Below are 123,015 nucleotides of genomic sequence, written 5' to 3'. Positions count from 1 at the left end.
ACTGCAGACTTGATCTTCTGGGCTCAGGCAATCCTCCCACCTCAGCCTCCTGAGTAGCTGGGACTGCAGGCATGCAACAGCACAGCCAGCTAATTTTTAATTTTTTTTTTAGAGATGGTGGAGTCTCTCTTTGTTGCCCAGGCTGGTCTCGAACTCCTGGGCTCAAGGGATCCACTCTTCTCAGCCCCCAAAGTGCTAGGATTACAGGCGTGAGCCACTGCTCCTGGCCTGGCTTAGGTTGTTGACAGTTGGAAAGACATCTTTCTGCACAGGTATCTGGCTAAAGAGTCTCAAGGGTCTGCCAGTCCCAACTTGAAGACCCCCTAGACTGGGGAATCTTCTATCATGGCTGTAATGCACTGTTATTAATGTTCCCTGTTACACTGAGAGAAAAGTCAGTGGCTCCACAACATAATAATGCTTAAAACATGCCATTTCTTCAGTGTTTCTCTATGAACACTACACATGCATTATTTTATTTAATCCTTGCTATAATTCTATGGAGTTAGAATGAATCTCCCATTCCTAGACAAGGAAGCAAACTCAGGTTAAGTGACTGACTCAAGGCCACACATCTATGTGGTAGGGCTGGAAGATTCTGACATTCAGAGGGTAACTTTGGAGAACCCCAGGGCTCAGACTCAGATTTTCATCCTGGCCTTCCTACCTGCTGTGAGCAGAGTTGATCAGTAGGGATGAGTTGATTATCATCTCCTTTCTTTAACTCTCAGCCACTCAGGGTTGATCAACTGTCCTCAGATAATGGGACAAACCCCTGCCCTCCCACCCCCACGAGCACCCACATAGGTCCAAACAGGCTTGAACTTCCTCAGTGTGAAATGGAGCCACAGCCCAATACATTTCCCTTTTCTGGGTCAGGTTCCTCATCTAGCGTGGAGGGCAACTGTAATTTTTGCCTTTTCTGGTAATAGTAGCTCAGTTTTCCTCTGGAGGACCATCTCTCCCCTGTCAGTCCATTATGTTTTCAGTGAAACAAATTCCACTCCTAGTGCCATCATGAGTGTATTAATATTAGTTCACTTAATGGAACAGCCCAGCAGAAGTGGTTGCTCAATGGCATTACTGGATCCAGGTTAGGATTATCTGAGAATACATTTATCTGCATTTTACAGAAGGCAACTGAGGTTCATAGAGATAGTGATTTGGCCAACGTCACAGGCCCAGTAAAAGGGATTGAAAATCCAGGTCCGCCCGACCCTAAAGCAGGGAACTCTGCCTAGTGTCTCGCTGTGGAGTGTTAGGGATCCTGGGGTACCCTTCAGGGTCTTGGCTCTGAAGGAAAAGCATTCTCCTCCGAGGGGATGGGCTATATTACCAAGGGGGTGGAGCCAGATGCCTGAGGGGGTGTGGCCAGAGCCTGGGGCGTGTCACAGCCGAAGGGGCAGGGCGGCAGCAGCCGGCGTCTAGGTAACTTCAGCGCCTGCGCAGAGGCTCCCCAGCGTCGCCCTAGGCTGGGCCTCTAGTGGGTCTTCGGCTCAGTTTTCGCTGCAGCGCCCGCGTAGGTCGCTTCGGCCGAGTTCTACGCCCGGCTCGACTATGAGCCGGTGCGCCCAGGCGGCGGCAGTGGCGGACACAGTGCCAGGTGCCGGCGTCGGGAACGTGGGGCTGCGGCCGCCCATGGTGCCCCGTCAGGCGTCCTTCTTCCCGCCGCCGGTGCCGAACCCCTTCGTGCAGCAGACGCAGATCGGCTCCGCGAGGCGGGTCCAGGTGAGGGGCGTGGGTCTGACAGGGGATGTGGTCTGAGGGGGATGTGGGTCTGAGGGGAGAGGTCGTCTGAGGGGAGCCTAGGTCTGAGGGGGGTCCAGATAAGGGGTGTGGGTCTGAGAGAGGAGGGCGGCGGAGGGGGGCGTGGGTCTGAGGGAGTGAGGTGGTCCGAGGCGGGCGTGGGTCTGAGGAGGGAGGTGGCCTGAAGGGGGCGTGGGTCTGAGGAGGAAGGTGGCCCTAGGGGAGCCAGAGTCTGAGGCGGGTCCAAGTAACCGGTGTTGGTCTGACGGGGGAGGGCGGTCGAGGGGCGCGTGGGTCTGAGGGGCATGTGGGTCTAGGAAGCAAAGGCATCAGAGGAAGAAAGTGCAGTGGATCTGAGAGGAGAGGACTTTTGAGGGGCCGTGAGCCTGAAAGGGGCAGAGATGTGCGTCTGAGAATTGAGGACATTTAGAGAATGGTCTGAGCGGGCACGGGAGGAGAGAAGATGCTGGGAAGATGCGGGCCTGAGAGGAGGATCCAAAACAGGAAGAGACTAGCTGGCTGGTGGCGCAGGCTACATTCCATGCCCCAGAAGCTTGAAGGAATCTGTGAATCTGTGACAGAAGCTTCTACTTGAGTTTATGAGAGTATAGTGGGAGGCAGATCTACCACAGGAGAGTAGATTTGAAGAAGTCTTTTTTTTTTTTTTTTTTTTGCCTTAGAAAGGAGGAGTCAGTATGGGATGAATAAGAGTGAGGCAGAAGGCAGAGAGCCCAGGTCTGTGGTTAGAACAACAGGTAAGGCTGGAAAGATTTAGCTGAGCAGGAGCATGATGGAGGGTGGGAAGTCAGAATCAAAAAAAAGGGACAACTGAGTCAGCTTAGGGTGTTCAAGAAGTTTTGGTCCACAATCAGTCTTCACCTAAAAACGTTTCCTAAGTTGAAGCATGAGAAGTAGTAGCGAGGCTGTTTTCCATTGTTAAAAATGGCTATACTGTTATGCACAAAGGAAGTTTCCTTTCCTTTTCTTTCCTTTTTCTTGTAAAGGGGTTCCTTTTACCATTGGCAGTTGCACTCTTTGGACTTCCTCTTTGTTGAAGTTAGTGATCAGAGAACAAGATAGACCCTGCTAACCACAATTTGTCCTGTGTGTTCTGCAGGGGGCCGGGGGGAACAGTTCTGAAGTTTTCATGTCCATCTCACACATTACTTTAGATTTGAAGCAGTATAGTATTTGCAATCAGGTTGTATGCACTAAGGCCATTGTCTTCTACAGTGGGGGAAGGTTAAGTGTGGAGCTAAGCAACGCAGGTGGTGGCTTGAGTAATGGTAGATGGGTGTCTGGTTGAAGAGGGGTGTGAGAGAGGAAGAAGATAAAGAATATAGTAATACCGCTTTGTGTGGAAATTAAACGTTTAAAAATGTGATCCTCATGTCTTTAAATTAATAGATATTCTTTTTGTGTTTTCACATTCTAAAACATTTGTAAATACATAGACCATTGTTCAAGATTAAATTTAGTCTGATTTAGTTAAATCATACTTAAATGAAAATATGCCCATCTATTTGACTTCATATTTTGGAGAGAATCAGAATGGAATGTTGACAAATATTTATATTGCACCTATAATAAATTATTAAGTTTTTCCATCACCTGGTTTCTTACTGTTTAAAGATCTCTTCCAAATAACTCTCTGAGAGTTATAGTATAATGGAATGATAGCTAGTCAGTTATAGGAACTGGTCATTTATTAGTTGTGTGACTTTGGCCAAGTCACTTAACCTCTCTGAACTACACTTTTCTCGTCTATTACATTGGAATATTAATAACTCAAAGGAGGGCTAAAATTAGGTGAAATAATCTGTTATTGTTTGTTGATCTTAATATTGATAATACTGATAGTTATCCTATATATTTTCTACAAAGTATATACTGTACTTAAAATTTACTACTTGGATTAAACGGGATTTAACAAAGTTTGGATATTAAAAATACTTTTTAGGTTTATATAGATCAGAGATACCGAAGAGGTTTCAGTGGCTTGAATCGTCTGGGTAAAGGGAAGATTTGAATAGACATGGTAGAAAAACAATGTCCATATTATCCGGTTTAAAAGGTGGGCATACTTTCATTTAAGTATGGCTTAGTATGATTAATTTAGACTAAATTTAATCTTAAATGATGATCAATGTCTTGCTTAAGGACTGTTGTCCTCACATTTCACTAAGAAAGTTAAACAAACAAGTACAAAAATATATAATCTCATGTTTTAGTAAGTGTAATGAAGGAAAACTGGAGAATAACACTGAGAGAAGGCCACCCAATGGAGATGACATATTACAAAATGGAAATATGATGGGGAATTCTCTTAATTTGTCAATGAGTTAACTCAAAATTGATTTACTATTAAGCACTATTATTTGTTGCAAACCTTGAAGATGGCACAGAAAAAAAAGTTGCCTGATATTTTGCAACTTATTCAATTAAAATCCATATGGGTTGCTCAGTGTAGACATGAGTGACTCTTATGCTAATATACTTTAACCTCATTCCAACTCTTTCTTCAGAGTCTATGCTATATGGTCCTTTCTTTCAGTCAAGATTATTTCTTGGTTTTTTAATAATGATACCTCCTTGAAGAGAATCTCAGCCAGTGACCTACCAGAGTGACTTGGGAATTTGAGTCATCTCATCTTCTCCACAGTACTCTTCCCCAGTATACCACCATACTTCATTGCACCACCATTCAAATAAATATAACATTACCTAAAAATAGCTTGCTTACCATGTACACAGAGCTTCAAGAAAAATCTCCTGGATCCAAGATCCTTTCTGTATCATAGTTCTGAAGCTCCTACTCATCTTACCTAATACATATTTTGTTTTATAGGAAATAAGACTGATAGCAAAGTTTCATTATATTTGTAAGTTAGTTTTCAAGTGAATAATAATAATTTAACAGGACTAGTTTTAGTCTCAGGAATGGTGGAGTAGCTTAATGTAGACAAAACTTTCCGTGCATAACAATTATAAACCCTAGTCAAAATATGAAAAGCTACACGAAGGCACTATAGAGCAACACAAATTAGACAGAAACTGGAGGGATTTGTTGCTTGAAATAATATTTCTATACTGTGTAACATTATCCGAGCCCCTTTTTTTCCCTGAAGGTTATCACTTGACACCATGTGAAGGGATTGCTAGAAAGCCTCAGCCTTATTGACCTGATATATCAGAGCACAAAGTTCAGGACTATCAAAGTGGCTAAAAATCGAAGGAGGAAGTCCCAGAAAGGAGGAACCTAGAAATGAGGGAGCCCCTAAATTGGCATATAAATTATCTGAAAACCTTGGCCGATTCCTGAGCTGTGTATCTACAAAGGAGCCTTCAAGGACCCTGGAGGAAAGTAACAGCTAGAAGAAAAAGAAACTGAGCAGACATTTCAACTAATAGACACCACAGGAAAGACACAGTTAGAATCCCACCAATTAAGAGGTCCTTGGCAAACATCTCAGGCTTTACACTGAAACCTCACAAAGGTGATACCATAGGAGAAAAGCTAGTCCTATATCCTAGGACTAAGGCTTCAGTCTAAGACTAAGAGCCAGCTTCAAACAAATTTTCCCTAAAAAAGTATAAAACTAAGCCTTCACAAAGGGAATGCAATCAGCCAGAATTTTACCTACCTGCTAGGACAGAAATCAACATTCTTTAGAAAAGGATAACAGAATCCAGAATATCTGTAATATATCACCCAAAATGGCCAAAATACTATAAAAACAATACTAGACATTCAAAGAAATAGGAAAATGTGACCTATGATCAAAAGAAAAATCAGGCAATAAAAATAGACCCTAAGATGATCAAACGTAGGACTTCGCAGAAAAATACTTTAAAGTAGCTATTATAAAAATACTCAAGGACTTAAAAGAGTGGCATAATGAATGAATAGTTGGAAGGAGCTTAGCAGAGAAATAGAAAATGTAAAAGAGAACCAAATGGGCATTCAAAACTGAAAACTGTTATATCTGAAATGAAAAATTCACTGGATGGGCTCAACAACACATTGAAGATGGTAGAAGAAAGTATTAGTGAACTTGAAGATAGGTCACTAGAAATTATTCAGTCTAAAAAGCAGAATGAAAAAAACTGAGATGAGACATCAGCAAAACTGGTGAAGTAAAGGCCTCTGAAAATTATCTTCTCTATAAAAGCAATGAAAACACAAAAAAATTATCAGAATCAACTTTGTCTTAGCTCTGAAAATTAACCAAAGGCTTTCAACAATCTGAGGAGCATTTATTTAAGAGTGCTGACTCTTAGTTAGAATAGTAGGCTTTGTTACAGTTTAATTTTATTCTAATTCCTCATCCTCGGCTCTGTGGTAGCCTTAAAAACCAATGGCCTACAGTCATAATGAAAACCAGCAACCTGTCAGCCACTAGAGGTGGAAAAATAGTGTTGGAGCATTTTCAAAGCCCCATTCCCAAGGAATTGTCATTATTGGTCAGTCTAGTGGCTGCCTGGAATGCCTCATTTGCAAGACTGTCTTTATTTGATTTGTCTTGGTGCTTACACAGTGCAAATAGCCTTCTCTCAAGGGCGTTTGTCAAAAACAATCAGAGGAAAGCGAGTGCAGTAGTGCACACCTGTAGTCCCAGCTATTCAGAAGGCTTATGTGAGAGGATTGCTTGAGCCCAGAAGTTCAAGGCCAGTCCGGGCAACATAGGGAGACTCTGCTTCTTAAAAAATAAAAATAAAAAAATCAGAGGCAATTGCTTAACATCACAGCTGCCTGAGACAGTGAGTAACAGTTGGAACAAACAGTAGGCTAGCCAAAAACCTTAAAAGAAAAGCTAAGGGATGAGATGATCATAGGGGACTTTAAAAGCTTTGACATATTCCTAGGAATCTAGAAGGCTGTCCACATGAGTAAGGCTTTGTTCGTGCTCAAGGCTACGCACGTGTCCTGAAAATATCTAAAAATACCCTAAATTCTCACCTCTGACTAACCTTGAGGGACTGTATAAGCAGAAAGTGAAGGCTAAGGCAGAGTTGTCATCTGTCACCTGACTGTTTATGATGTGCCCCAACATGTACACAGAGACCCTTTGCAAGCATCAGGAAACTTATTGGTTTCAGGTGCTTAAGAAAATCTCTAATCGTTAGCTGATTACTAAGCTAACTGGTCAGAGACTTTAACTTTAGTAGCCACAATGACAAAGAATACAAGCTTTACAAATTAGTTTATAAAAGACACTAAACAAACAAATAACAACAACAAACAGCAACCACAACAAACCCTGGAAAGGGATGAGAATAATTTCCAGTTGCTATATTACTTAAGATGTTTAGTTTTCATTTAAAAATTGCAAGGTGTGTAAAGAAAAACAAAGTATAGCTTACAAATAGTTTAAAAAGCAGTCAATACAAACTTTCCCTGAGGAAGCCCAGACGTTAGTCTTGCTGTACAAAGGCTTTAAATCAGATATTTAAAATATGGTCCAATAACTAAAGGAAACCATGTGTAAAGAGCTAAAAGAAAGTATGGAGCAGGGTATCACCAGATGGAGAATATCAATAAAGATGCAATGCGTGTGTGTGTGTGCGTGTGTGTGTGTGTATTCACTAGAGGGGCTCAACAGCAGACTATAGCAAACAAAAAAGGAATCAGCAAACTTGAAAACAAGTCAACTGAGATTATCTAGTTTGAGGAACATAAAGAAAAAAAAGATGAAGAAAAATGACCTCAGAGACCTGTGGATGCTATCAACTTTACCAACAGATTCATAATGGGAGTCCCAGGGAAGGAGAAAGATGCAGAAAGAATATTAGAAGAAATAATGGCCAAAAACTTGCTGATTTTGATTAAAAACCCCAATTCTGCATTCTCAAGGAGCTCAACGAACTCTAAGAATAAACTTAAAGATACCTATATATACAGATACATTATGTACATTATGTATAAAGAATCCTCAACAAGATTAATGACTGATTGCTCATCAAGAGCCACAGAGACCAGAAGAGAGTAGCAGGATGACATATTCAAAGTTCTGAAAGAAGAAGACTGTCAACAAAGAATTGTATAGCTAGAAAACTATCCTTAAAATGAAGTATAAATGAGCAAAAACTGAGAGAATTTGTCATTAGCACACATGCCCTAAGATAAATAATAAAAGGAGTATCTCAGGCTGAAATGAAAGGATACTAGATAGTAACTCAAATTCACATGAAGAAATAATCAGCAGTGGTAAAGGTAACTACATGGGTAGATATAAAGGACAGTACAAATGAAATTTTTTTTGTTTGTAAATCTTTTTTTCTCTTATCCAACTTTAAAAACATCTACATAAAGCAATAATTATAAATCTGTGTTGATGCACATACAATGTATAAAGACATAATTTGTATCACAATAATAGCAAATAGGAGAAAGGAGGGAATGGATCACAGTTTTTGTATACTATTGAAATTAAGTTAGTTGATCCAAACCAGAAAATTATTATAAGTTAAGATGGCAACACTTCGGACAACCACTAAGCAAATACATTTTTAAATATAGCAAAAGAAAGAATGAGGGAATTAAAATGGTACACTAGAAAATATTTAACACAGGAGAAGGCAGCAATGTAGACATAAAGAAATTTAAAAAGACCTAAGACATACAGAAAACAAATAGCAAAATGTCATATATAAATCCTGCCTTATTAGTAATTACATTAAATATAAATTGATAAAACAATCCAATTAAAATGAAGATTCACAGAATTGTTAAAAATATATAACTGTGCACTTCCTAAGAGAGACACACTTTATTTATTCATTTATTTACTTAAAGGCAGGGTCTCACTCTGTCACCCAGGCTGGAGTGCAGTGATGTAATCACAGCTCACTCTAGCCTTGAACTCCTGGGCTCAAGTGATCCTTCTATCTCAGTCTTTGAGTAGCTGCAACTACAGGCATGCACCACCACACCCAACACATTTTTGTATTTTTTATAGAGAGGGGATCTCCCTCTATTGCCCAGATGGGTCTTGAACTCCTGGGCTCAAGCAGTCTTTCCACCTTGGCTTCCCAAAGTGCTAGGATTATAGGTGTGAGCCACCATGCCTGGTCAAGAGACATACTTTTGATTCAAATGCACAAATAGGTTGGAAGTAAAAAGATGGAAAATTATATACCATGCAAACAGTAGCCAAGAGAGAGCTGGAATGGCTGTATTACTATCAGATAAAATAGACTTCAAGACAGAAATTGTTGCTAAAGAAAGACACTTATAATGATAAGAGGGTTGATTCATTAAGATGTAATAATTATAGCCATATATGTATCTAGCAGCAAAGTCCAGAAATACACAAAGGAAAAAATGACAGAATTGAAGGGTGAAAGATTTTCAACAATACTAGAGACTTCAATTACTCAATAACAATAGAAGGTAGAACAATGAGACAGTATCAGTAAGGAAATTGAAGACTTGAAGAACACTATAAACAGACTAGATCTAACAGATATGTATGTAGAACACTCAACAACAGCAGAAAATACAGTCTTCTAGTGCCCATGGAACATTTGCCAAGGTAGATCTGTATGTTAGACAATAAAACAATTCTCAATAAATATAAAGTGGTTAAAATAATACAAAGTATGTTCTCTGACCACAGGGGATTGAAACTAGAAATCAATAACAGAAAAAAATTTGAGAAATTCACAAATATGTTAAAATTAAATTACTTCTAAATAACCAATGATTCCAAAGTAATAATAAAACAATAGAGAAAAATAACAACTCCAAAAGTTGGTACTCTGAAAAAAACCTGACAAATATTTGTCTGCATTGACCAAGAAAAAAATGAAAGAAGGACTCAAGTTAAGAGAGGACAATACTACTGACCTTTCCAAAATAAAAAGGATTATAAGGAATTATATGAACAAATGCATGCTAACAAATTAAATAACTTAGTTGAAGTGGATCAATTTCTAGAAAGACACAAAATACCAAAACTGATTCAAGAATAAATAAAAAATCAAATAGACCTATAATATATAAAAAGATTAACTAGTTATTAAAAACATCTCACAGAGAAAAGTTGGGGACCAGATGACTTCACTGGTGAACTCTACCAAAGGGTTAATGAAGAATTAACACCAATCCTTCACAAGCTCTTCCAAAGAATAAAAGAAGATGGAGCACTCCCCAACTCATTCTGTGAGGCTAGGCCTACTCTGATACCAAAACCAAAAAAGGAAATCACAATAAAAGAAAACTACACACCAATATCCATTGTGAATATATATGCAAAAATCCTCAATAAAATGCTAGCAAACTGAATCCAGCAACTAATAAAAGGAATTATACCATGGCAAAGTGGTATTTATCCCAAAAATGTAATGTTGGTTCAACATAGAAAAATTAACATGAGCACCATATTTATTGAATAAAGGGCACAAGAAAATAGACACAGAAAAATGATTTGACTCACTTTCATGATAAAAACCACTCAGTAAACTAAGAATGGAAAGGAATTTCCTCAGCCTTATAAAGGGCATCTGTGAAAAATAGCTAACATTATACTTAATAGTGAAACACCAAAAAGTTTTCTTCTAAGATCAGGAATAAGACAACGATATCTACTCTCATCACTTCTATTCAACATTGTACTGGAGGTTCTAGCAAGGGCACTTAGGCAAGAAAAAGAGAAGACATCTACATTGGAAAGGAAGAAGTAAAACCATCAAGATGGCATGATTTTTTAAACATAGAAAATCCTAAGGAATGCACAAAAACACTTGGAGCTAATAAATCAGTTCAGCAAGGTGGCAGGATACAAGATCAATATACAAAAATCATGGCATATTTTTTCACAAGCAACAATCTAAAAATGAAATTTAAAAACAGTTCGATTTAAGTTAGCATCAAAAAGAGTGAAATACTTAAGCAACAGAAGAATTCTACATTGAAAACTACAAAATGTCATTGAAAGAAATTAGAGATGACTTAAATAAATGGGAAGACATCCTGTGTTCATAAATTTGGAAAACTTAAATTGTTAAGATAATGACACTTCCCAAACTGATCTACAGATTAGTATAACCCTTATCAAAATATCAGCTGGCTTCTTTATTTTTTGCAGAAATTGATGAGCTAATTTTAAAATTCATACAGAAATGCAAGGGACTACAAACAACCAAAAGAATCTTGAAAAATAAAAACAAAATTGGAGAACTCACATTTCTCATTTTCAAAACGTACTGTGAAGCTACAGTAATCAAGACTATGTTGTACCAGTAACAAGACAGACATATAGATCAATGAAATAGAATTGACAATACAGAAGTAAATTCATACATCTGTGGCCACTGATTTTCCACAGGATTGCCAAGATAATAAAATGGGGAGAGAGTAGTTTTTGCAACAAATGGTCTGAGACAATTGGATTGACATGTACAAGAGAAGGAAGTTAGGTCCTTACCTGACAGCATGTACAAAAATTAACTCAAAGCAGATCAAAATACTAAATGTAAGAGTTAAAATCATAAAACTCTTAGAAGAGAACATAAGTGTAAATCTTCATGACCTTGGATTAGAGAGTGGTTTTCTAGACATAGAACAAAAGTACTAGCCACCAAAGAAAGAATGGGTAAAGAGGACTTCATCAAAATAAAACACTTTGTGATTCAAAGTACACTACCATGAAATTGAAAAGATAACTTACCAAATGGGAGAAAATATTTGCAAATTATACATTTGATAAGAGTAGATGTTCAAAACATATAAACAACTCTTAGAACTCACCAATAAAAAGATAACCCAATCCACCTATAATTCTATATCTAATGAAAATATTATTCAGAAATGAAGGGAAAATGAAGACATTTTCAGATAAGAATGGAGGGAATTCGTTGTCAGACCTGCATTCAAGAAATGGTAAAGAGGCCAGGCATGGTGGCTCACACCTGTAATCTCAGCACTTTGGGAGGCCAAGGTGGGCGGATCACGAGATCAGGAGATTGAGACCATCCTGGCTAACATGGTGAAACCCCGTCTCTACTAAAAAAAAAAAATTACAAAAAATTAGTCGGGCATGGTGGCGGGTGCCTGTAGTCCCAGCTACTTGGGAGGCTGAGGCAGGAGAATGAAGTGAACCTCGGAGGCAGAGCTTGCAGTGGGCCAAGATTGCACTACTGCACTCCAGCCTGGGCGACAGAGCGAGACTCCATCACAAAAAAAAAAAAAAAAAAAAAAGAAATGGTAAATAAAGTTTTTTGGGTTGTAGGAAAATAACACCAGATTGAGACTTGGATTTACAGGAAAGAATGAAGAACACTGGAGATGGTAAATATGGAAAGAGTGATATAAAACTTTTTTCTTTATATTAATTTCATCAAAGAGCTAGAAAATGTAACCATTTAATACAAAAATTATTATTTTCTTGGGTTTACATCTATGTAGGGGTAAAACATAACAATACTGAAAGGGTGGTGGATGGGATGGAATTGTACTTTTCTTACACTTTCTGTGAAGTGGTACAGTATTAAATCTGAGTACATTGTCTTATGCTAAGCACACATTGTAATCTTCAGGCCAACTGCTGACTAAAAGTACAAGAAGGTATAGCTAAGGAGCCGTTAATGAAATTTAAATGGATCACTAAAGAAAAATTTCATGAACTCAAGGAAGAAAACAGAAAAGGAGAAACAGAAACATAAAACTGATGAGATATATAGAAAAGAAATAGCAAAACAGTAGATTTATCCCCAAATACATCAATAATTACATTTAATATACATTAATTAACATTCTAACTTAAAGGCAAAGATTTTCAGACTAGACAAAAGAATAAGACCCAGCTATACATTAATCCACAATACATGCACTATAAGTGTAAATACAAAGATAAGAAGGGAGAAAAGATAATGTAGAAATAGTGTAAGTGTAAGAAGCTGATATGACTGTATTAATATCTGATAAAGTAGACTTCAAGACATGTCATGATATCAGATATAAAGAGGAACATTTCTTTAAAAGGTCAGTGGGAAAACTTAGCAGCACTTAATGTTTGTGTACCTAATATCAGAACTTTGAAAACATGAAGCTAAAATTGAGAAAACTAAACAAAGAAATAAATAAAACATAATTGAGGATGGTAATACACTTTTCTTGGTAATTGACAGAACAATCAAACCAAAGATTAATAATATAGAAAATTTGAACATCGGTAACCACTTTTACTGAACTGACATTTATGGAACACTACCTCCAAAAATACCAGCATATAATTTCAAGTACACATTTAATGTTTACCGACATAGACCAAATGCTGGTTCATAAAAAAATCTCAATAAATATCAAAAGTTTGAAATATTACAGAGCATGTTCTCTGAACACAATAAACTATATTAGAAATCAATAACAAATATATCTGATAAAAATCTACATATTTAGAAATCAAGCTATATACTTTAAAATAGTCCTTGGGTCAAAAATATATTACAAGTGAAATTACAAAATGTTTTAAACTAAATGTAATCAAAATGCAAAGTATCAAAATTGTAGGATGCAGTTAAAGCAGTGCTTGCAACTAAACCAATACATTTAAATACATAGAAAAGAAGAAAGATTTAAAAGTAATGATTTAAGTTTTTACCTTCAGAAGCTGGAAGAAGAACAAATTAAACACAAAGTCAAAGAAAGGAAATAATAAAGATAAGAGCAATAATCAGTGAAATATAAAAACAAACCACATAGAAAATTAAAATCAAACATTTGTTTAATAGACTAATAGAATAGATTATGGAATTGATAAATCCTTATGAAGACTGGTAAGAAAACAAGAAAGAAAATGCAAATTACCAGTATCAAGAATGAAACAGCATATATCATTATAGGCTAAATGGCTAATAAGGGAACATTATTAACCACTTTATGCCAGTAAATTTGAAGCATACATGAAATGGACAAAAATCCAGTGTATCAAAAATAGACACAAGAACTAGAAAATATGAATAGCCCTTTATCTATGAAGGAATTTGAATTTATTTTGTATCCACACATATACATTTAAATAAAACGTTTCACCAAGATTATTTTACTAGTAAATTTTGTCAGACTTTTAAGAATACAATAAAATCACTTGCACAAGCTCTTTCAGAAAGTAGAGAAGTGTGGAACAGTACCTAACTAGTTTTATGGGGCTAACATTACCTTGATATCAAATCTGAAAAAGACATTCTAAGAAAAGAAAATTATAGATCAATATTCCTCATGATCATAGCTAAAAGAACTCTTAACAAAACATTAACAGGTCAAATACGGCATTGTATAGAAAGGATGATACTGTGTATATCACTTCCAAGTTTCTTATATCAGGAATATAAGGTTGATTTAACATATAAAATTCCAATTTCAATGTAATTCACCATATAAGCAGAACATATGATAAAATGCATGTGATCATCTCAATAGATGCAGAAATTTCATTAACTCACCTGACGAAATTCAGTACCCACTAGTGATAAAAAAAATTTCTTAGTAAAATAGGGATAAAGAGAAACTCTCTCCATCAGATACAGGGCATCTATAAAATACCCACAATTAATATCACAGTGGTAAAATATTGAATCTGTTTCCTCAAAGGTTTGAAATAAGACAAATATCTTGTTCACCACTTCTGTTCAACATTATGCTAGGAATCCTAGCCAGTGCAATAAGATAAGAAAAAGAAATTAAAGACATATGGATTAGAATGGAAAAAGTATAACTGTCCTATTCACAAATGATATAGACTGTATATGAAGAGCTTCCTAAGGAATCAACAGAACAACTAACTACTAGAACTAATAAGTGAACTTGGCCAGGTCATAGGATAAAAGATCAAAACTTAAAGTCAATCTTACATTTATATACTGTAGGAGCAAACAATTGCAAAATGAAATCAAGTAATCTAATTTATAACAGCAATAAAACGACATTAAATACTTAGGAAAAGCCAAATAAGATCACTACACTGAAAACTACAAAATATTGCTGTGAGAAATTAATGAAGACTTACATAGAGAGATATACTATGTTTATGAATTGGAAGAATCAGTATTATTAGGATGACAATTTCCTCCAAATTGATCTGTAGATTCATTTTGAAATCTCAGTAAAAATCCTAACAGGCTTTTGTGTATGTGTAGAAACTGACAATTCTAAAACTTACATGGAAATGCAGAGTATCTAAAATAGCCTTCAGAAAAATAATGAAGAAGAATGTATGGGTGGACACACACTACTTGATTTCAAGACTTACTTCAAACCTGTAGTAAATAAGGTGGCGGAGTATTGACAGAAGTATAGATGAACAGATCAATGCAACAGAAAGAAAATCCACACATTAATATTCAATTGATTTTTTGCAAAGTGACCAAGAAAATTCATTGAGGAATGTCAAGTCTTTTGGTGCTGCAACAACTGGATAAATTTATGCTTAAAAATGAACCTTGATCCATACTGCATACCACACAAAAAAAGTCATTTAAGGTTGACCATAGATTGAAATGTAAAAGTGAAAATCATACAGCTTCTAGAAGAAAAAAATTAATACCTTCAGGACCTTGAGGTAAAGATTTTTTCAGAAGGACACAGAAAAGAATCAAACATAAAATAACAATTAATAAATTAAACTTCATCATAATTAAAATTACTTTAATCAAAAGACACCATTAAGAAAGTGAGAAAGCCACAGAATGAAAGTAAATATTTTCAATGCATATATTGACAAAGGGCTTGTATACATTTATATAAGGAACTCTTACCAACTGATAAGAAAAAGACTAACAAACCAGTAAAAATGGGCCAAAAAGACTTGAACAGACACTAATATTAAAAGTTAAAGGAATGACCAATAAGTATTTGAAAAATGTGTTCAACATTATTGTTCGTCAAGGAAATGTGGATTAAAGCCACATGAGATATCCTTTTATACCCACTTTAATGGCTAAAATTAAATATAAAAAAATTGACCATACCGTATGTTGGTGAGGATGTGGAGCAACAGGAACTCTCATACCTTGCTGGGGATGTAAACTGGTGAAGCCACTTTGGAAAATAGTTTTATAGTATTTTACAAAGTTAAACATGCCCTATGACCCAATAATTTTATTTTCAGTGAAATGAAAATGTATGGTCACACAGAGATTTGAACATTAATGTTCATATGAGCTATAATAGCTGAAAACTTATAACAGGCCAAATGTCCATGAACAAGTAAATAAATAGATCATGATATATTCATACAGTTGAATAGTACTCTCCAATTAAAAAGAGTAAATACTGATATATATGACCATATGGTTGACTCTCAAAAATATGAAGTGATCAAGCCAGATATAAAAGGGTAAATAAATGCTAGTGATTTTATTTATATGAACATCTAGAGCAGGTAGAACTACAGTGAAAGAAAGCCTATCAGTGGTTGCTTAGGTTTGGGGAGGGTGTATTAATTGCAAAGGGCAAAAGAAAACTTTTTGAGATGATGGAAATATCTTTATTGTGGTGGTCATTGCATAGGGGTATGCATTTGAAAAACTCATAATCTATAAAATTAAAATAGATGTTTTTTCTTTTATGTGCATTGTACCTTAATAAAGTTTTTTTAAGTCTACCAAACCAAATGCTGGCAAGGATGTACAGCAGCTGAAATTCTCACACATTTCCACTGATACTTTTAAATGACACATCTTTGGAAAACTGGTGGTTTATTATAAAGTTAAATAATATCTATGAGCCAGCATTTCCACTTCTAGATATTTACTTAAGAGAAATTAAAACATATTCACATAAAGGCTTGTACAAGAATGTTCACAGTGGCTTTATTCATAATAGCCCACAACTGGAAACAACCCAAATGTTCATCAGTAGGAGAATCAATAAACATACTGTCATATGGTCACATAGTGAAATAATACTCTGCAATTAAAAAGAATGAATTACTGGTGTATGAAAAAACATAATGGAATAAAAAGTATTAAGTAGAAGAATGCATGATGTATGATTCCATTTATATGACATTTAAGAACAGATAAAACTTAATTATGGCGATAGAAATCTAGCATCGGTTTCCTAAGAACATAGGGTTTGACTGGAAGAGGCACAAGATGACTTTCTGGGAGTGGTAAATATGTTTTGTGTCTTAATTGTGGTGGTGGTTACATGAGTATACATTTATCAAAGCTCATTGAATTGTATACTTTAGATCTGTACATTTCCTTGTATTACTATTTAATATTCTAAAGATCAGATAATTAGAATATTTTGGCATTTTTTCTAAATTATTTGATGGTGCTCAGAATCAGATAAGGGCCAGTAGAGACAGACAAAGGCTACTATTTGAGTAACATAATTAGCTTATAGAAAAAAGACAATGTGTCATACATAAGCACAGTCTATTTTACTCAAAAGGCAGTACAGTAAAAGAATTAAGAGCACAAACTTTATAACCAAACTAAGTTCAAATCCTGGTTCTACCACTTGTGGATCTTAAGCAATTTAACTCCCTCTGTGTTACTCCTTTCTGGTATGTAAAACTTGAAACTTAAGGTTGTAAGAACTAAATAAGTTACTACATGCTAAGTGCTTAGAATGGCTGTTATATTACATAGTAAGCATCCATGTATTATTTGCTATTCTTTTTCATTTACTTTTCATTTCTTCTTCTTATTTATTCTTACTTTCTCATCTATCTCCTTATTGTTATTAGTTATAAAGTTCTGGCAGGTATATAAAACAATGTATTTACTTCTTCACACTCTTTTGCCTTCATTCTTCTACCTAAAGCTCTCAAAAAGCAATTTCCCCTTCTTACCTTGCTAGCTCCTGCTTACTGCAAGATTGTTCAGGCTACAACTCCTCCAGGAAGCTTTTCCTGGCTGCTAAATCATATACACCTTTTCTTTGTTCCCCCAGCATTCTCTATTCGCTTTCATGGGTATGCAGATCATTTGTCTTTCGGTTTTCTTCAGTGTTTCTCTTGCTACACGGTAGGCTTTGTGAAGTCAGATATAATTTGTTATTTTTCTTTGTGCTTAAATCCTTGTCTGGTACAGGCTAGTAGTCAATTCATCCTTGACTGAATGCATGAACACCATAAAACTTTCCTATTACATGTTTCTGTTTGATAGCTATGAATTAAAATAATGTCCATTCATTTATTTTTACCAACTTTGACTTTCAGATTTTCCTTCTTGGGATTATCCTGCTTCCAATTCGTGTCTTATTGGTTGCGTTAATTTTATTACTTGCATGGCCATTTGCTGCAATTTCAACAGTATGCTGTCCTGAAAAGCTGACCCACCCAGTAACTGGTTGGAGGAGGTAAGAAATAATTTTGTCCAAAATATTAGGACATAATATTAAATTAAGATATATTAAATCAATATAAGAAGAGTTCATCATAGTTTAGTCAGTGATCTAACTGCTGTTAGATAAGACTATTTTATCTGCCTACTCAATAATAAATTTTACAGTTTTATCTGCCTACTCAATAATAAATAATTTATTTTTATTTCTTATATGAAATGTGTAGAAATTACTGCCCAAATGCCAACTACATTATGATAATCTTCTAAAAGTTATAATTTTCTAATGTTAAAATATTTTGTTTTCTGAGTTATTGCCAAATGTGATACATCCCTAGTTCGGAAAGATACCCAACTACTATACTTGAAACCACTGAAGCTACAAAATACCTTGCTCTCTTCTGCTCTTCCTCAGTTTTCACATTTGCTTTTCTCCCTCTACAGCTTTCTGCAGTGGCATAAGTGAATTAGTTATATTATTTTTATTAATTACTTTAGTAGTAATTTCTATTAAAACAATTATTAATAACAATTATTAACCAGTATAGTCTAGTTATTTTAAACATTAGCATGAGGCAGAATGGAAGTGCTTTTCAGGCATTATCTAATTAAGATGGTAATAGAGGAGAAACTGATCATGAGTTAACAAAGCTACTGGTAAAAGTTTATTTTTATTGAACGGAACCAAATTGTTGTGATCCGTATGCCTTAAAAGTGCAGCCTCTTATGTGGAGTCCATGGATTCCATGTGAATTCCAAATCTGTAGATGGGTTTCAGGGCATTGTCAAACCCTTTGAAGTTGTTGCCAAATTTTTATATGCAAGGATATTTTTGTATTTAAATCTCAAATGTGAATGCATCCTCCAAAAATTTTGAGAAAGACTATTCTAGAAACTTTTAAAGAAATACATAGTTTGCTGTTCAGTTCATGTTCCAGTGAACAAATGTCACTATCAAAGTGGAAATGAATTCAATGCTGGCAATGCCCCAGAGAAATCTCAGTTCTTGCAAATCATACTCCTTTGTTTTAAACTCAAGGTTGTGTAGTATAAAACAATGCTTCAAGGAACGTTTTTATAACTCACCAATTCTTTTCAGATTATGTCTTTGGTTTTTGTTGTCAGTGGCTTATGAAAACCTAGGATGATAGAAGGAATAGTCTAAGTAATCCAGACAATAGATATAATAAATGTTAGAAAAGAAAGTTTTACTTTTGTCAATTAAACCAGAATCTCTTTCTCCTCTCAAACAGGTAGTGCTGAAGTTATTATGTGGGACCAGACTTAGAGCCATTCTTTAAACATGTTAAATAGGAGTGTTTAATGGCTCAGAATATGGGATAAATATAGTTATCAGAAGCTACATCACTATGGATTAAAAATAAGAGGTGTGGAAATTTGATAAAAGAATACACTTCGTGTCATTACATGAGTAGAAATCTCATCTCTAAACTAAAGGAGAAGAAAGGGAGGTACAGTTTCTGTGCCCTCTGGGAAAGTATTGTGGTTTTCTTTACCTCCTTCTTGTGAAATAAAAGTCACAGAAACTTCTTCGGAGCTAGTTGCTAATAGCTCCTCACTATATTATTACAAAAATGTGGAGAGAATTAGATGAGAATCCTATTTTTAAAAGCTGAGGCAGGCAGATCACTTGACATCAGGAGTTCAAGACCAGCCTGGCCAACATGATGAAACCCCATCTCTACTAAAAATACAAAAATTAGGCCTGGTGGTGGGTGCCTGTAATCGCAGCTACTCGAGAGACTGAGGCAGGAGAATCGCTTGTACCTGGGAGGCAGAGGTTGCAGTGAGCCAAGATTGCGCCACTGCACTCCAGCCTGGGCACCAGAGCAAAATTCCGTCTCAAAAAAAAAAAAAAAAGCTCTCATTAGATACCTCCTGGATGATGTACATATTTTGTTTTTCATAAAAAGCTATATGCTTGTTCACATACTGAGATATCCCTCCTGTGTTTGCACTTCTAGGAATACATTTTTGTTTCCCTACTCAATTGGATCTTACTTGTCTTGTGTGTCTGGCATAGTTCCTGACACAGTTTGATAAATTAACTAATCTATAATGGCAGAATCTTTTTTAAAGGTTTTTTAAAAAAGTAGTTTCTGGAATTGCTTAAGTGCATCTCTGTTCCAGGGAAGTGAAATGGTGAACTCACTTCTGATGATTGTTGATGATATCTAAAAACTGTAACAATATGGATTACAAGACTTTTAAAAAAATTCCTAAAATAATTCTGAGAACAGTTTCAGTGTGAGAGCTCCAAAAGTGTTTTAGGAGATAGTAGCATCTTCATTACACATATGTGGATTCCCAAGATAACCACTTTGAAGGACAGTTCTGATTTGGATATCTCAGTAGGGGATGTGTGTTGAAAATTCATTTTTAACACTTTATAGTCTCAGAATGATGGAGCTGTTTCTTAGCCACACATATCCTTGGGCGAATTACTTCTCTGTGCCTCAGTTTTCTCATCTATAAAATGGGAGTAATAATTTCAAGATACCTACGTCAAAAGATTAGGCTGAGGATTAAAGAGATTAATCTATATATAAAGCATTTAGAATAGTGTCTGGCACCTGGCAGAAAGAGCGCCATGTAAGTGTTAGCTATTATTCTCCTCAGCTCATATTTTCATATGAAATACTCTGACATATTTTGGTTTTCTTATTGTATTATAGAGTAAAACTCTGCTGCTAGCTTTAATTAACAAAGCTAATTATGTCTTTTCTATATTTTCAAAGGAAAATTACTCAAACAGCTTTGAAATTTCTGGCTCGTGCTATGTTCTTTTCAATGGGATTTATAGTTGCTGTAAAAGGAAAGATTGCAAGTCCTTTGGAAGCACCAGTTTTTGTTGCTGCCCCTCATTCGACATTCTTTGATGGAATTGCCTGTGTTGTAGCTGGGTTACCTTCTATAGTATCTCGAAATGAGAATGCACAAGTCCCACTGATTGGCAGTAAGTACTTGTAAGGTAGCGTAGATAAAATATTTTCATGCTCATGCTTTAAATTAAAATAATCATATATAGTTTATTGATAACCTTTTTAAAAAGTTTAAAATAAACATTTCAAACATATTTACTTTATTGTAATAAGTTACTACATGGAAATAGTATATTTATGAAAAAAGATTAGAGACTTCCCTTTTATAGCTTCATAACTCTTTGAAACTTTTATCACTATACCATTATGTTTTTCTGTTCTTATATATAGCCAGAAAGACTAGTTTTCAGATACTACCTATGCTTGATTTGAGAGAATTTAACCCATGTTTGATTTGAGAGAATCTATGAAAACATAGGTATATGCTGTTTCATGAATTTATCTTCAGGATATTAGGCTGCTAAATGCAGTTAAGTGATTTCTCCTCACTCTGTTTTCTTCATTATTGCCCCCCAAATCTCCATGAGGGACCTATGTGTAGCTCTTTGAAAATTATGATGTGGAACAATAGGTACTTCCTGCCATAAAAAATAATGATGCAAGTGAAATGTTTTTCCTACCAGATGCTTTGGTCTCCCTCAAGAATTGTCTCCAAGTAATTACTCCCTGTTGTCCCAAGGTTATTGCAAACATCAGATGATGAGAGAGTGTGAAAGTTCCCTGATGTTGTCTCAGTGCTCTGGAGAAGTAATAGTAGTTCTTGCAGCTTTGTCATTCAGCTAAGACACATTTTTTTTTTAATGTAACTACCATGCTTTGTGTAATATGGCTTTTTCCTGAAAAATTGTGTAGCAATAGGTTTTTGGTAAATTGAAGTTGATTTTTTGTGTGTTAGGAAGCTATTTTAAAAAAATGTTCTGCTGAAAATTGCAGTATTATGAGTAATGGTTACTCCTACTTATGTGTACTATGAATTCACATAATCGGTTTTCAAGGTATTCCTAAAATGAAACAATAATCTTGTAGCATATTCCAAAGGTTTAATGTCAGTTGAGGAAGAAGACCTTTAGGAGACCTTTAGGGAGAAAATTACATTTGCTTCCTTTTGTGTTTTTGCTGCTTACTTCTGTTAAATAAATGAAATGTTTTTAGTTGTAAATATCCACTTCTTTCAAAATTAGAAGCTAAGTTCTAATAAATTGTTTTTTAATTGTTCTCTTTGATTTACTCATTTAAATTTTCCATACAATGTGTTATATATCTAGTATTATTGCTGTGGTTGCTTTAGCCAAAAAATGTCTTGCCTGTGACTTTTCGTTTGTTTTAAAGGACTGTTACGGGCTGTGCAACCAGTTTTGGTGTCCCGTGTAGATCCGGATTCCCGAAAAAACACAATAAATGAAATAATAAAGCGAACAACATCAGGAGGAGAATGGCCCCAGGTAAAACATGGTAGATGTTAATAATTTAAATATATTGGGAGTTTATTAATTGTATGTAGGTAGACTTACTCATTTGAATCCACAGATAGCAATATCTGTGGACACCTATACTAGGTATCTTTAGCATAATAGGTGCAGAATAAATACAGTAGCAAGTATTAAGAAGTCCTCTTCCCCATGAGATACTCCATGGAATTAAATGTATTATTCTTTTTTATTCTCCAAACTCTTTGAACCAATTTTCTCTTTGTGTTATAAAAATTTGATTCTCTAACTCTAAATTTAATTACCACTTTAAAGATGAGATAGGAGATACCTTAGTATCTATTACCATTATACTAAAGTATCTCCTATTTCATATTTTATAAGCTTAATTATATAAGCTCAGTTATACTCAATATTGTGGTGGGTAAGTGATTAAGATCTTTAATCTCACCTGAAGTATATTTAGATAGTGCTTTTCAGTTCAAGGGGCATATCAAAATCACCTGTAGAACTTTTTTTCAAACATTACCATCTCACCACCCCCTTCCCTGGAATGTGGGGGTGGGGGGGGTAACATTTACTGCAAAATAAGCCAAGGGTGATTTTAATAGGCACCCCTTTATCTTTGCCCAGTTGAAAACAACTCATCTCTAGCAGACTAATATTCCTACAGTTATGTGGCCACACATGATGACATGAAGATGTTAAGGTCCAAGAGAAAGTCTGTGACCAAACAGGTTGTTTTAGAAACCAAAGCATGTAAGGAATGATTAAAAAGAGGACTGAGAATAGGTGGCATTGGCAGTAGGGTTTGATTTTTCTCTGTGGATCCAAAGAATATATCTAGGACTGGTAGGTGGGAGATAACAAATAGATAAATTTCAGCTCATTTTGCTCATCTTGAGGAACAACTTTCTGTCCAGAAGTGGAATGGTCTGATGTGGAATCCTTTTCTAGAATTTTCAGGCATTGGCTGAACTACCACTATTGTAGAAAGAAATCAAGCATTAGATCTACTAGGTGACTTTTAATGGCCCTTCCAGCTCTGAGATTTTACGATTCACTGTACATCCATTAAGTGTTAGTAGTTTAGTTGTTGAATTTTCACTGAATAAAGTATATTTGATATTGTATCCCGTTGTCATAGGAAATCCACTTTTAAACTGGAGAATGGAATTATATCTATTCATAATTTTTATTTTATAAATAACCTGTTATTGTGGCAATGTAGCCCAATAATATTTTCCCTATCTAATTATCATAAAAACACTTTGCTAACTGCTGTGAGTGCAGGATTTTACTTTATTTTATTTTATTCACTTAGCAATTTATTCATGGCTAAATTTTAAAAGCATCAGAAAATTAAGTTGCTATTTTACTTAATGGGGAAACTAACAAACTGCATATTTTTTACTTTGAAAACATGAAGAAATATGTTAAAAGCTAAAAACACTGCCTCAAAAAGAAAAAAAGATATTAAGTTGTATTCCATATGTCAACTAATTCAAGTAAACATAAAGCACATTGTACACATATCTTTTTTCCTTTGCCCTCAAGACATGCCTGAACTATATGTTGTGGGAGTAAATATTAATGGGAAAACTGAAACAAAGTTGGAAATTACTTGGTTAAGGATATATAGCAGAAGAAAAAATTTAATGTAGCCTAATGCACCCTTTGACCATGAATTATGCTCTACATCTTTTAAGTTTATTCAGATCATTAGTTTTATCATTAAGAGACATTTGTTAAGTATATTCTTTATTCAAAGCTTAAATCCATTTTCTAATTAAATTAATAGACAACACTTTCTTTACAAGAAAATTGAATAATCTGATAGTAGCTTTCATTAGAATCAAGTGTTAGCCTTTTATTTTGTTTTTGTTTTTTAAGCATTGGCAGCTGTTTGTGAAGTCATAAGAAAGCGAGTAAATAGGTAATTTATTAGTTAGATTGAAATATTAAATCTATTCCTTTTTTCCCAAGATACTAGTTTTCCCAGAAGGTACCTGTACTAATCGTTCCTGTTTGATTACTTTTAAACCAGGTGAGAAAAATTAAATTGTGTATTCTAACAAAGTAATATGTAAGATTTCACAAATGATTTTACAGAAATACACAAAATAACTCTTTAGCTTGCTCTGAGCATTTTTTTCTTTTCTGATAGCAACTTTTTAACGTTGTGGATCCATAGAACTTACTGCTTTGCTTTCTCTTTTGGTGTCATAATTCCTCTCCCCTTGGAGTGTCCACTCCATGCATGTGCGCTTAGGATGTGTGGCTGTGTGTGTGTTTGGGAACCCTCACAGACACGTAAGGTTCTATGTCATCAAGTAGAAAACCTATCTCATTATCATTATAATGTCTTCAGATGCTTTCTAAGGTTCACTTCTTTTTTAACATTAGAAATCAGTAAATGCAGTTTTCATTATAATTTGTAATACTTTAAAATGTTTTTGTATTAGCTGCTAGAATGCTCAGCAGCAAAGTTATGACTCACTTCTAGCAAGTGTGGTAGTTCTTGCTTCAAGCATTTGGTTTCATGTAGCTTTTCTTCTTATTTGTTCTTTGTCTTGATTTTATCATTACTTAAAACAATTCTGTTGAATATTAACACTTGGAAAATGAAAAAAAGTGGAGAAATAAATCAATGAATAAACAAATATTTTAAGTGGCATAGGCATAGCATTTAATATTTTGCTTCAGTAGTTCTTAATTCAAAAAAAATCCCTCATTTTGGTAAGCACTAGGCATTTACCAACATTTAGCAAATGATTTCTGTTACACATACTCTTACAATATTCAGTCTATTTATACTATTTATTAATTTTCTCTTTATCATAAAACTTTTATTCACATAAAAACACATTATAAAGTTTCAATGTGGTTGCAGGAGCCTTCATTCCAGGAGTTCCAGTGCAGCCAGTCCTCCTCAGATACCCAAACAAGCTGGTAAGCACAGTATTTTACCACAGGAAGAATTTCAATATTCCAAGTAGCACAGATTCTCTGGAACCCCTTTTAATATATAAATAAGGTTTTGAACAGATAAAAGGTGGAAGCAAATGGGAAAGCTCATTCTGCTCGCCACATCTAGTTTTTAAAATTTTGCAAGATAGGCACATATCCATTGATACCAACATTAAATATTATTTTGCTATTACTGAACTTCAGGAAGATATTTTCTTAGCCTCTACTCTGTTGTCACCATGTTGGTGTCATTAATTCCCAGATTAGGGTCTCATTAGAATGAATAGTTAAAAATTTGTGATTTTCATTAACTCTAGAAGGAAATTTTTCTTGATTCAGTGGTCATTACTAGTGAAGAAGTATTGAAATAGCAGGATAAATATTAAAGAGGCTTGGTCTTTCATTACTGCCTCAGTACTTACTAATTGTGTGAGCCTTGGTAGTAAGTAGCTTAATTAAATAAGAAAATACCTGAGAAAACGTAACATCTTTTTTTTTTTTTTTTTTTTTTAGACAGAGTCTTGCTCTGTCATCGAGGCTGGAGTACAATGGTGCGATCTTGGCTCACTACAACCTCCACTTCCTGGGTTCAAGTGATTCTCTCTCCTTTCTCAGCCTCCCGAGTAGTGGGGATTACAGGCATGTGCCACCATGCCCAGCTAATTTTTGAATTTTTGATAGAGACAGGGTTTCAGCATGTTGGCCAGGCTGGTGCTGAACTCCTGACCTCAAGTGATCCACCTGTCTTGGCCTCCCAAAGTGCTGGGATTACAGGCATGAGCCACCGCACCTGGCCTAACTTAACATCTTATATAAAGTCCAGAAGGAAGTAGTCTCTTCTGTTCCAGTTGGGTACATTGTTGTCCTCTAGATATTGATTGTACCACCATTTTCCTAAAGAAAGATTTTTGAGGGAATGTTTTTGTTCTGAGAGGAACTTTCTGTACTAGAGAATTTATATTAAAAGCCAGGATATAATTATTAGTTATCTCTACTATTTAAGATTAAGGGTTATTCATCAAATCAGTTTTCTATTTAGAGGCTGGTTTTTCAACCTTGGACATCTATGGTTAAAAAAAGAATTAAAATCTATCAAACTTTTATTCGTTGTACTTCTGCCTATAGGTTTGAGTTTATTGTATGTTCATATTATTTTATTTTCTCCCAAATAAGCTTTTTTTTTGAAAACTGATCTATTCTGAGTTTTTTGTAGGCAAATTAATTATCCAGATATGTTCATATTAGGAGAAAAGTGGCTAAGCATGTAAAATAGTTTTTAAAAAATTAGAACAAGTCATTTCATCAAAAGTTGTTGACATTAGGAAGATCTTTGCTATGTAGATATGTAATCCAAGAATTCATGGCAGTTCACTGTTCTTTAACAATAATGTATTTATTTTACTTATCAACATGTTGCTTTTAATTTCAGAAAAAATACATGAATCCCCATATTAATATAAGATCTTTATTTTATTTAGTATTTTTCCTCCAGACTAGCAGCTAAAATAATTTTGTTATTATAGGATACTGTGACCTGGACATGGCAAGGATATACATTGTAAGTCACTTATGTCTATTATTAGTTTATATAAATTCTATTTTAGTGAAGAAAAAGAAAGATCATTTATTCATTCTTTAAAAAAGTATTATTTTAAAAATATTGTTATATTTAAAAGCATAAAGATTTCTGATCAGAGCCCTAAGTCTTATAACTGATAAGTCTCTGTAGAGAGCATCGCTATCTTGACCACTAACCCCTGGAGTCTCCTGTGTGCAAAATTCTCGGCATCTGTCCCATCCAAATGGGTCTCAAGTGTTTGTCTGCTAGTTCGTAAGTGACCTAGTTTGCATCATAGTTAGCTTTACTTTTGTAGTTTTATTTCCATTGCAGATTTGACATTATCTAGTGTCTCTATCCTTACTTACTATGTTGGTTTAAGCCATTCAGAAAAATTTAGTCATATGGCCTGAAATAGCTATGATGTGTCTGATATGAGTTGAAAAAATAGCTAACCAAGATTTCAGTTCTGCTCTTGGATTTGAAAAGCATTGGAATCAGCAGTTTCTATAAGCACTTTACTTAAGAGAGAAGAGGAATACAGTTTCATTATTAAGCAAGCTGATGTGAAGTAGGCCTTTAAAAAGAACAGAACATGTAGAAACTTGGTTTATCTCAAGATCGTTTGTTTAGTTCCCTCTGAATAAGTCTGAACCTGTTTAAATTTTGGTGAGAGCCATATGAAACACCCGAATTTGAAGACTTCCCTTAGGGTCTTACCCAGTTTTCATATTGTTAAGCACAAAGCTCAGATAACATTGTTGATGGATAGGTGACAATCACTTGGAAATATTTAAGGAAATCGTCAGTTGCCTTAAGCACACTGTAGGATTTTTAGATAACTTCAGTGTAATCCAACCAACTTCTGAAATCAAAACTGCATAATTTCTCCATTTTGTGTATATATACATTGCTTTGAAATAATAAATTTAAATCAGAATAGGTAACTGATGGGACAGTAGAATAAATATTAATGCATATGAAACACTTATATTCTTGTTATGCTTCAGTCCTTGATCATTGAAGATAAGCAAATAACACCAAAAATAGAGAACATAAATTGTACAGGATATCTAAACAGCATATTATCTTTCACTTACCAGGAAATCAGTTTATTCATTTGACTAAAATACATGTTTCATGCCATTACTTATTTTGAATTCCTGATTGCTTTTAGAAATGGGAGAATTGGGAGAAACAGGTAGTATGAAAGTATTTGGGAAAACGAAGTGCCTTAACAATGGATGCGTAGCATACTTCCACTTCCTGAGGTGTGCCATCCTTTGGGCCTTTACAGGTTAAGTTCCTTACAGAGATAGTGATGTGGCCAATAGGACTTTTTTTGGTTGCCCAGCAGTCCAGGTTAATGTGGTGATCAAATAGGAGAAAGCTTTTCTGGAAGAGGAACTGGGGATAGAAAATATAATAGACGGGTTTAGTTAATCTAGCCTTCTCAACTGAAAAGTATGTGAGAAGAGGAAAAGGAAATTAGGAGAAAGAATTCAGGAATGAAAGGGAGAAAAAATATTTTGAGAGTCAAAAATTTTTCAGGACTTTTAAACAAACACAAAATCTTTAAAAGGCACAGCTTTGTTTTGTTCAAATGCCATATTGCACCTATCTATTGCAAATCTCACGTCCACTTTTGTCTTCTCATCTACTTAATATTATTAGCACTGTGTCTGTTACTTCTAAATCTGTTTTCTCAATTGCCCTTGCTCAAAGTGTTACTCTAGATACGGATTCTAAGAAACAGATTTTATACCAAAACGAATATCCCAAGGAAAAGGAGACTTGGAATAAACTTAGAGAAGTTTTGTATCAGTCTAAGAAGTATTTGGTCTGTCTGTAGGGTGGACAAGACAGGTTAAATGAGATTTTATGTGTGGTTTCATTTTTTTTACAGTATTCAGAATTTTCAGAATAGAATGCATCTATTCAAGTAATTGAATTCCACACCTCCATTTAAATAATTAAAAACAACTTATGCTAGATAGTGTGGATTGACTTTAGAGTTTATAGATAGTAAAAGATTTTTTTCTTTCAAATGGAAGATTTGTGAACTGACACATTAACAATTTATAATTAATTATGAAAGTGATATATCTACTTTCTAAATTATTTCTTTTAACTAAATTCTTAAGCTCCTAAATTCCGTAAATAAGTCCCCTCAGGTAACTTTTACAGATAAATTATGTTTTAATTTCTTAACAGTGAAAAGAGATTGGTTGGTTCTTTTCTTAAATGTGTAGTTTGATCCATTCTGCTGGTTTCTGGGTCAATTGTCTAATGAGACTAAACTAAAAATCCAGTAGAAATCTTATCCAGAGAGTCTAAATATGTACTGGAACACTATAAGTAGAAACAACTATTTCAAACATTATCTTTGAGAGGGTTGCTTAACCACTTTAAAGACAGCCTTTGCCTGCCTTTACGATGAAATTTGCAGCTTTTCAGATTTCCTCATAACTAAAACATTTATTAATAACTGGGACAATTTTGATAAAGCTTCCGCTTTTAAGGAAAGGCCCATTGATTTTTTTTAATGTCAAAAAAGAGTTCAGAAATGTAATGATCTACCTAGGAGTTTTATAAACACATTTACGTACCTTAAAATGTGGCCTTGGGTAGTTTCTCTAGGGACTTGGGCCTTTGAGTCTGTGTTGTCAAGGAAACTTCAAATTTGTGGTTTAGTCTGTTGAGCTGAGGCTCTGACTCAAATACATATTTGGTATTCATTTGATGATTTAACTTTTGAATAATAATTGTCAAGAATACTTGTCTAAGCCGGGCACAGTGGCTCACACCTGTAGTCTCAGCTACTTGGGAGGCTGAGGTGGGAGGATCACCTGAGCCTAGGAGGTTGAGGCTGCAGTAAGCTGTGATTATGCCACTGTACTCCAGACTGAGTGACAGAGTAAGACCCTGTCTCAAAAAAAAAAAAAAAGAATAGTCGTGTAGGCCCAAAAAGTGTTATAGCTGCAGTGTAGCATTTATAAATGCAAAATACATATGAAGTGTGATGTGGGGGTATTTGTGTATAAAGAAATGATTGTTGAATAATATAAGATGGTACTTGCATTACTGTATAAAGATAGACTTTTCTTTTTTCTCTTCAGCATTCAGCTTTGTATGCTTACTTTCTGCCAGCTCTTCACAAAGGTAGAAATTGAGGTAAGTCATTCAAAATGTAGCCTTGGAACTTGAGATTTGGCCTTTCCTTTGATTTTGAACTTCTAGTCTAGAGAGACCAGATATAAAGGTCCATCACCCATAACATAAACCCTGGTGTTTTACGAATTGTGTATATAAACCTAGGCTGTCAGATTTAGCCCTTGAAATCATGTTAGAAAACACCTCTAGATTCTGGGAACTTGAAACATGTAACCACCCTGGCTGGCCAGAGGGGCATCACCTTGCTCTCATCTTTTTACTCCTTTAATGCTGACCTCTGCCAAATTGAATGATATATTTTCACATCCTGACAAAAGGAACTGACGATAGCTGATAGAGCCCCACACCTCCTTAAAGAAAATGTTTTGTGAAAGCTAAGAGATGCTACTTGGGGTCTAGGGGAGAGACATAGAGGTCAGAAGCTTTCACTGTGAAATCACCCTGCACATGAAAAGCCCAAGGAAATTCTATCTGGGAGGCAGCACATACCATCATTCACAGGACAGTCTTTTGGTTTGAATTACAGTGGCAGGTAGTGAGAGAGGAGTTATTACAGTATTCTGAAAATTTCAACCAGGTTTTTAAGTCTCTAAAGGTTGGTTCCAGAGCTGTTCTTAGTTTCTAGATATGATGTAGAATAGACCCCTGAATTCAGAATCTAGTCGTTTTTTGCAGTACCCTCAGGTAGTCTCTGAAGAGAGACGGTTTGATAATGGGTCTCCTAGATTTTCTAATTGCATCCATGGATTGTGTAATGAAAACCTTAAGTTTGCTTGTGTCATGCAGAGTTCTGAGTGGGGTCTAGTGCCTAAGTGACAGGACTGTGGAATTTAATTCACAAGAATACTATTTTGCTTTGTTGGATAGCTTAGTGATTTGGCCATTTAGAGATTGTTGGTAATACCAAATGATTTAGGAGAGCAAATTACATTTCAGAATGAGTTTAGTGAAATTTTCTTGAGATTTGCATTTTTCTGCCTGTCTTGAAAATATCTGTTTATTAATTATATTTCACACACCCCCACTTTTAAAACCAGTTCAGTATCTCTCACTGTGGCCAAAAAAAAAAAAAAAAAAAAAGAAAACCCACACTTGTTCTTGGGTTTTTCTTAGAGGTTCCTGAGGAACAAAAACTAATTTAATAATGTTAGGAAGTATCAAGGTAAACAAAATGAATTTTTTTTTTTTCTCAAGACTACTCAGTGCCTTTGAAATATCTGACTTACAGAACCTTTTTCTCTGGATATCTCCCAGAGCCAGTGTTCTATAGAATACACTTCAGGAAGCCTTATGTCATAATATTTCTAAATACTCTGAGCACTGCTCTTGCTTCTTTAATAGCTGCTCAGGTAGTCTAGGCCTGTTTCACTTTTCTAAAAAAACAAGAAAACATACTTTAAAAAAGCCATGCTATCTTCTCTGCAAGATATTGTCTCTTCCTCTCAATGTACTCCTCTGTAGCTAAGACAAGATCTAGCGACACATGTAGAAATGTACACAAAGCTGTCTTTTTTGCCGTAGCATGTCAGTGGTCAAACTGCATTACAACAGAGGTATTCAGATTCCTCTTTTTTTTTTTTATTTTTTTGTCATGACCATTATTACCACATTTCCTTTCTGTGTCATGGCTTTCTTTTTTTTCTTTCTTTCTGTCTTTTTTTAAAAAATTACAATATTTGCATTCTCCAGCCAGTTCTGAGACCTATTTGGATCATATTTTTCTGGCAAAGAAAACAATGTATTCTTTGTTCCATAACTTCACAAATAAAATGACTTTCAGCTGCTTGAAAATAACTGCATCGACAGAGATTTGATGAATTAGAATTGTAGTGCAGAACAAGAGGATGAGAATTTGTGGACTTCAAATTTAGTACAGATATTCTTATTTTAGTTATGTTTACTTTAAATTTATGACTCCCCCTTTCACCCAGGTGACTCCTAAATACTTTATGATATTTTAATATTTTAATACTCACTGTTGGATTTAACTGAAGATGTATCCCAGCAGCCCTTCAGGCACTGAGTATACCACACCCTGGCTTGAAGCTCTGTAAGAGCTGGGCCATGTCTGAGGCTCCAGCTTTTCCACTATGTCTGCCGAGGCCCAGCTTGAGATTGGTTTGTGGTCTCAGTACATTTAGTTGCTCCAGTTTCAATTGTCTTGGTTGTTCTCAAGTAACCCCCTTTTTTCTTTTTCTTTAAAATTGATGGAAATCCTTATTACTATCTTATTTTAAACATGTTTTTAGAACTTCTTGAATATTAGGTAAACCTAATTCAGGATATATTATTCAAGAATATGATATTAATTTTATGGTTTTTCAAATGAACTTTGAATGAATTATTAAAGTGCCGTTTTAGTCTTGCTTTTGTGAGTCACATGACACCCCGATATGTTGACTGCCATATCCTTTAGTTTCACAAGTCTCCCCTCAGTAATGATGACTACCAAACACTTTAGTTACCAAAATCATTAGATATCTAAGATATAATGAATCTAATATTTAGGAATATTTTCTTACCACCTCTTCCCAGCCCTCTCTGCTTCCCAACATAGAGACATACAGTATTTTTGAAAAGGCTATTATTTTCTCGACTCTTGGATCTTAAAAATATAGTTAGTTCTAAAGCTCATGTCCTGTGTAATTGTTCTTCTGGCATCCTTGAACAATGATGAAGACGTCTGTCTACAGAATGGTTCTACTAAAAGTTATTCTTTGAATTGTAATGTGGCATAATGGGTGTTCTTAAAGTATCTTTTAGTCATACTTTTATTAACCAGCTGCTTCACAAGTATACCTTTATAAGGATATGGCTTAGGGCATAGGGAATAAAATAGCTAGTAGGAAACACTACAAAATGTGACATGAATTAAGAGTCTGCTGGTTTATCTCATGAGAGAGAATACATGCTAAGTCACACTATAAAGCACTAAGTGGGCCGCAGCTAGTTTATGAATGGAAACAAGCCATTTACACTGACTGTGCAGTCAGTTTCCTTCATAGGCTATATCTCAGTTTGTATTCAAAGCATGTTGACTTTAGAAGCTATCTGGTATATATTATAGATAAATAAAAATTGTCTGTAGTGGGCATATTAGACATATAATAAGTCCCCCCTTATCTGTAGGGGATATGTTCCAAGACCCCCAGTGAATGCCTGAAACTGCAAGAAATACCAAACCCTATATATACTAACTTTTTTCCTAGATATACATACCTCTGATAAAATGTAATTTATAAAATAGGCACAATAAGAGATTAACAGTGATAACTAATAATAAAATAGAACAGTTGTAACAATATAGATAAGAGTTGAATGTGAATGTGGTCTCTCTCTCTCTCTCTCTGTCAACATCTCATTGTACTATATTCATCCCTCTTCTCCTTGTGATGAAGAAAGGGTAGAGCAGGATGGCATGTAATTTTATCACCCTACTCAGAATGGCATGCAATTTAAACTTATGAATTGTTTATTTCCAGAACTTTTCATATAATGTGTTTGGACCATGGTTGACTGTTGGTAACTGAAACCACAGAAAGCAAAATCCCAGATAAGGGAGACTACTGTATTTTCTTTAGGAAAATTCCTTTAAAAACTTATAGTGAGCTTATAGTGGCTAGCATTGGGCCTAAAATACTCTGTGGTGGGCATTTCATTTCCTTAAAGTAATAGAAAGGTTTGTTTTTTTTATTTAAAAAGAATTTCTGATTTAGGGAAAGATTGCAATTAATAATGAGTATTATCATCAACAGCTACATGTATATATCACTTTTAAGATCTTTAGAGAGCTAATTGCTTAGGGAATATTCAAAGACATTTATATAGTTTATTTAAGTATCCAAATGCACTACAATTATTTGTAGTTTTTAATCTAAAATGAGCCTTTTAGAAAACCTCAATCACACAACTACAGACACATACACACACACACACACCCTACATATGTACTTGTTCTAACAAGGCTAATTTCTTCTGGAACTTGGTAAAATTCTGGAATTTGTGAATACTAGTAGAGAAATAAAAAGGGTATTAACTAGAGTTTTTGTTCTAATCCTGTTACTACTTACCTGTTATGTACTTGAGAAAATTAAACCTTTCTAAGCCTGCATTCTCACTGACAAAAATGGGGATAATAACACCTAATTTATAGAGTTTTGAGGAGTAATAAGGTTACTTATGTGCTGGCACATAGTAAGTGTTCAATAAGCACTAACTTTTACTTTCTGTCTCATCTAGATGTTTCTATTCTTTTGGGAAGGAAGCAGCAAGCATTGTTTAAAAATATCTTCCTTCTTTTGCGTTTTTTCTCTTTGAAGATTTAAAAGAAGAACTATAGAAAGAACTAGAACTGCATATTTGTTAAGATTGTCCTTTTAAAATTCTTTTCTGTTACAAGGAAACAATAAAAGATTGATTATAGTGTCATAATTCCTCAATCTTCCTCATCATTTTTTTAGTAGAAAGGAATGTGCTTGATATAGTCAAGAAAAATGAATAAACTAGCTTTAGTGATACTGAGAATCTATGTAAGTGACTGGCTTTGGTTGATGGATGTCTTAAATAGTAGGCTGAAGAATTTTGTATATTGCTTGTATGCAATTTAAGGACCAAGAGGAAGTGGGGGACTCTGGGACCAAAAGCACAAATGAGATGTTAACCTGAGAAACATGTCGCTTCGTCTCTTCCTCATCTGGGACAGGATGGTGCAAAGTTAAGTATGGGGAAGGTACAGAGAATACTGTATTTGAAAGGAGAGGAGAGTGGAGCTGTGAAGCCAGTTTCAGGTGCAATAGAAGGGAATAAGTTCACATAAGCTGTCTTCTTTATAAAGTTGAAAGTGAAGTACCATTTGTACCTCACAAGAGTGAGGTAAAAGTGGAATTGCAACTTGAAAAGCATGGAGCATATGTAACATTTTTAGCATCTCTCAGTGGTCCTTAACAGGAATATGAAGGCAAGATCAGGAGAGGTGGCTGAAGGTGTGTGATTGGCACTGTGGGCATGGCAGAAGTGAAAGATTCTAAGTAACAGGTAATACAGAATTATCTGACTCCCAAGTCCAGTGTAGATAGGCAGGGAGATGTTGCCAGAGGGAGTGGATAAAGAGGGATGATTGATCCAGATGTGACCATTAGGTTGTCGTGGTCTATGCAAGACCAGATTAGGGGAGAAATAAACACTAATGGATAATGAGGGGAAACTGATTGAAGAACTTAGCAGAGATTAGAGTCATAAGTTTGTTTCCATGGCAGAGGTAGAGTCTAGAAGAATATCTGTGGCCAAGATGTCAAGTGAGTCATCAATGTGAGTACTGAGGATACTGAGAGAAGATGAAGTTAGAAAGGAAAACTTAGGGGCTTGAAGTCATTGGGGTATATAGATGTGTGTTGGGAACCATAAAAGATAGTGGCAATCATGTTACCCTCTCTTTGATTGATTTTCCTTTCCAAATAAAGGGTACATTCATACTGTGAGCCTTGAATGACTGTACAAAATGGAAATGTGATATAGAGGGCAAGGTCTTATCCTAGGAGAGGTGACTTTTTATTAGAATTTCCATTGAATTGCTTCTTAGGAGGAATGGGGCCTCCAAGGCCCATGGGTGTCAAATTTAGGATTTTAATTATTTTGTACTCTCAGTGGAACTTTATTCCTTAAGAATAAGATGTCACACCAATATGAGAGTTATTAAAAATTGTTTTATGAAAAATACTACCTGCACTAATATAAAACCAAACCTGTATTTCATTGTATTATGTTTGGTTAACAGTGTGGCAGCAATTTATTTTTCAAGGTTTTCAGTATGTACTTTTATGACCTACAAATCAAGTGTATTACAAATGGTTGTTTAGCTTTTTTAAAAAATGAAGAATTATATGGCAATTAAAAACTTTAATTTCTTACACTGTTTTGTTAGAGATTTTATGAACATTAATTTCAACTCAGTGTTTTTTTTCTTGGATTTTATACTAAGCAAATACAAGAAATTTTACTAGATCAGGACGCAGGGAATTTTTAGAAATATTTCTTTGCAAAGATAGTTATTCTAGGTATATAAGGATGTGGGGACCTCTGGTGGCTTAGTTTATTTTTCCATCTTAAAAAACAACTATGCAAAATAGCCACACACAGAATTCCAATGGGAAGGACTTCAGAGATCATGTAGTTAAATTTTTTCATTTGACAGGAGAGGGCACTGAGGCTCATAAAGGCTATATGACTTTCCCAGGATCACACGGCAGATCTCAGGCAGCAACCTAGTCCAAGAACTCTTTCTGCAGCTTGCAGCTGCCTCCTTAGAGAGGAAATAATCAGATAAATATGAAAAGTAAAAATGTCCTATAGTACATTATTCTATAATTCCATACATTTTATCTTAAAAATACAACTTGGATCCATGCCATCCTCCACATCCTCACTCCCTCTACTCAAGGTCTTATTATCTCTCCCATGATTGCAGCTGCTTCCAGACATTCTCCCTGCTCTTACTCTCTTCTTTGGTGCATACAGTCCTTACTGCTGAAGTTACCACTCAAAAACTTGGACCTGGTCATGTCATTCCCTTGCTTAAATGTCACCTCTGAGATACCAATGCTTACAGGTTTCTTAATATGATTGACAAGACTTGAAAACAGGTCCATTTGGAAAAAAAATGGTATTTTTAATTACTTCTAGTTGCCTTCTTTATTTATCAAATGGAAGTGGTAGGATTTACCTCAAGGAATTGTTTAGAGAGTTAATCATATAAAGCCCCTAATACAAAATACCCAGCACACAGTAGATGTTTAATGGACGGTAACTCTTATTGGTGGATTTAGCTCACTGTTTCATAAATTTCTACCCTACTGAATGGAGAGCTTCTTGAGGGCAGGGACTTTGCTGTCATGTTTTTAGGGCTTAGTGCAGTGCCTGAGCACCTACTATGGGGGAAAAATTAATGAAATAAAATAATGTATGTAAAACACCTAGCATGATGCCTGGTTTGTAGTTATAATTCAATAAACAGTAACTATGGGCAAAATCTCACTTATTCTTAAAATGCCAACATCAAGTATTAGTTCTTCTATAGAGCACCCTTAACAGAATTAGCTTTCCTGTGTGCACTCTCTCCCTAGGCACCACCTTCCTCTTCGGCTGCATTTCCCTGGCCCCTGACAAAATTAATCCTTTCCTACTTCTTGCTTTCATACTCCAGGAAGGATGGTTAGTGGAGAAAATAAGGTTTTTTTTGAATCTGACAAATCTTGGGCTGAATTCTGGCCATGTGACTTGTATGCCTTTAGGTAAGTTAATTAAGCTATTGAGCCCCATCTATAATTGGGGGTAATAGGGGTAATGACACTTAGCGTATGGAGTTATCAATGTGTTGTTCTATACTATTAAAATATTGATCTTCTTTAGAGCGGGGAATAGGGTCCTATTAATCTTGCCTGGTATATAGTAGGTGCTGAAAAATACATAATAACTTGAATATGCACTAAAACCTTGTTAATGTTAGAAAACCATAAATAAAAACAAGAACAGTACAATTGAGGCATCACAGAACATCAAGCAGAGAAAAAGTACAATTAAAAATGCTAAAGCAAAAAATGGTGTTAAGCAAAAAGCTGTAAAGCCAATACTAAGAGTTTTTTTAAAAAGCAGAACAAATGACAAAACATAAAGTTCAAACAAATAGTAAAAATATGGTTGACATTAGAATGGATAGAGAAGATGAAAGACAAAAAGAAAAGAAAAAAAGAAGTTTTCACATAAAGCGATGGGAGTAGTAGAAAATGCAGCTTGAGAAGAAAGATCTTAGTAGCTACAGCTTTACACTTCCAGAATTCCAGACACTGGCTTGTTTCACCCTCACAATCACCAGGGAAGTGGTGATCTTAGCCCTCTTTTTAGAGTTGAGGAGATGGTTCAGCAAAGTTAAATGACATACTAGTTAACACACAAGCAGACCCAGGGCTTAGAAACAGATCTCCTGAGTACAAGCCCAGTGCCCCATTACCTCATATAACCTATGTTCTAGAAAGGTAGATGATTTAATATATTGATAATGTATAAATTAATTTACTTGGCATTTAATGTCTTAGGCTTAAGACATTGTTATGGAAAGGTATATTTGTCTTTCAGTTTATGCCAGTTCAAGTACCAAATGATGAAGAAAAAAATGATCCTGTCCTTTTTGCCAATAAAGTCCGGAATTTAATGGCAGAGTAAGTGTCTATATTTGATTGTAACTCATAAATAATTTGAAAATTATTTGCACATGTCGTTTAACTCATTTTAAGGATTTTTTTTAACCCCTGAAGGCCTCGTTCCTCAACTCATTTTGATAGGTAAGATAATGTGCCCAGGATGAGGTCAGTATAACAATCTATAAATATTTTCCCCAGCTGCATACCACAAATAAGGAAATAATCTTTACCGGAAAGACTGGAGAGCATACAATAACCAGAAAAGACCAGCCAGTGCCTTGCACAGGGTGGATTCTCCTAAGCTGGCCCGCCACTGTCAGTTGAGCCTTGTGATGATCTCAGTGGTTCCTGCCGTGGCCCACCTTCTATCCCTTCGACCTTCATATAGCTGCCCAAGGATGAGTGTTTCTAAGGCATTACTGACTATAGCACCAAAAAAGAGAAAGTTTGCAATGCAAAAAGAGATGCATAGAAGAGGGAAAAAGACACCTCTTCACGGATGGCTATAAATTAGGATTTAGAAACTATAAAACATAAGGTTAATATTTTCCTGCACATAAGGGAGTTCTAACTGGCCATTCTGACTAGATAAATCACCCCCTATCTTGTAATGAAAGAATGTATTATACTATACCACCACCCAGGTAGCCTCAGAGCCCTCCAGGTGTGCACCCTCTTCCCACACACCACCTCCGTCATTCCCAGTGGTAGGTTTGGAGCTAATAGACCAGCAGTGTTTATTCTCTTAGTAAAAATTCAATGAGAACTCTGAATTTAGCTTCATAGCTGAATTTAGCTGTACAGCCAGATTTCATATATATAGCCAGCCATGTATATACGTATATGTATGTGTGTCTCTATAAGTATATGTTTTATTCTAATATATGTATCTTAATATTTTTCTGCAGAATAACTTTTCAAAATAGAATAAATGTTTGGCAAAAAGTTTGCTATTAAATGTATATAGAAGTGTATATAGAAGTGCTTGTTTTATCTAGTTTCTAGATCAGCTACAAAGTTAGTTTTTATGTTATTTCCTTCTCTTCCTTTCTTATGTTTTCATGCCAGCTTATATCCAAAAGGTAGAAAGCAAGACAATTATTAGAAATTGAGAGAACTGGGCTGGGTGCGGTGACTCACACTTGTAATCCCAGCACTTTGGGAGGCCGAGGTGGGTGGATCACAAGGTCAGGAGCTCGAGACCAGCCTGGCCAACATGGTGAAACCCTGTCTCTATTAAAAATACAAAAATTAGCCAGGCATTGTGGCAAGCGCCTGTAATCCCAGCTACTCAGGAGGCTGAGGCAGGAGAATTGCTGGAACCTGGGAGGTAGAGGTTGCAGTGAGCCAAGTTTTCATGCCACTGCACTCCAGCCTGGGCGATGAACGAAACTCCGTCTCAAAAAAGAAAAAAAAAAATGGAGAGAACTTATATCAGATATTTTGGCTTCCCAAATTGTGCTTAGAAACAAGAGAAGGGATTTGTTTAGACAGCCTTTTTCTGAATTCAAAGGTGCGGAGGTAATAATGACTTGTGATAAAGAGTAAGAAAGACCTTGATTAGCTGCACAACTTTGGACAAGTCTCCTCCAAATCCCCTTCTCCTCACATGTGAAATGGGAGTTAAAATCATTGCCTTGTCTTTCTCATGGTTTTGATTATTAGGAGACTCAAGTAGGAAAGTGTATGATAAAAGCATTTGAAGACACAAGTACTGTGGTAGGCCCTCAACTTAAGTTATTTAACATTATCTTTACATCAACTCTATGATATAAGTAAGAAAGCTGACTTGGGGAGGTGAGTAGTTTGCCCAAAGTCACACTAGGTAGTGACTGTCTGGGCTAGAACTCAAATCCACATTTCCTGTTGCCAAAGCCCAAGCTCTTAACTATTATACTGTACTGTTTATTATTATAAGTCCCAAAATATTTTAAAATTTAATTTTCCATCTTATATATTTTTATACCACAACACTTATTAATCAAAGAGCTTAGAAAAAATATTTTAGATAGAAAGAAATTTTTTTTTGCTTTTGTTGTTGTTGTTTTTTTGAGACAGAGTCTTGCTCTGTCACTCAGGCTGGAGTGCAATGGCACGATCTCGGCTCACTGCAACCTCCGCCTCCTGGGTTCAAGTGATTCTCCTGCCTCAACCTCCCGAGTAGCTGGGATTACAGGCGCCCACCATCATGCCCAGCGAATTTTTGTATTTTTAGTAAAGATGGGGTTTTGCCATGTTGGCCAGGCTGGTCTCGAACTCCTGACCTCGGGTGATCCGCCTGCCTTGGCCTCCCAAAGTGCTGGGATTACTGGCGTGAGCCACCGCATCTGGCCAAAAATATGTTTTATTCTGATTCTATTCATTGAAAATGTAATGTTTCTAGCAATGATTCAACAAAATCCAATGCAGTTTAAAGACATAATTTTATGGTTTTCACTGAATATTTGTGAATAAAAATTTAGTGAAGAGGAATCTTTATCTCATGTACTGCACCTTTTTTTTGGTATTCAGTGTTTTTCCAGTTCTTATAAATATGTATTTTTTTCAAATCTAATTCACTATCATTTAATCTGTGAGTAGTGAAGTAGGAGCTAGGAGTTATACTTTCCCTTAAGGATGGAGGATGTTTAGGTTTAGAAGAAGTATCTTTTGCTTCAGTATTTTTGGAAGATTGCCATGTAGCAAGAAGGTGATCTCTAGCTATAAAAGATGAAAAACATAGACAGCTAGCAATTTGAATAGATTGCTTACTTACACTATATACAAATGCCATTTGTCTGTTTATTTTATTTTATTTATTTTTTGATATGGGGTCTCCCTCTGTCACCCAGGCTGGAGTGCAGTGGTGCAGTCTCAGCTCACGCAACCTCTGCCTCCTGGGTTTAAGCAGTTCCCCTGCCTCAGCCTCCTGAGTAGCTGAGACTACAGGTGTGCCACCACCACACCCACGTAATTTTTGTATTTTTAGTAGAGATGGGGTTTCACCATGTTGGCCAAGCTGGTCTCAAACTCCTGGCCTCAAGTGATCTGCCTGTGTTGGCCTCCCAAAGTGCTGGGATTACAGGTGTGAGGCACTGTGTGAGGCTCCATTTATCTGTTTAAACAGTACCCTCCACAGGCATTCTTTTTTTGTCCTTACAGTAACCATTTGGAATAAGGATAGTATTCACTCCTATGTACAGATGAGAAAAGTGAGGCTTCATCCACAGCTGGTAAAAAAACTCCACTAGGACTTGAACCTAAGTCTTCTAATTACTTTCCATGAGACTGAAAGCAACTATTATTATTATTATAGTTAAAACACAAAGCAAAAATTATCAGCTACACAGACAGAAGCATGTAGATATAAGAAGATTAACTTAATCCTTAGTAAGTCTGCGAAGAAATGGAGAAACATGTCTCTTTGTCAAGAAAAGCGAGAGTTACTGGTTTAAAAAGTAGTAAATACTTTTTCATTTGCTGTTGTTTGGAACCAGTTAAAGCCTAGTGAAATATGATTACTTTTTTAAAAAAAATGAATTTTAGTTTGCTTCTTAATACTTTTAGAGCTCTGGGAATACCAGTAACAGATCATACCTATGAAGATTGCAGATTGATGATTTCAGCAGGACAGCTAACATTGCCTATGGAAGCTGGGCTGGTGGAATTTACTAAAATTAGCCGGAAATTGAAGTAAGTGTATTTTAAAATGACTACACTTTCATAAAGTTGTCCAAAAGGGATCTGAAATCCTATCTGTTTATTTTCTCCTGCTTTGTTAATGCTTAGCTCTAGTTCCCACTTGGTGTATATTGGGAAAGTCAGAGTTGTGAATTTATCTCACATTTTATTCATCTACTTTTGCTTTTTCAAGAACAGTTAACTCAGAGATATGTGCACTGGTCACAGGAGGAGACCAAGGGATAATGAATGTGGATCCACACAGATCTGCCTCCCTACTCAGAGGGAGTTAGTGGCTCAGAGAAGTTAATCCTGCCACCTTCTTACAAGGACAGCATCATTAGATGATACTGGCATGTGGTAGTCAGAACTTCACATGAGAAACATGAATTGATTTGTATAGTTGCAATTCTTACCATCACTGAATATTAAATACTTGCCCTAGATCTGCCTTTTTTTCTGGATACCTATTTTTAAAAAAAAGGCAAAAATCTTCTTCGTGCTCTTTAGATCTAGTTTAAACCATTGAGAACATTCTTGTTGAGCTATTTGCTATAAAAGGTGTAACCCTCAACCTCCCTCTACCCTTATTGCAGTTCATTCTGTTCTCAGCCCTATCTGGAATTTGCAGAATTTATTAATTAACATCCTGTCTATGAAGGAGCTGAAGAACCAATTACTATATCAAAGTTCAGTATTAAAGTATAATATTTTGATAACTGATATAGAAAATATTATTTATATTGTAAGATAACAAAAATGTTTTGCTTTTGTTTGCATATTATGGTTATAATGTTCTGTAGATTTAAAAAGTTTAGTTAGCCACTGAAATTGGGTTAAGAAGTATATGTTAGGTCATTTGTTTAATTCAACAAAGCAAAGGTAGGATATGATGTAAGCTACAGTGCATTTTCCAGTGTTTTATCACCATGGTTTTTCGTAACTAATCTTGGAGGACATGTGTATAGTCTAATGAATCCCCCTATCATAACATTTTGTGAAATATGAATTCATTATCAGCCTGAAAGCTTCTTGAAAGCAAGAATTGTTATTTCATCTTTAAAAACTTAATACATACTATAGACTCACTAAGTAATGTTTAGATTTAAAATATTTGCTTTTTTATTTTCTTCTCATGAATAATTTATTATTCCACTACAATGTTCTTCTTTTTATTTACTTTTCTTTCCCTGAGATATTTGAGATAATTGTCAGTTATACAAGTATCCTTTAAAAGATTAAATGCCTGCATATATGTTGAATATGTGCTTTTAAGTACCTATTTTATTCTCCTTTACAAATTTAACACTTAAAATATTTTTCTCTTAGATACATTATTAGTAAAATAATGATCGTAAAATGTCCATGTGAATTGTAAAGGGCTAATAACATGTATCTATAATTCCTTGTTTGTTTAGATTAGATTGGGATGGTGTTCGTAAGCATTTGGATGAATATGCATCTATTGCGAGTTCCTCAAAAGGAGGAAGAATTGGAATTGAAGAATTCGCCACGTATTTAAAGTTGCCTGTTTCAGATGTCTTGAGACAACTTTTTGCACTCTTTGACAGGGTATGTTAAAATTTAATCTTTCACATTTTTACTCTGTCAGTCCTACAGTGAGTAAATCAATATGGTAGGCAATTTGAAAAAGTTGACAAGTCAGTGTTAGAAGAATCAAGGCTGAGCCTATGGTTTAATTGCATGATTTTGTTTTTTTCTCCTTAATAGTAATATTAATAATTGTGTGTGCATATTGTAACATTTATTATACTGTCATATATAATATAATAAAATATCATATATCATATATCTATTATTTTAGTATAATATGATATAAAATAATATATGTATCTATTATTTTAAATACCAGGTCAGAAATAAACATTGTGACCATATAACCACATTTGTGGTATGGAACTGGAAGGAATTTTAAAATTTATGTCAAAACTCATACATTAATGACATGGGTGTTTAGAATTTTATTCTGAAGGTTTTAGACTTCCAGCTGTAATCCCAGCAGTTTGGGAGGCCAAGTGGGTGGATTTCCTGAGGTCAGGAATTTGAGAACAGCTTGACCAACATGGTGAAACCCTGTCTCAACTAAAAATACAAAAATTAGCTGGGCTTGGTGGTACATGCCTGTAATCCCAGCTACTTGGGAGGCTGAGGCAGGAGAATTGCTTGAACCTGGGAGGCAAAGGTTGCAATGGGCCGAGTTCACGCCATTGCACTTCAGCTGGGCAACAAGAGAGAAGCTCCATCTCTTAAAAAAAAAAAAAAAAAAGATATTTTTGTGGTATTCGATGTATTCGATGCTATTTTATAACATTTTACCACAGTAGAACTTCTTTCAAAATTGCAGTCAGTCCTCTCAAACCCTGCCAATGCTTTATCAACTAAGTTCATGTAACAGTCTAAATCAATTGTTGTCATTTTAACAATGTTCACAGCATCTTCATCAGGAGTAGTTTCCATTGCAATAAACCACTTTCTTTGCTCATCCATAAGAAGCATCTTATCCATTCAAGTTTTATCATGAGATTGCAGCATTTCAGTCACATCTTCAGGCTCCGTTTTTAATTCTAGTTCTCTTGCCATTTCCACAGCTGCATTTACTTCCTCCACTGAGGTCTTGAGCCCCTCAAAGTCATCCATAAGGGTTGCAGTTGGGTTCCTCCAAACTCCCATTAATGTTGATATTTTGACCTCCTTCCATGAATCATGAATGTTCTTAATGGCTTCTAGAATGGTGAATCTTTTCCAAAAGGTTTTTAATTTACTTTACCCAAATCCACCAGAAGAATCACTAGCTACGGCAGCTATATAGTCTTATAGCATTTCTTATGGCAGCTATAGCCTTACAGCATTTCTTAATAAGGCTTCAGAGTCGAAATTACTCCTTGATCTATGGGTGGCAGAACGGATGTTGTGTTAGCAGGCATGAAAACAACATTAGCCTCCTTCTATATCTCCATCAGAGCTCTTGGGTAACTAGGTGCATTCTCAGTGAGCAGTAATATTTTGAAAGGAATCTTTTTTTCCTGAGCAGTAGGTCTCAACAATGTTCTTAAAATAATCTTTAAATCATCCTATGAACAAATGTGCAGTCATCCAGGCTTTGTTGTTCCATTTACAGAACACAGACAGAGTAGATTTAACATAATGTATAAGGGCCTTTGGATTTTCAGAATGGCAAATGAGCATTGGCTTCAACTTAAAGCCACCCACTGTATTAGGCCCTAACAAAAGGATCAGCCTGTCTTTTGAAGCCTTGAAGCCAGGCATTGATTTCTCTCTAGGTATGAAAGTCTTAGATGGCATTTTCTTTCATTAAAAGGCCATTTCATCTACATTGAAAATCTTCACCAATTACCTTAGCTAGATTTTCTGGATAACTTGCTGCAGCTTCTCCATCAGCACTTGCTGCTGTATCTTGCACTTTTATGTTATGGAGACAACTTCTTTTCTTGAACCTCATGAACCAACCTCTGCTAGCTTCAATCTTTTCTTCTGCAGCTCCCTCACCTCTCTCAGCCTTCACAGAATTGAAGAGAGTTAGAGCCTTATTCTGGATTAGGCTTTGGCTTAACAAAATATTGTGGCTTTGACCTTCTATCCAGGCTATTCAAACTTTCTTCATAACAGCAATAAGACTGTTTCACTTTCTTATCATTTGTGTGTTCACTGGGGTAGCACTTTTAATTTTCAAGAACTTTCCTTTGCATTCACAACTTGGCTGTTTGATGCAAGAGACCTAGCTCTTGGCCTGTCTGGGCTTTTGACATGCCTTCCTCACTAAGCTTAATCATTTCTAGCTTTTGATGTAAAGTAAGAAATGTACAACCATTTATGTCACCTGAACACTTAGAGGCCGTCGTAGGGTTATTACTCGGCCTAATTTCAGTATTGTTGTGTCCAGGGAACAGGGAGGACCAAGGAGAGGAAGCAAGACTGGGAATGGCCAGTCAGTCCATGGAACAATCAGAACACACACATTTATCAATTAAGTTTGCCATCTTACATGGGCAGAGTTTGTAGTGCTCCAAAGCAATTATAATAGTAGCATCAAAGATCACAAATTATAGATCACCATAGCAGATATAATAATAACAACTTTTTTGAAATATTAGGAGAATTATCAACACGTGACATGAAGACATGAAGTGAGCACGTGCTGTTGGAAAAATGGCACTGATAGACTTGCTCATGCAGGGTTGTTACAAATCTTCAAATTGTTACAAAAAATACATTATCTGTGAAGTGCAGTAAAGCAAAGAACAGTAACATGAGATATGCTTGTATTTAGAATTCTGAGTTGACTGTTCTTTTCTTTCAACAGTTTAATAATGTCTTACTTTAAGTGGCCTCCATGGTTTTACAGCCTTACTAGTTGTTCTTCAAGTTTTGACTTTCCTCACCAATCATCCTCTTACGGTATTTTGTCCAGAAGTAGCTGCTTTTTGTATTTTGTTCAAAGTTTCTAGTTATAGTCGAGAATGATAGGCTGGCTAAAGATTCCATCCATCTTGGCATGTAGCAAAAGTTCCAGTTTTATATTTACTGTTGGGAAAAAAAGTAGTTTGTAAAGAAAACATGGCTTGATGACCAAAATAACCAGGGCTTTTTTCTTTTTTCCCAGAGCACACTAAATTCTTCTAATGACTTATTCTGTGATCTCATAGATGAACTATTCTTTAACAAGATGCTGTTAAGCAACCTTCCTTTAGGTTTAGTGCCTGGACCTCTCTTCTGGGCTTGCATGGAGCATAGAAATAATTTGTCCTCATCTATGAAATACTGTTGTATGACTGCAGCAGTACTACTATAAAGTGCAATGAAGATTTAGGGGAAGAAAGAAGTAACTTATTGTTTGTTTTTTTTCTTGAGACTGAATATCACCCTGTCACCCAGGCTGTAGTGCAGTGGCGTGATCTCAGCTCACTGCAACCTCTGCCTCCCGGGTCCAAGTGATTCTCCTGCCTCAGCCTCCCAAGTAGCTGGGATTACAGGCATGCACTCCTACACCTGGCTAATTTTTATATTTTTAGTAGAGACAAGGCTTCACCATGTTGGCCAGGCTGGTCTTGAACTCCTGACCTCAGGTGATCCACCCAACTTGGCCTCCCAAAGTTCTGGGATTACAGGCATGAGTTACCACTCCAGCCACAAGTAAATTATTGGATGTAACTGCGCAAGTTGGAAAATTAGAGGTACCTTTTTACTTGTATGATTACTAATATTTCTGAGATTTATATAGCATTTTCCACTATGGTTTTAGAAACCATGCAAGTAATTTTAAATAAAATTTCTATATATATGAAACTAGTGATGGGAAAGAACATGGCAGGGATGTACAAACCAGGACAGGAGATAGGGAAATAGGAAGGGACATGAAACAGGGACAAAGGATGAAGTTTATAGCATATCTTAGACATTGTGCTCATCAGGATTTTTAATCAAAATTAAAAATAATATCTGTAGAGCTTGCCCTGTCCTTCAGGTGCCAAACTATTATAGCTAGCAGTTACAGAATTGTTATGACACCAGGGCCAGGCGCGGTGGCTCACGCCTGTAATCCCAGCACTTTGGGAGGCCGAGGCGGGCGGATCACAAGGTCAGGAGATCGAGACCATCCTGGCTAACACGGTGAAATCCCGTCTCTACTAAAAATACAAAAAAAATTAGCTGGGCGTGGTTGCAGGCACCTGTAGTCCCAGCTACTCAGGAGGCTGAGGCAGGAGAATGGCGTGAACCCATGAGGCAGAGCTTGCAGTGAGCCAAGATTGCGCCACTGCACTCCAGCCTGGGCGACAGAGCGAGACTCCGTCTCAAAAAAAAAAAAAAAAAAAAGAATTGCTGTGACACCAATTCTGTCTTTGATGATTGATGATACCTGCCAACACCCTCATTGTTTGTACAGCACTGTTGAGTATAGGAAGATTTGAGTGGCGAAGGGGATATAAACCAAAGTTTAAAATAACTGCCAGCTAGCTGATTGACTAACTCAGACTAGAGATAACAATTTGCCCAGGCAGTTGGAAGACTGATGAGCCTTTGTAGCCTATTTGGTTACCGCATTTTCGCATGAACTGATTTGGTAGGCTGACATATTATTTTATAATTGTGGGGGTTTTTTTGATGTTGTTTGTTTGTTTTACTTCTTTGTATGATATGTCTGAGGTTTAGATATAAACCGTAACCGTTCTTCAAAGCACTTTTCTTTTGATCTCCAACATACTGGAAGGTAGAGAAAATAGTCCGGAGAATTAATGATTAATGCATTTTCACCTTTCTTGCCTTCCTTTTTCCTTTTTCCTTTCTCTCTCTGTCTCTGTCTCTCTCTCTGTCTTCCTCTCTCTCTCTTTCTGTTCTGAACACACTTGAATGTCTGTGCCTGTGAAGATTTACTTTGTTTTGAGAAGCTGAATTGTGCAATTGATGCCACACCTTATCTACATACCCACTTTCCATGCTAGGCTTGCTTTGTCAGTCTCTGTGAGTGATTTAGCAGAGGGACGTTTGATGAGAAAGGCAAGAAATTTCAGCAGCTCCGTAGTTTGTTTCTTTCAGGGTAGTTTATCTTGCTAATCTAAGTACACAATGGGAGGAAGGGGAGGAAGGATGGGAAAGAGAAAAGGTAAGGTGTCCCTGTTGCTCTTTCAGCAGCTAGACATTCCTGCAGTGGAAAAATGCTCCCATAAGCCCTTCGCCTGTTCCCTTCCCACTTTATCCTCCTTTCCCCCTTTCTTCTTTTCTTTTCTTGTCTTTCCTCAAGTCTAATGCTGTTGCGGTTGGCATTTGGGGGATGGAGGGAAAACCTCAATATCTCCCCACCATTCCTTTACTTTTTCTTCCCACCTACATTCTTGGTTAGTCTACAAAAACTTCATAATGTTTTTTGTTTTTGTCTCAATTTATCCTACAAAAATATGCTATTAGCTCCTTCTAACATGTCTTTACATTCTCAGATATTTGATGGCAGAGAGTTTGAAGGCCCAACAGAAATGTGGTATTCATGATCCAAAGCATGGCATAGTTCACTAGTTTGGGATAATTTCCTTTGGAAAGGTCTCATATCTTTGAAAAACAAAAAAGACCCTTTTCATCTTTAGGTTTAATTTTGCTTCTTTATTTTCGTGAATGTGTTCTTAACTCTCTGGTTGAGAGGTTCATTGGGGATTAGTTAAATGTCCAGATGAGTGACAGCTAAGAGCTTAAACAATGGTTTAAAAAAATGGCTTCTCAACATTTTTTATGTTTACAATTCAGATTAAGAGTAGACATTATGCCAGCACACTTGAAGGGATTCAAAGACACTTAACAAGATTAAGAAATTTTTACACTGGCTAAATCAGAATTAATTATAGCACAATCATTTTTACAGTTATAACAATGTCTTGCAATGTCCAGACAACATCATTGTTCATTTTATCCCCCTTCAGCACCGTGTTATTCAGCAGTTGTGTGCTGCCCTGGCAGTGGTATCTTCTGTACCTATAAAACAGTTCTCACATATTTCTATAAGCGCATAATTTTTTTTGCAAACTTGCCAGTATACCAGATTATCTGTCTCTTACCTCCTACCACAAGCAAGTCATATTTCTTCCACACTACATCTCAAGATGCATTCATCTTAATTTTCTATCTAACACTGTCACCATACTCACTAGCAGCAAAGCTATATTTCAGTCAGGAAACTTTTTCTGTAAAGGACCAGATAGAAAATATTTTTGACTTTGCAGACCACATGGTGTTTGTCACAACTATTCATTTCCACTATTATAGAGCAGAAATGGCCATAAAAATACATAGATGAATAGCATGACTGTGTCCCAATAAAACTTTATTTATAAAACAGGCCCAGATTGGATTTGGCCCACCAGCTGTAGTTCATTGGTCCCTACTGTATTTCCTAAGCTGATGAAAACAAAGCATGCTCATAGGTTTAAGAACTGGATTGAAGGATTACTACAAGTCACTGTAAGTCTGACTTATAGTGACTGTTATTAATTTGTGGGTATTCTACATCTGATTTAAAGGGATCACTAAGACTCTTTATTATTGACTAATCTGTCTAGCTCTTGTTACTATCCTCCCATAGTTGTAAGTAATGATGTATCATTCATCTTCACAGATGAGAGGAAAAGAGTGAGGAAATTGATTTCTAATTCTAAGCTGTAGCCTGGCATGAGCTCACGTTCTCTTTTTACCAACACCATTATGTGCATCATAGATTATTCCTTAGTAAAATTTAGATAGATGGTTATGATTTCCATTCTGTAAGAAATTTAACAATGGTCATGATTTTTCCCATTTCTACTCCTAACAAGTACTTAGTTCTTCTGGCATTACTATGTACTTTGTTTAAATACTAGACAGGAAAAGTTTGTATATACTTTAGCACTTTGGCAATCCAGCCTTCTTGGCTATTGTAAACTTCTGTAGATGTTTTATTACTGTTTCACATTATGTGGAATGAATGTGTTTCTTTATTCCAAGTTTTTCCTGTCTGCCCTGTTCTTGTTCTTGGTATTAGTTCAAGTGTTAAATCTTGAGTGCCAATAATAACAAACATCCTTGCCTGCCCCTTCCTGTTAGAGAAGGTAGGGTGCTGTAGTGTGCAGGTTTTCTGCTTATGCTGAGAGTTAGGACAGGGCACTTAGGTGGCTTAAATGACTGGAAAAAAACAGTAAAGTCTTCTATCTTTTAAGTTTCCAGTTCAGGTTTTATATGTAATACAGTATTTCATAATTCACATGAAAAGAACCATTTTGATTCCAATCCGTCAATCAGGATTTTCTATGAAGTCTATTCCACAACTTATATGATACAGTTTGCAAAAAAAAAAAAGGCTATAACTTTCTGGGTGTGATGCATAAACTTTTCTATTCAGTTGTATAAGCTGCCTTGAAAGTTTGGTTCTATATGTCTGAGTATTTCCCTATTCAATTCTCAGGTTCACTTAACTCCTCCATTTAGTCCATTATAGTATTTTCTGTGTCTGAGTGTAGTTAACTAAAATGTCCATTTAGACATGAGAATTATATGCTTTACTTTTGGCTTCTCAGTGCAAGTATACTTGGGAGATGCATAGAGGAAACAGAAAGGAGACTGTAAAATTAAAATGTAACTTTTTAAACTAGAGCAAGGGAGTAATTACTGGCCTCCTCCAAGAGCACAAGGAAGTAAAGACCAAGGCTTTGTAAAAAGAAAATTGTGTCAGACCAATTTAATTTCCCTGTATGACAGAATGACAGTCCAAGATGATAAGGAAAACGAAATAGATTTCATCTATATGACTCTAGAAAGGCTTTTGATTTCATCCAACATGACAGTCTTATCAACAAATTAGGAAGGTCTGGTCCAGATCATATTGCAGTTAGATGAAAGCCCCACTTGACAGAAAGGCTTCATCTAAAATGGGAGTTGTGAGTCCTTCTGTGTTATACTAGACAAGGTTCAGTTCCCCTTGGAATTCTGTTTGGAAAGCAACGTGCTTAATAGGTTGCAGTCACCAGACAATATGTCAAAGTGGGAATAAGGGTAAGTGAGCATGTCTTTAAAAGTTGTAGAACCAGACCCAGATAAAGAAAGATTAAATTAAATTAATATATAGCATAAAAAGGTGTAGGCACCAGAAGGAAACTAAATACAAGAATGATGTTGCTGTCACAAGTCTAGATTCACAGAATTGCAGTGCTAAACAGACCTTTGGGTATCAAATTGCCCATCTTCTTCATTTTGCAGAAGATTGCCAGCTCAAGAGAGGAAGTTACATGCCCAAGGCCACACAGCTGGTTAATTGCAGGACTGAGACTAGGATTCCTAGTTTGGTATTCTTTTTTACTACAAACTGTCACTATTTTTAAAAAATAATTCTCTTGAGGCATATTTTACATATCCTAATTCACCCAAGTATACAGTTCAATAATTTTTTTTGTAAATTTACCAAGTTGTGCAGTCATCAACTTTCAAGCAGTTTTAGAACATTGCCATCACCCCAGTATGATTTTTTATGTCACTAACTGTTAGTTCCTGTCACCTACTTATCCCCTAGCCCTAGGCAACCATCAATCAACTTTCTATCTCTATCGATTTGCCTTTTCTGGACATTTTATATAAATGGAATCCTATAATGTATGTCTTTTGTGTCTGGCTTCTTTCACTTAGAATAATGTTTTAAGGTTTATCTATCTTGTAGCATGTATCAGTCATCATTTTATTGCCAAATTGTATTCTTTTGTGTGGATACATCATATTTTCCTTATCTATTTGCCAGTTGGTACACATTTAGGTTGTTTCCATTTTTGGACTATTTTGAATAAAGTTTTTAATAACATTGTGTCTCATTGTGTACTTTTTAAGTCTAATAACTTTGTTCCCCAAATTGGGACTAAATTATCCATCAGATGTGGCTTCTTCCCCTCCTACACTTTTTTTTTTTTTTGCAGATATGGATGGTAGAGTTCCCACAGACTGCAATTAAGGTTGCTATTAATGTTCTAATAAATAGCCATAGGGGATTAAATCATCCAGAGGAGAAAAAGCTTGTTAATCTAATAATAGTCTTTTATTCTATGATGGCTTATGAGAAACTGTTAGCCAAATGCCCTCCATCTTCACAGAAAATAAATGAGAAGAATTGGATTTAAACCACAGCAAAAAAAAACACTTCAGACGGGCACAAGGAGGCACATTTTATATGACAGTCGATATTATCAAGTTAATTTGCAGTATTATAAAAACAAAGTTCATGTAATTTTCTCTGAGAGAAGCTTATATGAATGGGTTTAAATCTGTCTAAAGCCAGATGGCCCCTTGTGATTCCCTAAAAGGAAGACAGTTCTTTTGCGATACTTTTGCTGAGTAGTTAAAGAAGACGTTTGGTTTTTGGTGTTCACAGAGGCCATTTCATTGTGCCTATGAGAAATAAAATCAGTTGTTGGAAAGTTTTACACAAACCACTCAGTGTGGCAGAAGACAGGACATTGCTCTCATGTCCTGGACAGAGTGATGTCCCCTGGCTACTATTCTCTCCCTAATAATAGCTAGAATAATCATTATTTAATTCTAGAATTACATAATTTCCAAAGCAATTTCACATCTAATCTCCTTTTGACTTTGCATTTGAGCTGTCAGTAGTTTCTACAATTACTTGTGAGACTCTGCCACATAGCAGTTCAAAACCCTTTCCAATCTGATTCCATTTTATTGATCTCTCTTTATCTCTCATCACTCCTAGCAATAGAGTCTCATCACATTGTACTATTCACCATCTCTTGAATACCTCATATTCTTTAGCTCTTCTGTATTTTTGCTAGACTGTCCTTTTATATCCCTTATCTATTTGGAGAACTCTGAGACTCAGCCTCCAGTCAGGCCTACACATGATCTCTTCTATAGGTAAATGTTCTCCTTTCCTTTGCCTCAGAAGAATTCACTGATCCCTTTTTGTGTGCCTATACTGGTTTGATATCATAGGACAGTGTACTAGCTGCATGACCTTGGATAACTAGCTTAACTTTTCTTGAATTTTTCTTACCTTATCTAAAATACATTTGTATCTTTCAGAGGAATTCAATGAAACCTAAATATTAAAACATATTATATACAAATATAATAGATTAGTATTAATAGTAGAAATGTGAACATAGACTTCATATTATAATTATACCAGTTTCCTGTAGTTCTACTTGATTTTTGAGCACAGCCATCCTGCTTTATTCACCTTTGTAACCTAAGTACTAGCTGAAGTCCTGATACATAATAAATCAGATTGAATCATTTGAAGTAAGCAAGGGCGATATTATTATTACCATTTTGAAGATTTGAAATTGAGACCCCAAATGCTAAGTAATATAATGACTTAATCATTAAGTCCTAGCTACTTTTCCCCAAGTTCACCAATAGAACTTCCAATAACCTCTGGAGGACCTGTACTCTGACTATAACTAGTATTAAAGGTAGGATTTCTCAAAGTATTATCCAGGCTACCTGTTACAGACTGACTTCTGAAGATGCTTATTAAAAACATAAAATCAAATCTCAAAAATATACTGTTGAGGGGGGAAAAAGCCAGACACATAAAACCAGAAATGAAAGAGAAGACATTGCTACCAATTTTACAGAAATAAAAGGATGATGAATGAGTACTATGAACAACTGTATGCCAACAGATTGCATAAGCTAGATGAAATTGTCAAATTCCTACACAACCTACCAAGACTGAATCATGAAGAAGTAAAACACCTAATAGACCTACAACTAACAAAGATATTACATCAGTAACCAAAAACCTCCCAACAAAGAATAGCCCAGGACCAGTTGGCTTCACTGGAAAATTCCACCGAACATTGAAAGAAGAATTAACACCAGTTCTTTTCAAACTCTTCCAAATAATTAAAGAAGAGGGAATACTTTCTGATTCATTCCATGAGGCCAAAGTCAGATAAAAACACTAGGAGAGAAGAAAACTATAGACCAATATGCCATATGAACATGGATGCAAAAATCAACAAAATGCTAGCAAACAGAATTCAACAGGACATTAAAAGTATTATATACCATGATCAAGTGGGATTTATTCCTGGAATGCAAGATGGTTCAATATATGAAAATCAGTTAATATAACATAGCATATTCTCAGAATGAAGGGGAAAAATCACATGATCATCTCAATGGATGCAGAAAATGCATTTGACAAAATTCGGTACTCTTCCCTGATAAAATCACACAACAAACTAGAAGGAAAGTGCATAAACACCATATATGAAAAGCTGGTAGCTAACATTGTGTTCAGTGATGAAAGACTGAAAGCTTTTCCTCTAAGATCAGGAATAAGACTAGGATGCCCACTCTCATGCTTCTACCAACGTGGTATTGGAAATCATCGCCAGAACAGTTAGGCAAGAAAAAGAAATAAGAGGCATATGAATTAGAAAGGAAGAAGTAAAATTATCTCTGTTAACAAATGATATGATCTTATTTGTAGAAAACCCCAAAGATCCCCCCTCACACATACAAAACACAGAACTAATTAAGGGACTTAGCAATGTTACAGGATATGAATCAGCACACAAAAATCAGTTGCATTTTATAAACCAACAATGAACAATTCTGAAAAGGAAACTAAGAAAACAATTCCATTACAATGGCATAGAAAAAATTAAAATACTTAGGAATAGACTTCAAGAAGGAAGCTAAAGACTTGTACACTGAAAACTACAAAGCGCTGCTGAAAGAAATTGAAGAAGAGACAAATAAATGGAAAGATAGTCCATGTTTAAGGATTAGAAGACAATATTAAGAGTCAGTGCTTCCCACAGTGATGTACGGATTTAAAGCAATCCTTTTCAAAGTCCCAGTGTTTCTTTACAAAAATAGAAGAATCAATCCTAAAATTCGTAGGGAATTTCAAGGGACCCTGAATAGCCAAAACAATCTTGAAGAAGAATAACAAAGTTGAAAGCCTGACATTTCCTCATTTCAAACCTTACTTCAAACCTACATTAATCAAAACAGTGCAGCACTGGTTTCAAGAAAGACATATAAGCCAATGGAATAGAATAGAGAACCCAGAAGTAAACCCTTGTGTATATGGTCATATGATTTTCAGCAAGAATGCCAAAACCATTCAGTGGGGAAAGGATGGTCTTTTCAACAAACAGTGCTGGGAAAATTATATATCCACATGCAAAAGAATGAAGTTGGACCCTTACCTTACACATATACAAAAGTTAACATATACAAAAGTTAACTCAAAATGGATCAAAGATCTAAACATAAGAGCTGAAACTATAAAACTCTTCGGTGAAAACAGAGGAAAAGCTTCATGACACTAGATTTCTCAGTGATTTCTTGAATATTACACCAAAAGCACAGGCAGCCAAAGAAAAATAGATAAATATGACCACATACAAATTTTAAACTTTTGTGCATCAAAGGACACTAACAACAGAGTGGAAAGGTAACCTACATAATGAAAGAAAATATTTACAAATTATATATCTGATAAGGGATTAATATCTAGAATATTTAAAGAACTCCTGCAACTCAACAACAAGAAACGCAACAAATAACCAGATTTTAAAATGGCCAAAAGATTTAAATAGACATTTTTCCAAAGATCTTCTTTGGCCAGTAAGTATTAATACATTAAAAGATGTTCAACATCATTAATCATTAGGGTAATGCGAATCAAAACTACAATGTTATACCACTTTACACCCATTAGGATGGCCATTATTAGAAAACAAAACAAAACAAAAGAGAAAGTAACAAGTGTTTGCAAGCATATGGAGTAATTGGAACTCGTGTGTATTGCTGGTGGGGATGTAAGTGGTACGGTCAATAAGGAAAAGCATATGGTAGTTCCTTAAAAAGATAAAAATAGAATGATTTGATTCAGCAATTCCACTTCTTGGTATTTACCCAAAAGAACTGAAAGCAAAGACTCAAACAAATATTTGTATACCCATGTTCATAGCAGCATTATTCCCAATAGCCAAAGGGGCAACCCAAGTATTCACCAATGGGATAATGGAAAAACAAAATGAGTATATTAATGCAATACAATATTATTCATCATTAGAAAGGAAGGGAATTCTGACACATGCTACAACATGGATGAATCTTGAAGAAATTATGCTCATTGAAATAAGCAAGTAGACAAAAGAACAAATACTGTACAATTCCACTTATATAAGGCATGCAGAGTAGTCAAGTCATACAGATAGAAAATAGAGTGATGGTTACCAGGGGTGGGGGAAGGGGAGAATGGGAGTTATTCTTTAATGGGTACAGTTTCAGTTTTGCCAGATGAAAAAAGTTCTGAAGATAGCTGGTGGTGATGGTTTCACAATGCAAATATACTTAATGCCACTGAACTCTATACTTAAAAATGGTTAAAATAGTATATTTTATGGTATGTGTATTTTATCACAATTTTAAAATATTTAACATTTTTATAATGAAAAAGGAATAAATGAAAGAGTCTGTACTGTCTGATTTAATTTATTTAAGGTGCAAAAATAAATCTATGGTGTTGATGTCAGGACAGTGGTTATCCTTGGAAGAGGGAAGTAACTGGGAAGAAGTATGAAGAGGCCTCTGGGATGTGTGCAGTCTGTGAAATTCTTTGAGCTGTCCATTTGTGATTTATATGATATGTTTTTTACATGAATATTACACCTCAAAAATGATTTTAGCAATGTCGATCACAGACCCCACAGCAGACCTATGGAATCAGAATCTCTGGGAGTGGAAATTCAGGACCTTGCATTTTAAAAATCTCCCTTCTAAGTTTGTCTTAAGACTACTGGATTTTGAGAATCTTTGCTAAAGGAAGAGGATTAGATAAATATTTTCCAATACCCCAGATTTCTTCAATTCTATCCTAACAATAAATATTTCTTAGAAAAGAAATTTTTGATTTCCTTGCATCATTTACCTTCTCCCTGTTAGGAAAATGCACATCATTTTTTAGGTGCTGAGACAGAGGACTAAGAAATCAATGACATAAAAATGCATAGTTTAATTTTTAAAAAAAAAACTATTATCCTAAGGTGTCCTAAATACTATAATTTATAAATATCTGGAAGAGTGGAAACAATTTTATTGAGGCCTTGTAAAATATGGCAGGTGCTAGGACCTCTTGGAACTCAGGTATCTTCAGTAGGATGTGAAACATCACATCATGGGGTGTGGTACAGTGTGAGCAGGTAAAGAAAAGCCAGTTCTTCCACATGTAAACTACTTGAACTCCATTTCATCTTTTTTCGTACCATCTCTAAGATTGCTGCCGCATTTGCTTGTTAAACTGAAAGCATGTTTCTTGCAAAGGCTCTATTGGAAGGAGCAGATCGAGGTCTTGGAGAAGCTCTTGGAGGCCTCTTTGGAGGAGGTGGTCAGAGAAGAGAAGGAGGAGGAAGAAATATTGGAGGGATAGTTGGAGGAATTGTGAATTTTATCAGTGAGGCTGCAGCAGCTCAGTATACTCCAGAACCGCCTCCCACTCAGCAGCATTTCACCAATGTGGAGGCCTCAGAAAGTGAGGAAGTTAGGCGATTTCGGCAACAATTTACACAGCTGGCTGGACCAGACATGGAGGTGGGTGCCACTGATCTGATGAATATTCTCAACAAAGACCTTCCTAAGCACAAGGATCTGAAGACCGATGGTTTTAGTCTCGACACCTGCCGGAGCATTGTGTCTGTCATGGACAGTGACACGACTGGGAAGCTGGGCTTTGAAGAATTTAAGTATCTGTGGAACAACATCAATAAATGGCAGTGTGTTTATAAGCAGTATGACAGGGACCATTCTGGGTCTCTGGGAAGTTCTCAGCTGCGGGGAGCTCTGCAGGCCGCAGGCTTCCAGCTAAATGAACAACTTTACCAAATGATTGTCCGCCGGTATGCTAATGAAGATGGAGATATGGATTTTAACAATTTCATCAGCTGCTTGGTCCGCCTGGATGCCATGTTTCGTGCCTTCAAGTCTCTGGATAGAGATAGAGATGGCCTGATTCAAGTGTCTATCAAAGAATGGCTGCAGTTGACCATGTATTCCTGAAGTGGGAACTGAGAAGTCAAGACCCTCCCTGGAGGACAAGACTGAAAACCTTGCCAAGCTGTACACAGTTGCTGATACCCTGTGCAACAGCTCTCATTTCCTGGCAAGCTCTTTCACAACCCTACATATTTCTGATTGTGTGCTGCCTTTTAGTGCTGAATTAAAATGGATATTTCATGAAAAATGTTCTGAGTGGTTTGTATATCAGCTTTTTGAGATTTGGATTTATATGGACTTACATATATATGATGGGGAGGTTGTGGGGTAGAGTTCTAATGGAGTAGATTTTTAAAGGTGTTGCTTATTTAGTGAATAAATTCCAAGGAGTTGGAACTTTATTATTGTTGTTATTGTTGTTAAGAATGAATGTTTTTAATCCTAGAATAAATCAAGAAAGCCCTCAGGAGAACATTTTCCATTTTAAAAAGTTGAGGAGAGAGGTTCAAAATCTGTTTTTCTTGTAATTTTATACCTGGTTTTTCCATTATGTAAAAAAATGAAAAGTGCTTTTTAGGAAACTTACTTAACTGTAAAGAAACAGGTTCAGACAATGAAATTAAGCAGTTTTATATGAGGGTAGCATTTTTTTTTTTAAATGATGGAGCTACTATCTAAAATTCTAAAGTTCTTTAATTCTGTTTCTTTAGTAAAAAAAGCACATAGCAATTTCGTTTTGTTTTGATACATTTGTAAAGAGAGTCAAAGACATCGGGGAATAAAACAGTATACTCATAGTTCAAAAATGTCTCTAGCTGCCTTAATGAATCAAAATGTTCGCTCTTACACATACTTCATACAAAATCAGGCATGCCCTGTTGACGTTAGCCAGCTCTTGTCGTGTCTTGTCCTGCCTTAGAGCAAGGAAAATTCTTTCGTTTATCTTTGAAAACTACAGGCAGGAAGTAAGCAGCAAACAAAGAAAAAAAAAAAAAAGAAAAACACATGAACAATAATCAGTTAAATGGAATGTAAACCAATATAGAGAACATATATTGCTGACTATTGCAATTGTTCTCAGCCCTGGCTGCAATTTGGAATCACTGGGAGAGCTCTTTAGGAATACTAATAATACTTGAATCTCCAAATAAGTTAAATAAGACTCTTCAGAGGTGGGGCCCAGAGATGAATATGTTTAAAGCTCCCCAAGTGATTCTAATGATCAGCCAAGGTTGACAGCCTTGATTGCTTTGAAGTAGCGCCGCCTCACAGTATTTTTTAAGCCTGTCTCAGCCAAAACTAAGGCCAAGCAGGAGAGTCAGTGTTGCCAGCATTCAGGAGAAGGAAGATAGAAATACCAAGAAAATGCCACCCAAAAGCTGGGGTAGTTGTGCCTTTCTTGCGTACAGACTTGGTTTGGCTTTATAATTTTGATAACAGGCTATTATAGCAGAGCAAACAGAATCCAGAATCCCGGTGCCAGTAGACACAGCTAGAGAGGCTACATTTTTAAGTGCTCAGTTCCTCTGTCTGCTATTTAATTGGTCTCTACCCATTCTGCTTCTCTGATTTTTAATGCGTTGTCTCTACCCCAGGCTACTTTGGAGGGTCATCCCGAGTTTGCAGATAAATTCTGCCTCCCTCTTTGGACTCATTTAGAAGAAAGTTGTAACTATGGAAATGATGTAACTAGCCTGTTAACATCCCTCAGCTTCCTGTTAGAAATCCCCAGTGAAATGTGGAGAGGTTGGCTTTTGACCTTTGTGTTCACCATCATCACCATCATATAATATTTATGAAACACCACACACATATAATTCTGAACCGAGCCAAGCACAAAGATCACATCCATTTTCCTCAAGGGACTTGTAATTTAACCTTGGTCTGGTATGCTACTTAGACCAGGTGTGGTTACATAAGAAGGAGGCTGCTGCCAGCAACCACACATTAATAACAATCTATTTTAGAATAAGTCCAGGAATATGTTAGGCATGGATGTAGTAAAGTAGCCAAGAAAGGGGAAAGCTGCCAGACATCTTTTAAGGTCTCAGAATATTAGGTTTATAATTTAACCTTTCCATAGGATGGTTGTGGAAAGAACAATGTAACCACATTTTTGTTCCTCACTTTATTGTAAATGTTTCATAACAGTTAAAACAGTCATCTCACACTAGGAGTGGTATTATTGCCCTTGCTTCTCAAGTTGATGGATTACCTACTTTTACAATTCTCTTCCAGCATGCTCATGGAAAAACATCCCGAAATTACCTAAGTTTCTCTCCTTTTCTCTTCTGTATTTGTGTAAGTAACCTCGGACATCAGAGTGGATACTAGAAACTAAAAAATCTGGACTTTTTCCAAGTAACCAAATATTTAGCATTGTGTAGAACCAATAGCCTAGCAAGTGATTGAATTTCTTAGTTTTCATTCAATATTTGATGTTTTAAGGGCATATTTTTAATGTTAGAAGCAATATTTAACTTGACGCCTTTTTAAATATTTGCCTGTTCTATATGCAAGACTATTTATAGCCAAATATTTATATAAGATAATTCATATAACTCCATGCCATTATTTTCAAATTTCTGACATTAAGTAATTTAATCCATGTAAATTGAAAATCATACTCCGTGATAAAAATATGTGAAATTATACATCTACATTTTTAAATTTCAAAAGATCCCATGTGATTTTGAAAAGTAACTTTATCTTGATATAATCCACTAAATTTTATAACCTGTAAAAAAGGAGAAAGAATCATGTGCTCTGTGACTATGAACAGCAAACTTCCAAAAACATTCAAAATTTGTATGTGATCTTAAAGGTCACTTTAAAAATATTTTTGGGTAGTGATGCATGTGTTCTTAAAAGTTGGTTTATCTAGCTACCCCAGTCAGAAATCTTATCAGTACTGGCTAGGCTTGGTGGCTCATGCCTATAATCTTAGCACTTTGGGAGGCTGGGGTGGGCTGATCACTTTGAGCCCAGTAGTTCAAGACTAGCCTGGGCAACATGGCAAAACCCCGTTTCTATAAAAAAATTAAAAAATCCCCACAACTAGCCAAGCAAGTTGGCACACACCTGTAGTCCCTGCTACTTGGGAGGCTGAGGCGGAGGATCGCTTGAGCCCAGGGGGTCCAGCCTGAGTGACATAGGGAGACCTTGTCTTCAAAAAACAATTATTTAAAAAAATCTTATCAGTAGTATTACACAACTACCCATATAGTGGGGACTTAAAAAATATTTGTGGAGGCACTTACAAAGTATGGATATTTAATGTGCCTACTGATCTTGAAGAACCTTCAGAATTGCTTTCTAAAAATATTTAAGTATATTAAAACAATTATATTCCTGGAAAACTGATTCAATTATATATATGGGTAGAAATATGCTCTTAATCAGAATATTCAGTTAAATAGAATACTTCTTCCCATACTCTTCTGTATAACTGAGAATTTACTGTATTTTAATAATAATACTCCTTTGGATTTATAGAGTATCTCTGAAGATGTGAAGACTTTTTCTGTTGGTTGCTGCCAACTAAATTCTGTTTTATGTAAACATTTTAAAATTATTTTGATGACACTGATTATCTCTCATTTACAGGGATGATATATTTCAGTTATAACATAACAAAGAAAAATAGTCCCTCTTCTTGGGAGTTTATCATTGCAAAATGTATTCAAAACCATATCCTTAAATTTTACTAAACACAAAAAGTTATAAAGAGTATCTAATTCCACATGAATAAAGATGTTGAATAAATTCAACTATGAAACAACTGGAAGGAACTGATACCTGAGAATCAGACACATGAGAATCACCACTTATTTTTTCAAGAGTTTTAAGTGGACAATATTGGAACAAGTAGCCTAGAGCTTCCTGTTGGCCCTGAAAGCTGGTGTTGTGTGACTAAGCAGATGAAAGGTGCTGGGGGGCCATGAGCTCACAGTGACCTCCCCTCACACACACTTCCATGCTTTTCTGATCCTGCTGACTTCCAGGAAAGGGATGGGGCCCACGCTGGAGTTTCCATGAGACCATTATCTTTTCTATTTGTACTTACCCAATGTAACTCCTTAGTTCTAAGTCTGGACTTCTCTGGGCTCCAGATTAGGAAAGGTTATGGAGGGATTATGGCCTCCCTCCACAGAGCTGGTCTCCTTTGAAATGTGGCCCTGAAATATTTTCAAGTCTAGATTTTTTTTTATTAAGCTTATAATTCTTCCTGGGGAACTCAGTAGGTTTTAAAGAAAAGAACCAAAGATGGTGCAATAATTCTTATCATGATACTGATTTGACATTTAAGAATTAAAAATAGTATATTTTGCTGTATAATTTTTATCTGTTTTGGGGTACATTTTATCAAGCCATTTGCTTTAGTAAGCAGCCAGATTATCTAAATTTTAATTGCAGCTATGGCAATAGTGAGTTTTGTGACCTCAAGAGAAACTTTTGTCTCATTTTTTTCATTGGTAAAATGAAGAAGTTAAATGGATGATTTATAAGGTTCCTTCCAGTTCTAAATTTAGTTATTCTGAATTTGGAATCTTAACAGTATATTGACTTACTAATCCAATAATATAATCTCTCAGAATAATTTCCATGCTGCTTTTTCCTTCACATTACTAGGATGAAAAGATTCATATACCCTGTCTTGTGATCATCAAGATTCTGCTTTAACATTCTTTGTCATTCAAAACCACTCATATGTTAATGAAATTAGGGGTCCAGAATGTTACCTTGTTCTGTGACTAGTGGTAATGTTAAGAGTTTGTCACATTTCTATTTCTCCATCTGCAAAATGACTTAATGATGCTTCTTGACCTGTGTTACACATAGGGTTTGGTAGTACAGATAAAAACTGGGTATCTCACAATAAAGATACAACATAAATTCAAAGGCATATTTCCAATTATACAGACAATCTATGATAGTAACTTCAGTGCCCATAAATTATTCTTGGATCTGTTCTTAAGAACTTCTATTTAAGACTTCTATGTTGCTTAGTGGAAAAAGCTAATTGCAGAAGAAATGTATCTATGTTGAACAATATAGCCATGGTTCAAGAAGCTCCTCAACCTCTAAGGTTCAGTAAAAACAGCCCTCCAGAGTGCATAAGAAAATTAAATGGTGGTGGCAAAGAAGGAAATGATTTCCTTTAATACTCTGCCTTCTCTGAAGCTTCTGGAGTGGTGAAATGTAGATATTGACTGTGGCGCTGGTTACCACGGTGTATACATTTGTCAAAACACATCAAACTAAGCTGGGTGTGGTGGCACACGTCTGTAGTTACAGCTCCTTTGGAGGATGAAGTGGAAGGATCTCTTGAGACAAGGAGTTCAAGCCTGTAGTGCGCTTATGATCGTGCCTATGGATAGCCACTGCACTCCGGCCTGGGAAAGAGAGTAAGAGCATATCTTTAAAAAAACCAAAGACCAAAAAACACATCAAACTGTAGTACATTTAAAATAGATGCATTCTGTTGAATGTAAACGTAATCAACACAAATAAAGCTGATTAAAGAAAAGGAAAAACAAAAAACAACAACCAAAAAAACCCAGTTCTCCGACAGACGTAATCAGACAAAAGGAAGTCAGATGACCTGAATGTTTGTTTCAGGAATAAACCTTGTTCCTTTAGGGAAATCTTGAAACCTCTGTTTCTACCTTCTCTGGTGGGAAAACGAGATTAGATTATTACTCTTTTTAGTTTCTGCCCTGCGGTAAGATAAAGTAATATGGTGAAAATGATTCTTAACTTTTTAAGTTTTGGTTGCTTTGAGAAGCTGATAAAAGCTACATTTTTCTCTAGAAAGATGTCTTAAAAATTGCTTACCATTTCAGGGGCTTCACAGCCCTTCCTTCCCCAAATTCATCCATGAAACTCCAGCAAAGAATTCTTACCTTAGTGTTTTAAAGTGAAAGTTCTATGAACCTAGAGTAGTAGGTAAGGGTAGATGAGAACAAGTTGGGTTTTTTTGTTTTTTGTTTTCTTAGCCCCTGTCTCTCTGTGCCTCGGAATGAGAATACACGGTTACACAAAGGAAACAGCCCTTGCTTTTAAGAAACTTTTGACTGAAGTATAGATACTTCATCACAGATGATTATCATACTCTTGTTGTGTCAAATATTATTATTAGTCTATCAAATTAAGTACTGCCCTAGCTTTGTTGTTACTAGTTCATAGTTTATCTGGGAATTTATCACTTGAAAATCTTGCTGCCAAAATGATTCTAACGCCTGGTATTATAATCAAGTACTTACTTACAGTTCTCTTTCTTTCTCCCTCCTCCTACCCTCCCTCCACCTCTCTATCTTTTTCTAACACTTCCATCGCATTTGTCCTTTCTCCTCTTCTCCCTCTTTCTTTTTTAGTTCTCTATCTGGCCTCTCTTCCTTCAGTCCTCCCTACTTTCTACCTTATCTGTCTCTCTCTTTCTTCCTTTTCTCCTAAGCTTTCTTCTCTCCATTTTCATCTTCTTAGTGCTCCTGTCTAGGTAAACAGTTAATGTACAGGGAAAACTCTGTATTTAGTCAGCCCGAATTACAATGATCAATTTCTTCCTTTATATTGCCATCAGGCAATGCCTCCTAAGGTGTATTATACTAGTTATGCTTTATTTTCAGTGGCTTAGAAGTGTAAGATCTTCTGGGCTGATGTCCCCCAGGGCTATTAAAGTTGCCCAAGTTTGCTTCAGTTGCTCCTGGTTTACTGCAGATTAAGCCTGGAAGAAAGAAAAAATGTAGCTGTGATTATTGCCCTTTTTCTTTTCTTTCCATTTCCCACATGTGGAAGATTGCTTAGTAACCCCTTAGGACCCTTAATGACCCTTTGGTGTTGGTCTTTATGGCAGGACCACCAGTAATGGTGGAATGAACACTTCACTTCCACAAAGGATGAAACTCATAGGTCCTGCCTCCCAGAGGGGCTCCCATCATGGCAAAGCTGAGCTCAAGAACCCACACTGGGTGCCATAGAGCCATGACAAATGGCCCCAGTCATAAGAAGTTTATATTTATTGCTGAACAGAAAATATATTTTTCTTCCTTCTTGGGAATAGTTGGGCTACTTGCTTGCTGTTCCTTCTCAGTGAGACTTGTCTCCAAACAGTGAATGATGAGGTTGAGCTATAAGACATACCTGAATTTCACCTCATAGTAGGATTAATAATAATTCCATTAGTGGCCCTCCTAATTGATTTATCCCATCCTTTCACAGAACCATGATGGCAGTATCGACTTCCGAGAGTATGTGATTGGCCTGGCTGTCTTGTGCAACCCTTCCAACACAGAGGAGATCATCCAGGTGGCATTTAAGGTACTGTCAGCCCCATTGAAAGCATCTTGGTCTGCCTTGTAAACAAGTGTTGACTCTAAGTGTATTATTTGAAAATCAGTGAATCTATTACGTGATTTTATAGATCTGCTCTGACATGTACAGGACAATAATGTGATTAAGTCAGTTGCTACTGAGAATAAAGAAAACACAAGCATTTATTTAAGCAAAAAAGTCTCTAGAAGTAGCCGAATTAACAGCATCAAGATTGAAGAGCAGGAGATTTCACAAGCTAACTTAAAAAATTATTTCTTTTCAGCTTCCCCATTTTGAAGCCCCAAAGGGAAGTTTATAAATAAACACCACCTGTCACTAGTCATCCTAATTCACTCTCTGGAAACTTCTGATCTATCGTTATTTTCTCATTCTGTATGTCAGTGATATTTTCAGTGGTACTTTTTCTAATAAAATTTGTTTTGTCATTGTGGCGTCAGGTGAACACCATCATAAATGTCCCAAGTTCCTACCCTTCATGTCTTCCTGTAGTATCACATATATTTTCACAGCAATACAGGGATCTAAATTGGGAGCAGATGAATAAAATTCATGTCCCTGGTTCCCACAGAGCTTGATGAAGTTTGAATTTTGAGGACCATTTACTTACAAGTGCAAAACAAGAGGGAAGAATACATTCCCAAAATGTATGTTCTGTTCTGAGAGTAAAGGGGCTTCATCTAATCAGTATGTTTAAATATGATGCTCACTTTTAGTTCTAAGGTTGTCTCTCAAGTAAAAGAGAAACTTGATTTCTCTCCTTGTCTTGCTAAGCTATGGATATTGGCTCTTGTTGTACAGCCACGTAGTTTCCTTGCTTTTGTCCAGCAGGAGAGCTGCAGACCTTCTCTGTTTCTGTTTTCTACTCATCTCTTCCTGACTTCCTTGGAGAAGAACGTCTCTCTGCAATTCCAAGAAGTCTTTTCCCCCTCTATTATCTAGAAAGACTTTTCTTCTTCCAAGAGTTCTTTCTTATGTCTTAGAGGCCAATTGGGATAAGCCTTAGGAATTTTCATGTGCACTATCATTGACAGAAGAGCCCCTGAGTTTATTTTTTATTTCAGATTGGTTTAAACTGTGTTAACTGCTAGGCCTATAAAGAACCTAAATGGGTGATGCTTAGCAGATGGTCATTAGGCAAGGGCCAGACTTTTTCCAAAGTTTAAACCCTTCAGCTTTTACAGACTTATTCATCATAAAACCTAAAATTACACACATAGCTAACTTATTCTGATCTAGATATTTCTGTTTCTGTTTGGGGACTGTACGTGTAATTATAAGTTTAGTTGAGCAAATGGTCATTTTTGGTTTACCAATGAAAGACCTGATATAAAATTTGGCCCTTAATCACAGTAATTACGTTTTGAAAGAAGCTGTGAGATTTTTATGTGGCCTAGACCTTGGTTTGGGGAAGGGGAAGGGAAAAAAGGAGGGCTTAAAACTATAATTAGCTTTTTTTTCAGTAAGGCAAGAATTATGCTTTACATTGGTTATTTTTTAATCCTCCTTTTCAAATGTGTTTTATGTTTTGAAAGTATTTTTGCATACTTTTTATTTAGTAGTATCCTTTTACATAGAGGATTCTTTTATGTATTTTTATTTGGATAGCACTTCACAGTTAATTTCCCATCTTTTATCTCATTTCATCTTCACAGTGACGCTTAGAGTTAGAATATTAATCAAGATTCTTCATTTGCAAGCAATAAGATAGACTGGTTGATGGACGTCAAAGTGGAATTATTTGTAAGGCCAGGGAGTAGACTCAAGGGAAAACTCACAGCCAGGAAGCTTCAGAGGTCCTGGCTGCAGGAACAGCCTTACAACCTCCCTGGCCACTGCAGTTAAAATGAGCAAACTCCAACTCTGTTCATAATGCACATTTCAGGGAGGGTCCAGCTGGTCTTGGGCCATGTACTTGATGGGAAAGACAGAATGTTTTCATTAAGATTCCACATTATTCTGTGCAATAGGGAGATATCAGTCCCCATTTCAAAGGAAACTGAGGTGTTAAACTTTCTACCAGAGTCTGGATCATGCATGGGGTTTACCTTAGATCTAGGAACTTTGTAGTGGGGAGTGACGAGTAAGTGAGGGAAATTGAAGAGTTTAGAGAAGGGAGTTATGGCAAAGGACACATATAGAGGAAGTAAAAGTCTTTAGTATGGACCATGTAAAAGGAACTTATACAGAAGTGAGAGACACCAAAGCACCAAACCTGGCAAGAATTTAGACTGTTCAGATGAGTTGGCGCAAACTGTTTAGAAATGGAAGGCCTCTGAAGAAACCTTAGAGCTTGTGAGGAGCGAGCTATGACTGAGTCCTGGCAATTACTGTGTGAAGTCCAAGGCGCATGAAGAGCCTGAGGTCTACGGTTTGTGAAAACAGATGCCGATTCACTTTTCACTTTCCAACTATTGTATCGCCTAACTATGCACTGAGTGGTAAGAAATGGACTTGAAGCCAGACCTTTGTCTGCTGGGGCAACAAATCTCAACTTCAAGTTATATTTTTTTATCCTCCTACCCTTTAGGAACCATTAAAATATGATTCAGTATTTGCTTATTATTTTTTTCATGGTTATCACCCCTTATCTAATACCTGTTTTTCTCTGTTTTTGATCTTGTATTTGGTCAGAAGTAGAAATGTCAACATCAGGAACTCTAGATATTATCTGCCTGGATTTGGATGCCCCCTGTACTACTTGCAAGTGGTGTGACCTTGGGAAAAGTTACCTAACTGCTTTGTGTCTCAGCTTTCCCATCTGTAAGACAGAACTGACAGTGGCACCTACCATAAGACTATTGTGAGGGTTGAGTTAATACATGTAAAGTGATTTGAATATTTTTGATCAGTGTTATAAAAAGTAAGTACTCATATCATTAAAAATTCTTAAGACCCAGGAGAGGATTTTGAATATGGAATATTAATTATCCATCAGTTATCCTTATTTTGCTGCATGACTTTCAGTCTACCCCACTCTACTGCCTTTTCCCCTCCTCCTAAACCATATTCAGTCTCTCCCTTCCTAAAATAACTTCTTTTGTGCTTGGGTATTACCCCGATTATCTCTTTCCCTTTGTTTCATAATTTCTTAAAATGAAGAGTCCATATTTCTTGCCTCTGCTTTTCACTTCTATTCATCTCTGATTCCCATTACCATCTGGCTTCTGGTCCCCTGAAATTGTTTACTAAAGTCATCAGGATCCTCTAATAATCAAATCCAACAAACAGTTTTGCTTCTTGCTTGGCCTTCCTATGGCATTTTGCTCTTACCACTGTTAGCATCTCTTCCTCTTTCCTAAACACACCCCCCTTAGCTTCTAAGATGCATGCTCTTATTTCTTGGTTCTCCTGTCTGGCTGCTGCTTCTAAGCCTTTTCTGTCAGTTCCTCTTTACTACTCATACCTCAGCTGTTGCTGTTCCCAGGACTTTGCTTTACTTTGTGCATTCTCTACAGATAAGCTCAAACATACCCATAGTTTCCATTCTTACCCAAATTCATATCTCAAGACTCATCAGTTTCCTAAACTGATATTCTGAATCTCTTATTTACTCCTGGCACCTCTGATTCAAATTTAACCTATCTAGGTCTAATTCTTGGTCTCATTTGGCACTTGTTCTGTTTTCCCACTTTGGTTAATGTAATCAGCTTTCACCCAGTTGCCTAAAGTAGAAGATATCATTTTTACTTCTGACCTTTCCATCACTACAGACCCCTTATTGATAAGCATGTCTTGTCTCTGCTTTTTATGAATTCTATCCCTTCCTATCCTTCCTGCTTCTCAAACCCAGACTCTTAATTGGTTTTCCTGCCTCTGGTTTTATCAACCTCTTGCTTCCAATTCATCCTCCATACTCTGCCTCAGAGTTTTCTCAGTTCTCATAGGATCACACCACCTCCACTCCCATTATAATCCTACAGGATTTGGTGAGGAATTATACACCCACCATGATCTAATTCCTGTTTGTCTCTATCCCCTGACTGGAGCCCCAGGCAATCACTTGCCATTCTTTGTATATTCTGGGAACTTCTCTTCATGTTCTAAGACCCAACTCAAATGTCAACTCCTGTGAAGCCTCCTTGGACCTCTCTGGGTAGGATTCATTATGTTCCCCATGGAGATCCCCTGTGCCTTTGTACTATGTACCATTGGTACAGCTCCTGTTTTAATCCTGTCTCTCTCAAACACCAAGCTACAGGTGTTGTGAGGGTAGTAGAGATGATACTTTCTTAATATACATATTTCTAGCCCATGCCACAGTAGATGTTTGAATTATTAAAGACTTTATTTTCCAAGATTATTCCCTACCACTATGACCCTGAGGAAGCTAATTCTTACATTTTATTTTCTTCAGCTCTTCGATGTTGATGAGGATGGCTACATAACAGAGGAAGAGTTCTCCACCATTCTACAGGCTTCCCTTGGAGTGCCTGACCTTGATGTTTCTGGTCTCTTCAAGGAAATAGCCCAAGGGGACTCAGTTTCCTATGGTGAGTAGGCAATCTGGCCTCCTGACTTAGTTTACAAGGAGGACATCCAGACTATGGACTGATGCTCAAGAGTACTGTTTCTCTTAACTAATTACATTAATAATAGACATAATAGTAATAATGATGACCACAGTAATAATAGTAGTAATGGCATAATAGTAATAGCTAATTATTGAGGACTTATATGCTAGGCACTCTCCTAAATATTTATATATATATTAACCCATTTAATCTTTATAGCAAGCCTATCTAATCGGTATTCTTAATTATTCTTATTTTACTAAGATACAAAGACTTTAAGTAACTTATCTAGATAATTCAGCTAAAGAACATCAGATCCACAATTCAAAAAAGAAAACAGTTTGGCTTTGGAGCCTGCACTATTGACGCTACACTTTAGTGATCTCTGCTGTCAGTGTGGCCAGGCAAAACTGAACAAGTAAACCAAGTAGGTTGCAACTATAGTAAAGGAACATGGACTGAGGCACCAACAATAATAGTAGCTAAACAATGTATTGATGTTTACTATCAGTGACCTATGTAACTGTTCACATTCCTTGTCTCATGCCATCTTGTTAGCAACTCCTGTGAGATAGGGTCTATCATGGAGAAAGACCTTGTGGCAAAGTGGCAGGTCTATCCATCAGTAACTGTCTTCTCTCTTGATGGCTCAAGCCCATCCATCAAAACAAGTTGCACTGGACTGAAGCTTCTCTATGTTCACAGTGCAGTTGTTGAGAAACACACCTCAATGGAGAGGCCAAGATAATTGTTTCCCCGTCTTGGGTTTGATGTGGTCATGGATGTCAAGTTGGCTTATCTTCCCCAGTCTTTCCCCTGAGGCTGGATGGAGACTCCTCTTTAATTACTCTTTCCTTATGGTGTTCAAGAGTTTCAGCTTGTTAACTTTCATGGGATGGGAAAAGCAGATCACATACTTCTCTTACTCTCTGTTTTTAATTACTGTCATTTAGGTAATTAAATGCCTAGGGCACTTAATCTATTGAGTTCATTTGAAAAAATAGGATAAAATGGTAAGTATAAATACTGAGATGAAACTTATGAGTCATAAACTCAAGTGTACTAATTCTCTGGCTATTTTCTTTTCATAAGTAAGACTATTACCCTAAACTACTAAATTTTGAAAAACTATTTGGAATAACTACTTCAATGGAAGCTTAATACTAAAAATGATTTGTAGATAGCCATAATAACCTGTTGATTTAAGTAATTTTTCAGGGAAATCTGCTTTGTTTTCTGGAGTTCAACCTTTTTCTTTGCAGAATACAGAATATCTCCCCTTTCTCAATATTAGGCAAATCTGCTATTTTTTTCAAGAATGTTTGAAGTATTTAAGTATAATTTTGTTTAAAAAGTAGATATTGATACCTGTCATGAATGTGACCATTTAGATTGTTTAAATGTGATCCTTTAAATCAGGGGTTCCCAACCCTTAGGCCATGGACGGGTACTGATCTGAGGCCATTAGGAATGGAGCTGCACAGCAGGAGTGAGCATTAGAGCCTGAACTCTGCCTCCTGTCTGATCAGTGGAGGCATTAGATTCTCATAGGAGCGCATGAACCCTATTGTGAACTGCACATGTGAGGGGTCTAGGTTGCACGCTCCTTATGAGAATCCAATGCCTGATGATCTGAGGTTGAACAATTTCATCCTGAAACCATCTCCCCAGTCCCCTTTACCATCCATGGAAAAATTGTCTTCCATGAAACCAGTCCCTGGTGCCAAAATGGTTAGGGACTGCTGCCTTAAATTACTTTATTTTCAGTTTTCCATTATCTAAATTAATGCTCAAATTCCACACAGAGTCAATCACAGGACTTCCAGAAATGAGTTACTCTTTAACGCCACTGACATCCCAATAGAGGATCTTGATCTTTTGGCCATAGCACAAGTCTTGAAATTAAAGTTCTTGGTTTCAGTAGATCAACTGTCATGCTCACTTATCTTCAAAGTCACTTAAGTCTTCTATGTGTCTCCGTCATTGAAACAGACTCATGTAGATGAAACTTTATTTATTTTTATTTTTTTCTATAATGTATCCCTAGAAACAAGAACCTTTATTTTGGAAGTTAAAAAAGAATACTTAGTAGTTTGCCTGATTTAGAAATAAAAAGTGGTTTATTAATGCAAAACAACATTGCAATTGCAAATAATGATTTGGGTTCAATCTGGTGACTTCCTCATCACTAAGACCTGTTTGTTTATTTGTTTTTTTGAGATACAGTCTCACTCTGTTGCCCAGGCTGGAGTGCAGTGGCATGATCATAGATCACTGCGGACTAAGACCTATTTTTATGTGTAAGAGTTAGGTAGTCTAATGTGTCATGAAGCAGACCCTTGCTTATCAGAGGATTTTTTAAAAGTAAATGGATAGAAATAGGACATTTAGTTAAAATTCTTTTATTATAGAGCCAAATGGCGGCTAATCCAAAGACCATGCTATCTTTGCTGTAATAAGCTCAATAAAAGTTTTATCCACCCAAAAGAAGAGAATAGAAGGATTTCAAAGTAGAAGACAGGAGAATATTTCAGAAACTCCAGGTTACTGGAGGATTGAGGTTCAAGTCCCGATAGTTAACTAAGTAAGCCTTCTATAGCCCTATCTCAGCTTCTAAAACACTTGAGATAAAAAGAACTCCTCTACTTGGAGGTCTTGTGGTATGATTATTATATATTGTACACTTTCCTATCCATTATTGATTATAAATCAAGGCTCAGCTTTTTAAGACTGTATTTTTCTGTACCAGAGTTAATGGCTCAAATGGTTTTAAAAACCGGTTATAGAAAGTGGTGAGTAATATAATTTGTTAAACATTTTTTAAATTGCTAGAAATAACAAAAATACAGAAAACTAAATAAAACATATAAAGCACAATGAAGTTTTATAAAGTGAACATCTGTGTAACTACCATTCAAGTGAAGAAATAGAGCTTTTCCACAACTCCAGAAACCCCTGTGTGCCCTTTCCCAACCACACCCCTACCTCTCTCTTAAAGAAGGGGGTTGTTATCCTGACTTAAAAAGGAATCTCTGCCTTGCTTTATTTTACTTTAACAGTTCACCCCTGAAGTATGTATCTTTAAATATTAAATTTTAATTTTGTCTAAGTTTTTGGACTTTATATAAACAATTATGTGTTACTTTATGTCTTTTTTCATTAAACATTATGGCTTTAAGATTAATCCACATTGTTACTATATAGCTGTTCATTCATTTTCATTGCCATATGGCCTTATGTTCCATGAGTATGACACAATTTATTTATGCATTTCTACTGTTGATGGACATCCAAGTTGTTTTTATTTTTTATCTATTATAAATAATGTTGCTGTGAACATTCTCATACATGTCTCTCAGAGCACAATATGCACAAATTTCTCTAGGATATATACCTCAGAGTAGAATTAATGGGTCAAAGAGTATGTATATCTTCAACTTGACTGGATAATGGAAAAACTATCTCCCAAAGTGGTTGTACAACTTATATTTTCATCAGCAATGTTTGTGTGTTGAGTAGCAGAATTTTGTAATAATTGCATTATTAGAGTCATTTATTAATCTGCATCATGCCAAAAGAAGATTCACCCCAACTTACTGGATTTTTTTTCTTTCTCTTCTAGAGGAATTTAAAAGTTTTGCCTTAAAGCATCCAGAATATGCTAAGATATTTACAACATACCTAGACCTCCAGACGTGCCATGTGTTTTCATTACCAAAAGAAGTCCAGACAACCCCCTCCACTGCCAGTAATAAAGTCAGCCCTGAAAAGCATGAAGAGAGTACCTCAGACAAAAAAGATGACTGAAAGCAGTATTTCCAATAAGGAAAACACAGTAGCTTTTGCTTGAAATTGTAAAGGCACTTATTGATAATACTTTTAATGTGTTGGTAATGATGTTTAAAATTGAAAATTTTTAAAATAAGAATGATAGATTTTCTTACTAAAAATGTTTTTATTAACCTGGCTTTTATTGGAAAAAATCAAGCAATATTTCTTTTTCTTTTGTGTTATATTGTACTTTACTGATTCGTTTACTGGTGATACATACGTTTTTATGGATTTTCCAGTTTAATTTGCATATACAAATGAATGCAATGGTCTTACTATTGGTGAGCATTGAGCAGCACCGTATAAAGTTTTAAAAATATAAACACTTTTTAATCTACTTTCCTCTAAAAATCAGTAATAGAATTTCTAATCCTTTTCCATTTGGGAAATAAGAATGAAGAATCTGAGAATTTTACATCTATAACTTTACAGATTCATTTTTCCATTTAAGTTTCAGTTTCTTGGATCACTGAATATGGGAAGGGAGAGCTTCATTAATTAGACACAGCTTCTTAAGAACTTATATTCTCTTTAACATACATCTCTATTGTAGTTTTTTTTTTTTCTTTTGTTTTTTGAGATGGAGTCTTGCTCTGTCACCCAGGCTGGAGTGCAGTGGTGCGATCTCGGCTCACTGCAACCTCTGCCTCCTGGGTTCAAGTGATTCTTGTACCTCAGACTCCCGAGTAGCTGGGATTACAGGTGCCCACCACCACACCTGACTAATTTTTGTATTTTTCGTAGCCATGTGTTTTTGCCATGTTGGCCAGGCTGGTTTCGAACTCCTGACCTCAGGTGATCCACCCGCCTCAGCCTCCCAAAGTGCTGGGATCACAGACATGAGCCACTGTGCCCAGCCTATTGTAGATTTTCTTAACTACTTGCTAAGGAAATCATATCCTTTTACATGAACTACAGGTTTAGAACTTGGTTTTAAGACAACTGCTATGGCCAGAGGGTAAATGGGAATTGCCTTATTGAAGGTAACATTGATTGCCTAATGAGAAAATGAATTGTTTGCCACAGAGTTGAATTTAATTTGAGTTAGCTAGTTCAGAATGTAGCACTTGCCCTATAAATGAATCACATTTGTTCTATTTATATAATATTAGAATTAATGTATTATCATGTAAGTGGGAATTTTATTTTGTTGAGTGGACTCTCAAATTTTAGAACTTGTGTGAAATATCTCCCAGAAAACACAAAAGGTTTCAAGGTATCACCCAAAGCTAGGGAATCAAAAAACCTACTTTATTAATGCAAGACCACAATTTAAGCCCCAGGCAGGAATCCAACAGTAACATTTTTCCTTTAGGTTAAGCAATAATTTTTTTGAATTGTCATTTTTAATGGGTCTCATACATGCATATTGCTAATATCATTCATGTTTGAGATTTTCAACAAAGAACCAATTTATTAATATAATGTACAAAAATAGTTGGTTCATTTTCTGAATTCAGTCTTTGAAATAAAACTCCTTGTTTTGGCTGTGTTTCTGAATGTATTGGTGATTCGCCCCCAAGCTAATTTTTTAAAGTCATTTTTGAAGTTGGGAAGTCTCATGAGAGATGTTGAAGTATGTATTTAATCAAGAGTCATGATTTCAAACTAGTTTTACATATTAAGCAGTTAGTGTTCTAATTTAATGGGTAAATGTGTGTTTGGATAATACCTGAAAATTTTATCCTTAAGTATATGTAATTATTTGCCTCTTATATGTCTTAAAGCTATTTAAACAAGGTGTTAAATGAGCCAAAACTATTGCTTAAGTAATTAGAACAGTACATTTTTATCAGAGTGTCTGTCATATGCAATGAATGTATGTAATACTAAAAAATCATGACTACTTTTATCAAAGAAAAACCACACATTAATCCTATTAATCATGAAAGCATAGCATTGTAAATTAAAGGTTTTCTTTGAGGCTCTTGAAAGTGATCCCATTGCTTTCCTGCTTTAAAATAATATTTTATGCTCTTTATTTCCACTTCTGTGAATGTGATATTTCTATTTTGTGATTATGTTACTGAATAAACAAACTTGCTACATAAAATTCTTAGCAATTAAAAAATTCTGGTTCTGCCATTTTGTATCAAATGTAATATACCTTTTTAATATCATATATTTACATATTTATGAATATGATTAATCATTTTTGTTTGCATTAAACTTTATGAAATGTCAGAAATGATTTTACTCTAATGAAAAACTCAAATTTTGCCCAAAGTAGCAATATTCTTAAAGATGTGGAATTTTGAATGGTTGAATTTTATATAGTAACACAAATTGTGATCATCAATATTATTGCAGACCAGGACTCTGCTTATATACCTTGCTAACAAAGATTTCTTTCACAGAGATTTTTCTCCTCTTAAGATTTAAAGTAAGAGTTACATTTTATTAAGTCAGTTAAATGCACTATGGTTTCATACAGTAATATAAAAAAATACTCTTTGAAGAGAGAAGTATTATATCCTAAAACCTCTAAACCATAAAAATTCAATTGAAAGAGTTCTGTTGAAGGATAATGACATACTGACTGCTTATAGACCAAGTTGCTTGCATTACGTATGTTTAGTCCTCCTTTGCCACTGCTTTTAGAGCCTTGGAAGGCTAAGCGTGATAGTAATGCTAGCTCTGATGGATATTTAAAGGAGACTGCCTCACTTTTAGAAGACATCTGGTCTGCCCTCTGCATGAGGCACAGCAGTAAAGCTCTCTGATTCCCAGAATCAAGAACTCTCCCCTTCAGACTATTACCGAATGCAAGGTGGTTAACTGAAGGCCACTAATTGATGCTCAAATAGAGGGTATTGACTATATTGGAACAGACGGACTCTCCACTACAAAAGTCTTTGGGTATTTGTTTCTTATATAGAAAATGCTAACATGAATAGAAAGATACTGGTGCAAGACCATTTCCGGGAAAGCAGACATATTTACATTTTTTTCCTTTTCTGCTCATTTTAATGAACTCCTCAATTTTTTGTTAAATTGTTTTTTCAGAGTGACAAATAAGTCCTATGGCTTCATAGAGGTGAAGCTCTTCATATATATTCAAATTACGTATCACAAACTTTGGTAAATAGGATAGTAATCTGAAGAACTTTTGCCCTTTTTACCCCATTTACTGTAACTCTTGTTTCTAAGTAATCGTTCTCTCTCAACAAACTTCTCAAGTGTCTGTGTAACAAGCAACATGTTCTAACAAATTGTCTCCATTGGACTTCAACAGCCAGCTCCCTATTTTTTATAACGTATTAACTTTATTATTTTCTTATTTTAGAAGAACCTATGCACATTAGCAAAATTTAAAAGATAGAGAAAAATATAAACAGAAAAAATTATGTTTACTTCTACCACCCTAAATCAACTATTATCAATTTTATACATATTTTACTCCATCTTTTTTCAAAGTTTCTTACATTTTCAAAATAACAATGTGTATATGCTGTTTTATATCCTATTTTTTCACTTATAGCATAACATTTTCCAATGTCGTTAAAATTCTCTGTGAATGTAAATTTTAAAAACCGTACCTACTGTTTTTTTGAAATCGGTAACAAGCTATGTGTAATCATTCTTCTAATATTAAACATATTATGTCCAGAATTTATTTCTTCTGGTGGGTTCTTGGTCTTGCTGACTTCAAGAATGAAGCGACGGATGTCAAGGTGAGTGTTACAGCTCTTAAAGGTGGCGCCTCCAGAGTTGGTTGTTCCGGTGGGTTCACAGTCTCACTGACTTCAAGAATGAAGCCGCGACCTTGCAGTGAGTGTTACAGCGCTTAAAATTGGTGCGGACCCAAAGAGTGAGCAGCAGCAAGATTTATTGTGAAGAGTGGAAAGGGACCGCAGCAGATTGCCACCACTTGCCCAGGTTGCCAGCTTTTATTTGCTTATTTGGCCCCACCCATGTCCTGCTGATTGGTCCATTTTACAGAGTGCTGATTGGTCCATTTTACAGAGTGCTGATTGGTCCATTTTTACAGAATGCTGATTGGTGCATTTACAATCCTCTAGCTAGACAGAAAAGTTCTGCAAGTCCCCACCCGACCCGGAAGCCCAACTGGCTTCACCTTTCAATATGAGTTTGATTTTCATTTGGGATCTATTAAAAAATACAACTCAATATTCCATAGTAGTTCATAATTAGAAATAGTTTGCTAAAACTTACTGAGAAATCTGCTGAAGATTTTATAATTATTAAAATTGGGTTTAAACTACTTTTATTACAGGAAAAATTTGACATTATTATTATAGATTACATAGAGTATGGTAATTTTAACCATAACTTAACATGAAGGTAATTTTACGTGACGTTAACCGGTTCATGTCTTCTAAAGGTGAGTAGATTTCACCTTTTCAAAATATTTTTTCCTTTGTAAAAGTAACAGACAACAATTATTACAATAAGCAATAATAATTATAATGGCTACCTATTGGAGTGCCTATCATGTATTAGTCATTGTGCTAAGTGATGTCTAGGCATCTCATTTACAGTTCAACTCATTTGAACCTCAATGAAGCATAGTTATGTTTGTCCCTTATTTTATTTAACAAAATTTAAAACTATTTCTAAGTCACTCATTAAATGACAAAGCTTAAATCAAATTTTGTCTGATTGTAAAGGCCATACTTTTAATCATTTATATAAAACAACACAGCTGCCTGATTTATAGAATTTATAGATTTAACTTCTGCCATATATTTTCTTACTGATGAATGATATATATCAAATGTTGACTTAGTTTTTAAATGGAAGACAGAAGCGGTTTAGAATGGCCTATTTTCAGTCAGCCAAAAACGCCAAAACCTTCTGTGAGTAGTCTAGGTACTGGAAATCAGAGACGATTTGAACTTCAGGATACTACAATATTTTTTTTCATTTGTGGGTAGTGATGGAGCATGAATTCTCTACTTCTTATTGGTCCTTCTGCTGTGATGGCCCTTTCAGTCACACCTCTGTTCTCAAAATAAGAATATAATCAATAAAGTAGAGTTTGAGGAAACTGAGGACCAAGTCAAAAGTGGGATACCTAGGACTTCCTTCTAGTTACTGTGGAATTATCTCCTTTGCTTTTCTTCCTGTTTGTGTTTTTTCTATCCTGTTAATTCTCTTGCCTTGTGGAAAGCACAGTGATTGTTTCAAAGCATAAACCAGACATCACTTTTCCAGTTTAATTTTTTTTCAAAGGACCCCACTGCATTTTGGAAAAAATTCAAAATATTCAATATGGCCTACAAAGCCCTGTCACCCTTAAATAGGGTGTTGGGTCTGGCTCAACCCACAGTCTAAATCTCAACTGTCTCCAATCTCCTCCCTCACTAAACTCCTACCAGCAAATCTCTTCTGCAAACTGGCTAATGCCCTATTCTAGCCTCAGAGTTTTGTGCTGCTGTTCTCTTAAGTACAGTGTTTTTCCCCAAGATTTTTATCTGGCTTTCTCTTCTTCGTTTAGACTTTTAAACAAACCGCTTCATTGAGATACAATTCATATACATACAATTTACCCATTTAAGGTATACATTTTAATGTTTTTACTATATTCACAGAGTTGTACAACCATCACCACAATCTAACTTCAGAAAGTTTTCATCTTGATTCAGATTTTAAATCAAATGTCACATCATCCAGTAGGAACTCCAGTCACTAATTAGAAATGCCCATTATGTTTCTACAGACATTCTCAATCCCACTACCTGTTTTGTTATTGCACTTGAACTTACATGAAACTATTTACTTGTTTATATATTTATTGTCTGTTATTCCTAGCACATAGAAGGTATGCGTGGCACACAGTAAACACTTGATCTTTGATGAATGAATGAATAATGATAACATTAATTTTTTTGCTTATTCTGCCTTGTATTGTGTAAGATTAGAGACAGTCCTTACAACAAACTTGAAAACGCAGACTTACGATCTTTAAAACTCATATGTAAGTTAAGGCTCAGAGAAGTTTCATCACTTGCTCAGAGTTACATAACTAGTGAATACCAGGGCTAGATTTCAAAACCAAGGCTGCCTGGCTCTAAATGAGGGGATGTTTGATTAGGCCAAAGTAACCTGAACCCTTAAAATAACCAGGCTTTAACTTCCAGAAACATGGGAACTAGATAACCTGAGAACCTGCTGGCCACAAAACCCTAGAATACTGAACACAATATCGCAAACATATTTTGAAATGCATAGATGAGCATGCAAAATACTGAGGGAACTCCTCAATGGTCAAAAGTGGAAGGCAGCTGAAAACCAAAACTGTGTAAAAGCCTGAAAGTTACAGTTGTCCTGTAGACGTTTGTCAGTCTCAGTAACAAAGGGACTTAGTATTTTTTGGCTATGGAAGACAAAAACAAGCTTTTTGTATAAGGTGGGAATGTTGAACTGAGACTCATGGGAGAAAAAGATGAAGGGTTAGAGGCTCAGTAAAATAATGAACTGGAAAAATCCATCTTCTGACAAAGAAAGACAATGAGGAAGGTTTTCTGTCTTGGGCTGGGTGCTTGGTTGGAGCAGGGTGAAAGAATCTCTGATTTTTCAAAAAATTTCAGTTAAAAAATGTTTCAAAACTCATTTTATGGCCCAGTCTATGTATGTCTTGTTGAATGTCCCACGTGCATTTGAAAGGAATATGTATTCTGCATTTGTTGAGTGTAATGTTCAACAAAGGAAAATTAGGTTCAGTTAGTTGGTAATGCTATATAAGCTCTCTATAGCCTCACTGATTTTTTTTGTCCACTTCTTCTATAATTATTGATAAGGGGATATTGAAATTGTCAACTGCAACCATGGTTTTATCAGCAGTCAGTTTGTTTGACGTCCTGCCCTTAGATTCATAATCACTTAACGATTTTCAAATAGTCTTGATGAATTGACCCTTTTATCATTATGAAATATTCGTCTTTAATTCTAGTAATACTCCTAATGTTACCATAGCTACTCCAACCATGCCAACTTTCTTATCATTAGTGTTTGCATGGTTTATAGTTTTTCATCCTTTTACTGTTAACTTCTGTCCTTATTTTTTAAATGCGTCTCTTAAATGAATGTTTTATGACCCATTCAGGCCTTGGTTTTTTTATTCTATATGACAATTTCTGTCTTTTAATTGGAGCACTTACTCCACATACATTTAATGTAATTATTGATACAGTTAGGTTTACTACCATACAGAGTCTACTATCTTGCTTTTTGTTTTCTGTTTGTTCCATCTGTTCTAGGATACTCTCTCTTCCTTTTCTGACTTCTTTTGAATTAATCATTTTTTTGACATTTTATCATTTTATGTTTTCTTTCGGCTTATTAGATATAATTACCTATTTTTAATGGTCGCTCCAAAGCTTATAATATCTTTCACATCTAAACTGTATCTTTAATGTAATATAGTTTACTTTCAAATAATAGTATACTTTTTCACCTATAGCATGTGAACCTTACAACAATATACTCTCATTTTACTCTACCTTATTATTTCTGCTATTGTCATATGTTATTTATGTGTTTTAAACCCCATAAGACACTTTAATTATTTTTGTTATAAATAATTATAACAATTGACAGAAAGTAAGACTTTGATAAAGAAAGGTATTTTATATTTATCTACATATTTACTGTTTCTGGCACTCTTCATTTCTTTATGTAGTTCCACTTTTCATCATTTTCCTTAAGCATGAGGACCTTCCTTGAACAATTCTTGTAGCACAAGTCTTCTGTCAATAAGTTCTTTCAACTTTAGTTTGTCTAAATATGTCTTTATTTCGGCTTCACTTTTACAGAATATTTTTGATGGATACAGAATTCTAGGTTGATTTTCTTTTCCTTCTAGTACACTACAGATTTCATTGTCTGTTTCTGTTTATTGTCTCTGATGGGAAATTAAAAATAATTATCTTCCTAGTTCTGTTGTATGTAATTTATCATCAGGCTACTTTTTTTTATTATTATACTTTAAGTTTTAGGGTACATGTGCACAATGTGCAGGTTTGTTACATATGTATCCATGTGCCATGTTGGTGTGCTGCACCCAGTAACTCGTCATTTAACATTAGGTATATCTCCTAATGCTGTCCCTCCCCCCTCTCCCCACCCCACAACAGTCCCCAGAGTGTGATGTTCCCCTTCCTGTGTCCATGTGTTCTCATTGTTCAATTCCCACCTATGAGTGAGAACATGCGGTGTTTGGTTTCTTGTCCTTGCGATAGTTTGCTGAGAATTATGGTTTCCAGTTTCATCCATGTCCCTACAAAGGACATGAACTCATCATTTTTTATGGCTGCATAGTATTCCATGGTGTATATGTGCCACATTTTCTTAATCCAGTCTATCGTTGTTGGACATTTGGGTTGGTTCCAACTCTTTGCTATTGTGAATAGTGCCGCAGTAAACATACGTGTGCATGTGTCTTTATAGCAGCATGATTTATAGTCCTTTGGGTACATACCCAGTAATGGGATGGCTGGGTCAAATGGTATTTCTAGTTCTAGATCCCTGAGGAATCGCCACACTGACTTCCACAATGGTTGAACTAGTTTACAGTCCCACCAACAGTGTAGAAGTGTTCCTATTTCTCCACATCCTCTCCAACACCTGTTGTTTCCTGACTTTTTAATGATCGCCATTCTAACTGGTGTGAGATGGTATCTCATTGTGGTTTTGATTTGCATTTCTCTGATGGCCAGTGATGATGAGCATTTCTTCATGTGTTTTTTGGCTGCATGAATGTCTTCTTTTGAGAAGTGTCTGTTCATGTCCTTCGCGCACTTTTTGATGGGGTTGTTTGTTTTTTTCTTGTAAATTTGTTTGAGTTCATTGTAGATTCTGGATATTAGCCCTTTGTCAGATGAGTAGGTTGTGAAAATTTTCTCCCATTTTATAGGTTGCCTGTTCACTCTGATGGTAGTTTCTTTTGCTGTGCAGAAGCTCTTTATTTTAATTAGATACCATTTGTCAATTTTGGCTTTTGTTGCCATTGCTTTTGGTGTTTTAGACATGAAGTCCTTGCCTATGCCTATGTCCTGAATGGTAATGCCTAGGTTTTCTTCTAGGGTTTTTATGGTTTTAGGTCTAACATGTAAGTCTTTAATCCATCTTGAATTAATTTTTGTATAAGGTGTAAGGAAGGGATCCAGTTTCAGCTTTCTACATATGGCTAGCCAGTTTTCCCAGCACCGTTTACTAAATAGGGAATCCTTATCCCATTGCTTGTTTTTGTCAGGTTTGCCAAAGATCAGATAGTTGTAGATAGGCTACTTTTAACATTTTTTCTTTGTTACTAGTTTTGAAAAATTGTATTATGATTTGCCTTGGTGTGATATTCTTTATGCCTTTGGGGTTTATTGAACTGCTTGGATCTGTAAGTTTAAAGTTTTCATGAAATCTGGAAATTTTTCAGGTATTTTTTTTTTCAAATAATTTTTCTGCCCCTAATCTTTCTCATTTCTCTCCTCTAATTACTATATGTTAGACCATTTGGACTATTCCATAGGTCACTGAGTCTATGTTAATTTTTTTCATCTTCCTTTTTCTGTATGCTTTGGTTTTCAAATTTTTTGTTGCTCTTCAAGTTCACCAATTGTGTCTCCTGCAGTATACATGTTTCATTTCAGATACCACATTTTATGCTTCTTGAATTTTTATTTAGTTTTTTTCTTAGTTTCTATTTGGCTAATGAGAATTCCTATTCTCTCATTATGTTCACAGATTTCCTAAATTTCTAGAATATATTTATATGCAGTTTTAAAGTTCTCATTTCCTATTCTATCTTTGTTATTCCTGGTTCTATTTCTATCAGCTGATTTTCCTCCTAGTAATAGGTCATATTTCCTTTTTCTTTACATGTCTGATAATTTTGTGTTATATCTTGGACATTATGGATGCCACTTTCTTAAGTGTCTAGATTTGGCTGTCATCCTTAAATCGGGTGTCTAGTTTTGTTCTGCCAGGTGGTTAATTTACTTGCAGATCAGCCTGGTTCTTTCTAGGCTTATTTTAAGGTTTTACAAGAAAGGGTCCATAGTATTCTTTACTTTAGGATTAGATTAGCCTTATGCCTAAGTTATAGCCTTTCTGAGGGTCTCTTTTGAATCTCCTGGATATTCAACAAGGTCTCTACGCTCTGGCTGTTCAGAAATCAAATGTGTTCTAACCTTGTGTGAGCTCCAGTAATTATTCAATATACAGCTTCCTTTGTAGGTATTCTTTCCTCAGTACTTTTTGTTTCTCCAATAGATGTTCTTTATCTGTCCTCATGGAGTCTTTTGCTGAGCATGTGCAGCTTAGTAGCTATATTAGTCTACTTAGGCTGCCATAACAAAATAACACAGACTGAGAGGCTTACAAAACCAGACATTTATTTTCTTACAGTTCTAGAGGTTAGAAGTCCAAGATCAAGATGCTATTAAGGATGGTTTCTGATAAGATTTCTGGTTTATAGACAGCTGCCTACTCATGTGTCCTCACGTGGTCTCTTCTCTATATATATGTCTGGAGAGAGAGGGAGAGAGAGAGAGTGCTCTGGTATCCCTTTCTCTTATAAAGATACCAGGATGTGGAGAAATAGGAACACTTTTACACTGTTGGTGGGACTGTAAACTAGTTCAACCATTGTGGAAGTCAGTGTGGCGATTTCTCAGGGATCTAGAACTAGAAATACCATTTGACCCAGCCATCCCATTACTGGGTATATACCCAAAGGATTATAAATCATGTTGCTATAAAGACACATGCACACGTATGTTTATTGCGGCACTATTCACAATAGCAAAGAGTTGGAACCAACCCAAATGTTCATCAATGATACACTGGATTAAGAAAATGTGGCACATATACACCATGGAATACTATGCAGCCATAAGAAATGATGAGTTCATGTCCTTTGTAGGGACATGGATGAAGCTGGAAACCATAATTCTCAGCAAACTATTGCAAGGACAAGAAACCAAACACCGCATGTTCTCACTCATAGGTGGGAATTGAACAATGAGAACACATGAACACAGGAATGGGAACATCACACACCAGGGCCTTTTGTAGGGTGGGGGGAGGGGGGAGGGATTGCATTTGGAGATATACCTAATGTTAAATGACGAGTTACTGGGTGCAGCACACCAACATGGCACATGTATACATATGTAACTAACCTGCACATTGTGCACATGTACCCTAAAACTTAAAGTATAATAAAAAATAAATAAATAAATAAATAAAGATACTATTCCTATTGCATTAGACCACCACTCTTATGATCACATTTAACCTTAACTTACCTTTCTAAAGGCCCTGTCTTCACAGACAGGCACATTGAGGGCTAGAGTTTCAACATATGAATTTAGGTGAGGGGGATGAAGACACAATTCAGTTCATAACAATAATTAACTAAAGACTTAAGGGGTTTCCTATAGAGATTTCTGTAGCTCTATCTATAACCAACTTCCTTTTTCTCAGTACTATACCCCACACTTTCCAACCAACTCAGCCTGCTCAGGCTCTAATCTCTGTCTCCTTCTCTAAGTGACACTTCTGTATTCTGTTTGGGCTCTTGCACTCTACAAAAGAGTCCAGAAAATTTTCTAGACAGAATAAAACAGAGTGGTCATTATATCACCTCATTTGTTTTCCTTCTCTTGGGAATCATAGTCCTGCATTGCCTCTTGTCCAAAGTCTGAAAATAGTTTTCATATATTTTGTTCATTTTAATAATACTTTATAGCAAGTGGGCTAACCAAGTACTAGCTATTCCATCATAGGTGGAAGCAGAGTGTCCTCACTGCCTCCATCCCAAGCATTTCAAAACACAGAGCTGACCTCACATGTGTTTGCAGTTTGAAAATTACTGATCTGGTCTATGAACCCCCAACGCTGAGAATTAAGAATTCCCTGGGATACCAACTAGACAGAAATGTAAGTCTTTGGAAGGATACATCTTCAACCTAACATGTGATGGATTGACAAGTAAAGCCCAGCCAAATCAAAGTTCTCAAATTACGAAATATGCAAGGAAATAAGGCAAGAGTCAGCACAAACATTAGGAAAAATCTCAGAATCTTTGGATTATAGAATTGTTGAATATAAAAATTAAAGCAAGATTTTAAAGGCTGTTTAAGAAAATGATGAAACTATGAGAGGTGAACATGGTACCATAAAAAAGACTAGATCTATTTGAAAAAGGCTTCTAGAAATAGAGCATCTAGAAAATAAAACTATATATTACACTAAATAGATGAGTTAAACTGTAAATATTGACACAACTTTACAAAAGAAATAGGAAACTGATAATAGACTTGAAGAAACTATCCAGAATGCAGCATACAGATGCAAAGAGAGAAAAATGAGGAAAGAAAGTAAAAAAAAAACAATAGAATGAGAATAATTGGCATGCATTTAATTGGAATTCGAGGAGAGAGTAGTAAGAATGAGGAAAAAAAGTATTGTTTGAAGAACTAATAGATAATACTATTCTGGAGTCGACAAGTATGAATCCCTTGGATTCAAAACTGTAATGAGCCCCAGCGAAATTTATAAAATGAAATCTGTACCTCAATTCAACATAGTGGACTGCAGAAACTAAAAGACAGAAGATCTTTAAAGCAGCCAGAAGTAAATATGTTACTTACCAAGGAACAAACTAGTCAGTAGCACTGCTAGATTTGTCAACAGCTACCACAGAAGCCAAAAGACAGTGGAATAGTATCTTTAAAGTGCTGAGAGAATATTACTGTCGACCTAGAATTGTATATCCTACTAAGCTAATTTTTAAGTATTGAGAGTAAAATAAAGCTATTTTCAGACAAACAAAAACAGTTTGTAACAAAGAAAATTTATTCAAGAAATATCTAAAGTATATACTTCAAAAATAAAGAAAATGAGCCCTGATGTAAGAACCAAATTCAAGGAAGAATGGTAAATAAAATAAGTGGTAGATAAATCTTTTTAAAAAAATTGACTGTAAAGAAAAAGAAATAGGAGGAAGAAGAGGAGAAGACAGTGGACAGTTAATAAATATCGTAACAAAGTGGAACTAAAATACTACACAATCATAACATACAAAATAGGAGAGGACTATGACCAGGTTTAAAGCCTTGAGAGTAGGATTGAGATATGGATTTCTTCAGATTTTATTAATTATCTGTGTTAAGATTTTAAGGAAACCATTAAAAGAATAGAAATAGCAGGTGAAATGTGGAAACTGTTGTGGGAATTTTAATTTAAAATTTTAATTTTATTAAAAATCAAGCAACCACTAGTGCATAAAATAGATAAGAACATGGAAAAAGCAAGGTAAATATCACAAAAACAATATGGCTGAAATAAATCCCAATTAACCAATAAGCAAACTGATATAAATAGATTATAAGTAAACTAAATTATCAAGATAGCTAAAGTAAATCCAGTGCTATGCAGTTCGTAACAAATATAAGAAAAGTTTAATATCAGAAGAAACCCTATAAGCCAAAAGAGATTATGCGCCTATATTCAGCATTCTTAAAGAAAAGAAACTCCAATCTAGAATTTTACATTCAGCAATCTAAGCTTTGTAAGCAAAGGAGACAGAAGATCCTTTTCAGACAAGTAAATGCTAACAGAATTTGTTGCCACTAGACATGCCTTACAACAAGTCCTTACATGAGGAGTGCTAAATATGGAAACAAAAGACCATTACCAGCCACCACAAAAACACACTTAAGTATATAGACCGTTGACACTATAAAGCAACTACACAATCAAGTCTGCATAATAACTAGCTGGCAACATAATGACAAGATCAAATCTGCACATATCAATATTAACCTGGAAAGTAAATGGGCCAAATGCCCCAATTAAAAGGCACAGAGTGGCAAGTTGGATAAAGAAGCAAGACCCAACTGTATACTGTTTTCAAGAGACCCATCTCACATGCAATGACACCAATAGGCTCAAAGTAAAGGAATAGAGAAAATCCTACCAAGCAAATTGAAAAAAAAATATAGGGGTTGCTATTCCAATTTCAGACAAAACAGACTTTAAACCAACAATGGTCAAAAAAAGACAAGAAAGGGCATTACATAGTGGTAAAGCATTCAACTTAACAAGAAGACTCAACTATACTAAATATATAGGCACCCAACACAGGAGCATCCAGATTCATAAAAGAAGTCCTTGGAGACCTAAAAAGAGACTTAGATAAACCATACAATAATAATAGTAGACTAAAACACCCCATAACAGTGATCACGGGGGCAGAAAATTAACAAAGATATTCAGGACCTGAACTCAACATTGGGCCAATGGATCTGATAGACCTCCACAGAACTCTCCACCCGAAGACAACACAATATACATACTTCTCATCACCACAAAGCACATCTTCTAAAATCCACCACACGATAAGGCTAAAACAATCCTCAGCATATCCAAAGAAAATTAAAATCATACCAACCACACTCTCAGACCACAGTATAATAAAAATAGATATCAATATCAAGAGGATTGCTTAAAACCCTATAATTACATGGAAATTAAACAACCACTCCTGGATGACTTCTGGGTAAGCAATGAAATTAAATCAGAAACCAAGAAATTATTTGAAACTAATGAAAACAAAGATATACCATACCAGAATCTCCGGGACATGGCTAAAGCAGGGTTAAGAGGAAACTTCATAGCACTAAATACCCACATTAAAAAGTTAGAAATATCTCAAATTAACAACCTAATATCACATCTTGAAGAACTAGGAAAACAAGAGAAAGCCAACCCCAAAGCTAGCAGAAGACTAGAAATAACCAGACTCAAAGCTGAACTGAATGAAATCGAGACACAAAAAAATTCAAAAGATCAATGAAACCAGAATTCATTATTTGAAAGAATAAATAAGATAGATAGACTGCTAGCTAGACTAATAAAGAAATGAAGATCCAAATAAACACAATCAGAAATGACATAGGGGACATTACCATTGACCCCTAGAAATGCAAAACAACACCAGAGATGATTACAAACACCTCTATGCACACATATAGAGAACCTATAAGAAATGGATACATTCCTGGAAACACACCTCTCAAGACTGAACCAAGAAGAAATTGAAATCCTGGACAGACCAATAATGAGTTCCAAAATTGAATCAGTAATAAAAAGCCTACCAACCAGAAAAACTCAGGTCAAAACAGATTCACAGCCGAACTCTACTAGACATATAAAGAAGAGCTGGTACCATTCCTACTGAAACTATTAAAAAAAAATTAGAAAGCACTCCTCCCTAATGCATTCTATGAGGCCAGCATCATCCTGATACAAAAATCTGGTGAAGAGAGGAAAAAAGAAACCTTCAGGCAATATCTTTGATGAACAAAGATGCAAAAATCCTGAACAAAACACCAGCAAACTGAATTCAGCAGTACATCAAAGAGCTATTCCACCACAATCAAGTAGGCTTTGTCCCTGGGATGCAAGTTTGGTTCAACAAAGGCAAATCAATAAATGTGACACACCACATGACAGAAATGAAAACAAAACCACATTATCGTCTCAACAGATGCAGAGAAAGTTTTTGATAATATTCAGCATTTTTTTTTATTTAAAAATCCTCAGTAAACTAGGCATTAAAGAAACATACCTCAAAATAATAAGAGCCATTTACAGCCAATATCATACTGAATGGGCAGAAGCTGAAGCATTCCCCTTAAGAACTGAAACAAGACAAGGATTCCCACTCTCACCATTCCTATTCAACATAGTACTGAAAGTCTTAGCCAGAGCAATCAGGCAATAGAAAGAAATAAAAGGCATGCAAATAGGAATAGAGGAAGTCAAACTATCTGTGTTTGTAGACAATATGATTTTAAACCTAGGAAACCTGATTGTCTCTACCCCAAAGCTCCCGGATCTGATAAACAACTTCAGCCAAGTTTCTGGATACAAAATTAATGTGCAAAAAACAGTAGCATTTCTATACACCAATAATGTTGAAGCTGAGTGCCAAATCAAGAACACAACCCCATTCACAATAGCCACAAAAAAGAAACAATGCTTAGCTAACCAGGGAGGTGAAATCTCTCTATAAGAACTACAAAACCCTACTCAAAAAAATCAGAGATGACACAACAAATAGACACAAACAAATGGAAAAACATTCCATGCTCATAAATAGGAAGAATCAATGTTAAAATGGCCATACTGCCCAAAGCAATTTGCAGATGCAGTGCTATTCTTATTAAACTACCAATGATGTTCTTCACAGAATTAGAAAAAAAAAAACTTCTTCAATTTTTATAGAACCAGAAAAAAAGAGCCCAAATAGCCAAAGCAATCCTAAGCCAAAAAAACAAAGCTGGAGGCAACACATTACCCAATTTTAAACTATACTACAAGGCTACAGTAACCAAAACAGCATGGTACTGGTACAAAAACAGACACATAGACCGATGAAACAGTAGAGAGCCCAGAAATAAAGCCATACACCACAACCACCTGATTTTCGACAAAGTCAGCTAAAACAAGCAATGGGGAAAGGATTCTCTATTCAATAAATTGTTGATGAAATGACTGGCTAGCCACATCCAGAAGACTAACATAGGACCCCTTCTTTACACCATATACAAAATTAACTCAAGATGGATTAATGGCTTAAATGTAAAACCTAAAACTGTAAAAACCCTTAAAGAAAACCTAGAAAAATACCATTCTAGATATAGGCCCTCGTAAAGATTTTATGACAAAGATACCAAAGGCAATTTAAACAAAAACAAAAATTGACAAATGGGACCTAGTTAAAGAGCTTCTGCACAGCAAAAGAAACTATCAATAAACAGACAACCCACAGAGTGGGAGAAAATATTTTCAAACTATGCATCTGACAAAGGTCTAATATCCAGAATCTATAAGAATCTTAAATTTACAAGAAAAAAACAAAAACTCTATTAAAAATGGCAAAGAACACAAATAGACACTTTTCAAAAAAAGACATACACACAGCCAACAAGCATATGAAGAAATGTTCAACATCACAAATCATTAGAGAAATGCAAATAAAAACCATGGTGAGATACCATCTCATCCCAGTCCGAATGGTTATTAATAAAGTCAAAAAATAACAGATGTTGGCAAGGCTGCAGAGAAAAGGGAATGTGTATACACTGCTAGTGGAAACGTAATTAGTTCAGCCACTGTGGAAAGCAATTTAGTGATTTCTCAAAGAATTTAAAACAGAACTACCATTTGACCTAGCAATTTCATTATTGGGTATGTACCGAAAGGAATATAAATTTTTCTGCCATAAACGCACATGCACATGTATGTTCACTGCAGCACTATTCACAATAGCAAAGAAAAGGAATAAACCTAAATTGATTATCCAGTAGACTGGATAAAGAAAATGTGTTGTATATACACCATGGAATACTATGTAGCCATAAGAAGGAGCAAAATAACATCTTTTCCAGCAACATGGATGGAGCTGGAAGTCATTATCCTAAGCGAACTAATGCAGGAGCAGAAAACCAAATACCACATGTTCCCACTTATAAGTGGGAGCTAAACACTGAGTACACATGGGCACAAAGAAAGGAACAATAGGTACTGGGGCCTACTTGGGCGTGGAGGGTGGTAGGAAAGTAAGAATTAAAAAAAACTGCCTTTTGGATACTATGCTTATTACCTGGATAATGAAATGGTATAGGGACCAAATCCCTGTGACACACAATTTATCTATAGATGTAATCTGAAACTAAAATAAATGTTTAAAAAAAGAAAAAGGAAAAAAAAAGCTGACTATCCAAGGAAAGATATACCATGCAAAAAATAAAGTTTATATTAAAATAAGTAAACTTCAAAGACATTAGGAGAGATAAAGAGAAGTCATTATATGATGGTAAAAGGTATAATTCACTAGGAATATACAATAATTCTAAACTTACAGGCATCTAGTGATCTAACATCAAGTATATTCAAAGAAAAAGGGACAATTATGGAAAATGAAGAATCCATAATCACAGAGAAAGATTTTAATACATTTCTGTCAGTAATTGATAGATAAAGCAGACAGTAATTAGTAAGATTGTAAAATATTAGAACAAGTTAATTAATAAACTGGAGCTAATGAACATACACAGAATACATAGAATTTTGCATCCAACAATTAGAGAATATATGTTCTCAAGCATACGTGAAATTTGACCACATACTGAAGCACCAAGAAACACTGTAACTAAAATTTAGCCAAGTTAGAATTCCATGGCAATTTACCAAAAACCCCCAAAACACATCAAAATAGCATGTGGGAAAGATACAAAAATATATATGTATATGTATATGTATATGTATATGTATATGTATCTGTGTGTGTGTATATATATACATATATATATATGATGAGTTAAAGCCAATAGATAAGTGGATCAATAGGAAGATCGATAGATACATACATGAAAAGAGAGAGAGAGAGATTTTAAGAAATGGTCTCACATAATTGTGGAGGCTGGCAAGTCTGAGATCTGCAGTGTTGGCTGGCAAGGAGACCCAGTGGAGAGTTAGTGTTGCAGCTGGAGTCCAAAGACAACTTGGAAGCAGAATTCCGTTCTTTTGGGGACCTCAGTCTTTTTTCTCTTAAGGCCTTCAAGTGATTGAATCAGGCTTACCCACATTGCCAAGGGTAATCTGCTTTACTCAAAGTCTACTGATTTAAATGTTAATCTTCTCTAAAAAATGTCCTTACAGCTACATCACACTGGTGTTTGACCAAACATTTGAATACCTCGGCCTAGCCAAGTTGACACATAAAATTAATCATCACAACTCCACTCCTTGGCACCCATAGAGACCCCCCTTAAACCATACTTAATCTCCTCTAGAGAAGTATGCCAAGTGAAAACAACCAATCCCCCAAGGTTACATATTGTGTGATTCCACTTATGTAACATTATTGAAATGACAAAATTACAGAAATGGAGAACCAATTAGTGGTTTCCAGAGACTAAAGTGGGTAGTGTGGATGGGAGGGGTGGGAAGTGGCAGTGGCTACAACAAACAAAATGAGAACTCCTCCCTCCTGGTGATGGAAATGTGCTGTATCTTGACTATATCAATGTCATCTGGTTGTAATATTGTACTATAGTTTTGCAAGATGTTACCACTGGAGAAACTGGGTAAAGGATACACAGGATCTCTCTGTGTTATTTCTTACAACTGCTTGTGAATCTGTAGTTATCTCAAAATAAAAAGATGAGTTTTTAAAACTTCTAGAAAAATGAATTAAGAGAAAAACTATTTTAAGTATCTAAAAATGGGCACTACTACATATTGAGAAATTTTTTTTTAAATCATAAGCCAACACTATGAAACACACTCTTCAGATGAAACAAAATATTCAGGAACAAGCAATGTTTATTCATGAAACTCACAGTAATATAGTTTGTTCGGGTAGATAAGAAGGAGAATGACCTCTTAAAATTAATCTGTTTTGCTTTAAAGGAGACCCCTTTTACATTTACATTTCCTATATTTTACAGAGAAAAAGGTATATTTCTCATCCATTCTGAATCTTAAGATCATATTTTACCCCAGGGGTGTCAGAATTTCCTGAGCATTAAACAAAGGAACAATTTGAAATAGTGACAGGTGGGAAAATATAATCGGTAAATAACTGGATAACAAATACTTTTGTAAATCAGGTGGTTTTCATTGTTTTCAACAAAATTGGAGGAGGAACAATCAACTCGTGAGCTGGTGAATAATTACCAATAATCCATGATAATTGATCACTGTATGATTTTTGGCAAATAAATGTAATTCAAATAAATTTTTCGTAACAAATTCTTCCATTCCCACCTCTTGTATATTCAAATGATTTTTTCAGGGCTTTTATCTATCAAAATGAAAATAGGAATAATACTGATGATAAACCGTGATCTTTTAGCAATAAGTAATATTCATGAACACATGCATGAACTAATTAGAAAGAAATCCTGCTCATCTCATAAAAAGATGCACTTCCAGTGAAAGTTTGCTTTTGTATTTGATAGTACTAAAATATATAATACATTCCACTCAACACATTCAATACCAAAGATGTTTTAATGCTTGTGGCCTTAATTTACACAAAAACTAAGAATATTGTGATAGGGTGATCAATAAAAGATTTTAAAGCAAAAACTTGTGAAATGGAAATACACAAAGAAGAGGGAATATTACTAAGTTTCTGACTGTTTGAGAAAAGTTTGTCCATGCATTTTTATTGTTATTTTTATAGTTATTTTAATTAAAATATGTAAACATTGCAATGCAAAAATCTATCTGGAAACACTCATGTAAACCACACTCTTATTTGAAAAAGTTCCCTAAAGTCTATTTACAGCTAATAATCCTCATCACCACGGAGACAACTACTGTTTTAATTTCTGTCACCAAAAATTAGCTTTGCCTGTTCTAGAAATTCATATAAATGAAATTATACAGTATATGCTTTAAGTACATAAAATATGTACCCTTTGGTATCCAGCTTCCTTTGCATTATCTATGAGATTCGCCTATGTTGATGAATACTATTGCAGAGTAGGATTATATTTTACGAATATATCTCAGTTTGCTTATCTGTTTTCCTAATGATATTTGAATTGTTTTGAGTTTTTACTATTGTGAATAAGAGTATTCAGAGAATCTGCTTTGAACATTCATGTACAAGTGCTTTCTTTTAATTTTTATTTTAGGTTCAGGGGTACATGTGTAGGTTTATTATATAGGTAAACTTCTGTCACTGGGGTTTGTTGTACAGATTACTCCATCTGTCAGGTACTAAACCTAGTAGCCAATAGTTATTTTTTCTGATCCTCTCCCCCTTCTGCCCTCCACCCTGAAGTAGGCCCCAGGTCTGTTGTTCCCCTCTTTGTGTCCATATGTTCTCATCATTTAGCTCCCACTTATACGTGAGAACGTGCGGTATTTGGTTTTCTGTTCCTGTGTTAATTTGCTAAGGATGATGGCTTTCAGCTCCATTAATTTTCCTGCAAAGGACATGATCTCATTCTTTTCTATGGCTGCATAGTATTCCATGTTGTCTGTGTATCACATTTTCATTATCCCATCTACCATTGATAGTCTTTTCTATTGTGAATAGTGCTGCAATGAACATATACGTGCATGTCTTTATGGTATGATTTACATTCCTTTGGGTATATACATAGTGATGGGATTGCTGGGTTGAATGGTAGCACTGTTTTTAGATATTTGAGGAATTGCTACACTGCTTTCCACAATGGTTGAACTAATTTACACTCTTATCAACAGTGTACAAGTGTTCATTTTTCTCTGCAACCTTGTCAGTTTCTCTTATTTTTTGACATTTTAATCATAGTCATTCTGACTGGTGTGAGATGGTATCTCATTGTGATTTTGATTTGCATTTCTCTAATGATCAGTGATGTTGAACTTTTTTTCATATGCTTGTTGGCTGCATGTATGTCTTCTTTTGAGAAGTGTCTGTTCATTTCCTTTGCTCACTTTTTAATGGGGTTGCTTGTTTTTTTCTTGTGAATTTGTTTAAGTTCCTTATAGAGGCTGGGTATTAGACCTTTGTCAGATGCATAGTTTGCAAACATTTTCCACTATTCTGGTAGGTTGTCTATTTGCTCTGTTCATAATTTCCTTTGCTGTACAGAAGCTCTTAAGTTTAATTGTATCCCATTTGTCAGTTGCTGCTTTTTTGTGATTGCTTTAGGCATTTTCATCATGAAATCTTTGCCAGTTCCTAGGTCCAGACAGTATTACCTAACTTCTTATCTTACAGGGTTTTTATAGTTTGGGGTTTTACATTTAAGTTTTTAATCCACCTAGCATTGATTTTTGTATATGGTGTAAGGAAGGGGTCCAGTTCCAATCTTCTACATATGGCTAGCCAGTTATCCCAGCATCATTTATTGAATAGGGAGTCCTTTCCCTGTCGCTTGTTTTTGTCAGCTTTGTCAAAGATCAGATGGTTGTAGGTGTGTGGCTTTATTTCTGGGGTCCCTACTCTGTTCCATTAGTCTATGTGTCTATTTTTGTACCAGCGCCATGTTGTTTTGATTACTGTAGTCTTGCAGCATACTTTGAAGTCGGGTAATGGGCCTCCAGTTTCGTCCTTTTTGTTTATGATTGCCTTGGCTATTCATGCTCTTTTTTTGGTTTCATAAGAATTTTAGAATAGCTTTATCTTATTCTGTGAAGAATGTCATTGAAGTTTGATAGGAATAATATTAAATTTGTATATTGCTTTGGACAGTGTGGCCATTTTAATGACACTGATTATTTTGATCCATGAGCATTAAATGTTTTTCCATTTGTTTGTGTCATCTCTGATTTCCTTGAGCAGTGTTTTGTAATTCTCATTGTAGAGATCTTTCACTTCTCCTGTTAGCTGTATTCCTAGGTATTTTATGCATTTTGTTGCAATTGCAAATGGGATTGTGTTTCTGATTTGGCTCTCAGCTTGGCTGCTGTTGGTGTATAGGAACTTTTTGTATATTGATTTTGTATCCTGAAAATTTGCTGAAGCTGTTTATTAGCTGAAGGAACTTTTATGTCATCAGCAAACAGGGATAGTTTGACTTCCTCTCATCCTATTTGCTTGGCTTTTGTTTCTTTCTCTTGCCTGATTGCCCTGGACAGGACTTCCAATACTATGTTGAATAGGAGTGGTGAGAGAGGACATTCTTGTCTTCTGCCAGTTCTTCAGGGGAACGCTTCCAGCTTTTGTTAATTCAGTATGATATTGGCTGTGGATTTGTCACACATGGCTCTTATTATTTTGAGGTATGTTCCTTCAATATCTAGTTTTCTGAGGGCTTATAACATAAAGAAATGTTGAATTTTATCGAAAGCCTTTTCTGCATCTATTGAAATAGTCTTGTAATTTTTGTCCTTAGTTTTGTTTATATGATGAATCACATTTATTGATTTGCATATGTTGAAGCAACCTTGCATCCCAGGGATAAAGCCTACTTGATTGTGGTGGATTCATTTTTAGATGTGCTGCCAGATTCAGTTTGCCAGTATTTTGTTGCGGATTTTTGCATCAATGTTCATCAAGGATATTGGCTTGAAATTTTATTTTTTTTCTTGTGTCTCTGCCAGGTTTTGGTATTAGGATGATGTTGTCCTCATAGAATGAGTGGGGAGGAATCTCTCCTCCTCAATTTGTTTGAATAGTTTCAGTAGGAATGGTACCTGCTCTTCTTTGTACATCTGGTAGAATTCAGCAGTGAATCTGTCTGGTCTTGGGCTTTTTTTGGTTGGTAGGCTATTTATTACTGATTCCATTTCAGAGCTCATTATTGACTTGTTTAGGGAATCAGTTTCTTCATGGTTCAGTTTTGGGAGGATGTATGTGTCTAAAAATTTATCCATCTCTTCTACAGTTTCTAGTTTGTGTGCATAGAGGTGTTCATAGTAGTCTCTGACGACTGTTTGCATTTCTGTGGGGGTCAGTGATAATATTCCCCTTTGTCATTTCTGATTGTGTTTATTTGGATCTTCTCTCTTTTTCTCTTTATTAGCCTAGCTGTCAGCCTATCTATCTTATTATTTTGTTTTCCCAAAAGCAAACTCCTGGATTTGTTTATCTTTTAAATGGTTTTTCGTGTCTCGGTCTCCTTCAGTTCAGCTCTGATTTTGGTTTTCTTGTCTTCTGCTAGGTTTGGGGTTGGTTTGATCTTCTTTCTCTATTTCTTTTAGTTGTAATGGTAATGTTAGGTTGTTAATTTGAGATCTTTCTAACTTTTTGATGTGGGCATTTAGTGCTATAAATTTTCCTTTTTTTTTTTCTCTTGAGATGGAGTCTCACTCTGTCCCCCGGGTTGGAGTGTATTGGCGTGATCTTGGCTCACTGCAACCTCTGCCTCTTGGGTTCAAGCGATTCTCCTGCCTCAGCCTCCTGAGTAGCTGGGACTACAGGTGCACACCACTGCACCCAGCTAATTTTTGTATTTTTAGTAGAGACAGGGTTTCACCATGTTGGCCAGGATGGTCTCAATCTCCTGACTTCATGATCCACCCACCTCGGCCTCCTAAAATGCTGGGATTACAGGTGTGAGCCACCGTGCCCGGCCTAAATTTTCCTCTTAATACTGCGTTAGCTCTGTCCCAAAGATTCTGGTATGTTGTATCTTTGTTTTCATTAGTTTCGTCTTGATTTCTCCCTTAATTTCATTATTTACCCTACAGTCATTTAGGAGTGGGTTGTTTAATTTCTATGTAACTGAATAATTTTGACTGATTTTTAAATTCTTGATTTCTATTTTGCTGTGGTCTGACAGTGTGTTTGGTATGATTTCAGTTTTTTTGTATTTGTTGAGGATTGTTTTATATCTGATAGTGTGGTTGATATTAGAGTATGTGCCCTGTGGTGATGAGAAGAATGTGTATTCTGTTGTTCTTGCATGGAGGGTTCTGTAGAGGTCTATCAGATCCATTTGGTCCAATGTTGAGTTCAGGACCTGAATATCTTTATTAATTTTCTGCCTTGATGATCTATCTAATACTGCCAGTACCATCTTATTATTGTGTGGTAGTCTAAGTCTCTTTATAGGTCTCTAAGAACTTGCTTTGTGAACCTGGGCACTCCTGTGTTGGATGCATGTATTTTTGTGGGCCTACATTTATACTTCTGTAGAGCAAATATCTGGAAATATTGATAGGTCATTAAGTGACTGTAGGTTTAGCTTTATAAGAAACTAAAATAGCTTTACCAATTTACATTCCTGTCAGCAATGGATAAGAGCCCTGATCACTCTACAGTCTTACCAACATTTGATGGTGTCTCTATTTTTAATTTTATAGGTTGTGATTTTCAAGGAATTTGTTTATTTCATCCAAGTTTTTTATTTTATTGCAATAAAGTTGCTCATAATATTCCTGTATTATTCCATTGATATCTGCAGAATCTAAGTGATAGCCTCTCTCTTATTACTAACATTGATAAAGTATATCTTATACTTTATTAATTATAACTGTTGCTTATTTTCTTTTCAATAGATTTGTGTTCTTATCTTTCTTATTACCTTTCTTCAAGTTTTGGTTTTCATTTGCTCATATTTTTTTCTAGCCACTTAACATGGATTCTAAGATAATTGATTTTAAGCATTATTTCATTTCTGCCAAAAACAAAATTTCAATGAATTGAGTTTAAAGATCTAACTGTCTTTTATTAGCGATTCCTGAATCAGGAAGCACCCCATCTATTAAAAAAAATAGAAAAGTGCTCTGTTGGACATGGCTGAATGGTTATTTTTATAATGTAGTTTGAGTAGGAACAAAGAAACAGAGCAGTGCAAAAGGCAAATTGGTAAAAATCGGGTTACTTCCAGGCTACTCTCCTTGGAAAGGTTAAAGCAGGGGATTTCATTATCATACCAGCTCAGGTTAACTGGGCTTTCTGATTGGTTGCTGTGAATCTCCTATTTTTAGAAATAACTAGTCTGTTTGGAGATTTTCCTGCTTCCTTAACATTTCAGTTTGATTATGTGGCGCTTAGCACAAGTGACTCCAACTATTCTACAATTAAATAATTGACTTCTAAGTAAGCCAAAAGTCAAAGAGAAAATTAAAAGAGGAATTAGACAATATTTGAAACTGAATGATAATGCAAATACAAAATTTGTGGAAAGCAATGAAAGTAGTGCTTAGAGAAAAATGTATAAATTTTAATTGCCTATTTAGGAAATGTTAAATAAAATTTGTGGGAGTCCATTGTTTTAGACTGAGCTCCTGCACTAGACCCCAACACACAAAACCATTTACTTTCAACCTATTTATGTCTGTATATTTAAAGAATATCTTTTCTAGATATCCTATAAGGTCTTGCTTTTGTATCCATTATTGACATTCTCTGCCTTTTAATTTGAGTGCTTAGTTTATTTACATTTATTATAATTATTGATACAGTTGGATTTAGGTCTACCATTTTGCCATCTTTTCTTTCTTATATATTTTTTCTTTATTTAGATTAAATCAATAGCCTTTAAGATTCATTTTAACTCATCTATTGGATTTTTATCTATACCTCTTTGTATTATTCTTTGGTGATTGCTGTAGGGCTTTCATTATACAACTTATCAAAATCTTCTCAGTATTGCAATACTTCATGGAAAATATAGGAACTCTCAACATTATAGTTCCATTTACAACTCCTATTATTTGTGCAATTGTTATCACATATATACCTACATTATTACAAGTATAGCAACTCTTCATAATTTTTGCTGTAAAGAATCATATGTCATATACTTGTTGTTTAATTTGGAAATCATAACTGCCTTGAGATCAGTGTGGGTCTCTGTATTTCAGTCTGTGATTGAGGGATCTTACTTTTCCACTTGGATATTGGCCTGGCATTCCATTTGCACATTAGTGCCCACTCTTCTTTGTCCTTAGAGTTTCTAAACCTGAAGTTTTCCCAAGTACTGTGTTGCCAATAAGCAGATTAGTTTTTTCTTCAATAAAATAAAATAAAATAGTCATATGTCTTTTAAATAAATTTAGAGGAAAAAATAAATGCAGACTTTTATATTTATCCAGTTATTTACTATTACCCATGTTCTTTATTCCTTCCTATAGATCTGAGTCACCATCTAGTGTCATTTCCCTTCAGCCTCCAGAACTTCATTTAACATTTTTTGTAATGCAGTTCTGCTTGTGAAAAAGTCTCTGTCTTTGTTGATTTGAAAATTTCTTTATTCAATCATTAGTTTTGAAACATAGTTTTACTAATTATAAAATTCTGGATTGACAGGACTTTTTGGCACTACTTTAAATATACCATTTCCATTGTCTTCTGGCTTCTATTGTTTTGCATATGAAGTTGGCTGTCATTTTTATTATTGTTTCTCTATATGTAATCTGCCATTATACTCAGCCTGCTTTCAGTCTTGGGAGGCTGTTTAGGCAATATTTTCCTTGCTGTCTTACGTCCTATTGGTTTCAGCCAATGTGGAGACCTAGCAGGAGATCAGAGGATGGGAAGAGGATGAAGTCAGAATATTTATCACCCTAACTTTCTCCCTATAGTGTTCTTATGCTGACTACATCCCTTTGTTGAAGATCACAGCTCATTTCAAGGAAACGAAATGTGACTGTCTTATCAGAATTCTGATAACCACTTCCTCCACTTCCTCCTTCTGGCCTAAAGGTAGTAATAGCCTTCACTGTTACTAGTCCCAGAGTACTGTATCCCATGTGGTTTCCCTGTATCTTGCACACATTTTTATGAAGTAGACCCTTTTTGAAATCCTCCACAAGTTATCTTAATTTGACTGTTCAATCTGTTTCTTTCAGGGATCCTTAGAATTCAGGTCATTTAGAATTTAAAATAAGCCCTGAGTGCTCCAGAAAAATAGTTAGTTTTTACTAAGTCTGGCTTTGTGAGAGAGGCCTGGAATGTTTTCCTAAAATAAGCAAAATCCAAACTGAGTCTGGAAGCTTGCATTAGCTACATACAAGCAAGGGAAAGATCCAGGGAGGCTTGGTGGTCTAAGTACTACACACAGTGCAGTCTGACTTGGAGTAAATGAGAGCCTAAGAGTAATACATGAGGGCAAGCATGGAGAGATAAATGGCAGCCTGGTTGTGAAGGGCCTTGTGTACTATGGTAATTAGTTGTAACTTGAAACTCAAGGAGTGTGATCAATATACAATGCTTAGTTTCAAAATATATTGCAATTGATAACATTTCCAGGAACCTTGGAAGCTTTTGTGTAACTTAAAGGCATCAAGGGCATACAAACCTTATCTTGTCAGGAGATCCTAAGGATTAACAAATTACTGTCTAACAGGGCAGCAGCAAGATGCCCTAAAGTAATTAATGCCCCCAGGATATTGTACTGCATTTGCATTTTTTTACCCTGTTGTCAGACCAAGATTTATTAGGCACTGGGGAGCCACCACTGCCTTTTCCTTGTAAGATTTGTGTGTGACATCTCTTTCTCTGGCTCTTGTATATGCTTAATTCCTTAGTGTTTGGGCTGCCAAACTCTTCCTGTACCACCATGACAAGGTAAGAACCTAAAACTTGAATTATCTTCTTGATTTTCCTTCCATTTTATATAAAACCAATGCCTGCATCCACTTGTTTTGGCAATTGAAAGAACCACAGAATGGTTGTGTGCCCAGTCGTAAGTAGCTCAGTGTAAAAGTGACAGAGAACAGTGTCTCCCACATACACCCATGTCACCTAGCAGGGAGCCCCTATGGTTGGACACACCAGTAAGATGTAGTTCAAAGAATATCAAGTATTAGCCTTTATCAGTTTATCAAGTGAATAAAAAGAGGAACAGAAGGAAGATGGCCGAATAGGAACAGCTCTGGTCTGCAGCTCCCAGCATGATCGACGCAGAAGACGGGTGATTTCTGCATTTGCAACTGAGGTACCTGGTTCATCTCACTGGGATTGGTTGGACAGTGGGTGCAGCCCTCAGAGGGTGAGCCAAAGCAGGGCTGGGTGTCGCCTCACCCAGGAAGTGCAAGGGGTCGGGAGATTTCCCTTTCCTAGCCAAGGGAAGCTGTGACAGATGGTACCTGGAAAACTGGGACACTCTCGCCCTAATACTACACTTTTCCAATGGTCTTAGCAAATGGAACACCAGGAGATTATATTCCGCACCTGGCTCGGTGGGTCCCACGCCCACGGAACCTTGCTCATTGCTAGCACAGCAGTCCAACATCGATCTGCGAGGTGGCAACCTGCGCTGGGGGAGGGGCGTCTGCCATTGCTGAGGCTTGAGTAGGTAAACAAAGCAGGCTGAAAGCTCGAACTGGGTGGATCCCACTGCAGCTCAATGAAGCCTGCCTGCCTCTGTAGACTCTGCCTCTGGGGGCAAGGCATAGCTGAACAAAAGGCAGCAAAAACTTCTGCAGACTTAAACGTTGCTGTCTGACAGCTTTGAAGGGAGCAGTGGTTCTCCCAGCATGCAGTTGGAGCTCTGAGAATGGACAGACTGCCTCCTTAAATGGGTCCCTGACCCCCACGTAGCCTAACTGGGAGACATCTGCTAAGTAGGGGCCAACTGACACCTCATAAAGCCAGGTGCCCCTCTGAGACTAAGCTTCCAGAGGAAGCATCAGACAACAATCTTTGCTGTTCTGCAGCCTCCACTGGTGATACCCAGGAAAACAGCGTCTGGAGTGGACCTCCAGCAAACTCCAACAGACCTGCAGCTGAGGGTCCTGACTGTTAGAAGGAAAACTAACAAACAGAAAGGAATAGCATTAACATCAACAAAAAGGACATCTACACCAAAACCCCATCTGTAGGTCACCATCATCAAAGACCAAAGGTAGATAAAACCAGAGAAACCAGAGCAAAAAAGCTGAAAATTCTAAAAACCAGAGCACTTCTCCTGCAAAGGATCTTAGCTCCTCACCAGCATTGGAACAAAGCTGGACGGAGAATGACTTTGACAAGTTGACAGAAGCAGGCTTCAGAAGGTCAGTAATAACAAACTTCTCCGAGCTAAAAGAGGATGTTCAAACCCATTGCAAGGAAGCTAAAAACCTTGAAAAAAGATTAGATGAATGGCTAACTAGAATAAACAGCATAGAGAAGACCTTAAATGACTTGATGGAGCTGAAAACCATGGCACGAGAACTACATGACACATGCACAAGCTTCAGTAGCCAATTCGACCAAGTGGAATAAAGGGTGTCAGTGATTGAAGATCAAATGAATGAAATGAAGCGAGAAGAGAAGTTTAGAGAAAAAAGAGTGAAAAGAAATGAACAAAGCCTCCAAGAAATATGGGACTATGTGAAAAGACCAAATCTATGTTTGATTGGTGTACCTGAAAGTGACAGGGTGAATGCAACCAAGTTGAAAAACACTCTTCAGGATATTATCCAGGAGAACTTCCCCAACCCAGCAAGGCAGGCCAACATTCAAATTCAGGAAATACAGAGAACGCCACAAAGATACTCCTCGAGAAGAGCAACCCCAAGACACATAATTGTCAGATTCACCAAGGTTGAAATGAACGAAAAAATGTTAAGGGCAGCCAGAGAGAAAGGCCGGGTTACTCACAAAGGGAAGCCCATCAGACTAACAGCGGATGTCTCGGCAGAAACTCTACAAGCCAGAAGAGAGTGGGGGCCAATATTCAACATTCTTAAAGAAAATAATTTTCAACCCAGAATTTCATATCCAGCCAAACTAAGCCTCATAAATGAAGGAGAAATAAAATGCTTTACAGACAAGCAAATGCTGAGAGATTTTGTCACCACCAGGCGTGCCTTACAAGAGCTCCTGAAGGAAGCACTAAACTTGGAAAGGAACAACCGGTACCAGCCACTGCAAAAACATGCCAAATTGTAAAGACCATCGATGCTAGGAAGAAACTGCATCAACTAATGAGCAAAATAACCAGCTAATATCATAATGACAGGATCACATTCACACATAACAATTTTAACCTTAAATGTAAATGGGCTAAATGCACCAATTAAAAGACACAGACTGGCAAATTGGATAAAGAGTCAAGACCCATCAGTGTGCTGTATTCAGGAGACCCATCTCACGTGCAGAGACACTCACAGGCTCAAAATAAAGGGATGGAGGAAGATCTACCAAGCAAATGGGAAACAAAAAAGAAGCATGGGTTGCAATCCTAGTCTCTGATAAAACAGACTTTAAAACAACAAAGATCAAAAGAGACAAAGAAGGCCATTACGTAATGGTAAAGGGATCAATTCAACAAGAAGAGCTAACTACCTTAAATATATATGCACCCAATACAGGAGCACCTAGATTCATAAGGCAAGTCCTTAGAGACCTACAATGAGACTTAGACTCCCACACAATAATAATGGGAGACTTTAACACCCCACTGTCAATATTAGACAGATCAATGAGACAGAAAGTTAGCAAAGATATCCAGGACTTGAACTCAGCTCTGCGCCAAGTGGACCTAATAAGACATCTACCAAACTCTCCACCCCAAATCCACAGAATATACATTCTTCTGAGTACCACATCTCACTTATTCCAAAATTGACCACATAATTGGAAGTAAAACACCCCTCAGTAAATGTAAAAGAACAGAAATCACAACAAACTGTCTCTCAGACCACAGTGCAATCAAATTAGAGCTCAGGATTAAGAAACTCACTCAAAACCACACAACTACATAGAAATTGAACAACCTGCTCCTGAATGACTACTGGGTAAATAACAAAATGAAGGCAGAAATAAAGATGTTCTTTGAAACCAACGAGAACAAAGACACAATATATCAGAATCTCTGGGACACATTTAAAGCAGTGTGTAGAGGGAAATTTATAGCACTAAATGCCCACAAGAGAAAGCAGGAAAGATCTAAAATCGAAACCCTAACATCACAATTAAAAGAACTAGAGAAGCAAGAGCAAACACATTGAAAAGCTAGCAGAAGGCAAGAAATAACTAAGATCAGAGCAGAAGTGAAGGAGATAGAGACACAAAAAAACCCTAAAAAAATCAATGAATCCAGGAGCTGGTTTTTTGAAAAGACCAACAAAATTGATAGAACACTAGCAAGACTAATAAAGAAGAAAACAGGGAAGAATCAAATAGATGCATTAAAAAATGATAAAGGGGATGTCACCACCGATCCCACAGAAATACAAACTACCATCAGAGAATACTATAAACACCTCTACACAAATAAACTAGAAAATCTAGAAGAAATGGATAAATTCCTCAACACATACACCCTCCCAAGACTAAACCAGGAAGAAGCTGAATCTCTGAATAGACCAATAACAGGCTCTGAAATTGAGGCAATAATTGATAGCCTAGCAACCAAAAAAAGTCCAGGACCAGACGGATTCAAAGCAGAATTCTACCAGAGGTACAAAGAGCAGCTGGTACCACTCCTTCTGAAACAATTCCAATCAATAGATAAAGAGGGAATCCTCCCTAACTCATTTTATGCGGCCAGCATCATCCTGATACCAAAGCATGGCAGAGACACAACAAAAATAGAGAATTTTAGACCAATATCCCTGATGAACATTGATATGAAAATCCTCAATAAAATACTGGCAAATCAAATCCAGAAGCAATCAAAAAGCTTATCCACCATGATCAAGTCGGCTTCATCCCTGGGATGCAAGGCTGGTTCAACATACACAATTCAATAAACGTAATCCAGCATATAAACAGAACCAATGACAAAAACCATACGATTATCTCAATAGATGCAGAAAAGGCCTTTGACAAAATTCAACAACCTTCATGCTAAAAACTCTCAATAAATTAGGTACTGATGGGATGTATCTCAAAATAATAACAGCTGTCTATGACAAACCCACAGCCAATATCATACTGAATGGGCAAAAACTGGAAGCATTCCCTTTGAAAACTGGCACAAGACAGGGATGCCCTCTCTCGCCACTCCTATTCAACATAGTGTTGGAATTTCTGGCCAGGGCAATCAGGCAGGAGAAAGAAATAAAGGGTATTCAATTAGGAAAACAGGAAGTCAAATTGTCCCTTTTTGCAGATGACTTGATTGTATATTTAGAAAACCCCATTGTCTCAGCCCCAAATCTCTTTAAGCTGATAAGCAACTTCAGCAAAGTCTCAGGATACAAAATCAATGTGCAAAAATCGCAAGCATTCCTATACACCAACAACAGACAAACAGAGAGCCAAATCATGAGTGAACTCTCATTCACAATTGCTTCAAGAGAATAAAATACCTAGGAATCCAACTTACAAGGGATGTGAGGACCTCTTCAAGGAGAACTACAAACCACTGCTCAATGAAGTGAAAGAGGACACAAACAAATGGAAGAACATTCCATGCTCATGGATAGGAAGAATCAATATCGTGAAAGTGGCCATACTGCCCAAGGTAATTTATAGATTCAATACCATCCCCATCAAGCTAACAATGACTTTCTTCACAGAATTGGAAAAAACTACTTTAAAGTTCATATGGAACCAAAAAAGAGCCCGCATTGCCAAGACAATCCTAAGCAAAAAGAAGAAATCTGGAGGCACCACACTACCTGACTTCAAACTATACTACAAGGCTACAGTAACCAATACAGCATGGTACTGATACTAAAACATTGTGGGTTTGATTCGCATTTCTCTGATGACCAGTGATGATGATTATTTTTTCATGTGTCTGTTGGCTGCATAAATGTCTTCTTTTGAGAAGTGTCTGTTCATACCCTTCACCCACTTTTTGATGGGGTTGTTTGATTTTTTCTTGTAAATTTAAGTTCTTTGTAGATTCTGGATATTATCCCTTTGTTAGAAGGGTAGATTGCAAAGATTTTCTCCCATTCTGTAGGTTGCCTGTTCACTCTGATGGTAGTTTCTTTTGCTGTGCAGAAGCTCTTTAGTTTAATTAGATCCCATTTGTCAATTTTGGCTTTTGTTGCCATTGCTTTTGGTGCTTTAGTCATGAAGTCCTTGCCCATGCCTATGTCCTGGATGGTATTGCCTAGGTTTTCTTCTAGGGTTTTTATAGTTTTAGGTCTAACATTTAAGTCTTAATCCATCTTGAATTAATTTTTGTATAAGGTGTAAGGAAGGGATGCTGTTTCATCGATGACAGACTGGATTAAGAAAATATGGCACATGTACACCATGGAATACTATGCAGCCATAAAAAGGATGAGTTCATGTCCTTTGTAGGGACATGGATGAGGCTGGAAACCATCATTCTGAGCAAACTATCGCAAGGACAGAAAACCAAACACCGCATGTTCTCACTCATAGGTGGGAATTGAACAATGAGAACACTTGGACACAAGGCGGGGAACATCACACACTGGGGCCTGTGGTGGGGTGGGAGTAGGGGGGAGGGACAGCATTAAGAGAAATACCTAATATAAATGACGAGTTAATGGGTGCAGCACACCAACATGGCACATGTTTACATATGTAACAAACCTGCACGTTGTACACATGTACCCTAGAACTTGAAGTATAATAAAATAAATAAATAAATTAATTAATTTTAAAAATCTCCAAAAAAAGGACTCTAAAAAAATGTATTACTAAATACTTTTTCAAAGTATTTTAAGGGTTTTAAAATACTTTTAAAAAGTATTTTAAAGGTTACTAAAACTAGTAACCATCATTTTGTTAATATCAAATATCCAATGTTCAAAATCTCATAAATGTCATTGTTGATTTTTATGGATATTTTATATGACTCAGGCTCAAAATAAAGACCACTTATTGCTATTGGCAAAAAAACAAACAACAAAAAACAGAAGGAAAAGACCCCCTCCTCCTTTCTATAGCCAAAAGTAGAAAAATGAAGCAAGAAAGTCTTCTGTTAATTAAGAAGATTACACTAGAAAACATCTAGTTTTAGTATTTCTTCTATCCTTGAGATTCTGTGTTTCTCAGAGTTACTTCCTCAGTAGGCAGCTGCAGGCATTTTTGGTTGTGGCATACATTTTTGCCACATAGAAAGATAAAGCATATGTGTCTGATGAAGAAGATTCGAGTGGATTAATTGATAATTTGGGGAGCTGGAGTTAGGAGAAGGCTAGAACCCCTTCTAGGGTGGTTGTTTGAATTGGCATTGCTGAATTTTAATTCACTTCTCTATAGTAGAAGTTTCCCCTAAATGTATTTTATTCACATACACACACAAAGTTTTATTCAGTGGAGAAACATTTGTAATATAAACTTGCAAATTTTTCTGGATTTCTTAGAGTCAGTCATCTGCTTGTCAGCATTTCAGGCTAGAAGGCACTACAAATTAAATTGAGATAACTGAAGCAAAATCTCTGTGCTTGGCATAATTGTTAGGAAAAATCAATTTCTTTTGAAAGGTAAACACAGGCCCCGTGAACAGCTGATGGGCCTGCTGAAGTCACTTTTCACTGGATTTGGGATAACTTTCAGATTCATAGGCTAGAGGAAAGCTCAAAGAAAATGGATGGAAAGGTTGGGAAGGCTAAAATAAATTCCTGGTATAGCTAATTTCTATAAAAACAAGTATTTTTCAGTAAATAGATTCAACCTGCGACAAAATGAGACTTTGGTTTGCTTATTTCTTACTGTATCATACTGCAATGGTTTAATCTTTACAAATTGCATTTCCTTTTCATCCACATCCAGCCACATTTGTAGGCCTCACCTTACCTATCCACCCCTGCTGTGATATTTTTGGACTAAGAAGTAACCCTACTCTCAATCTGAAAGTTTCTTGGTGAAGAAAAACAAAACACAGAAATCCTAAAAGAGAAGTGCCGTCACTTTCCCAATGGCAGTTGGACTCACTGTTTAAGTAATACGTAAATGGAAACCAAAACTGTGGGGATGCTGCCTTTAAAACTGCCTAAGAGTGATGCTTTTCCCATCACTAGCCCACAATGCCTGCGTCCTGCACATTATGAAGAAGTATGGCAAATGGAGAACAGCTGTGGGAAGTTATAAACATAATCCACAAATGGCTCAGAAGAGAAGGTACCAGAAAATTGGTCCTATGATATGTTCTACGGTGCCCTGATCCTCAGAGGATATTTTTAGAGAATGATTTTGCTTTCTAGCTTGGGCTCACTCATAACAGCCATAAATATACCCAAACTTTTTCTTCATTCAGTCATTGGTTCGGTAGATTATTGGAATCATCAGGCCAAAAATGAAACTGTTTTGTTTCATTTTAGTTATTTAATGGTTCTCAAAGTAGCATCATAAAGAAGCTACTTTTTTGGACCCTAGCAATGTCTGGAAGAAGCAGTAGCTGTCTTTGACAAATGAAGGAGCTGAGGCCCTGTGAAGCAGAACAACTGCTTGGAGTCAACTCTGAAGACAGACAGAGGTCCCCCAGCTCCGAGGACACAGCTGTCCTCGGATTCCAAGATCCCTAACTTGTCAGCCAGCTCTGATTCCTACACACCACTATTGAGCCACTTAAGTCTCTCTCAGCCTCAGTTTCCAGATCATTGTTTTGTCTACCACACAGGGCCTGAGGGAGATCAGATGAAATTAGATGCGAGAGGGCTCTGGACACTGGTGAAGCCACACATGGGTAAAATGACCTTGAAGGGAGCCCCACATGCTCACAGGGTGGCCCTTGAGCCACATCAAAGGCTTGCACTTCCTGAGTCATTGTTTGTGTGTTTATGGATGAGTTCCTGTAGAGGTCACCCAGCCCCAGTGCCCTGATAGCTCTGAAGCATGCGCTCCAGGGTTGGGCCAGCATCACGAGACAGCGAGGGGAGATGGGAGGGTTGTGGGGGTGGGAGGAAAAGCCTTGTTTACTCCCAGAGAGCTTGCCTGCCAGGCTTGGGGCCAGGATATCTATGCCCCTTAGGTCAGGTGTTGCACCCAGAAAAGGCTGCAGAGGGCAGCACCTCAGGAAGAAATCCAGGCACTTGTCCTCTAGCCTAACCCTTCCCCATTCCCATTCCACACCTTCACTGTGCTTCAGCTGTTCTTCTTCTAAGTGAGCCTATAATGCAGAGAAAAGAGCACCAATAGGTTCTAGTTCCTGTGTTTATCCACTGACTTACTGTCATGTCCCTTACCTTCCCTGGGACTCAGTTTCCTCATCTGCAAAATCGGGATACTACTTCATCTATATACTGTCACTGAAATTTTGTGAGGGTCAGTTCAGACCAAACTCATGTATGTGTGTCTCTCTGTGTGCATGCATGTGTGCAGGTGAGAGACAAACAGAGACAGAAAGAAACTGAGAGAATGCGAGTGAGAGAGGCCGGGCACGGTGGCTCATGCCTGCAATCCCAGCACTTCAGCAGGCTGATGTGGGAGGATTGCTTCAGTCCAGGAGATCAAGAACAGCCTGGGCAACATAGCGAGATGCTGCCTCTATAAAATAAATAAAATAAAATAAAATAAAATAAAATAAAATAAAATAAAATAAAATAAAATGAAATGAAATAGAGTGAGAAAACCTTGAGAAGTGTAACACCCTATGAAAAGTATTTTTTTTTTCTTTTTCTTCTTTCTTTTTTTTTTTTTTTTAGACAGAGTCTCACTCTGTTGCTGAGGCTGGAATGGAGTGATGCATTCTCAGCTCACTGCAACCTCTTCCTCCCAGCTTCAAGCAATTTTCATACCTCAGCCTCCCGAGTAGCTGGAACTGCAGGCGTGCACCACCACACCCAGCTAATTTTTGTATTTCTAGTAGAGACAGTGTTTCGCCATGTTGGCCAGGCCAGTCTCAAGCTCATGGCCTCAAATGATCTGCCTGCATCAGCCTCTCAAAGTTCTGGGATTATAGGTGTGAGTCACCGTGCCTGGCTGCAAAGTATTTTCTTTAAAGCTGACATTATTATCTGAGCTTTGGAAAATTCAGAGACCCCAATGGATATAATGTGATATTTTTTATTCCAAGGTTCCCTGAGCTCAATAGAGATCTTGCCTGAGTTGTCCTTCAGATATTCTAGGATACCCATTTTACAGATGTGTGGAGGGAGACAGAGGTAGGACCAAGGAGATTGGCAGGATGTGTACTCATTTTCCAAACCACTTCCAAACGATGGCCAAGAAGAAATGCAATGAAGGAATGCACTCTGATTGATCCACGGCATAGTTAAACAATGGCTCTTAATGCAGTCTGGATGGGGGCAGTGTGGGGTAGGGGTGGACTGAGTGCTTACTACGTGCTAGGTGCTCACCATCCTGTTGACAACTCCTGATGAGTATAAATTGCCTTCCTCAGAACAGGCAGGCTTTCTTGTCTTGTCAAATGGGATACTTTAGCAAAATGAGCCAGAACTCAAAACTGGAAAAAATATCAAGCTTATTTTCTAAAGTTGGAATCAAACCATATATATTTTTTCCCTTGAGTTACAAAGGAAAGCTAAGTTACAGCTTCTCACTTATCCCCAACATCCGCTAATAGATCCATTCCAATATGAATCAACTTATTCCTTTTTTCATGATAACTAGTGTACTATAAAAAAATTTAAATTCCATCATATTCTCTGATCTGACTGGATTTGGTCTGAGGCCAAGGTCGTGCCACATAAGAAAAGGCCACACCCAATTAGGACATCACCAGAGTTTCAAGGTCTTAGTCTGAGCCCAGTCAGGAGAAGCAACCAGGAAGCTTCTGGCCCACATCTGGAGCAACTCACAATACTGATGCTTCTTTAGGGGAGGAAGAGAAAAGGACAGCTTTCTGGGACCTACACTAATAATACATAACCACTTACAACCCAGATAGGACTGGCATGTCTGATGGAGTCAGGACATCCCAACCAGGGCCACATTACAGATTAAACAGGATTAGGAAATGCCATAGCCAGCATGCCAGCATCCTGCTTCACCCACTTTGCCCCTTAGTGGGCCTGTGAGTGAGCCAGCATGGGCTGAGAGACCTGGTTAGCTTGGGTCATTCATGGCAGCATCTCAATTAATTTTGTCATTGAAGTCACCCTTTGGTCATCAGCTTGGAGGCAGCGATGGCTGACAGTGAAAAGAGACATTGGTACTTGTTATGGGTTTAATGTCTTTTGTCCCCCTGGATTCTAAAAGATATGTTGAAGTGTTAACCCCCCAGTACCTCAAATGTGATCTTATTTGGAAAAAGCCAAGAACGCGAAGGATTGCCTTCAAACCCAGAAGCTGGAAGAGGTGACAAAGTTTCCCCTGCAGGTTTCAGAGGGAACATGGCCCTGCTGACACCTTGATTTCAGACTTCTAGTTTCCAGAACTGTGGAATAATACATTTCTGTTGTTTTAAGCCACCAGCTTGAAGTACTTGAGGTAGCAATCTTAGAAAACCAATACAGCACTTTATGTGAACATATTGTTTCCAAAGATAGAGCTGAACAAGCTTCAGCAACAACCTTCAGATCCTCAGCCCTCTACTGCAGAAGCACATGCAACTGGGCAGTGTGCACGTTAGAAGGATGCTTTCCCAGTCGCTCCTGACTATCCAGCACAACATCGGATCAGACCCTGAATGCCGAGTCAGACAGTCAACAAAGTAGGTTGGTGCCAGCACTGTGCTAGCAGCTAGGGGTATATGGTGAGTAAGACGATGAACGAAGTCTTGCCATTGGTGAGAGCAGAGAGAAGCCTGAAGAATGAAAAGGTGGGGCAGAAATCAGCACCTTGTTCTTGGTCAAAACCTTCACCAGAGGTAAAAGGCCATGAGCTATCCATTCTGCTAGGTAGTCTAAGTTCTTTATCACAGAGCACTTGTCATTCACTGGATACTCAGGATAAAATCTAGCGTCCTCAACCTGGCCCATGGCCTCCCTCAGGTCAAGGCCCTGACTGTCTTTCCAGAAGCTTCTCTCACTCTTTCCTCTCCTCACAACCTTCACGCTAGCCATACTGGTCCCCTAATGCCTCCATCATTTACAGGCTGGTCCCTCTGCCTACAGAGGTTTTTCTCTTCCTCTTTGCGTGGAGAATGTCACTTCTCAGGTCTTAGTCCCAACAAATCTGACCCCATGGACCAGGTCAGATCCCCTGGTACATGTTCTAACTGCACCCAGGAATTCTAGTCACAGGCCACATTCTACATGTCATTAATTAATATCTGTGTTCTCTTATCACCTATATGCTTCTAAGGGCCAAGACCAGGTCTGGCCCAAGGAGAGATGCCAGCTCCAGCCTCAGCTCACAGAAACTGCCGCTACCCTCAAAATGGTGAGGGTCTTTGTTTCACGACAAACCTTTCTTCTCCGGCAGCACAAAAAAGCAAAACAAAACAAAACCCTGCTAGGCAGTTTGAGTCTGTGCCCAGCCCCTGGCCCATATGTGGCTTGTAAAAGTGGAGAAACTGCCTGTTGCTAAGGCCTCCCAGGGTTTCATCTGGCTACTCTGGGAGGCTATGTTTCCCAGGCCACTCTGGAACCCAGTCAAGGTATAGAGGCCCCAGATTCTGGGCTAGGTCCCTGTGAGAACTCACGGTGTGTCCTGGGTCACTCAGAGTGTGCTGAGCCGGGCCAGCCCTGGTCTGGCTTCCTGGCCTTCTGTTGATGAAAAAGCCAAATTCTGTAAAACATCTGAAGAGATTTATTTTGAGCCAAATGTGAGGACCATGACCCATAATACAGCCTCAGAAGTTCCTGAGAACATGTACCCAAGGCAGTTGGGTTACAGCTTGATTTTATACATTTTAGGGAATCATAAAATGTCAATTAATACATGTAAGGTATGCATGGGTTCAGTCTGGGTGGGGAAAAGGGAGGCTTACAGGTTATAGGTGGATCCAAAGATTTTTTGATTGGCAAATGGAGTTTGAGTTAAGAGTCAGGCTGGAATTCAGTATCTTATTGCTACAGAGTATGTGTTAATATTAAGATCTCTGTTTTAATGTTAATGCTGGTCAGTTGTGCCTGAATTCCAAGGGGAGGAGGGTATAATTGTTATAGTAGATAGACATAAACAGGATAGTAAACGGCCATCTCCCTCCCCACAAAGGAATGTCAGGTGACCATCAGGTGATGGTCAGGTGGTTGTTAAACTGACTCTCTAAAATAATATTTGGTCACAGCTGGTGCCAGGGAAAGGCTGTCTCCCAGTAGATAGAAAGCATCTGAAGCTGGTGATTAGCAGCTTCTGATAAGATCTCAGGAGTTGGGTGAGGGGACCCAAGCATGTACACTAAGAGGCAAAATGGCAGAGTTTACCTGGTATATGACCTTACAGGAACCCTTGACTAGCAAGGGCAGAGAGCCCCAAGTGAGCATGTGCACAACTTCAGTAAACTCACTGAGCATGCAACCCTTCCCAAGCGCTGGCAAGCTACTGCGCATGTGGACAGCCCACTCCAGGGGAAGAATCAGGGGAGATGCAACCCCCAGAAGCAGGCCAATGTATAAAGCCCAAGTCAAAGGTTGGACCACATAGTTGAGTCTCTCAAGTAGCCCTCTTGGCCCTCTTCCAGGTGTACTTTATTTCCTGTCGTTCCTGTCTAAAACTTTTTAATACATTTTCACTTCTGCTCTAAAACTTGCCTTGGTCTCTCACTTTGCTTTATGCCCCTCAGTCAGATTCTTTTTTCTGAGGAGGAAAGAACTGAGGTTGCTGCAGACACCTACAGACTCACCATTGCTAACATACTTTGGTGTTGCATGACTTGGATATGTTTCCCGGTGGTAAGATACCTCTATGCCTCGCCTTCTTTAGCTGGAGTATGCACAGTAAGAAACAAAATGGTGAAGTTCACTTGGTATATGACCTTCCTCTAGGAATACTCAACTGGTAAGGGAAGACCGCCTCAAGTGATCATATGCACAACTTCAGTAAACACACATGCATGTGGACAGGCCACCCCAAAGAAAGAATCCAGGAAGAAGAGATGCAAACCCTCCCACCTGGAAGCGTGCCCATTCATAAAACCCACGTCAAAGGTCAAACAATGCACTTGAATCTCTCAGGTTGCCCATACATGTCTGGAGGCATTCAACCCTTGTATGCAGTTTCCTTCTCCCCATTCACTCTCCTGCTTACTAACCAACCCCCAGAACGATTCCTCTCGACCCCAGTGGCTCTGCTTCCCCCAGCTGACTTCTCAGCTCACTCTGACAGGTGGCTCACAAGGGTGGGAATGACCTTGGAATCTGCACCAAGTAGACCTGAGACCCTAATGGCCCTCCTGTACAGGAGGCTCATGAAAATGGCAGAGCTAAGGCCTAAAACTGTTCAATGTCTGGGATTTTCTCTGCTTTTTCAGCTGAAATCAGTTCTTTCCCAAAAAACCTGCCTTGCCTATTCTCTTGTTTTCTCTGTATGTATTCCAAAATGGCCTTGCACATCCACCAGACTATCCACCTCAGGGGCAAGTCTGCCTTTTCTGCTTTCACTTCGCATGCTGCATGACTTCCTTCTCTGCCCTAAAAACACTCCCTGTTATGCATGCACTCATAGCTCTTGCTGCATTTGCATGGCAGCAAAGATGTGGGCTCCCTTGCAGACATCCCCTGAGATTTGTGCTGTTTTTACCCTACCAGCTCAGATGACCTCCAACCCTTCACCTGTCTGCTGGAATATTGCTGGGACAGACACTCATCAGAAGCCCAGCTCTGCCAGCTCCTTATGACTTACCATATGCTTTTTGTTCCTGTTACACATCAGGGCTAAGTTCTCCTGTGGCTTTTGAAGCAGTTTGTCTGACTGAATAGGGCCTCACTCTGGGACCCTTTGAAGACCCCCATCTGGATTTTTTGAGTTAGCACCCACTCCTTTGGGAGGAGGGGATATTCTTCCTTTGCCATTTGTAAGCCGTTATCCCAGGGCCGAAGTCCTCTGGAGATTCCTCTTGATGTCAACAGGGTAAATAAATGTCAACCTCTGGAATACAAGGGCTGCTGTTTTTGTAAGTATATGAAGGCTTTTCATGAACATTCCTCTGCTTCCTCCCACTTCCTCCTGTAGCTTCTATTTCTCTAATCACTTCCACACCCTTCTCAGTATGCATCAAGACCTTCAAGATCATATTCAAAGGGAGGGAAATCCATCCCTCTTGTAGCAGTTAGCTGAGAAACAGGCTTCTTGTTTACTTAAAGAACATGGGAAATGGGAATCTGAGAAAAGAGATAATCATTTTGTTGTGAGAATGCTCCATGTGAGAGTTACTATAATGTCATGAAGACAAGGATATAGGCTGGCCCAAGGCTTCAGGTATAAGAGACCTATAAGACAGAGATGAAGTTTGGTCCCAGGCTAACAGATTACCATTAGAACAGAGATGAAGGCAAGATTAGCGGTATATGGCAATACCAGTTCATTCCAGAACCCCAATGATGAATAGGGGCCCTCCTGTTCACTCCAGTATCTCTTCTGTTCTCAGGTGGGTAATTGTGATGAGATGGGACCTAGGTTAAGGGTACATGGTAAGATCAGTTCATTCTGTAACCCTAAGGATGAATGGGGGATGCCCTGTTCAGGGTTAATAGGAAAGTAAGAGGGGATGTCATCTTTTTCATTTTTCCTTTTTTTCTCCTCTGCTCTCCTTTTTGCAGATGGGTAATCATGTCTCCCTACCACAGGACATGCCCCTTGGGTGTATCCTGAAGAACTGGGAAAAGTTTCATCCCCAAAATCTTAAAACAAAAAACCTAGGTTTCCTTTGTAATACTGTCTGGCCTAAAAATTAACTGGGAGAAAATTATAAAAGTCAGCCTTAGAATTTAGTGCCCTTATGCAGGAAATCCTCAAATTAGCCTCCTCAGTCTTTTATAATCAAGATCAGGATGAGGACAGGGCTAAGAAAAAGGATAAATGCAGGAACAAGAGGCAAGCTCAACTATTGGCTTCTCTGCAAGCCTACCAATCCCCTCCACACTGGCCTCAGAATACCCTCCCAGGTAACTGCCATCAGTGCAGGAAGCCAGACCACTGGAATGCAAACTGCCACAATGGGATAAATGGGAGAAAGGCCCACATGGCTTGTCCCCTCTGCCACAAGCTTGGACACCGGAATCAGTACTGTCCTGAAGGCTGAATGTTCCCCAGGACAGAATCCCAACCCCTGGTGGCTTTGAGCTGAAGGGGGTCTCCACTCCAGCAGGCTTCCAAATCAGACATTGTCATCAAGAGGACAAGGGCAGCTCTGGAGGCAGAAGGTAAAATGATAAATCTCCCTTTTGGGCTCAAGCACTGCCTACTCTTTGCTAATCTCCTTCTCTAAGCAACTCTCCTCCAAATCCTGTTGGGTAATGGGGGCAAATGTCATACCCTCCCTTCAAAAAAAAGATTCACACCCCCTTTATATTACCTAAGGGACCAATTAACATTCTCCCACCAGTTCCTGGTAAAGTCTATATACCCCACATCTCTTTGGGGCAAAAATATATTTTCAAGATGGATACCTACTTAATATTTACCCAACATTTGAATTCATCTTCCCTTCTAATAGTCCTATTTGTCCTGGGAAAGCTACCTAAATCTTTAACCAATAACTTCAGCCTAGACAGTCCTACCTCAAGGGTTTAGAAATAGCCCACACTTATTCATACAAGCTCTAGCAAAACTAACTGAACAATCTTTTGAAGGGGGATAACTTCCACAGTATATACATAACCTCCTCATCTGTGCCTCCTTCACAGGACTCACACAGCAACGTGCAATACAAATCTTGACTTTCTAACAAAAGGAAAATGATTTCTCTAATCCAGAGGTTATAAAGGTAGAGGGGTAGTTTTGGTAAGGAAGGTTATGAAGAAAATAGATATTATATTAAAATGATACATTCTTGTCCTAAAGTAAAAACGACTGTTTTTTTTAAAAAAGAGAGATGTTTAGAATAAGTCAGAAAGTCCAAGTATGTCATAGATAGTAATAAAAAGATTTGTGAAAAGGAATTTATAAAATAAATGTTATACAATTTTAAAGGTTATTAGTTCTACTAACTGCTTTAAGGTCATAAACTGCTACTATGACTCTTAACTGTACAACTTGCCTGCTTTAAAGCTAGGTAAGACCTAAGAACATAGAGTTAGCCATGCCCCCTAGCTATGCTGGAAAGAGTCAGATCTTATCTGCACTTTATCTGGTGTCCTTGGCTCCAAACCTAGTACATAATTAAAATCATTTACTTACAGGGTTTTTCACCAAAAGTTAAATTGGCTAAGAGTTAACAGTGTAACATGTACTTGAGGCTACTGGAAAAACAGTTTTACATGCAAGGCATGTAAGGAAAGTAGAATGTGCTTTTGGCAAAAGATAATAAAAAGGCATGGGAATATAAATTTTTGGGCTATTTTAGAGAGTTAAAGGATTGTTTTAAGTTAGATAGGATAAAGCTGAAGATTTGAGGAAGTTGTGGAAGATTTATAAAATATTAATCTTCTAAAAGAAATTATGTGTGTGAATATATTAGCTAAAATTAAAGGAGTATTATGTAGTCTATCCATATATTGAACATTGAAATAAAAGCACACCTGATTTTTCTTAAAGCATTATTCTGCTCTTTAACAGAAAATTGTAAAAGGCTTATGACCTTATGGTCAAACTGGTTAAGATTGGATAGATTTGTCTATTAGATTTTTATTAAGAACTGGGTTTGACATCAATAGTACACTAATGTAAAGGTACAATTTGGCTTTCTTTGGATTGTATTGGTATAAATGTGTTATTGGTATGCATTTCAAAATTATGCAAAACTCCTATAATTCTGATATGACTTAGTATACATTATCAGTGGCTGGGCACAGTGGCTCATGCCTGTAATCCCAGTAATTTGGGAGGCCGAGGTAGGTGGATCACGAGGTCAGGAGATCGAGACTATCCTGGCTAACATGGTGAAACCCCTTCTCTACTAAAAAACACAAAAAATTAGCCGGGCATGGTGGCGGGCGCCTGTAGTCCCAGCCACTCGGGAGGCTGAGGCAGGAGAATGGCGTGAACCCAGGAGGCGGAGCTTGCAGTGAGCCGTGATTGTGCCACTGCATTCCAGCCTGGGCGACAGAGCGAGACTCAGTCTCAAAAAAAAAAAAGAAAGAAAGAAAAAAGAAAAGTATACATTATCAGCAATAATTATAATTGTTAATGTTAAATTATTGTGTGATACCAAGGTAACAAATTTCCTTGTCAATCATATCTTTGACTATGGCTACCCTAAGACTTTTTGTCATCCATGAACAATTGTTGTGTTGTTTTAATTCTCTTTAAAAGCTGGTTTTCTAATCAGCTATAGGACTCTAACAGGTACTGTTAAATGCAGGTTTCTGATAATTTTGGAGACTGTGACATTAGAATAGGAGAAAAACTTTCAGGACTCTCATGGAGAGCTGAAATGTTTATGAATATCAAGCAGAATAGGAGTTAACTGCACGGACTGAACTAATAGAAGACTAAAATAATACTTTTAGGAATTTTTGCTTAAAACGTTGTTAATCCTTTGGTTTTCAAAACCAAGAAAACTCTTCTTTTGATCTATTTACAGCTTTTAACAATAAAGTGTACTCCTATAAACAAAATTTGGAGAAATTACTCCAAAATTTGGAAACTATTCATTAGTATTCTTAACTTATGGAAATATAGTTATTTGTATAAGTGCAATAAGAATCTGTTTTCTTTTGTAGCAGGACACAATTGGAGACACTGGTTATTTTACCAAGGCTTTAACTGGAATGACATGCTTTCCATTAAAGAATCAAATTTGACTTATAGAGCCAATAAAGCCCCTTGGGAAAACTGGCCTCATACCTTGCCTATACACTCCCTGTACAGAATTCCTGACTCGTGGTAAGTAAAGAATGTCAGTATTTTACAGGCCCAGGAGGCCAAGTTGTCTTGGGACCTCAAGAGGGGAGAAATTTACCCAATTTATACAGGTATTTGATGGCACAGTCCCATGGCTGGACTTAAGGCTTTAAAAAATCTTACCTAAGATGTCTTATGAAATGAGTTCCATCAAAGCCAATTTAAAAAGGAACATATATGGCAAATAACTATTCTTGCTGTGCTTTATGCAAATAATTGGGCAAGTATAACAAGATGAAAGCTATTTTGCAAATAAATTAGTCCCATCATAATTTGTTTTTAATAAAAATGAGGACTGGAGAGAGAAAAATTATTTTTAAAGACCATGGTATGCCTGTTATTAGATTCTAGTCTCATCGGTTGTTTTTGAGTTTTTGTCTGTAATTTAGACTAACCCTGCTTATTCCTGGAACCAACCAGTGATCTCTGGCTGCAGCTCAGATGAAACAAGACGGATCAATATTCTAATTATGGGCATATATTGGAATTGGCCAGCAACCCCATGCACCCAAGTCTTAGCAGGCATGACTATAGCCACCAGCCACCTGGGCATGTGGGCAGCCTCAGGATTTTTTGGAGCTGTCCTCAACCCCTTATTTTATTTTGCCTCTCACCTTCAGGCCATCAAGCTCCAGATGATCCTCAGTGAGGGATGCCATACTCTCAATATTCAAGAGTCACTCTCCTACAGAGAATTCCTAGGCTGCCCATCAGAGGAACATGACAATGGTGAAATCCTGCCCCTGTCTCCCTTGGACCTGGATGGATACCACTTCCACCAACCCATAGAGCCACCTGCCCTGACATCTAGCAAGAGGCCAAGACCCACAAAACAACCACCACTATACCGCTAACACCAGGAAGCAACTACAGTAAAGTGATCCTTATCCATTTTCCCCAAAGTATTGGGGTCTTGGACTCTTGAAGAGGAAAATGTTACAGTAGGTAGGTAGTCAGACATGAGCAGGGCAAGAGAGTCCTCTCCCCATCAGGAATGTCAGGTGATCATCAGGTGATAGTCAGGTGATTGTTAAACTGTTTCTCTAGAATAATAATTGGTTGCAGCTGGAGCCAGGGAAAGGCAGTTTCCCAATAGACAGAAAACACATGAAGCTGGTGATTGGCAGCTTCTGATAAGATCTCAGGAGTTGGACAAGTGGACTCAAGCATGCACACTAAGGGCAAAATTGCAGAGTTAATCTGGTATATGACCTTCCTCTAGGAACACTCAACTCGTAAATGAAGAACGCCTCAAGTGAGCATGCACACAAGTTCATTAAACGCAGTGTGCCTGTGGTCCCTCCCAAGTGCTGGCAGGCCAGACGGCCCAGGCCAGAGGAAGAATCGGGGAGAAAAGATGTGACTCCCTGGAAGCATGCCAAAACCCCATGTCAAAGGTCAAACCACGCACTTGAATCTCTCAAGTTGCCTGTGTGGCCCTCTTACAAGTGTACTTTATTTCCTATTGTTCTTGCTCTAACACCTTTTAATAAACTTTCGCTTCTGCTCTAAAACTTGCCTTGGTCTCTTACTTTGCTTTATGTCCCTCAGTTGAATTCTTTCTTCTGAGGAGGCAAGAATTGAGGTTGCTGCAGCCCCGTACAGATTCACCGCTGCTAACATAATGAAACATACGTGACCCTTGCCTTCCCATCATGGCCTGAACTAGTTTTTCAGATTTACTTGGGAATCTCCTTGGCCAAGAGGTGGGGGGGCTCCATTTAGTAGTTTGGTAGGCTTGGAATTTTATTTTTGGTTTACACTCCAAACACCAGGTTTGCCTGGTGTTTGTACAGTGCTGTACCATGTCCCTCCCTGAGTGGTGTCACTCTGGAGTTTATTTTTGCTTCATCTAGGACACCATAAATGTGAACACACATTGAGACTCTACAGTCCTTTAAGGGTAACAATAACAATGATTTCACCAGATTATGTAATCTTCTGTTTCACGTATGTAGATCTGAGATCACACTGCTTGCAGGGTCTCTGCTTTTTCTTCTTTCCCATGGGAAAGATGCTAAAGCATAAAAAGATGCAAACTCATAAAAACAACAAAAAAAAAAGTATGCTAAGGGAGCCCAGGGAAATGAAGGTCCACATCACAACACCATGCACTCAGAGAAAGGGACATCAAAGCTGATCCTGCAGGATGGATATGCCTTTATCAGACAATGGGGTGGGCAGTGGGGTAAGGTTGTGGAGGTGGGGAAGGGTGCCCTAGGTGGAGAGAATGGCATGTGCAAAGATGAGTAGGCCAAGGAACAGCAGGCAACACTCCCACAGGTAGGAGTTCAGGTGGATGGCCAGCAATAGCTAAGGAGGTTGGTGGGAATGGAGAATCCTGGGTGTTCATATAGAGGCAAAGTGACAGCCCTTTCCCAGACAGTGATAGCCCTTTCCACCACCATCAGGCCAGTGCTGGTGCAAAGAGGTGGAAGTGTCCGGGCAGGGATTACAAACTCTCAAACATCACAGAGGCTGGTCAGAAACATAAGGCGGGTAGGAAGTAAGGAGCCTGGGGCCCACCAGAAGAGCTTGTGCCCTCTCCAAAACTCAAGAGTGGCCAGACAGCCGGGCACAGTGACTCACGCCTGTAATCTCAAAACTTTGGGAGGCCGAAGTGGGCAGATCATTTGAGGTCGGGAGTTCGAGACCAGCCTGATCAGCATGGCAAAACCTTGTGTCTACTAAAAATACAAAATTATCCAGGTGTGGTAGCACACCCCCTGTAATCCCAACTACTTTGGGGCCTGAGGCAG

At 36.8% G+C, this 123,015-nt stretch overlaps 2 protein-coding genes across 2 annotated transcripts; both read left to right on the top strand.

Annotated features, from left to right (window-relative positions):
• The first annotated feature begins 1,373 nt into the window (after positions 1 to 1,373).
• LPCAT2 (lysophosphatidylcholine acyltransferase 2) lies at positions 1,374 to 76,200 on the top strand. The gene is made up of 14 exons (XM_030796906.1): positions 1,374 to 1,728; positions 17,919 to 18,058; positions 20,802 to 21,019; positions 22,275 to 22,387; positions 24,359 to 24,419; positions 25,266 to 25,324; positions 26,866 to 26,900; positions 30,020 to 30,074; positions 38,202 to 38,284; positions 41,813 to 41,938; positions 43,345 to 43,498; positions 65,660 to 65,758; positions 70,128 to 70,263; positions 73,907 to 76,200. Exons 1-14 carry the CDS (start codon positions 1,558 to 1,560, stop codon positions 74,089 to 74,091), a joined length of 1,635 nt encoding a protein of 544 aa, XP_030652766.1. The 5' UTR covers positions 1,374 to 1,557; the 3' UTR covers positions 74,092 to 76,200.
• CAPNS2 (calpain small subunit 2) lies at positions 57,676 to 58,679 on the top strand. The gene has a single exon (XM_030796916.1). The coding sequence runs from the start codon at positions 57,755 to 57,757 to the stop codon at positions 58,499 to 58,501; it is 747 nt and encodes a 248-aa protein (XP_030652776.1). The 5' UTR covers positions 57,676 to 57,754; the 3' UTR covers positions 58,502 to 58,679.
• Positions 76,201 to 123,015: the final 46,815 nt, after the last annotated feature.

This window comes from Nomascus leucogenys, chromosome 2 (assembly GCF_006542625.1).
Source record: "Nomascus leucogenys isolate Asia chromosome 2, Asia_NLE_v1, whole genome shotgun sequence".
Taxonomy (NCBI): domain Eukaryota; kingdom Metazoa; phylum Chordata; class Mammalia; order Primates; family Hylobatidae; genus Nomascus; species Nomascus leucogenys.
This window is presented reverse-complemented; position numbering and strand designations above follow the sequence as displayed.

Coding starts and splice junctions, on each gene's coding strand:
- LPCAT2 (XM_030796906.1), top strand. CDS start 1,558: ATGAGCCGGTGCGCCCAGGCGGCGGCAGTGGCGGACACAGTGCCAGGT. Junction 22,388..24,358: donor CAGGAGGAGAATGGCCCCAG/GTAAAACATGGT, acceptor TTTTTTCCCAAG/ATACTAGTTTTCCCAGAAGG. Junction 43,499..65,659: donor TTTTTGCACTCTTTGACAGG/GTATGTTAAAAT, acceptor ATCCTTTCACAG/AACCATGATGGCAGTATCGA.
- CAPNS2 (XM_030796916.1), top strand. CDS start 57,755: ATGTTTCTTGCAAAGGCTCTATTGGAAGGAGCAGATCGAGGTCTTGGA.